This window comes from Tauraco erythrolophus, chromosome 4 (assembly GCF_009769465.1).
Source record: "Tauraco erythrolophus isolate bTauEry1 chromosome 4, bTauEry1.pri, whole genome shotgun sequence".
NCBI lineage: Eukaryota > Metazoa > Chordata > Aves > Musophagiformes > Musophagidae > Tauraco > Tauraco erythrolophus.
In genome coordinates this window covers 69,841,261-69,955,458 of record NC_141468.1, presented here as the reverse complement: position 1 = coordinate 69,955,458, position 114,198 = coordinate 69,841,261, and the positions used below count along the sequence as shown (strand labels likewise).

The 114,198-nt window shown below is 40.2% G+C and overlaps 2 protein-coding genes across 17 annotated transcripts; both read right to left on the bottom strand.

Moving 5' to 3' along the window:
* Positions 1–19,464: 19,464 nt before the first annotated feature.
* Positions 19,465–69,196, bottom strand: IPO8 (importin 8). Of its 4 annotated transcripts, none has more exons than XM_086611193.1 (26): positions 69,107–69,196; positions 68,871–68,987; positions 59,784–59,865; positions 57,510–57,666; positions 56,379–56,537; positions 55,285–55,441; positions 54,150–54,239; positions 53,258–53,352; positions 52,577–52,661; positions 49,644–49,778; positions 48,674–48,773; positions 46,947–47,023; positions 44,780–44,896; positions 42,118–42,207; positions 41,263–41,428; positions 40,498–40,658; positions 39,924–40,049; positions 37,758–37,824; positions 36,938–37,063; positions 36,341–36,438; positions 35,206–35,301; positions 33,529–33,749; positions 26,095–26,300; positions 24,481–24,717; positions 23,691–23,807; positions 19,465–22,993 (listed from the first exon to the last, which is right to left on the bottom strand). In XM_086611193.1, exons 1-26 carry the CDS (start codon positions 69,194–69,196, stop codon positions 22,896–22,898), a joined length of 3,270 nt encoding a protein of 1,089 aa, XP_086467319.1. In that variant the 3' UTR covers positions 19,465–22,895. The 4 variants fall into 4 exon arrangements, with proteins under 4 accessions (XP_086467319.1, XP_086467321.1, XP_086467320.1 ...); XM_086611195.1 differs by lacking the exon at positions 69,107–69,196 and adding an exon at positions 23,308–23,310 and having other exon boundaries at positions 68,871–69,001; XM_086611194.1 differs by lacking the exon at positions 69,107–69,196 and having other exon boundaries at positions 68,871–69,001.
* An 8,399-nt stretch (positions 69,197–77,595) lies between these two features.
* On the bottom strand, positions 77,596–113,264 carry CAPRIN2 (caprin family member 2). 13 transcript variants are annotated; one of them, XM_086610414.1, is made up of 21 exons: positions 112,197–112,466; positions 110,163–110,225; positions 106,383–106,469; positions 103,601–103,839; positions 102,141–102,223; positions 100,019–100,183; positions 99,467–99,510; positions 97,268–98,110; positions 96,335–96,376; positions 95,903–96,022; positions 91,676–91,807; positions 91,398–91,485; positions 90,632–90,687; positions 89,900–90,001; positions 88,096–88,206; positions 87,304–87,456; positions 84,179–84,362; positions 81,783–81,968; positions 80,429–80,529; positions 79,618–79,684; positions 77,596–78,164 (listed from the first exon to the last, which is right to left on the bottom strand). In XM_086610414.1, the coding sequence occupies exons 1-21, from the start codon at positions 112,443–112,445 to the stop codon at positions 77,596–77,598; spliced, it is 3,684 nt and encodes a 1,227-aa protein (XP_086466540.1). In that variant the 5' UTR covers positions 112,446–112,466. The 13 variants fall into 13 exon arrangements, with proteins under 13 accessions (XP_086466540.1, XP_086466542.1, XP_086466545.1 ...); XM_086610416.1 differs by lacking the exons at positions 95,903–96,022; positions 96,335–96,376 and adding an exon at positions 113,228–113,264 and having other exon boundaries at positions 112,197–112,459; XM_086610419.1 differs by lacking the exons at positions 88,096–88,206; positions 95,903–96,022; positions 96,335–96,376 and having other exon boundaries at positions 89,891–90,001; positions 97,268–97,382; positions 97,491–98,110; positions 112,197–112,457.
* Between the last annotated feature and the right edge of the window lie 934 nt (positions 113,265–114,198).

Sequence of the window (114,198 nt, the reverse complement as noted above, 5' to 3'; positions counted from 1 at the left end):
ATTTTAGTTTCCTTGAAACCCCCAGATATCTGCAAGCAGATCCCACCAAAGAAATATATAAACAAATTTCAGCTTCATTATAGAACCACGGAATGGTTTGGGTTGGAAGGGACCTCAAAGTCATCTAGGTCCAATCCCCCTGCCATGGACATGGACACCCTCCACTACATCAAAACAAACTCTTTCTCTTAGAGGATCTCCACTTGCAACAGCTCTTGCTAGCAGTAGAGAAAGGAGACACTGCCACAGACCACTTCAGTGGCCAAGTGCTGGGCAGAGTCAGCTGGAATACAGGAAACCCCCTTCCCTGAATTAGGGCTGGACCCACAGACTCCAGTGTCCTTGCTGTACCCTGTAAGGTAAAGGGGGAGTTTTTGGGTATCTCCCTATTTTATGAGACAGGAGAATGCTGCTGTCACAAAGCTTCAAGAGCTCCTGTCCTGAGATTTAATATGCAGGAGGTGGAAGTTTTGTGCTGTCTTTTGAGACATTCTTTAATATTCAGCTGCAGGAAGTCATTCCTACCGCAGAAAACTGCCCTTCTGGTGGAGTCAGGACCAAAGTTCAAGTCATTTTGCTCCTCTGTTTACCCTAAATCGTTTTCTCAGAATAATACTTCTGTGCGTGGCCATTTCCTTGGGCTTCTTGCTTCCCTGGCTCTGCTTGCAAATAATCTGAATATCCACCTGGCTTCCCAAAGAGCATCTCTCTCTTTCTCTCTCTCTCTCTCCCTCTCTCCAGAGGGCCAACTAACCGGCTCATTTCTTCATTTTCATTTGGTGAGTCATTAAAACCAGGAAATAGAGTCTGTGTAGTAGAAACCCATTGAAATGCTGACTGCTAGACTTGACTGAAGGATACTTTTCATCTCGATTCAGCTTCCGGACCCTCTTTATCCTTCGGATGCAATGTACACCACGCAAGCGCGGTTGGCTTCTTATCCCTGCGACAGAAAAACAATCAACCTAACCACAGGGAAATTACATACGCTGGCTTTTCAGGCATTTCCCCTCCTCCACAACTCTGTTACCAAAAAAAGTGCCAAAAGGGGAAAGTCCTTGTTTATCTTTCACATGCAGTGAACTTGAGCTCACTTACCCGTCAAACCTGCAAGGATACCTTCGTGTTGTTCCCTCCGCCAGTGCAAAGCCAGTAACTTTGCATGGTCTCTGCTGGGCAGCCACCCAGGAGGATCCAAAACAACAGGCGGAGGCTCAATAAAATAGATGCTGTGACCCACTCTGAAATAGATACGGCAAGATGAGCTGGCGAGGAAGAAAGAGTCAATTTGTCTCAGGCCCCTGTAAAATCCCAGACTGTGTTCTCAGTAATATGATCAGATCTGGGGCTAGATGATCAGCTTTGGCAGTTCTAATAGACTCTGTCTGCCAGCACTGTAATTGTAAACACAACCAACATCTGAACATAATAATAATAATGATAAAAAGTAATGTTACCATGGCCCACACCCATTGGGACGTCTCATTTTTGCTTTGGCTTTAGGATAAAGGATGATGAGGACGTTTGGATCAACAGCTTCATTTCAGCCAGTGTTTCTGATAAGTCTGTCACCACATTTGTCTCTGGAAAACATTAAGCACAACACAGAGCTCATTCCTAGATGATGTACAAGCAGCTTGTTTTTCTCATTTCACCACAAATCTTATTTATATATACATTGCAAATAGATTGATACCACACACAGAGCACATCTATAGGGCCTGATTTTTCCAGTGTTATATTAGATTTATGATCTTGTAATTCCATAGACTTTAATGAGTTTTACCAGACTGAAGCTGGTTTCTAAAGAGAAAGGATATATTACAAACTTGCACATATTACTTGTGTATCCACCCAGAAACGTTAGTATGGGCAGACACCTGGCACAGATGACCATAGTTAAAATTGCCTCGTACGCCCTTTTGTAAGACCCCGATTTCAGTAGCTCACAACTGCCAAACATTTGGTGCTCAGGCAGAAATTTTCCTTCTATTGTACTTGCCTCGGGCTAAATGTTTTCAGACAGTTTGTCGTGGTTTTAGGCTGATCCAGCAACTAAAACTCACACAGTCTCTCCTTCTCCAGTAAAGTGGAGAGGAGAAAAATATAATAAAGGGACTGAGGGTTGAGACAAGAACAGAGGGAGCACCCACCAACCATGGTCCCGGGCAAAACAGACTCAGCTTTCTTAAAAGCAAAAAAATTTATTGATGGTTACTTAAAAGGACAAAGGGAAACAAAACCGGTTACGTGAGAGGATAAAAAGAAACAAAGCCAGACCTTAAAACCGACACCTTCGTTCCCCCGCCCTCCCCGCTCTACCTCCTCCCCCCAGCAGCACAGGGGGCAAGGACTGGGGGAGTACAGGTCAGTTCATTCCGTGCTGTTACTGCTGCTTCTTTCTTAAAGGAGGCGGAGTCCTTACACCCTTTTCCTCTGCTCCAGTGGATCCCGTACCCACGAGGAAAAATCATCAAACTTCTCCAGCGTGAGTCCAGCCCACAGGAAACAATCCTTCCCCACGGATTGCCCCAGTGTGGGCTTTACCATAGTCTCGGATTCTTAGGGAGTCATAGCCACTCACTCCGGCGTGGGTTGTCACGCAGACTCCAGATGCCTCTCTGCCTCGTCGTGCATCCCAACACGACCGTCCTCAGGCTCAGGCATCTTCTCTCCACGGGCTGCAAGTGGATCTCTACTCCACCGAGGCCGTCCTGGTTGCAGGGGGGGCCGCCTGCCATCTCACCATCAGCCGCAGGGGAAACTCGGCTCCTGCACACCTCCTCCCGCTCCATCCTCACTGACCTGCTGTCGATGCGGCTGTTTCTCTCAGATCTCAGTCCTCTCTGGGTGAACTCAGCCCAGTGGGCACCCCGGGAGTGGGGTGCCCCCGAGTTCCCCAGCTGGCTCCGCTGCCGCCATCCTCAGTGCGCAGCGCCGGCCCGCCGCAGGCAGCCGCCCGGCCGGGAGCCAGGGAGCGGGGGCAGTGCCCTCCTCCCTTCTCTCCTCACTCCTGGGCAAAGCACCTTTTCTGGTTCCTTTGTCCCAACTTAAATAGGGCAATTCGCAGAGGCGCTGATTGGCTCAACCCCAAGGGGGATGGCAGTCCGATCTGGTGGCCAGAACCAGGTCTGACCTGGTTCCAAAACCAGGGATGTCACAGGGAGCAAAGCCCCTCTCCTGCCACCAGAACCTCCCCCCCCCCCCCCCCCCCCCCCCCATCAAACCATGACACAGTTGCAGCAGAATTAGTCCAGCCATTTTGAAGATGAATTTAGGGAAACCCAGTGATTCACCAATATTAAAAAAGGCTCCAACTGCCCTATTTAGAAGCTCCTGAAGTTTCAAAGCAAGGCTTCAAAACACTGGAAGGAAGTAGTATGCTGTATCCCAGAAGGGGATGTGATGCTGCCTTGGAAATCTGTCCACAATCCAAGAGAGACATGCCCAAAACCAGCAGTTCCCACTCAGCTGTTGACTGTGCACCAGGCTGCAAGTTACCCATGTGTGCTCGCACTGGCGTGCTCTGCCGCAACGGGAGATCTCTGCGCTCGCACCAGGCACGCCGCAAACCCACAGCACGTGGTTACAAAATCATTCACAAGGAGATGATCAATGCCCCAAGTGTTCTGCTACACAACCACGTCGTGTTTGCTCTGCAGGCTTCAGCAAACAGAGGCTGGCTGAGCTCAGAGGGCCACCAGAGGTAGCAGCTGGGCAATATGGGCAAGCAGCAAACTGTAGAGAAGGCCACAAGGGGGGAATGTGAAAGCTGCCCTAAGTTAGGGTTGTTTTGTGGGGATTTTCTATAAACAGCTACTGGCAATGCCCTGGTTAGCCTTGTCAAAAAATCCCTACTATTGTCTTTGCTTAGGCAGAGCTATACTCATTTCAGCTGCTTATCCCTGAGGAAATACAGAAAATACTGCAGAACAATGTGCTCTTCTTGGTGCATGAGCGGTCTTTAGACAACACAGAAACAGAAAAACTTAGGGTGGACCAGAGCTCGGGAATTAAACGGTCCAACACCTCATCATCAATTTAAAGTGAGGTCAAGGACCAAGCAAGGCTTTTCTGCAATTCTCCACTGTGGAGGATCACTGTGGCATAAGATAGAACAGCAGCATGCACAGACAAAATCTCTCCTTCTGTCACCTCGCTTTTGGTGATGACACCCAGATCATGCAGGAAAAAAGAAGCGACCACCTTCACAAGTGACAGAGTGAGAGACAGGAGCCAAGACAAGAGGGATGTCTGCGGATGCACTCTGCCACAGCAACTCAGACCAAACTCCAGGTTCTTCAACCATCTGAAGAACTCCCTAGCAAAGCAGGTGGCCCACCTTCTTCTAGAAGTTGGCCATGCGTACCAGTGGTGCCCAAACCCTGCAGCCCAGTGGTTCACAGTAAACCCACAGCATACCTTATGTTTTTCAAATAGGGCATTCTACCTTTAACTTACATTTACTCTAATGTTTAACACAACTCCTGCAGACTAGCTGCTGACCATTCACTGCGGCCACTGACGGTGGTGGACTGCAGACCACCCTGCCAGAGCGAATAGCTTTTCACTGCACACTCTTAACTCAAGTGGAGGTCTCTGCTAAATCTCAGTCTAAGTAGCTCAGCCATTTTGCTGACCCCTGTGAGGGTACATATGGTTCCATATGGTGGGAAAGCTGTTTTTTTTTTTTCATTTTGCTCCTAAGACTAAGCATAGGAAAGGATATACAAACAAATGTTAAGAGAATTAAGGCTGCAGAATTAAGCAGTTACAAGCCAGGAACTGGCTGACAAGCTCTTAGTCACATAAAAGAAAGATCTAAATAAATGTGTTATGATAGCCAAAAAATGCTCTCTGAAAGACAGGCTAGATAAATAGAAATAAAAGAACGAGGCTGCTTTGTTTGAGAACAGCTTCTTAAATCATGATCATCTTTCCAGACCATTTCCTTCTCTCCTCCCTAAACTCCTGCCAAATTGCAGCTAGGTTTAATATGAAGATTTCACAAAAGGTTAATCTTTGCACTTGAGAAGCAAGCAAAGTTTGGGCTTCAGAGATGATTTTCTTAGATAATTTTGAAGAGTTATAATGGTGTAAATTGAGTACCTTGAATTTACCACACTGGAAAAGCTGCAGCACTACATAATTCTTCCTGTAATTTTCCTTCCTCTATAAAGATGACATTCATCCCTGTGGTGGGTCTGCTATAGTTAAGGGTTAGATTTATCAAGATGAAATCTGCCTTCAGCAAAAGGAGGAAAAAGGTTTGAGAACAAGTCTGTTTAGGGTTGCGCAAATATCCTCAAATTTCCCCCCCACTTCTCTGCCATCCCAAATAAGTGCCGCGTTTGTTAAGTTTCAGTAAAGGAAAACCATTTCCCATAAACCCAAGGAAGGGGGCTTGCTGTGAGGCCAACGGAAACCTCCCCAGGCCACGTTGCATCTGGCTGGGAGGAGAGTAGCCAGGAACGGGTGAGCCTGCAGTGGCGGAGGAAGGCTGATCGGCCACTCGATCCCCACCATGCGTTGCCTAAGTGCCAGCCCAGTGTGCACCTGCTATCCACGGCAGAGCCCACATGGGCAGCAGATGTTCACAGGTTGGCACTCGCATACCAGTCTGAAGCGTTAAATCAGCTCACGCCGGGGGAGAGGTGGGATGTTGCTGTTCCACCTCCTCGGGTGAATTCTGAGCAGCGTTGTGCTTGGGGTCCTGTTGTGAGAACAGTCATGAGGGCCTGAACAGAGGAAAGCAAAAGTCACGCTGCAGGAGATACCTCTGGAGCCAGAGCTAAGGACCTGTCACACCTCAACACACAGAAGACACTAATCAAAAGGCTTTGACCACTGGGCAATACCAAGGAGGCTAAAACCAAACCAAGCCAAAATCAAAGAAAGAAACATGGAAAAACAAACAAGAAAGTTACATGAAATCAAAGCAAATTCAAACCCTTTTTCCTGAGAACCCCCGCACACTGCCAGCCCTGCAGCAGCCTGTCTCCAGCAGCTGCAGTCACAGGCTTCACAGAGCCTTATCTGCAGGTCAGAACGGGCAGCTGAAGCAGTCTTGAAGTCTGGAGACACTGTTCACACCAATCCTGTTCCTGTTGAGGAGGTGAGCAGGATTTTCAAATGCCAGTCAGGTGGGAAACTCGTAGAGGAAATGAGTGCGGGAGCAGCACAGGCTGCAAAAGGCTAAACCTGAGAGGATGGAACTGTACGACAGCCACAGCTTGAGGTGGGGATAGGAGCACGAAGGAGAGGGTGATTAGTAAAGGACAGCCCATTTAAAATGGGAAAAAAGTCTTATTCTTATCTGTCAAGTTCTGTCTTTCACTGATAGAAGCTATGCTTTTCTTCTTTTTTTTTTTTTTTCTCAGGAGCATTTGACTAGACCCCCAAAACTGCAGGCATCAGTGCAGGCAAGATCATAGCTCTGGAGAAGGGCCAGCAGAGTTCAAAGCCCCTGGTTGGAAAAAAAAAACCAATGCTGACAAGCATTGAGGGAAAAATTTATGAGGTCTTGATTGCTAAAAGCGTATGTTTGGGATATAAAAAAGTAACAATTATGCCACCCACACTGTTTATTCTTTTCTTATGTGTGGAGCTTTGGGCTAGTGTGTTGAAACATAAAACAATCTGAGCACTTTTTAGATAGGATTTATAGCATTCCTGGACTGACATTTAGTGCTATGGCTTGCAGTTGAGCATATTATTCAACAAGCCACCTGCCTCTATAAATGTCACTATTTGGGCTCAAACTTGGTTTATGTATAACTCCAAGGAACTCCTGTTCTTTCAGTTCGTGTCTGTTTACGGGGAGGTTTCATGGCACACAGCGCTGAAAAAGACAATTTGTAGAAAATATAGGTTAAAGTCTTGGGTGATTTATCCTGTTTGGAAGCAGTAGAAAGGGCCCTGTGAAATTTGCATTCCAGTAAAGGTGCAGGACTGTCCACAGAATAAATTGGTCTTGGCTTGGGCAACCAGCAACCCTGTGAGAAACACAGAGAATGACCCACTCGCAGTGAAGAGCAATGGATCACCACGCAGGGTGGCAGGCAGCCTCAGATTTTCGCATCTGGACATTGCTGAGCCTCTTACAAAGCACCAGAGCTGCCCAAAGGGGCTTTGTCTGGCTGCAGGGACTCCTCTTCAGTGCAAGTACTGCAGAAAGGTGGTTGGCAGTCTTCCAGCCACATCCATGGTGGCAGGCAGGGAACCGCACATGGGATGCAGAGGCATGTCAGGACTGCCAGGTACTGTAGTCTTCAGATTGCACAGTTGGCCACACCATAGCGCAGTCCCAGAAACCATATCTCTGAGTGCCTCCACTCTCATCAGAAGAAATGAAGGCAGCACTTGGAAGCAAACCTCCACCCAAGAGCAGCTGCAGCAGCAATGGCTCCAGCACTGGTTTTATAAACCACCCTTGATTCTGGCTATATGCTCAGGCAGCTGTATTAGAATCACAGAATAATTTAGACTGAAAGGGATCTCTACACATCATCTAGTCCAATGTCCTGCTCAAAGCAGGGCCAACGTAGGTCAGGGCCTTGCCCGTGCTCATTGGGATGAAATACACGCTGCCACAGCTAATCCATTGCCTTTTTAATCACAGAGACACATTACCTAGATGTGTGCTGCAAAACCAGAACACTTGCCACACGGTCTTAGGGTGGGAATCCTGTTGGGCAGCAGAAGCCACTGGCAGATTTACTGCATAACCTTGTATCACAGTGGAGCATAGAGAGGGCTCCATCAAACCCTCATTTCTTTGCTAATGTGAAACCAGCAATTCCCTGCTTTAAAGGGAAGAAAAAGCACATATAATTTTTCCCTGGGGTCTAGTCACACCAGAGACACCAGGAGGGGAACATTTCTGGAAAATGAGTGGTATGTTGAGATAGTTCACAGAGCAACTGGGGGTGCTTCATGTCTCTCTCTAAAATCTCCATATGAACAATCAGGTCAGAAAACTGGTATTTTATAACAGAGACATAACAGGCATTGCTCTGCTTTAATGAAGCTCTCTTCCACTTGGCAGAATATGCTGGCCTGACAGAATCACTTCTTATCTAGATGTAAATGTTTTGATGTCTGAAGGTATCTGGTATCTTTCTGCAACCACTACCAATTAAGCTTTGAATACTGCAAAAAGAGAAAAGCTAAGCGCACACCTGTCACCTCATGCAATCAAACCTAACCAAAAATTTAGCCTTCTGGGAATGACAAATTGACAACAGACAGAATGAAAATCATCTTGATGGCTAGCTGAGCCTAACGTGCTCACTATTGAAAAAAATTTACAAGTTATATGTATATCATTCTTGAAGATCATGGAATGAAAAATCATACATGGCAGAAATCCCAAGGCATGACTTCTGGCAGGTAATGAGAAACACTTTTTGCTTTTTCTTGCAGGAGGTTTATAAATGGTTGTACTCTGCTCTTGGAGCTTTTCTTCTACAGTTGAATTTTCCTGTACAGAATACAGTTCTACAGGCAAAGACTGGGTGATGGCACATCAATCGCAGAAATTAGTTCTTGTTTGGCACCAGCAAGATGAGTAGACTCTTTTGAACAGTCATTGTTTGAACATGTGGGGGGAATGAAGCAAAGATTTCTAGAACCATATGAATTCTAATATGTAACGTAAAAATGTCCCATGCTAACAATAATCCTGAGGACAAACCCTTATGCTAAAAGCAAGATTGTTGTAGATGAAACTTCACATCTTTCCTGCAAGTGAAGGGAACAACGCATACAGAAGTAAAGCTCTTGTACATCCAGAGCTGCAAAGCAACTTTGTGACTGTTACAACCAAGGTTTGCCACTTGGAATAAAGGCATTGTCATTCCCTGAAATAAATAGAAAGGGTCAAATGAAAGATGAAGGTAGGAGCAGGAAGAAAAAGGGTCCTAGACTGCTAAAAAGGCTTTTTCAGAAAACTGCCAAACGGGATGCTTGATAGAGGTTACATCATCAGAAATCATGTGTGCAGAGATCTACAATCTAGGATCTTCTCCTCTCAAATACTCCTTCCTTGGATGCTCAGTTGGCCTAGGGAATCAAGGTGATGGTGGATGTTGAGATTTTTTCTTCCTTGACCCTGACTGGCATACATACTCTATCAAAAGGAACCCATGAACATGTCAACAAAGTGAAAAATAAATCTATCTTTATTCTAACAAAGTCAAATCTTTAAAAATTAGTCACCCGCAGAATGGTACAGCTAAGCCCAATATGATCTTCTCATGGACCCAAAGGTTGCTGTAGATGAAACCAGTGTCAAATGTATGTAATAAAACCTATAGAAATGTATTTTGCTGTCAGCTTTCCTAGGAAATGCTGGACTTGAAGTAGCTCTCCAACAGAGAGACTGCACAAATTTAAATAATCACACGTCGCAAAGAGCTTTTAGTACAACAAAACTGAACCACAAACTGATCCAACAAGTTAGATAAGTAATAAGGGAGCCTCTTTCTTTCAATGTCACCCCTGACTCTCTCTCTCTCTCTCTGCCTTCTGGCTCCTGTAGCAAGTCAGGCACATGGTGGAAAAACGTTTCAAGCCAGTGGGTGGCATCCAGTATTATATGCTGGATGTGTCGTTGATAGTTTGAATATATCAGATATTTTTAGCTACTGTAAGCAGTTCTAGGCAATCAAGTATTGTAATCAAGAGCATACAGCTATAACAGTTCACTCAGAATTTTAAGGATTCAGGTTTTGCAGCTCTGACAGTTAATGCGTTGGGATGCTACGAGCAGAGTTGCTCCCTGCTTTGGCGTAGCACAGCCATTTTCAGAAGAATGATCTTCCTGAGAACTCCCCACTGTGCTCAGCTTAGCGGATAGTTATTTAAGTAATGCTAGCTTTCTGCAAGGAAATAGGAAAGGTAGCCCTTGTTGGAGATATTCAGAGTTATCCACTACGGTGAAAATGTCCGGGTTAGCAGTGGGCCACAAAGTCATGCTACTTGAGAAATGACAGAGATTATAGACAGGGAAAGATTACAGAGCACCCAAACTTTTTAAGACCAAGCAGGAAGCCCGTAGAAAACCTATGATTCCTGCCCAGCCGAAGAAACCTGCCCGAGCAGAAGCAGGGAAGCCCGACACCCACCCCCCCCCCCCGCGTTTTCACCCGGTTTCGCTGCTGGCGGGACCGCCCCGCGCCGGCGGGGCGGCCGAGCGGCGGTCAGCACCACGGACAGCGGCGCGGGCACGGCCGCTCCCGCCCCGCGTCTCGGGCGGCCGCGCCCGCGGGAGCGGGACCAGCCGCGCTGCTCCCCCGCCACGCAGCTGGTGCAGGGGGGGTGTGTGTGGGGGGGTTAAACACCGGCACAACAAAGCGGCCACGCGTCTCCGCGCAGCGGCCCCCACGCGTGTGCTTTGGAGAAGGAGCAGCAGGCAGAACACGCAGAGGAAGAGGAGCCGCTGCAGGAACCGTTGAGCTTGGGTGTTTCGTGGCGGAGTTGCGCCGGAACGCGGCAGGGTTTGGCTCTGTGGTAGCGACCTGGCTCTGCTACCAGAGGAAAACAAAACGTTTCCCCCACAAACCACAGTAGGAATCTAGGAGAGTTACAGATGTATTCTGAACTGCTGCAAAGGAGTGAACATGGGCTCTGTAACTCTATCAACAGCTCTGTATTGCCTCCCTAAACCTGTGTGCACCTGTGCTCCTCCTCTTCCTCACAGCTACATTTTTATCTAGACCTTCCCACAGCCTGGTCTCTCCTACCTGGCTTTCCAGTACATCCATACAGAGACAATACATTTGCATCCCTCGTTGATGGATCACCGCAAAGAAGCAAAAGCTTGATGGCAAAGATGAGACTGGAAGGCACAGCTGTGCTGGCTGCGTAACTCCATACTGGGGTTGAGCAAATACTTTCAGGGTCAGGAATGTGCCTCTGCTTTGCCCTGCAGTAACACAAAGGAAATGACTGCAGGTGCCTATCTCCCTCTCTAGCCCTTTCTCCTTCACAAATATGCTTTGTCATCTTGGAAAAGGTTAAGGACATGGAGGTCACAACCCATCTCTTTGAAACCTCCAGAAATCCCTCCATTCATCTGGTTCTCCCACGCTTAGATCCTTTGTCAGTGAGCTGCTCCTTCTCTTGTGAATAACAAGCCACCTGCTTCCCTCAGCAAGCAGAACCTACCAGACACCTGCTGACACTTTGCAATCCAAGCAGACTGATCTCTCATATAAGTTCTCCTTTTAAACCTCCTCCTCCCACACAACTCAATAGCTCATGCTATAGTTTTTATCTTCTATACCTCCCTCTCACACAGAACTCTATGACGACGCAGAACCCTATAGTTCACGCTTCAGCTTTTGGACTGCTCTGAGAAAGTGACACACCCTTGCAACCGAAGCTAACGCTACTTCAAGCAAGGTGTAGATTTCAGGGTTAGAAATTGCATGGTAGTGGGACTCATGCCTAACGCTTATTGCTTTCTCTGCTCATTTCCTTTCCAATGCAATGCTAATTATCCTCTGACTGTCTGAAGCAGAGCCACTTCATTCAAGAAAATTGCCATTATCACATTTTGAACAAGTCAAAAACCCGCCCTCCTAATCATCTCTGCCCACATAGCCCAGCCAAGCTACTCCCTGACCCTGAATTCCTCTTGCCCATCCTACAGAAAGAGCAGCAAGACTGACTGGATAAAATCCTGAGCAATCTTGTCTCATCTCTGAGCTGATCCTGCTTTGGGCAGCAGGTTGATTAAAAACTCCCTAAACTCCCTTCCAACCTGAACTACTCAGTGGTTCCAAGTTTGCAAACAGGGATAGTAATAGAAATTGACAGAAAATCCAGCTCTGTAACACACTCCGCTACATGAGTTAGGTGTTTCCCTTCTTCAGGGTTTTCCCTTAATTCTAAAGGATCAGCAAGTGGTCAACAGAAAGCCCAGGATCTGGCCACCGCACACCCAGGGGCTCGCCACATTCAGTGACTCATAATCAGAACCTTACCTACCTTGAAGTGCTCTGCTCAGCAGATTTCCAAGCTGTTCCTGCTGATTGCCCTTTTTCAAGGTCCTACAACTTTGACATTCATAGATCATCTTTCTTTCATAGCACCTACTGATGAACTGCTGACCTGAATGCAGCCTGACATGTTTCCCGAATGCTGTAGTATCATTTCCTTGGGTTGGAGCATCCACAGTAAAAGACAAAAATGAAAAAGCACCAAAAATGTCACGATAGATGGTGCAATTAAGGCAACATTATACACTGTAAAATAGAAGAGAAACTATAGCTCAGCTCCCGGGCAAGAAAAGGCTGTAATTTACTGTAGCAAGACAAAGCACACGCATCAAATTACTCCTGTGTTTCTGAATCTCTTATGCACAAGCATCAGCAAAACGGACTTGTGCACTTGCACACAATCAGCAAACAACAAGTAGAGACTTTTACTTCTGTAATTACTGTTGGCTATAATCCTCCAGAGTCTTTCCTCTTTCCCCTCCACATAAACCCAACAGGAGTGTACTCACATTAGAATTACCCACCCAGCCTGGATGGTTCATCTCCCTGAGCTCGCTTTATAAGAGAAGGAAGCAGGCTTTGCCAGAGGGTGATTTAGAGCATCCAATGGCTTAGAAGCACAGCTCTGTCTGTCCCCAACTCTCCTACAAAAGCCTAACAAGATAAGCCTGCTAACCTAAATCAGGTGCCTAGAAAATCAGGTGGTGTGCTTATTTTTTTCCTTCTCTCTCCATTAGCACTACACATATTAGTGCTCACCTGTGTGTGTTTAAGGTCATATCCACAGTTGGTGATTTTTCCTCCTACTTCTCTTCAACCAAAAAGGGGATATTATAGAAAAAAAAAAAAAAGTAAGAAAATGAGATGTACAAAATCATATTGTGAAACAGAAATAATTCAGGAAAGGATGAAATGCTTTCCAGTGCTTTAATATGGCTTCAGAAATTCATTAGATTATGAACTGTTAGTGTCCTGTTAGGCAATCTCCTGCAGCAGAATAAATCTTGGACTCTGGCATTCCGTAACACAAGTGACCTTGGATCAAAGCCACAAAGATGGCAACAAAATAAACTAGCACATGTCCTTTGACATTATGTTTATGTAGCTGGTGCTTTTTTTTTCCTGCAGCAGTACTATCATAAAGTAAAACCTGGAGTTAAAAGTCAACTATAACTCCATCCCCAAACGAAATGTAAAAGAAAATTACAGCTTTTTTCCCCCCTCTTAAAATCAGGAACAGAGCAAGAATATGAAGCTATAAACTGAGTATTTGCAGTTTATAAACAAAGCAATACTCTCTTTTTCTCGTCATAGTTAACCTCGGACTTGTTTGCCTCATGTTTTTTGTATCTTCCCCAGCCTGCTGTATAGTCATAGAATTTCGTTCAATCACCATTTGGGCCCTGATTCAGTAATTTGGCCCTGAAATGCTGAAAAAATTCCTCAAAATCTATTTGAAAACATTTTACACAATACTGTATCTAAAGAACGAAACAGAACAGTAAGAGAATCTCATGATTAATAATCCTTGCTTTGTGGGAATATCTCTCATCAGAGAAATCTGGCATCACTCCACAGTGTTCCCTAATTCAGCAGATCAGAGCCACACACTCCCAAGAGGTGCACACGTGAGAGGAGGAAGACAGAGGAATCCCGAATCACGACTCAGTGTGAATATTTCCTTGTTTACAAAAAGCTGAAGTTCTAAGGCAAGATCCAGATGCCCTGGGAGACCATGGCATCCTAAATCTACAGAATAGACAGCAAAGCGAGAGGGTAGCAAAGCCTAATCAGAGGAGACAGGAGACAAAGGCGAGCGCTCTCCCCCACCCGCCCATGCCAGGCAGCCAGGCACCATTTGCAAGCACAAACAGCTTCTGCTTCTGCCATGCAGCGGCAGCAGTTTTTCAGTATGTGTATTTTATTAGAAGAATATCAATCACTAAGTAATAGAAAATCCCACTAAACAATCAAAGCACCTTCACAACAGTGCGGAAGAGACAACCAAAAGAACTGAGGCAGCCTGAGACCTTGTAGAATTCTCTCTTCTTGACAGAATGACCTTCGGCAGCCAGGGAAGTCCTTTAGATCCTCCAGCCTGGTGGCTCAGATGGCCCTGGGTTCTGAAATCAGCCGTACTTACAGACCAGAGGAGCAAAATAGAGAAGTATTAGCAACCTCCGTACTTTAGTCCTACCTTCATGAGATCAGTAAACCTTTTAACAATGCAATGGGATAAATATTTTGCAACTGAAGGTCAGGAGTAGTAACTATTCCTTGGAGCAATTTCCTTGCTTGCTCTTCCAGTGAAATCAATGCCCGGGGGACTTCCCGTGCACAGGCTCTCTCTTGGCCAGGTTGGGGTTTGCCCCCACCACAATGATGCAGACAGACCCTGTCAGCCTTTCTTCAAAACAATAATACAAATCAAGCTTATCATGCGGTTCACCCTAACTGAATTGGTTCTTGTTTGGCAGAATTTAACAACCACGATCCTTGCTGGACTGAGGAACTCGACTCTACGTAATCTTGCTTCGTGCTGACAGATTTCTGAGTGCTCTATATATAGAAATGGATGGTGATAGCTGGTTCTGTTCAGCACACATCAGATGCACTGTGGTGTTCTCCGATTACTCTTGTTGCGGTTTTGTTTAACTCTCTGCATCCTCCAGAAGGACATTTATGACAAGAGGAAAACGCAGCACAGGGTTTGCTCTCTCCATGCAGACGTAGCTCTTCCAGAGCACAGCCCCACTGGCTGCTGAGATCCGAGCGTCAGCCCCACAGCCGTGGTCAAACCCCTACACAAAAGTGCAGCTGTTTTGCTCCATTATCGCACTCTGCACAACAACCTGTCGAGGAAGTCAGGTGCAAGGCAAGGTATGTTGTGCTAAAAAGGACAGTATGGATTATTTATGTTTCATAGAACAGGGAGACTTTGAAGTTGCTTAAGGCATCCTTATTTGTTGCAGTTGCGTACTCTGCCCTACAAGGTGCAGAGAGATAGAAGGCCAATACCTTTAATAACAAAGAAAACATCCATTATTCATATACTGTTATCACCTTTCCAGACTGTCTCTCTCTCTGTATGTTCCTCGATCTCATTTATACGACTATGGAGAGTTTCCTGATGTGCACACAAATCCATGTAGCTTGCACTCTGCCAGAAAAAATATAAATTCAGTAGGAAACTGCATGGGATTTGTTGAAGTTCCGGTGATTTAAACAAACAGGTAATTAAATTATTTAAATTATGCATTTAACATACTTGATACCAAGAGAAAGCAAACACTGATCATCTTTCACCCTTGCTGGTGACCAACCAAAAGAAAGTACCATTTTGAGAGATTTGGAGTTAGAACTCAGCTTAAGGATGTGATTGTGGCTAAAAGAAGCCCAATGCTCTGTCAGAGGGCAGACGGAGGCATAGGAGCCATGTATTTACTTTGGTAAAAAATACACTCTTTAGAGCCTGTTAAAAGTGGCAATCACAACCTACAGCTTCACAACCCATCCAGCATGTTTGTTAAAACCTGCAGAGAGGCTACAAGCTTCCCAACACCTTGAGACATGGTATAGATGATACCACAAGTCACCTGGAGTTCTGCTCCCATGTCATCAGGTTCCCTTCAAAGCTTCGAGAGGAATTAGCAATCAGGACGTCATTCATCACCTAGCCGAGAAGAGCTTTTCTACAGGAGAGTTCATCACGCTGAGCAACCCACGCAAGATACAATTAAACAATGTCACTGCTAGACAGATGAAAATTGCAGCTCAGCAGAGGAACTCACTGCTACTAAGCAATTTCATAAAGTAAGTATGTTCTGGCAGAGCTTCTCTGGAAGGTATTAGCAGTGATCCAAATGCTAGGACCTAGCAAATTTCTTGGGTGAAATCCTGGCTCCATTAGAGCCAATGGCAAAACTCCCAGGCATTGCTACAGAGCCAGAATTTTAATTTCTCATGCCAGCTGCAACAGACTGCTATGGCTCTGGGCAAACTACGCTAACTCACCCTCCCCAGTTACAAAAATGGGCCACTGACCGCTGCTCTTGGAGATACTGTGGAAGATTCACAGAAGTGGCCTGTACAGAAAAGGGCAAGCGTTATCAAACAGCGTGATTTAGCAAACAGGCTACGTCAGCAACTCACCGTCAGGGAAATACTCCACTGATAGAAGTGCCAGGCTTGCAGTTTCAGCAGGATTCATCTCTTGTCCTGTGGAGGCTTGGTAAAACTATCTTCTGTATGAACTCCATGCACAGAAGACTGGCCCAAGCTCTGGAGCAATCCCCCCCTCTCGGGACTGCAAGATGACTATCTTCACTATTGCGATGCTTTGAGAGTTGTATTTGGATGATCCTTAACAATCTGATCTACATCAGACATCAGTTATGTTCTTTTGCAGGCCAAGCATGCACGTGAACAGTTGCCTTCACAAGTCTGAGATTAACAAACACACACCGCTACACAAACTCTGGATAACTCACACATTTGTTTAAAATTAATTCTGGGGTGTTCTTGCAAATAAGTTTTATGGCTGTATGAAGAGAGGCTATAAAATGCGATTGGGCTCCTTGGTAGGTGGCATGTTACTTTTTTTTTTTAAGAGATATTATTCCTCCCATATAAATGCACAACAGATGTAACATTTGACCTAAGCAATAAGATTTATTACTATTTTTAAAGCAAATTCAGCACAGCTTAAGAGAACACTGTACAGAATTCTTTAAGCTAGAAAGAGGTTCTTCTTGTCATCAATGCATGTTTTGCAGTTGTCAACTCTTGCCCTCAAAGCCAACCCACAGCTTAGTATTTTAGGCTTCTTACAAAGGTGATGATCCTGCAATTCAATCTGCTCATGCAGCACACAGTGGTCTCCCTCCAGTCACTGCAGGCATGGGCTTGTATCTTTGCTTTTAATGCCAAAAGAAATCTGCATGGCCTCTTTGGTCTCTTTTTCAGCCCAAGAACATTTCAGGTGATTTACGTAAAGTCTACTACTGACAGCACATGCAATCAAAAGCAATTCTCACACATTGTTTGGCGACGAAAAAAAAAATGCATTACTGTTGCGGTCAAAGAATGGAGTCTCACTTATATTGTCTTGTATTCATTTCTTTACCTCATGCACTTTTGTATAAATATTTATTGTTTCATATTTTCTTCAGAGGCCACAGTTCTGCTGTTTTCTAAAAATAACCCATTTATGCATAGTCTTCTCTTTTCAAAGCGCTCATCTTTTTCCTTATTGTTAAGTTAATTTCCAAGATCTCCATGCATGGAAAGTAATGAAAAAGGGATATGTGCAACTTTACTAACAAGCATGTTGAAAATATCTAAAAAAGAGGAACAATTCTTGGATAAACACCTTCAATGGTAAACAGTTCTGTGAAAAATCAACAGGCCTCCATGTCATGAAGTAATTTCGTATTTTGCATAAGGGCAAGAACCCTGAAAATTAAAACATACCTGAACATAATATTAAAACCTTATTTCAAGAAAACACTCAGTTTTGTTGCTCAACAGCTTCAATTATCAAGTAATTTTTCCGTTTTGCATTTCACTTCATCTAATATAATCCTGGATGGTCCAGCAGGCAGCCCCTGACCAACACTCTCCATTCACCTCAGGTGAATCCTGGAGCTGACACTGTGGCATTCACATTGGAGAAATCAATGCATCTGAAAGTTCTTCTCCTACTCCACCACGCACATAGCCAAGCACTTAAAATAGTGAACCTCTATACAGCCTATGAAGAGAATCCTCGCATTAATATACCACTTTCACCTCAGTTTTCTGATACAGACAACAACCAGTTTCTAATGAAAATTTCTGAAAATTCCCAAGTTCAAAGCCTTGCACTAAACTTGGGGCTCCACAACAAGTCAAGCATGTTCTCTTCCTGAAGAAAGGCATGGGACAAAGTTTTTGGTCACTCCTCTAGAAGATCCAGGCAAAATCAGGAACGCTGCGGATCTGAGATCATATCAAACACATCACCTCAATGTAAATGGATACTTTCCCAATTTATCACAATTACATATGCCTGCGGATTCTCTTTGAATTCCTGACCCCAAAACTCTTAAGTTGAGGACTTGTTCATCAGTTACCTCCCTACACATAGTGCACTTTAGGTAGTCCTTTGCTAGGAGATATGCTGATAATCTTTAAGAAAGGCTGTAATCCCACTGAGTGTCTTCCATTGGTGATTGCACATCAGCCAGGACAAGAGGTTCCCAGACTTTTTAAAGGGACGCATCTGTTCTCTGCCAGAGAAGAATCACACTAAATCTTTACCTCTCATTAACTGCTGTCAGATTCAGGGTACTGATATCCATACAGATGTTGCATATTCTATTTTAAAAGTATCAGAGTGCATTTGCAGTGAGTATTGGGATGAGATTGGCAGGCCAGGGAAGTTTCTACCTGTCTAGTGCACAAGCACTGCTTTAGTTCTCTTTTGGTTTACACAGGTTTTGTGTGGTGGTATCTACAAAAGTAATAGCAGTGGAAGAGGTGCTATCTTGTTGGCCTGTTCTTACATCCTCTTTAAGATATGGCTTTATGCTAAGACTTTCTGGTATCTGGAATAGCATCTGGCTTCCTTTAAAACATTGGGAACATCCATCTGTACTGTATTGCATCTGTTTGGGGTAAGATTTGACATCCAAGAGAAGACAGTGCTATTTTCACTCCTAACGTCAAGAAGTTGTTAGCCATACCCACTGCATGCTTTGCTGTGATGAGGGAAACGTGATTCTCTGTCCACCTGCAAAGATACAGAGTCTCCTGGACTCGAAGAACATCCTCAATCAGGGGTGGAGATCCTTGAGGAACTGACCATCAGACTGTCAAATCTTCTCAAAAGATTGACTAGGGCATATCTCAGAACTGGGACTGGGTACTCCATTACACAAGGCGTTTTTGCCTATCCTTTGAGAAAATGTCAGTACAAAGTGTGGGGATTTCAAAGCACCCATATTACGAAGTAAATGACAGAAAGGCTCCTCTCAAACTGCAGGCACACGTAAGAAGTTTTTGTAGTTCTGTATCATCTGCATAAGTCAAACGAGACTTCGTTCTATTGATACAAATGCAATGGATAGGTTGCATTGCTTCAAGAACAATAGGATTTTAAAAAATTTGTTTACGCTTTACCTTTTCAGATATTTTTAATATCTCCTGAAATATCTGATAACATGGCGGTTGGCAAAAGGAAGGAAAAGAGGGAAGAAAAAAGGCTGAAAAGTATTCTGGAAACAAAAGAAAGTTAATCATTCATAATGTCCATAATTCCTTTGGCTCACAGAAGTCTCAAGACAGACTCTTGCTTTATAGTAAAAAAAAAAAAAAAATCCTCTACTGTCCTACCTTCTCTCCTCTACAATGTATGATGGAATCCAGAGTCACAAATGGCCTGGACTTCACAGGCAAAAGGCATGTCCTAAAGCATGTCTCCCTGACACTCCACAGGCAGCCCTTCCCCCTAAAGCAAAGAATCTCACAATATCGTTTTGTGTAACATTCTTTACATATTTTGACTTGCGCTCCCAAAGCACATTTATTTCAATCAGACTGTGCACACGTAGGGTTTTTGTCTTCTTTTTAGCTTTTTCTTTAGCTTGATATTTTGCACTCTTTCTGAAGTTGGCCATTTTGATTAAAGCTTTTGCTTTGTTACGAAAGCAAACCAAGTACTTGAACTTTGAGAGAGAGCAAAAAAGAAGCAGCCAAAACATGTGGTGATTATTATTTTCCTTTTAAGAGTGACAAAACAGCATATGCAATTCAATACCCAAGATCAGTTAATTTTACCTGAAAAAGCAGCTTACCATGTAAGTTAACATTTGCCATGATTGTAACCTACACAATGATAATTCCCTATGGAAAGCCCCTGTGGTGCTCATATGAGTCACCTTCACACGTCGGGAACGTGGGCATGGGGCAACATAGGTCACTGGTTATCAGCCTTTGTTTTATTCTACAATACATTCATGATTCTCTGCAGTTCCAACAGCAAATACATCACACTTGGTTGGCCGATGCTGGTATCTGATATTCCATCATTATCTTGGCATCAAAGTGAGACAGTAATGCACATTTGTGTTACTCTCCCTTTAATGTAGTACAAAGCTGGACACAGCTCAGAAAGAAATCCCTACAATCCATTACCTATTTATGATCATGTACAAACGGGTATTTATCATGTTAAAAGAGAACCATATGTTAAAGTGGAGGCTAGAGCCCAATAAATCTTTCTGGATGAAATCCCTTTTCAAAAAAAGGAATAATATAATTAACATTTGCTTTTGCCAGTAGAAACATTTGCTTGTGATTCTCCTGGGAAGGGAAGGGCATTTAACCTTTTTACATGCCATCCCCTCAGACATCTCTGACCCCCACTGCAAAATAGACAACAAAGATTCCCGACTCCACACTGCTGATTAAACTCCTTGTAAGAAACATCTGGATGAAATTTTCTTGGCAGTTGATTTGAAAAGTATACAAGAAGCAGAACTAGGGAGCAGCCATAGTTCAGCTGAGTGACACAAAGATAATGCTATGCAAAAGAAGATTTTTCCTTGAACACATTAACTCCTAAATATGAACTTGTGGCTGTGCGAGAAACCTCATTAGCAGAAGAAAAACAAATCTCCCTCTTCTACTCTGCATGCCAGTGTAGAGAAGGAAAATGAGCTCTGAAAGAAACCCAACTCGACAATCTCATTTTTTAAAAATAAAATAATAAAAGGCTTAAACAGGTTACCTGCTTAAAACTCAACTTCAATTGTCAGGTAAGAGAGAAGTTATCCATGTCCTTAACTTCCGAAAAACATTTCTTAAATACGTGAAGGATTTCAAAACCTCTATGGTTTTTGAGAAACTCACAAACAAACTGGATGTAATGCTTTCCTACTGTCTCACTCGATACACCCCCAGGCCTAAACTAGCAAAAGTGACCTATGATTTTCATAACCTGACATTCAAAATAAAGGATGCCCCAGCCCTTTGCTGCTTGAGCTTAAAGAGCCTGTCCAAGGCAGCCCAATGTATTGTTCACTTTTGGAAATTCACCCTGGAATTTTCATGGTTTTCCATATGCACAACAGACCTACAAGTGAGAAATTTTCACTGTTGCTATAAAGTGAGTAGCAGCCGTTGAAAAACCTACATAACTGGGCCAACTTTACTCTGCAGCTGCTGTGTGGGGGGAAAAAAAAAAGCAGCAGCAGCAGAGACCTGCACCAGAGAGAGTCTGACACAAAGGTGCAGGAAAAAGAAAAACAGTGGGGAATCTTTTGCCCCACAGCTGCCAGGCTGAGAAAATTCCAGGGGATGGGGCAAGGAACAGGCAGAGACGCTTTGCCCTCTTCCAGAAACCAAGGTGTAGAGTGCTTCAGATTTATCAGACTGAATTATAATTACCTGACATATAAGAAACGAAAGCTTCAGCACAATGCAGGGCCGGCAATCTGTAATTTGCTACAGTCATTGAAAATATGATGGGGTATGGGAAGGGCTCCGACTTTTCCGTTGGGGCACTGCTCTAAAGAAATACATTATCAGTATGTGCTTAAAATTGCTTGGTAAATATTTTTATGTCATAAAGAAATTAACACATACAGACAAAATCCAGTCTAAACATTCTATCCCCAATCCAAACTGCACATTCTAAAGCACCTCTACTTATTTTGGCTACACCACTGCGCTCCCAACAGATCTAAAGGAGAGGCAGCTATTCAAATTAGTACTGCTATCAGTTTTTCATTAAATGAGTATATTCACAAACACCTTATTAGATGTGTCTCAATTTATGAGAAACCAGGCTTTGAAATTTAGGAAGAAATTTGCAGATAATGAAATTTCAGCATAGGACAAGAACAGTCAAATGGAATGCAGATCAGAAATCCAATCACAGAAGTGTAAGAGTAAGAAGAAAAAAGTTTGGAGCTGTTTTTCTTCTATCAAGATAAACAAAATATTGTAAATATTTTGTACCACATTGTTCAGTACTACCACTGGAATGGTAATGAATGAATAAAAACAGAAAAAAGTTTTACAGAATCCCAAGTAAAATCCAATATTCATCAAAAATAGCGGATATAAAAAGTTGTCATGTAGAACATCTACATGCGAGGGCCACACCACTTGTCCAAGCAGGAGGTAATATCAATGTAGATTTAGGGTAGCCACCTGCCATGCGTGCCATCATAATTCACGCGAGTTATGTAATGGCTAAGAGAAATAATTTAAGACTACCGCATCAGGGGAAAATCTGCAATTTTGTTAAGACCGTTTGACGTAACCAGTGTATGCTTTGCAGCTCCAACAGACACCTCCCTCTACACATTTGGTCTGCACCAAATAAGGAAGATGAGATAATATTCTCAATCCAGCAATGTGTATGCAACCAACAAACAATTAAACCAAGAAGTAAAAAGCAGGTGACTGGAAAACATGGAACCAAGGCTTACAGTGTATCAAGAAATGTCCTTACACTTAAAAAATTATAATGCACTCCAAAATCCATTTGTTCAGGCAATCCATGTACAACAGAAGGCACTGTTATCCATACGAATCTATCAATTCTGCACAGCAAAAACCTGAGAAGTGCAACTCAATTAGACGCAGCCTGGCCCCTCCCAGTCATTCAGGTTCCTTGAGGACAAATGTTTCCTTTCAGTCCATCAAATTATAAAAACACCACAAGAATTTGTACATTACAGTAGCTGGTTAGAAAGAGCATTCTGGTGGGGGAAGCACACTGCTATTTTCCAGAAAACCTTCAGCAGCATTAAATTACCCTCCCCTGACACTCAGAAGTCACGATGATTTCAAGAAAATGTAATGATGAGACCTTTCCCATTGACCCTTGTAGCTCATCCTTCAGTTGCCACCAGGAGTACTTCCAGCAAAGTTAAATGCTGTGATCAGTCCTTTGTTGTCAAACGTGTAGCCACTTTGTTGTTCTATTGTCTTAGTCTCTAGAATTGAAAGAAGGGAAAGAATATGAAAAATAGTCTATAAAGAACACTTTTCCCAGAGACAATACAGCAAAAAATGCAAAGTTGTGGAAAGAACTCTCAGTTGAGTCAAAATTTCATTCCCTAAATGCAGTTACAGTAATAAATTACACTCAGATTTCCTTTAAATGCATAAATGCACGCACCTCTACGACAGAGCTGAGAAACTAACCCTCTACAGGATCAGTTTATGTTACACTATTCTACGTGCTTTTTGATTAAATCCAAATTTATTTTCCAAGATGCAAGCTTTCTAAACATTTAAAACCTTACACCGACTGTGAAGGCCATGTTAGCAGTTAAAAAGTTACAAAACTGTTAAAGAAATAATAATCTATAGTCACCTTCATCAAATGCCTGGCTGACTGCTAGATTTTGCCTTAATTTGCTCTTCATTTCCAATGTTGGATTGTGCAAAACTAGTTTGTGCCCTTTTCAAACAGCAGCACACGGCAATCAATTGGAAGCATTGCAATCTCTCAGTAATCTCTCTGAATAACACACACTTCCAGGCAAGGGATAAAATAAGCACAATATCCCATTCACACTTCTTAGGAAATGTTAATTAGCACAGAGATTTATTCTCTCTATTGTTACAGACTAGATGCAGTTTCAACATCCTTGCAACAGATAAAATGGCCCCAGAGAAGTGACTCACCTGCAGCATTTCGTCGATGTTCTGCTAATGTATAAATCTCCTGCAGCTGTTTCTTCTGATCCTCACTCAACGGCGCTGTCAGTGAATGGTACCAGGCTGCGTCTCGGCTCTGCACCGCTGTCAGAATAGGAATGGATGAAAACTGATCATCAGGTTACACTGAAAGTTAATTTCAGAAGAACAAAATGAAACACATGGAATCCCTGATTGGTTTTAAAACAGAATTTGCACTGCAAAACAGTATTCCTGTTGGCTTTCTTAGCACAGGATCCTTGCTGTAATAGAGACGATCCATTTTGGGGAACTTAATTATATCCTCTGCTTTCTGAAACAGAAAGTTAACCATGTGACCATTATTCATGGACAATGATGAAGTGAATCTTCTAATTTAAAATTCATATCAAAACTATAAGCACAGGATTAGTCAAATAGGAAAGGGAGAAAATAATTTCTCCATTATGATTTTAACATCTAGAAAGCAACGAATATTTCTATATACAGGAGTCCCTCTAGTGACTAAGTCCCACTTCTTTAGGCTGTGACTGAAAAGTTCTGAGAGAGAACATGAAGAGAATTAATCTCTGGCTGTATTTGCTACCATTCATTTTTTGCAGTACTTGCAAGCCAAAAAATCCTAGGACTAACATTAGAAAGCAAGATGACATTTTCCAGTTTCACTAATCTAAATCATTACTCATAACAAAGGAAAGGGGCTTTCCCAGTGATGATCATACACATCTCCAAACTATTTCATCATGTTATGCCATTCTGCCAACTAGCAAACACATACCTAAAAGTGCTTGTGTAAAAAACTGGTATTCATCAACACCATTTTCAAGGTCAAGAGGTGTGCTGAACCCTTCAAGAGCAGTCTCTTCCAGTGCATCTTCATCCCAGTCATCATCATCATCTTCATCTTCTTCCTCTCCACCTCCACCACCACCACCTCCATCTCCTCCTCCACCATGGTTCTCTTGCATCGCCTGGCTCACTTCATTTGTTTCCTCCTCATCACTCGGTATCTCTTCTGCAAAACCGTTAATGTGTTTTGTAAAACAAAGTTTAAAAAGTATAAGGAAACTGATTTATGAATGAAGAACAATCAATAAATCTAGGTTTTGGCTGGAAAGGCGATCCTCTGTTAAAACACTTCCCCAAAATCTTAGAAGAACTGAGAAAATTAAGCTGTTAAAATGTCTCCTACGTTCAAGACCAGCTAAACGTTAGTTTCTAAGCACTCCTGGGGAACGTGAAACTGCCATCTTTTTTCTTCTTTCATTTATGCAGTCATTGTGCAATTATAGGATCCAAAATTTTTGAGGAAATGTTGTCTTTGACAAAGTGTTCCATCACTGTGCTTTTAAATTACAAACAAATAGAGACTTGCACAGACTTCACAAATTGACACAAAACAGAGAAAACCAAATGTAGACCAAATACCTGCCTGCTGCTTTTCAGAGTGCTCCTTTATTTAAACAAACTTAAATAGCATCTTTCTCTTAGCTTTACTTTCCATTCCGCTTATGAAACAGCTATTGCATCCTGAATTAAATGCAACTCCAACATGCAATCCTAAAAACTGCTATATCTTACTTAAGAAAAAATATTTCTGACTTATAATCAAGATTTTAAAAAATCCCCCTCCAATTCCAAACCTTCAGCTCTTCCTGTGTTAACAGTTTAGAAAGAGTAAAGATCACTATATCTGCAACAAGTAGGGACTGAATCACAGGACAGAGATTTGAAAATTACTGTGCTGTTTCCATACTATAGCCCTATGCACTGAGAAGGATTCTGTAATTCCATTACAGAACAATCATGTATGAAATTTGAATGGATTACACAATCTGCTTACATCCAATCTAATTTTCAGACCTCAAGCCATCTATCACCTGTTCCAAGTCAAATACAGCCACACATATTTGCCTGCAAATATGTGTAAAATTCACTCTCTACAATTCCCTCCACCAGGTACTCTTTGATGTTTTTCTCTTCTGGCAGACACAGCAGTAAGAGGTCTGTCTACTCCAGGAACCTCAGCTGTCTCAAACCCCACTTTGCAAATTACTTTCCATTTGGACAAAGAAGACGTGCTAGATTTTCCTTCAAAGTTCAACCAAACAGGTCTTTCAAATAGTCAGCTACTAGGAACAGTTTCTTTTAAATCTATACTACCCTTTTAAAACTATACTCTTAAAACTATACTACCCTTTCACAAAGTGTTAGCTGTTATACACTGAAACATTTTGGGAGGAAAAAATCAATTCCTAAGATGATCTTTCAAGCACCCAGTAAGCCGAGCTATTTTCAGCAGACTAATGAGTCTTAAAAATGAACTGCAATTTCTTACCCCCTTTAAATTAAATCCAGACAAAATCCACAATGTGAAAAGGGGAGATTTTACCATTATCTTCTGCAACGTGTTTTTCATCTTTAGCATGATCCTCATGTTCTGTGAGTTCTCGTGAGGCGCAAACTTGTTTTAAGCCCAGGAAGAGGAGGAGGATTGAAGGGACAATCTGAGCAGCCACAGCATCCACTGCAGGTGGTCGGTTCTGCAATTCCATTAGGATACTCAGTCCTATTATACACATCTTTCTGTCATGGAGTCTGAAACAACACACACTTGTTAGACAAAAAATGGATTTTCACTGCAAGGATACGTAGGGAGCATTAAAGTCCTTGTGATTGATATGGCAAAAGACAGTGTCACAGCAACTATGTTGTAAGTGTATGTTAAAAGCTCCTAAACACACTATTTCCTGTGTTCTGAATGCAAGCTCCCCACTGGAAAGTGCTTGTCCAATAACAATTAAATACCTTTCAAGCACTGGTCAAATTCCTGGAACAACTGTTTCTGATTAGCAAATGCAAAGTTTGTAATACTAAATAAATACTGTCTAATAATTATGTAGAATATCTTGTCTTTAATAAAGCATTTGATACAGACTGTCATCATTAAATAGGATGGAAAATTAATTTGCCTTGGCTTCGATAGCAGTACTGTTGCAGGGATTAAAATTAGCAGAAAGACCACTAGTGAAGAGCAATGATAAGCAGGAATGCACTAAATAGCAGGGTGCGTTTATGGAGTGCCGCGGGCCTAGCTGTATTTAAACATCTTTATTAAGACTCCGCCAGAGCTGTTATATATCACAAGTATTATACATCCAACTTCCGACACTAACTTGAGACATATTGCTAACTCCAGTGAAAGCAGGAAGATAATTCCACTGTATCAAGAATAGCTGGCAGTACACTCAAACAGCCAACTTGCAAATGAGTAGACCGCCAATAAAACAAACAAGCTATAGATAACTGAAGGGAAAGAAAATCATGAACTTAGTAGCAGAAAGATTTTTATGTGACCATAGCCAGGAAACGAGGTAAGAACCTATGCGCTTAAAAATAAAATTTGACTTTCACTTCCAGAAGCAGAAGTTACTTGCAAACAAAACAGGGAAAAAAATATCTAACTGCCTCTGCAGACATTCTTTGGTTCTCCTTTACCAGAAACACCAGTAGTATTCAACTATTCCCTAACATTACGGCATTTTGATATTAAGGGTTTGAGAAGAGCTCGTTTTATTTGAACTACTCAATTTGCTGCTGAAAGCTTCTGTGCAAGACTTCTGCAGGACAAGTTGTTCCAGCAAGAAGTTCAAGCAAGACCTACAGAAACCAAGCAAACTTCCAGAGCTGGCAGAAAATGGCCATCCTCCAGACTTTCGGTAGATACTTCCGTTACTGAATCAGATTTACTTTGGAATGAAGAGGATACAAGCTGAGAGAGAAGAAACTAGTAAGATGTGCACCACAATCTGCAATAAAACTTACAGCAGAACAACCAGCTCAATACACCACTTCAAAAATTGCTGTAGAAATACGATTTGAAAAGCACTCACACTTTCACTACCAAAGATGCCACATAACATGCTACCGAACTATAATACTCTTCAAGTACGACAAGTGATGATGTATTACAGATTTCTGAACTTTGCAGGTGCTTAGGCAAGGCTGGGGATCTGGAGGTCTTTCATTACACCTTCCACGTTGTTAGTCCTGTTAGGCCTTAGTGAAGTGATTCCATTCTCAGAGTAGTTGACAACAACAATAAATTACATGTGACCACGCGTAACATTATGATCACAGAAGACCTTCCAAGAAAAACAAAGTCAACTAGCGCATCAAATGACACACTTTGTCATGTTGGGTTTGGCTGCGCCATTACACGTGTTGAAAAATGTACCAAAATGCAAGTAGGCGAAGCGCGTCCTTCCATCACTGCTAACTGCAATACTTTCTATTCAGAAGGAACGAGGCACAAAAGAGGGCATAAAAATCAATCAAGGAAACCAAGTCACTGGAACAGGGTCTGCTTTCACAAAAAAATTAAAGCCTTACTGCTGTCAGTTTATCTGCGCTAAAAACAAGCTCATTGCCATTCGCTCTCATGCCAACACTGTGAAGGCCAAAATCCAAGCTAAAGATGATGCTACCTATGAATGAAGCACAGCTTTTTCAGCAGAGTTGTCCTTACTGCAAGTACAAAAAGAACTTTCTCCACCTCCTCTCTCTGCCAGCACCTTCATCTAAGTTTGATCAGAGCTCTATAATATATGCACAAGACTTCTATCCTGCGTTTTGACACTGGGAAGCCAGGACATTTCTTCAAGCCCCAAATGTGTAATGAAGCAATTTCAATGTACATGTGCCAGAGTAGTTAATGACACTTGAAACTGCCTTTTATAATACATTTGAAAAAAACACCATTACCCAATGCTAATTGCCAAATGTAACACAGTAAAATGTAAAAAAAAATCTTAGTAATTAGTGGCTTAGCTTCATACTGAAGTATCTTTTCTGGACAGCAAACGAAAGCGCAAGAATGAAGCATCGCTGATTAAAAGGGAGTTGTCATTAGGAAGCAGCCCGAATGGCCAAAAAATACAGCACATTTCTCATGCTGCATTTTCAAGCTTCTAAATAGAGAAGCTGTAAGAATTAACATGTCTTCAGAATATATACGTTATTACAAGGCCCAGCAGGTCAGCAGAAATCCAGGCATTAAGCCATCTTTAGTGGACCTGAGCCAGAAGGAGACTTGTTTCTTCCACCTGCCAGACAAACAGCAGGATAAGCATCTGCCTTGCCTGAAGTTCAGCACGGTACTACGCCCCGGCTGTACCAAGTACCCACAGGACTGAACAAGCGAAACAGAGTCTTATGTTATTTACATATTTTCATAATGGCAAAGAATGGTTTCGGGACCGTTCCTTTGCTATCAAAAGGCTCATTACTTCAGCACCCTTCCATCTGCACGAGGGAGCCTGGATACAATTCTCCCCAGTGCTTTGTGCTTCGAGATCCGTACTTATTTGCTCAGGAGCACACAATAGTCCTCCCTAACAACCACGGACTCCGCTTGCTCCCTCAGTGGTGTATCAAGCCTGGAGTGCCACACATGCCACACACAGCAGAGCCATGCATGACTCCTGGGCAAGTCTATTTTTAACAAGCTGCGTGTGGTCTTCATAATCTGCAGGACCTTTTCTTGCTAACACACCAACTTCCAATACAGGACAAAAAGATCTAAGAATGTTTTGTATTTTAAACCAAGCCGAAAGTATCTCCAAGGGAAATCACTAAGCCTTTCCTTTACTGGTTTGCTGTGCTCCTTTATGTGAGGATCAAGTTGCTTTCTATTATATCGAGGCAGTTCCTGGACAAACTGCAAATAATTAGCCATTTCCTTCTAGTTGCAAAGTTGGAACCAATCCTGTTTTCCTGTATAAGACTTGGATTTTATATACAACTCTGAGAAAACTAGGATTTCTAACTATTTAAATTCCTATCAAATAAATCCTCCTATTCAGCTTCTAAAAAAATAAAATCACTTATTGAGGTTTTTTGGAAGCAAGTTTGGTTTTCCTTTCACCTTAGTTTCCACAGAAGAATTTTTAGTATGAGAGCAAGCACAAGTCACACAGAAGTCTAACCCAAATTTCAGCTGTGAGGGAAAGGGTGGAAATCAATAAAGAAAAAATGTTTCTACAAATGGCTTTTCAGTTTGAAGTTACTGCAGAAAATATTTAGAAATAAATAAATACAACATACTGTGGTACATGGGCATTATGGGCACACATGCACAGATATGTAACATCCATAATGACACACTGGATTTATGTACAGTCTTAGAATGATTTCTGAGATCTCATCTGGATCATTTTTAATATTCCAAATTTTTAATAAGTTTCAAATAGTTTCCATATTTTTAATAACATGGAAGAACAGTTAATCTTACTGTAACTGTTTTTTTCCTTCAAGATGTATTATTCCCATGGATTCCACTTCATGTGCTCACAAGTGCTGCTCAAGAAATACTGCATTCTTTTATCAAATACCGTTGGCTTCAGCCTGGGAGCATGCAGACACGCATAACTCTACTGCTGGCACAGCAGGATCTATGGGTACTAAGACTTCACAGGAGCAGAAGAAGGACAGAGGAGCGTGAGATTTATGTGGACAAAGCATCTTGAAGAGCCACTGTTACCAGTAAGTCACAGATTTCCTGCACAGCTGACAAAGAAACAGCAGTAAGATTCACCTGGTCCTTCACACCTGGAGGTGGATCTACTTCAATCTTCTCCAATTTCTCTAGGATCTGGGAGTTTTCCAACTGATTTGAATTTAAGCCTAAAACTGCCTCTTGCTGGAAAACAATCTAACTGTAAACCAAAGCAGCAGGGAATGATGGCTGGTGAGAAAAAGGACTGTATAAATCAGGGTGCCCACTTCATCTTCACTGATGAAGACACAGAATCATAGAATGGTTTGGGTTAGAAGGGACCTTAACGATCATCTAGTTCCAACTCCTCTGCCATGGGCAGGAACACCTTCCCCTAGATCAGGTTGCTCAAAGCCTCCACCAACCTGGCGTTGACACTTCCAGGGATGAGGTGTCCACAACTTCTCTGGGCAACCTGTTCCAGTGCCTCACCACACTCAGAGTGAAGAATTTCTGAAATCTGCAGTGGCGAACCCAAGGAAGGGTTCCAAGAAAGCCAGATTTTGTTTGCATTTCTGTCTGCTCCTCTTTCAGTTAGGCCTCTGACTACCTGGCTGCTGTTCAGACAATGACCCTTACTACTACTCTCAATAAAACAGTCTTCTAGAAGCAGTGCTGTCCTGAGGGAAAGGGAGGAAGTCCCATACATCACAGCACAGTGCCTGACAAGCAGTACTATAGCAAAAGCCCTACACCTGGAAGCCGCATACTGAGGAGTTAGCACTGAAGGAAGAGCGGTCTTCAGATTTAAGCAATATTACAGATATTTATTTCACTGCTGGTGGCACCAGATCAAAGAGATACATTTTAATCTTCTGCTGCCATTCAAATGCGGAGTCTGAGCAGAATCTAGCACCATGATCTCCGTATTTCATTTTCATAGGCTTTGTCAACTTTTGTCTCAGCTCTGAAGAAGAATTTAGTTGCACAGCAGCTGCAGTAGTTGGTGCTTTTTGAAAAGCAACACTAAAGAACTGAAAGTTAAGCTGTAGCTCACAGCTGAGGTTGGAGCCTAGTCAGATGTGCAGTATTTTTCCCCTCTGGATCTGACTAGTTTCTCACTGAATGCTCCAGGATGAACTATTTAAGGCTATAAATCGCTTTCATTTTTTATTTCTTTTAAGAAAGGAATGAGAAGTTTACCACCTGTAGGGAATATCTTCTGTCCTACTGTCTCTGTATGCATTCAGCACTGGATAGGCAGTAGAAAAAATGACAGCACAAAGAGCTGAATCTCAAGAACTTTGCTTCAGCCATAAAAAAATCAGTACATGGAAATCCCAAAATGCTTTGCTCTTTTCTAAAGTCAGTAGATATAAAAATAATTTTGTAATTAATAATAATATTACTACAAGGTGTGGGAGAGTTAGACTTAAAGGTGCCATTTTTCAGCCACTGGCACTCCAAAAGAAATGAGGGTCATTGGGTCCTTCATGCCTTCTTTGTCACCAACTCAAGTAACCCCTCTAATTGGTAAGAGTGTATTTGTGTTAAGATACAGGATGTACTGTAGACATTTTGTACACACAGCAGGTAGAAGAAGTCAGAATGCTTGTGACAGTATGAACTGTTGGTTTTGTTACAATGAGTAAGAGACTTTTTTCCCCACTTTTTATCTGTTTGATTTAGTATTTTTAATTGTTTTTTCTTCAAGGAGAGACCACTATGGTAATACTTTCAAATACAGATGCAAATAGGGGAGCTGCACAAAGCCTGTAAACACCAGAGCTGGCAACTTCTCTTGTATCTCCAAGTGGGTTTCATTCCAGTAAACCAGACAGAATTAATGTGCAGACCTGAAACAAGGTAGTCTATGCTGCAATTCTACAAACTACTGCGCTCTCATCCTCGTCCCACTGAACTGTACACTTAGGACAGAGGAGGGAGGAAAACAACATGTACATTTGGTATGTGTTTAAAAAATGTACAAAGGACATGCTGAGAGCAAAACTCGCATATACCAGCTGGTCATTGATTGATTGGGAGTCACTATGTTATTACAGTTATGAAAAAGGTAACGCAGCACTATAATGCACCACACAGTTCTAAATTCAAGATGGACACCGAAGCAATAATGCAGCTATACCAAGAGGGTATATAATTTTGTTCAGGGAAGATTTACTCAAATCAGAATTGGTATGGAGAAAAAGCTATTTGGATGACTGGGGAGTGGAAAAATCATCTTATAAGAAGCCCACTAGAGACCTGCTTAGAATTGAAAAGACAAGACTGCACCAATAACAAACAGGTAGGAAAAGAATGACAACCTAAAATAAGGTATGCATCTACGAGTCAGGAGCTGCCTGTCTCGGGCAATGCTCACTCGTGGCATGACTCCTAACATGCTGACGCTTCACTTTGTTGGCATAGACTATGCACAGAGAAGACACGTTCTAAGCCTATCTGTACACTTGCAGTCGGATGTCAGCCTCCAATGACAAAATGTAACTCATGAGAGGTAGCTATTAACTACATCTGACTGTCTGCCTTGCCCTTAAGTGGATTTGAATCTCACAGTCAGACACCACATCTCAGCTGAGAGGCAAGCACTAACTGTCAAGCACCAGACTTCATATGCACCCAGCATCAAGTGCACATTTAGCTATGTGATGACAGGCTTTGTCCACCTTCATTTACTTTACAAATGTTCAGCTCCTGCCCAAGTGCACACTAGTGCAGATGTTCAAAGGAGGTCAGAATGAAGTTTAAGTTCAGGAGTATGCTAAACAGTCAGTACATCAATGGCATAATGGTAAATATGCAAACTGATCATGAACAACTCACAGGGATTACAATCAGAATGTGGGATTCATTGGAAAGAATAATGTTTTTTTAACATTAAATGGAGCAGTTAAAAATCCTTTATAAAATATAAGACAGAAAATAGGTATACAGTACTCCAGAAAAAAGGTTAACCTTTCACTGAAATCCTGCTGCTCAGCTCTGAGTATTATCCTCAATGCATGCTGGACCATCTCTTCAAGAAATGAATAGTTTGTGATTAAAAGAATTCTGAAATATGGTATGTATTGTACCCTTGTATCGTCACAACACAGAAAGTTCAGCACATACCTCAACAGACCCGGAAAAGTTATATGGACATAGGTCACCTTTACTGGCATCACAGCAATTAGACCTGGTGTGGATAACTGTTATTTAGACTACCCAAGGAATGAGAACTCTTTCATCAGCATGACTAGGGATACAAATAGAAGTTAATAAAAAAATCAAAACCGTGGTCTTCTGAAAGAAAAAAAACACAATACTTGCCCAAGAAAACAGTCTGTGTCATTCATCCACTGGTTTATGAACTGTGCAGTGATGGGCTCAGGATTGTGTGGAAATCTGATGTTCTCTAAGGTGTGCAGAAGTAGGTCAGGATTGTAGTAGAGTGCAGCTATGGCAACCTGAAGACACATGGTACGAAGCTCACTTGTTTTAACTCCTCTAGTTAGCCGCTCCAGAACAGCCTCCACGAAGAGTGGAATACACTGGGCATATAAAGAAGAAGAAAAAAAACAACAAACAAAACAATAAAACAGGCATTATACATGTTGCCAGGTTATATAAAAGTTTAAAATACTTTTATCAGAATTGATCTCCCGATTGACTGAAGTTCAGGTAGAACCTAGGAACGCATTCTATTCACTCCCCAGCATAAAAGCATTTTAAGTCTCTAATTATATGCTTATAAATCTTCCCCAAAACAGCTATTCCCTGAGCTAAAAATTGCCGATGTTATTCTCAGCACAGAGTAGGATATTTGGGGCCATTTGGCGGAATTTGTTCTAGTGTGTATAAAAGGTTCAGAAAAGAACTCATCTTTGAATAAAGATATCCAACAATTTCAAAAGTAACAGGCATTAAAAATGAAATTACCTAAATCGGCAAGAAAAAGAAAGGAAGTTTTTCCTAATAAATGTAAGTGAGGTTAAATTTCTTATAAAGGTTTGAAATGAGTGAATTTATTCAATTAGAAGTGAGTATGCACAAATTTCTACACAATGAAACAAACATCTACACATATTTCAGTGTGCGGGTTTATGCTTTACAATACTTTGAGAAGCATTATGAATGTTTTAGTTTATGAGTTTCAGTTCAGTGTGCAACAATTTTAATTCACAGGGTTGTGGAGCTCATTTAAGCCTTCCACCACATACTTATTTCAATGCAAATGCATACAATTCACTTTAATCCCTTCCAGATTTCTTTTAAAAATAAAATCTTTCAGGGAACATTTTTATCTTCAATGACTTCAGATTTGCATTAGTAAAGTTATATTGGTTTCAGTGAAATTAACTGAAAATTTGTAACTGAAGTCACTGTTGCACTGTGGCAACATCAAATACAATATATTAAAAGTAATTTAGGCTGGAGCATTATGTAAAACATGAGACAAGAATTTAGCCCTTAATAGGAAAAAGACTACTATCAAGAAGTGTGTTCTAAGAAACTCTGGAAAACTGTGATTATGTTTTTTCCCAGCAATCACAATCCAGCCACACTAAACATTCGTCATTTCCAAATGCACTGAGTAATTCAAAATATTAAAAAGGACCAAGTTCATATTGCTTGGAGAACCAACTTCAGTAGTTAGATACGTATAGTTAACCTCTCAGCCACAACAGTTTTAACAATGCGTGTTTTGCATCAAAGGGAAATCCTATTAGGAGAAAACAAAAAAGAAAATCCCGCACATCATGCTATATCCTTATTGTTCCGTCTACATTCATTCTCCAGTCATGCCCACTAATCTCTAATCTGAAAAAAAAACAAACAAACCCAACTTTGCAAACTCTCTTGAGCTTATTGACTTCTTTCTGTATTTCTCCCCATTCCTACACTTTACATTTCCCTCAAATACCCTAATTCCAACTGCTTTTCTCAGGAATCATGCATGTATCATTGGAAACCAGAAAAAGAGAAACCTTGTTCAATATGTATCACCTGGTCAATACCCCGTCCTTTGCATTGAAGAACAATTACTTCTAGGAGTTTGGCTGCATGGCACTCTGCATCTTCTCCTGCATCTCCTGTTAATACCTAACAACCAGAATGACAATTTCGTTTATCCGTATTAATTACTGACAACTTCAAAAGCAAATGCTCCTGTACCTGCATACATCAAAAAACTTCTGCATGGCATACACAGATATATTCATGCTATATTTTGTGAGACATTCAGACATATAAAAAAAATCATCTCTATAGGACATAAACAAGGATAAATGGCAAAAAATTAGAAGAACTTAAAAATTTAGAAGAAATGGCTGTAATTCTTTATCGATGTTAGTATTTCTATGTCATCACTTTCCCTTTTCTAAAGGAAACGTTACAAGAATCACTGATGTTTTTCACATTCTGCTTCTGGTTTTTGACTTCAATTCTAATAGACACTGGCAGATTAACAGCCTGGCAAAGTGAAGTCCTATCTCTAGGCTAGTTTCTGATTAAAAACAAGATGCATGCAATCCCTCTATGAATATGCACATACAATGAAACTGACTGCTTCTTCTCAGTACCTTTCAACCCTATGGTCAGTGTCAATCTAACCTGGCAAAGCAGCAGAATTCTCAAACACATTCAATTTCTGGAAGTTTCTTTAAAATAAGCAGGTAGCTAGATGCTTAACACTCCATAATGCTCAAAATCAGAGAAAGGCTGCAGCATGATCTCATACTTTATTATACATGAGAGAATAAGCACAAAAGAGAAACAGTATAAACGTAGGAAGAACTTCAAATGAGTTTGCACCTTAGCTGACAACTAGAGAATCTAATCGCAAGATACACAACCCAAGGAAATCAGCCTTCATTAATTCCTCTACTTACCAAAATAGCTGTTCATAGAAGAGAGTCAAGATGAACAGCAACTTTCTCCCACACAGATTTGTGCATGTAATTTTTCAAAAAGCACACCACTTAAAAAGTGTGAAGGTGCTATGCATACTCAGAACTGAGCCAAGACCAAATTTCAGTTAGTTCTGAAATGACTGGCCACCACCTGGCATGTTCAGGTCACTCTACTAATCTGATTGTTAAGTACCAGCGATAAGCGGAACAGTAAGAATCAGTAGCCTTACCTTTTTACACATAGCATAAATTATTTCTAAATGCTTTGGGTTAGACAGTAAAGTATCAGTGTCAATGGTCACATAATTATGCAAGAGAGGCATCATATCTGCAGAAGAGAGAGAGCAAAAGAGAAAAAAAAATTACAAACTAATCCATGCAAGTGCTAACCAGTGAGGCTGTAGTCCTATAATGGGATTCATTAGCTCAGATTCTTGGACGTGGTTGGAAATTCAAACTCTGCAAAAGTCTATTCTAGCAGAATTCTTCATGGAGTGCACCATGCAGGGTGCATTCTCAGAAGAAGAAATAGAAGAGGACTACATTTTAATTAATTCATTTGTAGTTTCACATTAACTTTGTATATTTCAGCTTTCTTTGAGTTCAGGACCTCCTACAATAATTGATCACACTGACAGATTTGAACATGCTTTTCCTACTTAAGTATGCTCCTGTTATACTCCCACACTAAACAGACGGTCAGGGCATGACTCAAATACATGATCGTTTTAAACCAAGAGACTAAATGGAAGCGACCCTTATTAAGGTGGGGTTTAGAGATGAATTCCCAAACAGTGGAAACATCAACAGAATAGAAGTGATCATACCTGCAAAGTACTCAAAGCAATCCTGCTGGAAAACCTCATATAGAACACCCAAAAGCTGCCACATTTGAGGTGAAATCATCTGGCATGTCAAGCTGTAGGCCAAGGAGAGAATTTCTTCGTAGAACTCTGGAAAGGAGAAACGATTTGAAGTAGTGTCCTTTAAAAAACACATTTAGCTTGCAAATACCGTGAAATCTGAAACCAAGCGCCGAGGTACATAACAACTGGAAGACAGCAATTAGTAGAAAATACGTAGAAAAATAATAGAAATTGGAAAAGACTCTTTTAGATAGGTCTTATGTTGGCTACAGTTACAATATGCACAGTTTTTCATTATAAATACACATTAGAAAAATATATTACCAGCATATCAAAGACATTGCTTCTAAACAATTTACTGCAAAATACTTTTGGTTTTCCAACCTTTGTTTTTATTTAAAGGCCTTATCACAAAACTGTGTAGCTCTTCAGTGCAGGGTACTGATAAAGCAGTAATTTAATTGCTGACCATGTCCATAAAATACTAATGTAATTGTGGTGACTGTCCTTTAACACAGCTAGCAATAGCTATAATCAGAACTGCATCTTCTGCTTTCAATTCTGACCTCCAAAACACAATAACTGGACTGACTAATGTACAAGAGGAGATCAGGAGAAACAAATCATAACTGAAAATTAACATCTTTTTTTCTTTAAAGAAGTACACAAAAAAAAGATGAAGTTCTGTCTAGGAATACAGTACTGTTTGCAATAATTAATTTACGAAATTTTTAATGTAAAAACATGTAATGTTTTTCTAAAAATTTTCTCTCAAACATACCTATAACATGTTTCTGCAAAACGAGACCAATGATCTGTAAACAAATGCTCTCCAGCTGTTGGGTTATCTGAAATAAAAATATAAAGCAGTTTATTTAAAAACTTAGAAATACAGTAATCTAATCAATGTATTTGGCTAATTCAGTCTGAGAAGTTCTTAAAAGTAAAACGGCTTTTATCATTTTTTAAATGCTGTGTTAATAATCCCAATATTATAAAATAAGGTCTCACTGATGTAAGTACTCATTTTTTCAATAGAGAGTATTGTTTTAAAATTTGTCACTTATAGCATTATTCTTTATTTTTTAAAAATCTTATTTTATGGTTGTTCTATACGTCCTATCAAATACTGTATCTGTTGTCTTGTCTGGATATAAAGTAACACTGTACTCAAAGTGTTTGTCATAAAGTCTCTGTCCAAAATCCTTGAAGTAGAATAGGTTAAAAGGAAGAAAGGAAGAGATGTTTTTGCCTAAGGTGAGCTCTTTATGGAGAGCTTTCCAGAGCAGGCTCGGCAAGAGGAACACATGCAGAAATTGGGAGCATACGACTATGCTGAAGTCAGGATTCAGCCTTGCCATGTTGGACAGAGAGACTGCATTTATGAATTAAACTAAATTCCAAGGAGAGCTATATGGCCACATTGTAAATGTGCGGTTTTGTAGGTCCCCTTTAGCAGCCTTCCAGTACCTGAAGGGGACCTACAAGAAGCCTGGAGAGGGGCTTTTGACAAGGGCATATAGTGACAGGACAAGGGGCAATGGCTTTAAACTGAAAGAGGGGAGATTTAGATTAGATCTAAGGAAGAAATTTTTTACAATGAGGGTGGTGAAACAATGGACCATGTTGCCCAGAAAAGTCGTGGATGCCCCATCCCTGGAAGTGTTCAACGCCAGACTGGAGAAGGTTTTGACCAACCTGATCTAGTGGCAGGTGTCTCTGCCCATGGCAGGGGGGTTGGAAACAGATGAGCTTTAAGGTCCCTTCCAATGCAAACCATTCTATGATTCATGATAAGTCTAATTAAAACCAGCAAATACAGACATCTCATGTTATTATCACCATAGGCCATTCATTACACGCATAATCTTGCGGGACGAACAGCTTTCTGGGCTTATTCCAGCAAAGGGATTAACCTTTGTGACCACAGATTCATCCACTTGCCTTCAGGCACTTGACTCAGAAGTAATCATTCCTTAAACTCTCTTACTTAACGGTGAAAGGAAAGGAATTTATAAGGAGTTTTCAGCTTCATATACCATTTCTATATCATTTATATCACTTCTAAAATGCTGCTAAGTTTATACCAAAAATATCCCAACCCCACAGGTTTTCCTAGGCTAAAACCTGAAGGTCCACTTCAGACTATCATTCCTGATGCTCAGCTTAGCTACTTCGGTTTCATTTTAGCTTTCAAAAGATGCAAGGGGTTCTTGTAAAGGAATGAAAGCTGTTTTGAAATTGAAAGGAACACAGTGGTCTTACAAGAAAATAATTAGTATTTTAATTAATGCATTTTTTAAATTACAAGCTTCCTTGCTTCACTTGCAATGAAACTTTCTCATTGTAAATCAAACAGGCAAAAGAATCTAGGACAAAGCACTTTTATGCCAACTGAGCTTAAGTTATTGACTGACTTTGCCTCTCTGGTGAGTCACTGAACTCCTTCCTACCTCAGCCAGCCCAGGTGGTATGAGCAGAAAGAATCTCTTTCTTGTCTGAATATGTGAAATGTAGACTTACATTGCACCACAACTGGGAGAACAATCCCTAGGAATTCTATTCAAGAAACTGCCTGGTAAACAACAAAATATGAGTTAATGTAGAAAATTAGCCTTAAGCAAAATACTTCTCCCTAAAATCTATTTTAATAGTCTGTAATACAATTATCCAATGAAGTGTTTACCAGAGTAAGGGTTAAGGATTTAAACCTCAGGATATTAATTCCTCTCAAAGTTGAGAGCTAAACAATTAAGAAACCACAAAATTAAACTGGGCTTTAAATTCAAATTTGTCAGAGATCATTTAGTACTAATTCATCATCATGCTATAGTAAATGCACACTCATGTCTACTCAAGTGATACAACACACATAGAAGTGCCTGTTGTCATGAATGAAAGGCATGAGGGAACAGCAGGAGGAAAGACGTACAAAAGAAAATCTCACCTCCTTGTGATCTTCCACAACTGTAAGGATAGTATCAATTGTGTGCAAGATGCCCATGGCCATAACTGTTTTGTCTTCTACTTCCTCATATTCCTCACTCTGAAGTACTTTACCAAATATTTCAGCCTATGAAAAAAAAACAATCAATTTGACATTCAAGAGCAAACTCACATTTCTAATTTGTCATGCAAAACCAAGACAGCTAATGCAACAGCAGCAATGCCTTATCTCCAAGAGCTGTCAGTGTTGAAAAATATGCTCCTTGCTTTTGAAAGAGGAATATAGAAAATTAAAAACTCTTTTTTTGAGAAGTCTGACTATGTTAAGTCATTTGAAATGTTAAACAGTTAGAGCTTGGCTCATTAAAACCAGTGACAAAATTCAGTATCTTTGAAAAACCTATAGGTTTTTAACGATGTTTCATACAGGAAAAATAAAGAAAAAAGTAAATAGTGTAGGCAGACCTTTATGAAGATTACTTTAAACAGTGTGCACTTCAAACAAAATTCATTATATGTTTACCAACCTAGGCCTATGCTTCCAACTGGGCTGTTACTTTACTACTGTCTCTTACCAGGTGTTGAGTCATGTCGACGGCGATGGTAGCTACTTCCTGACTGTACTCACAGATCATCTTCTGGATTACATTAGTAAGATCATCATTTTCCGTCTCTCTGACAATATGCAAGAGCTCTTGCATAACTGGCCTTACATAAGGCTTCACATATTCCTTGGCTGAAAAAACAGTTGAAATTAGGTGAAATCAACTACCCATAAACACAATTATACAGTACCTCAAAACTACTAAGTAACTGACTATTCTTGAACAAAACAATTTTTCAAAGTTTAATTCACTTAAAAAAACAAAACAAAACAAAACCTACCCAAGGCACATTGACAGCCCATTACTAGTAGACTAACCAAGTAAATAAATTGTACATTTACCAAATGCAATACTGAAATGCCGTCCACAACAAAAATCCACTGTTTTGGGGGAATACATGCCCACATACATAGGCAGCATTCATTCTTAAATATACCTATTATTTCACTTCACTAAAAAAAAACAAAGACAGGTGCTATTTATTTTAGTAAAAGAAATATGTTGATTTTTATTTCTTTTGTGCAGAGACCTGCTGTAAAAACGTGAAGCCAGAATTCTGGGATGTACAGAGTAACTAATGAGCAAGTGAAACTGTCTAAACATGCTGAAATGTTCTGAAATCTACGTCTTTAAATGGTAGAAATGTTTAGAGAAATCTGCATCAACCTTCTCACCTCTACAAAAAAAATTTTTTTAAAAATCAGTGTACACGACTAATGAAACACTGTAGCATACCTTGCTCTTGGTTGCTTATTAACGTTTGAAGAGCTATGGCTGCTTCTACTTTGACAGGCATTTCCTTATCATCAATCAGGCTCTTCTTTGCCAACTCTACTGCATTCCTCAAGTTTAGCTCATTGTGAAATTTCAAAGCACTGAATGAATGAAGTACCCAACAGGACTGCATGACAAAAAGAAAAGCAAACTAGTGACTATTGCAATTTTCAGTATTTGTTTAACTGATTCAAAAACAATGCTAACTATCTCTCTGTTTGCATGTATTGCTTTTTTTTTTTTTTCTTAGTTACAGTGTATTTCATAGAGTAACATGTAACATGGTCTTTGCACTCAAGCAGTTCTTTATTTTCCCTTCCCAAATTCCAATAAATTCAGTATGCATATAACTGGCATTCATAGTTTTGGTTGTTCTGGGGGAAAAAAAATCAGAACAGAAATTAAAGAAAATTAACTGTTTATGACTGATATGGGCACTCAGGGATTTTCTTCAAGCTACACTCAAACTGACATGATCTAATCTGTGGAAATCCTACCTATTCTTCACAGCCATCCAATCGCTCTAGTTATGGAGATCTGTTAATGAAAAACGGTCGCAAAAGGGCCACAACCACTGCTCAAATTCTCCGGCCTGATCAAAGAGGTAAACAATAATACAACACAGACTTTCCATCAATTCATTTAGCTGACAAATGATTTTTTAAATCAAAATGCTGAAAAATTACTGCACAGGGTAGTTATCTGAAATTTTACTATGCATTTGCTTTATTCCTTTCATTGGCATTCAGAACAAAGTCAAACTGCAAAGGAAAGAATCATGGCAAATACTGAAATTGATGTAACTGGTGAACTTACCCTAGCTCTGAGGTACCCCAAGTTAGACATGAACAATGGAAATACATGATTCTGTAACATCAGCTCCATTTGATCCTTGAAGACACTCTTCTGTTGGTGTAAATAAAAATTAATTTTGGAGACCATTCATTTTACATACTTCATTCTAGCCAGTAATCCATTTCAACTATCAACCATAGGAAATACGATTATTTGTTCTAGGTAATAAAAGTATTCTCTCACGAAGAGACCTGGATCTCGTACCTTGAACTGAAAAAGCCTCATAAGCATAGCAAGTTCAAAGCCAGATAAGCGAATGAACTGTACATATAATATTCAACTCTACATTACTCATTACATCACTTCAACTGGAACTTTCATTTTCTTTAAGGTAACTGATTTCATTTGATTTTTCTAAAAATTAATTAGGATGAAAACCCTAGTACCTTTACTCTTCCTATAAAGGAGTACATACATAGAATCATAGAATCATAGAACGGTTAGGGTTGGAAGAGACCTTAAAGATCATCTAGTTCCAACCCCCCTGCCATGGGCAGGGAAACCCTCCACTACACCAGGTTGCTCAAAGCCTCATCCAACCTGGCCTTGAACACTTCCAGGGATGGGGCATCCACAACTTCTTTGGGCAACCTGTTCCAGTGCCTCACCACCCTCTGAGTAAAAAATTTCTTCCTTATATCTAATCTAAATCTCCCCTCTTTCAGTTTAAAGCCTTGCCCCATTGCCCATAGCTGAAGATAAATATAAGCTTAGTATGAAACAGATCTGAGTTTCAAATAGCCTACTGTTACTATAAGCACCAAAACTAATTATTTTACACACTACGACAACAACTCACATCTTTTTTCGTGTTTATAATGGACTAAGTTCCTTTGTGATAGAAATCTCCTTGGCTGAAGAAGGATATTTGACGAAAATTATCCCTGATTATTCCAACCTTGGCAAATCCCACGATATTCACAGGAAGTCAGGATCACCAGCATGGAAACTTGGGACTTTCCTAGTGCCTATAGCCCCAAGGTATCAGAAAAGATATATGCTGGGGACTGTGTTAAGCCACTGAATCTAAAGGAACGATTCAGTGGCTAATACAGGAAGCGAGTGAGCGGGGACACTGAACACCAAATGCATCTCAGGTGATCACACTTCTACTTCACCAATGCATACATCATTTTTTCCCACGGATTCCCAAACCTTCAGAGAAGCAGAGGAAGAACTGAGCAGAGAAAAAACACAGGGCAAGGAAAAGAGTTTTCCCTTCTGCACGCAGGTCAGAGGTTTGCGTGCATTAGTCTGGAGCTGCTGAGGAGCACCAGGCAGCTAAGGCAGGGGCATTGTGCCTATGAGCTCCTTACAATCTGTATCCCAGCCAGCTCACCAGCCACGAAGTACTTATAAATCGAGTATTTTATGCAGAAACAGTTCATGGAACTTTTCAATCTGCTAAATCCCAAACACAAGAAATTCAGAGTTGAGAGGAGTCTGCAGAGTTTGGGGATTATTACTCTTTATATTACAACCTCATGTTTCAAGATTGAAAATGTCAAACAGGAGCAGCATACTGGGATAAATTCCTTTTTCTTTTTTTCCTCAGGACAGAAATAAATGGGTTTAGAAACTCCCAGTCAATATGAAAGGCGCCTCACAACACGAACAACGTCTTCCTCTTTCACTGTTATACTCCAGCATGTGTGAGGGCATTTACAATGTAATGCAATCTACAAAAATTCTGCAAGTTACTGATGTTTCAAGATTTCAGATTGGATCATGGATTGGTACATTAGTAAAAAATAGATGGTAAACGTTGGTAAGATGCTGTTTGTAACATGAAGACACATCCTGCACAGAGAGACGAATCACATAAAATAAAATACATTACTTTTAAAAGGAAGCCTCCAGCACAAGGCTGCCATTCTCATGCTAAAAGTAATAACATTTTGGCAGTTACTTTTGACAGGGAGAGAGGGCATACTTTGGACTCCACCATCTACAAAACCATAAAGGAAACTGTAATCAGTATTACATTAGAGAGAAACAGTGTGGATTAAATATGTGTTCAAATTCCAGAAAAAATACTCAACATTCTGAAGATGCTGTCTATAAAAAATGGAGGAAGGATAGAAACTCTGTGTTCTTTCCAGTTATTTTCAAAACTCCCAGCTGACTGATGAAATAAGACTTAAAACCACACATTGCAGGGTAAGAAAGCTGGAAAGCTAGACAAAACATTCCTGCAACATATTAAGTAAACATTTTTCTGGAACCAGAAGAAGCCCACAATAGTGCAGGCTGTAGGGGGGTTTGCTAAAGAATCACAGGCAATGTTATTGATGGAATGCATGTTTGCTTTTTTAACACCCTTCCATTTTACTAGTAAAGTGGGAGAGGACCACGGGACAGTTTTGTAGCAAACAAACAGAGCTCTGGAGAAAATTGAGAAAAGTCTGTATATAAAATGGGAATATAAAAAACAGGAAAGAATGTCAATATTTTTAAAGAAACAAACCCTCAGATTCTTGCTGCACAGTGCAATCTCTCTACAGCCTTCATAAATATGGCTAAGGGCTAGCCATACTTCATAAGTTAAGATTTGTTTATTGAAAATGGCAGTTGATAATAAGAATTACAAACATAAACCTTATACACTTCTTTTCCCGCTTACCTTCAGTAAAATATCTGCTAGAGATCCTATGACATGCAAAGCCCCATCTTTTTTTCTTGGATCAATGTTTGGCTCTGTCAAAATCTGGTAGCAATATGCCATCATTTTTGGCAATACCTGCATAAAACAGAAAATTCACAACCTCCTAAAGTAATTGTCAAATTACTTTAATAGCATTGTTTACGTTAAAACATTCATATGATTTTTATAAGTGGAAATTTTACCTTGGCCAAAGTAACTGCAAGGTACTATATAGCATCTTTCCATGGTTAAAATTTAGAGCCTTTCTAGGCTCAAGGTTAAAATTAGAGCTTTTTCAGCCTTTCACTCAAACGTCTCAAAATTAAATTAATCTCCTTGAAATTACACCTTAGTAATAAGAAATAAGGAATTTTGTTGCTTTGAGGCAAATCCAAAAAGGTGACGAAAAGATAAGAGGCTCAAACAGTACTTCATTGATATTTTCCCTTAACCTCTCTTCTGGTTCGTCCCACACTTATATAAATCTGTATGCGTACGTACATACGTGTATGAATATATTCTTATTCAAGAACAGCTTGGACTAACACCTAATAAACTTATTTTATTCTGTTGGTTTTGGCAGCACCTTGTAAAGTTGACTAGATTTAGAAAGCTTTCCTGGCAAAATCAATTGTTTAATGTCCTTTCCACGTCTATTACGTGCTTTTCAGACTTTATGACATTTTGACGGGCACAGTACAAATTATGAAAATTACAAGGTCAGTGGGCAAAGACTGTTTTGACACAAAAGAAATTGAAAGGTCATAGACGTAAAGACTATTGTCCTGGTTTCGGCTGGGATAGAGTTAGTTCTTTTTAGCAGCTAGAAGAGCTCTGTGTTTTGGTTTTACTCTGAGATTCACTATGAGAAGAATGTTGATAGCGCACTGATGTTTACAGTTGGCACTGAGACACCAAGGACTTTTCAGCTTCCCGTGTTCTTGCCAGTGTGCGGGAGCACAACAGGCTGGGGGGGAACATGGCTGGGACAGAGGGTCCACAACTCCCCTTATGATTTGAACTTAGACTTCGGATTGAGGGCCAAATGGGACAATGGAGTATTCCATATCATGCAACGTCATGTCCAGTATAAAGATGAGGGTTAACCGGAAAGAAGGGCCTTTGCTCTTCCAGGGTCTCTCACACTCGGACTCTGGGAGTGCTCTATTTCTCGGTCTCTTTTCGGGCCTCTTGCTCGTCTGGGATTGCAGTGCCGGGACTTACCTGTTTCGGTATCGTTAGCCGGGACGGGACAGGCATTGGTGACCGGGTGGTGAGCAATTACACTGTGCATCACTTGTTTGTATATATTATTATCATTATAGATATTTATGATCATATAGTATTCTCGTTGTTGCTATTACTATTATTAAATTGTTCTTATCTCAACCCATGAACCTCCTTCCCTTTTGCTCTTTAATTCTCTTCCCCATCCCCTGGGGATGGGGGAGGGTGAGCGAGCAGCTGTGTGGCCTTTAGTAGCCAGCCAGGCTAAACCACGACAACTATGCTCTTCTCTGAAAATTCACCTAAAAGTGCAGATCCATATTTATTGGATGTTCAAATACTACCCAGAAAAAAGCTAGCAGTTCTAGCAAATTAAAATGTGCTTTCCAGGAGTAGGCCAAGTACTTTCTTTTGCACAGATCACTGTTAAGTATAGAAAGATCGACAGAAAAGTTATGTCCTCATTTAAAGGGCAGCTGTATGAAATTGGTTTCATTCTTGCTAATTTCATTGCTGTCAACAAGATTTTAAATAGCATCAGTGAAAATTAATAAGGATTAGTTTCACTTTTCTCACTGCTACAGTTTGGGAAGCTCAGAACAGCCATGTCAGAGCCTCTTTGTAAACTAGGGAAAATATCAGTACATCTATTCCAACTGGGTTCATATCCAGCAGGTTAATTCTACAGTTGCAAGAGGAATCCATTTACATACTTATTTATTTATTTATTTATACATACACACATATTTTAATTCTCCCAAAATTAACAGGGAGTGATAACACTCAGCCAGGAAGGAGTTTGACTACGTATTAGCAAGTAGATTTTTCAAGATTAGCTTCCTGTAGCACCTTCAAATTTAAGGGAAAATAATAATATTATTAAGGAAACTTTAAATCATTAAAACCACTAGTTCCATACCTCTTTTCTCTTCTTCGCAGCAGTATAAAGGAGATTCTGTGCTGCTGTTGTAGTGGATGCATAATCCTCAAATACATCTAACAAATTAAGAAAAAGAAAAAAGACATCTCTCTTTTTCTGAATATGATATAATAATAAAATGTTTATAAACCATCATGTTTGTGGGATATCACAAAATCAGGGTGAATACGTGTCTTCAAAACTATTGACATGGTTGTCTTCACGGTTATAGAGTCAGAGACAAGCTTATGTCACCTACGAAAGCATTTACTTCTTGCCTTCCAAATCTACTGACCATTCATCGTTCCCTGTATTAGGAATGCATTATTTATTCGTTTATTCTTTTGAGAGCATGTATTTAAGGGATGAAAAATCCTGGCTTTTTTTAATTAAAACCACTATAGGAAGAACAACAATACATTCCAGTACCATCTGCATACCATATGTACACAATTTTGGCTTGATTTTATTAAAACCTCATGGGAAATTTTTTGTTTGTTAAAACTACTTGGATCTGGGATAGTTATAAATCTGCTGAAAGCTGAAGCTTTTCAGCTTCATTCATTACAAGTAAACTTCCTTCAATCATATTGAAAATACAATTTATATCTCGAAAAAATATATCTGTGCTGCCAAACATGTTCTAATCCAAACATCCTTACATAAACTGAATTAAATAAGAAGATCTAAAAAGGTTAAAATTACACACTAACTTTCCATGAGAACTTGAAGATAAAACATGATGAAGAAATACCACCAGACTACTGGAATTCTTGTTCCAAACCCAAATGCATCTCACTAAACTTCAATTTAATGTGCTTTCATGCTTGGTTTTTTTTACTTTCCATAATACCATTTAAATATGCATTTAACTGTCTCGGCTACATATAAAAATAGGATTCACCACTTACACAGAAAGAACTGGATTCATATACCAAAAATCAGTAACGTATTTGTACCTCAGTGATAAACACTATATCGTGATTGGTTTTTTGCATAACAACTCTTGAAATTTTTTAAATTATACTGTGAACATTTAAATTCTGTTTTCACATATGCTAATCATCAAACAACTAATTAAATATTCCCAAATGTTACATATCTCTGTGGTGCCTGGCTTACTGGAGTTTTCCAGCTAAATTTCCTATATTTTTGAAGTACCCTTCTTTTTTTCTGTGACACGACTCTTTTAATAAAAGTAATTACTTCTAATATGGTCCTATGTGATATTCCCAAAATTTTGCACTGTGTCTTTTGAAAGAACACATATCTAATTATCTTACAATTTAGTAATAATAACTGGCAAAAAAATGCTGAAGATATTAACAATTTTCAACAGGGAAAGAACAAGTCAGGCCTCTTCTGGTCAAAGTGAGAGCTGCAAGAACTTGCAGACAGCTGTCACATCTGCAATTCAGGATTCTGAAACTGGCATTAAAAATCGAACAAGCCAGTCTGTCTGGACTGCACTAAGCCCATGTGAAGCAGAAAAAAAAACGTTAAGAGAATAATTTAGTTTTAAACTACCAGCCAAATGGCCAAAACTCACTTGATCTGCCTTTGGCTTTTAACTACAGATTGGTAAGATTTAACAAACAAATTTTCTTCTTCCTGTTGTTCAGGACACTGGTGAAGACAGAGACATTGCAGTGACCACGCTGTTAACTGGGACTACAGCGTACAGTTACGATGAAAGCAGAAAATAAATGCTAAAAGCAAACATTTACCAAATTTCATGCGGATATATTCATATGGATCCTCTTGCCAGAGCTCTTCATCCTCATCTTTGTAGCACATTAGAGAGAATATCACTTCTTCTGTTATACTCTAATATTAAAGAAGTCAAATACACATAAGTGTAAATCAAAATTTAAAATAAAAAAATAAAAATCAAATTCCAGTACTTCCCTCCACTGTGCACTAATTTACTAGACCTACTTTTCTGAAGAGTAAAATTCTTTTAACTAGTGCTCTTTTATTTTGGCTAACAGAAAGAAACTTGGAATATACATACTTCCCTTTTGCAACAGTGCCAGACAGCAGTAATTATATAATCTAACTTTATAATTTTACAGTACCATGCACAAAATACACTTCAGGACATAGCCTATAAACAGGAGAACATCATATTCTGTAGAAGGATCTCACCAAGGTAACATTTAACATGAGAATGGATTTCAGAGTCCTTCCTCTTAACACTCGTGGGATTAACTAAGTACAAGAGGGGAGCTTAGGATATGAAAAAACAAAATCATGAAAATCACTTTTCACTTGTTCTTAGTTCACTTATAAAACATGTCATTAAAACAGAGTTCAGTTCCTCATAATTGATGTTCTTTTTGCCCACTATCTTTGCACCACAATCAATTGCAAATTTCCAAATCTATAGACAATTCTGAACACTAGCAACTAATAAAAAACAGAACATCATGACTTTCTGGTAGACTTCAAAAATAAAAACAAAGAACTTACAGAGCCAAATCTTTAATTGAGTTAATAGTTGCAATAAAAAGTAGTCATAATACCGAAAAAAACCCAACCACATTTGTGTAGAAATGCTATTTTTTGCCCAGATCAATTGCTGGGCATGAAATATCCATGAAACCATCTTTAAAACTGCAAAACTGGTGGGTTTTTTGAGTTTTTTTTAATCACCCTGATGACATGCAGTGTTATGACTGGTTTTTATACACTGACCTGTATGTGTGGCTTCATTTGCTTCCATGTTACAGAGTGAATAACCCCTTGGTTCAGATAATTTAACGTCTGCTGAAGAACACGTGGCGCAATATAGTCTTTTTGTCTGTATTGGTCTAAGATTCTTAATAGAACCTACAGAAATGACAAATTAATATTTTTGAATGAAGACTGAAAATTCTCTCTCATGCACAGACATGCAGTGTACCTCTTCAGTGAATGTACGTGGACAGATTAACTACATTTAAAGCAGAGGTTCTAGTGTTAGTAATCACTGTAATGCCTTTGATCCAGAAATCAGAAATCATTTAAATATTAAGGACCTAATCCTGCAAGCATTTATGTACATGTTTACCTTTACTACTAGCCCCACCATGTGACCACTTGTGATTGTAAACCAAAGATATACTTCAATATTCACAGGCTCACAGTTTACACAGGCCTCAGGAAAATTTGGAATAGATAAGAAAAAGGCACAGTGAGATTTTCAAACTGGTTGGAGGTGTCCGTGTTCATTTTTCAAGGACAGGCCCCTAAAGAAGACAAATTACTTCGGAAGAACAGTGATAAGAATAGAAATACTAAAGATAAGAATAGAAATACTAAACTAGAAAAGAAAAATAGGTTAGCACCTAAATCTGTGAATCAGAAGAGATGCAAAACCCTTAACTTCACTTACCTGTTGTAACCATCAGACAGTATCACCTAGCTTGCTATCATAAACTTTATCACACAATGCTTGCTTAATAGAAAGGCTTGCTCTCCTGGGAAAAAACTACAGTACTAAGCCACTAATCTGCACTAATGGCAGATGAATTTAGATTAGATCTAGGGAAGAAATTCTTCACTCAGAGGGTGGTGAGGCACTGGAACAGGTTGCCTAGAGAAGTTGTAGATGCCCCATCCCTGGAAGTGTTCAAGGCCAGGTTAGATGAGGCTTTGGGCAACCTGGTGTAGTGGAGGGTTTCCCTGCCCATGGCAGGGGGGTTGGAACTAGATGATCTTTGAGGTCCCTTTCAACCCAAACCATTCTATGATTCTATGAACTATTAAGTGTTAATAAGCATAAAAAATTGGCATGTACATTAATAACAATAAAAATCAAGGGCAATGCATAACAAAATATTGAGTCATATATTTTCAGAAGGACAATTCTGCTTCATAATTCTTCACAACACTATAAAATAAATCTTATTTTGAACATAACTCCTTCCTTAGGAATATTACGTCTGATCTTCAGTGTTTTATACGATACGCTCCTTGGACAAGAATTGTCTATACTTCATATAGACTATAGCATGATGTCAGCACTTAACAACGGATGAATAAGAAATGAAGGCTTAGTAGTGTAATATTCACAACAGAATTCCTACTAACTCTGCAAGGAAATGCGACAAATCAGCACTTAAGAGTTAGAAATGGAAGAAATGTGCAGACTGTCCAGTTAATTTATCTTTAAAGCTAAACAGCTCCCTCTACTACATAGCCTAATCTCTCAACAGACAAACTTTAAGTATTTCAGATGACAACTGCCCATGGGAGTCTATTTTTCCCCTCAGGAGTTAAACATTGCAAGGAGTTTAGAACAGGTATTAGACTGCTTCCCTTTTCACTTAATGCTTACAGCCCTACCACAATCATTCCTCTCTTTAGTTCTTAACATTTACATATTCACATCAAATTAATATGCTGATGGATAAACTATTCTGTTGTCAAACTGGATGGCGAAAAGTAATCTTGTTTTGCAGACAATCCTGGTATTCTGAAATCTACTTTAAATTTGAATTGAAGTGACAACAGCCTGGCACCCTGCATCAAAGACATTGGAAATTTAAACTGTAAGAAGCCTGCAGATGCCATGTCAGGGGGATTTCATCTGGCAGCGTGCTGAGGAACCACATATTCTGGAAATATACATTATCCAATGTGTATTTTACTTGAAAAATCACATTCCCAAGTGTTTTTCAAGGTTTACAGGCCAAAGGGAATTAAGAGCCAAGAATCATGAACAGGAGAGTGTATTGCATTCTCCTGGCTTCTCAGGAGCCTGTTTGGGATATGTAACCCAAGAGCCTGGACACCCAAGAGGCTTAGCTGAGCCCAAAGCCTGGGAACTACCACTCCTAGTCATCTAGTATACGGCAGGCTGAATGAGAAACAGGAGGAGCTGTGCCAAAAACATACAAGCTTAGGAGCCAGCACTCTCAGGGATTTCAGGCACCCAATTGTGATAGCTATTCCACCAAACCAGGGAGATTCTGGAAGCCCATCTTTCCAGGGGCCCACAACTGAGCTGGCAGAGAAACACAGAAAACTCTGACAGGAATCATCTCTCTTCTGCAACTTTTTCAGAACTGAACTGTTTCCACAACACCATGTTAATCACAGATAATTAGCACTTCCCAATAAAAATAATTTCCTTACAAACTGTGAATTTATGCGATTTTTTCACAAAATATGCTTTCCAGGTATAAAATAACTTTTCTTGCTGTTCTCCAGACACCTTCTAATCTGCTTGTATCTTCCTGAAATAAAACAGTATCATTGGATCACTGTGCCTATATTGTTTGCAGCAAAAACTAAAGACTGGCCTGAAAACATACCCTTCTATGACATGAGGCCTCTGCATCAACAGTTTTTTCTCTCAAGTACATCTAGAATGTTTATACATGATGATAATACTGTTTTACCAGCACTCACCTTTTCTGAGAACTTTCCTGCAGGTTTTTTTTTGAATTGCTGAACATTGGTGTTATTATACCTCAGTTGTGTGGCACTGAGTTCTAAAGAATTTCTCAACCACTACAAGGAAAATCTGTCTTACTCTGTTCATTTTTGTATAATGAATGAACTTCCATACAAGCACACTGTTGAAAACAATGCATTTGTTCAGTCAGAATTATCTAATTCAGAAACAAATTAACTGTACTTACCTGTTGTATGCCCACAGCATAGGTTTTTAAAAAAAACTCTGAGAATTCAAAGTATTCCTTAGTTACATTTCCGGGACTTCCATACCTTGAAAAAGAAGAGGACATAGATACTTACATTGTGAGAAAATACAGCACTTTCTAAAACACAAAGGACTCTGAGTAGTCTTCCACTTCCAACTTTCTAAAACACAAAGGACTCTGAGTAGTCTTCCACTTCCAAAGGAATCCTTTCCCATAGGTTCCTTCTAAGCCATTATTTCCCATATAATGCCCTGCTTCTCTTTTCTTTCCTTAGATTCCCCTAAGGTACAATTCTATAGACAAGCACATAGAGCTACCTTTTTGTCACAAGCTCTGTAACTCACAAGTTTATGGATTTCTTTTCAAATCTTCCTCTGCTTTTATATTTGAAAATATAAGCACTTGCGGCTGGGTGTAGCAAAAAAAATAAATTACTTTTCCTGTGGGGTTCGTTTCTTGCCATCTTAGAGAGTCAAATCATTTCACTAAGAGCTCAGACCAGTGGCTGTGCCACTGCAATGCAGAGGACAGCGGCAGGAATACCTCTTTGGTGACCCTGAGCTGTTTAATCCACTAAACTGTCTTGTCTAATTGCAGCTCAAGTAACGTTACAGACTTGTAACCCAAATTTAGTTTTTAATCAGTTTGTTAGTTTGTTACCGTTCAAAAAGGCGAGCTACAATATGCAACGCCCACTTCTTGCACTTCCACCACACCAGCTCTGGTCTATCATCTTCATCAATTTGCAAAGTCTCCTATAAATAAACAAATTTATTTTAAATTAGCTGTGTGTATTTGTTGAGAGAAATGGTGCTTTAAACATTCCTTGCTGAGTAAACTAATACAAATGCACAACATCAACTAAAGTTTCAGTTCTGTTAACAGTTATATAACATTCAGGAACTTTCAAATATCTTAATTAGTTAATATAACTGTATATGTGCAATACCTGTACTTAAATTTTCAAAAGTATGCATATGTAAAAAACGAAAACTCTCACATATACTTGAATACTACACAGTGGTGCGTACCCTGGCTTAAAAAATAAGCACGACGCTAATTTCTTGAAATATATACACCCTAACTATATAGTAATGTAAATGCTATTAAAAATGTTAAGGTTGTGAAATTAATTTCTAAAAAACTTAAGAAACGCCAGTTAATGTTGTACATGCTCAGACAAGAATTTAATTACTATTTTTATTTGTTCTTCAAGAAATACGAAGGATGGATGAAAGAAAAAGATGAATGGAAACAAATGATGGGTTTGCAATGAGATTTTGATTCTTGTTTGAGCCAAACTGGCTAAAATATTTGGAAACTTCAAAAATATCCGAGATTGGAGTTTACATGGTGTCACTACCTCAGACAATGAAATTCTGACCGTTTACATGATCTTGCTGTGTTTCTGTGAGAAACACCACTTATTCCAAGGATAAGAATCTTAAATAGATGGCATCTTTAAAAAAGAACACTTAGAAAACCTTCACCCTGACTGTTCCTCAGATGCCTGCACATAAGGACCAGAGCTCTTTACAAAACTAAAATTTACCGGAGGTACATTTCTATCGATGATCGTACGGAAGATCTCCATCCACTGAGTCATAGTCTGGTTATTCACCAACTGGAGCGGCAATGCATACTGAAATAAGAAAAAAACCCACAGTCATGAAATACTAATTTTCCCTGAAGAAGGCAGATGTTTCTACAGTAGTTACATTCTGAGGAAGATGAGGTTTTAAGTAAAATTAAGACTAATTAGGTTAGATACTAGTACTATTCTAATTGCATCCTTCTTGGTACAATTTGCAGAGGAATTTCCAAGCAGACACTATTTGAGGAAAGTTCCTTGGTCTGAGAACTTGCTAACTCTCTTTGTTTCTCCCTCTTCTTCACAAGGGCCCAGCTAACTTTTTAGCAACCACAGCAGTGTCTATATTACAGGGTTTGGGTAAACCAACAGCATTTTAGCAAGCAAAATGTACTCCTAATTACTACCCAGCTACTATCTAGTAAATCTTACTTCTCCACAACATCCAAAGCAAAGTGACAATATTCAGGCAAACTACCGAAAATTAAAATAGGATTTTGGGATCTTTTTAATCCTCCCTCTAATAACAAACTACTTTAGCTTTTTAACTCCCAGTAAGAATTTTCAGGCTGCCCCTTACATAGGATCTTGTTTTGTTTCCCATTCTCTAACAATACTTCCTCACCAAACTCAACCCTGTAAAAGTCAAACTCATCTCTGTAAAATGCATGTGCCTCAATAAACAATTTCTGACAGATCTTCAGAACAGAATGAGAAACACCACCTACTGAAGTGCACTATTTGACAGTTATACTACAATATCCACTATCGACACTTTCAGAGGCCAGCTAGCACAGTCTAATTATCCGTACAGTTTATATCAGGTTAGTGTGACTTTATAAAACAGGAACGTTTCTCCAGTAAGCTCACAGACAGGATGTGCAGAAGTACCTAAGGTCATTAAGAACTTAATCTGGGTACCAGTTTTTAAGTAGAAAAATTTATAAAGATCATATTTTTATAAAAGCTGCTTATTTTATACAACTTTTCCCATCCAAACTGGTATTCTTATTCAATCACACCCATGAGTGTACTGAAGGGAGCCATTGTGCCCAATAAAGTAAAAGTTTTGGTTTTCCTCTACATGGATGCCAACCTGAACAAGAGCATAGAAGATTTTTAAGATTTGTTTCTGAAGCAGTACAGAGTAATGGGAGTTATCAGGCAGAAGCTGGATCATCTGCTGCTGAATCCGAGGCAAAAATATTTGCATTGCGGCTATGAGAGGATCTCGCTCCTCTGCTTTTTTGTATCTGCAAAGGAAACAAAAATGTTGGTCCAGGATCTACACACTGGAGATTCTAATGCCTATTCCCCACCAGCAATTTAATTTCTGTATCCTAAAAAAAAATAATAATGAATTAATATCCAGCACTCACTCATTCCCTCTCCCCTCCTCTAGCCCCCATCTCAACAATTCGTGCAAATTCACTAACCCGGAAACAGAGAAATGAAGAACAACAAATGTTACCTCATATAAATGCAACTATTGGGGAAGAACTTATGTTCTTTACGGATGAATTGTCAGCCCACAGGAGCAGGGACTTGAATTTCTCTGACCAACGCCAAACCCAAACTGGGTGCTGAACAAATAGGAGTAAACAGCCATTGAAAGGGAAAGACGATTTCTTTGTTTGGAAAAGATTCTCTCTTTCTCCATTTACATTTCTTTAGTGCGGTTTATACATATGTTTCTAACAACAGATTTTTTTTTTTTTAAATGAGCGAGAGAGCTCACTACACTTCTCCTAATTTATGCTTTGTGGATTTATACTATGAGGAGGATGGTACAGGTAACAATATGCAATAGGACTTCATGATATAAAAGTATAAAATAATTTGCATTCATATATCCAGCTTTTGGGGAATCTTCAAAGAAAAGAAGCTATAAATATTTAAGAAATTTTTCACAGACAGGTTAAATCAGATCAAAAGTACAAAGCCTCCAGAAAAAATGTCAGTAAATTCATACAGATTATTGTTGGCATCTCTGCTTTCGATTCACTGATGACATAAAAATGATGTTTAGTTTTCATTTATTTGCAGGAAAGGAAGCATATGACAATTACCAACTCCCATTTTCTATCGGAATTCCTTGTGGAACTACCAGTGCTCTTAGGAATGTCATTCTCAGTAATCAGTTGAGACCAAAAGTGCTGATTCCTCATGTACTGACGGACATCAACTTACTCATAAGTCTTCACCAGCTGATACAGGCACAGGAGGCTCCCAAGCCAACTCCCACTGTTCTGAGACTGCAAGTAGTAGCCTATTTTGTCCACCACAGCTGTCCAATGGCCAGGAAAGTCATGTTTAATGATAGCACGGAGGCACATTGTCAGCTGAGCTCTACGGCAGGAGGGAAAAAGAAGTACATTATAAGTAAATAAGATCATGGCATAGTGTTTAATATTAAAGGATAGATTCCCAAATCTCTGTTTATTGGACAGAATATACATATTACATCATAAGTATCATACATATTTTGACAGCACTGAAAAGAGTTCTGGGAAGTGGCAGAGGAAAAGCAAGAAAAAAAATCCCAGGGGATTTAACTCTAAGGAAGAAACTAATTTTGGAACATTTTAGCTACTTTTCTCCCTTCCTCTTCCCTTTCCACAACCATCAGGCAATATTTGAAAAAAGGTAACTGCTTATGAAACCAGCCAGCTTTGTACTTTGAAAATGAATGTTTATACTTCTACACACTTATGAAGCTGAAAGCTACCATGAAAACACAAATTTGTACATTTTTATTAAACCATATAGGCTCGTATTATGATCCAAGCCAGAAGTTCCTCATGAAATTACAGTTTTCCTGGGATCTTCTAGAACAGCACTTCTCAACCTCCAAAGCATATTTTCATTCTTTCAACATCCTAAAATCAAGAACACTAATATTCATTTAAACACTGGGATTACATATAAAAACTGCAAAAGTAACAGAGAAAAGCGTTACTAGGAAAAAAGGAAACAGATCTTGGGCAGTATTTCCCTGAATGGTTAATTCAGTATTGCAGATAGCCCTCTAGGCTACCTCCCTCGAATCAGCCAAACAGACAGGCTATCACTACAGCAAGTGTTTTATACGCACTTAAACAACACCATAAGAGGATAAATCACATCACAGGGCTCTTAGATGGGTTACTACATTTCTGAAAAACAAGCGCACATAAATATGTTAAAATTTATTATTACTACATTTACAAAACAAGTACTTGCTTTATCTCCCAAGAAACTGAGATTCTCACATTAACGACCTCCAGACAGGTATGTCTGAAAAGCTGAGCTACAGAAATACCTCTGCACAACGTAAGGTACCTCACTAAGTCAGGAGAACGAATTATTCCTTCTACGATGTTATCACGAATCTGCTGACGATCGTTTTCATGAATGTTGAATGGAAACACTGCTTCTCCAGGAGGTGGTTCACGGTCTGGCCAGTACTGTGTCACCATGTTCTTCAGATAAATGGCAGCTAAGTATAAACATTGCAGAAATAACAATTCAGTTCTAACACATCTCCACACTACTCTGTGCTCAACATGTAGTAGAGTTGAAAGTAGAACAAAGAGTTGAAAAGACGACTGAAAACCACTGCATGAGTTCTTAACAATTACAGGCCCTAAGCACAGCTGAATCACAAAACCATTTTTTTAATGATTCCACACAAGATCAGGCTTGAGTGCCTGTTCCTGAACAGAACAGGACAGTATTTCAGTCAGCATCTATTGGGGCACATTCTTCATGACAGCAGTCTTCCATACGGACATAAAACTCCATCGTTCTAAACGAGCAAACAAAAAACTACTTATCTGCATTTTTACTCGTCCCGAAAACAAGTACTCAAGCTCAATAAGTGAAGTTTTGGAAGGCTCGTGTAAACAAATCATTGCCCACGCAGACAGGACACTGCTTGGGGAAATGCCCAGTATGAAACTGGCACGTGGCCTACCTTCTATTCAGACAGAAATGTTTGTTGTGAATTCCCTAAGCTTTATCTCACTATTAGGATTTCCCGTAATCCCTTAGAATTGTTCCCTTCTGTCTCACATGAAAAACCATGAAAAGTAAAGTTAATCTTCAACTGAAAATAAAGCAGCATTTATGCCTCAGTACTAAAATGCCCATAGGCATTTTTTAGGAAACATAGGAAATATGGTGTAAGACATTAAAGGAATGTTCCTAATAAACTCTTATCCCTGTACTATTTCGGTTGATTACTAGCTAGGGTTTTAAAGTATAAATAAGATATCCTTGGGTGCAATCATTTTTCTTGGTGACGACAAATTATGAAGTATGAAAACACGTAGTTTGTAAAATATTTTATAGGAGCAAGAGCAAAAACAGTTCTTTGCCTATGACACACCAGAATACTCAGACAAGAAACAGGTCCAGAAAGACTAGCCCAAGACTTTAATTTACTTTGTCCACAGATCTTGCTGTTATACAAATTCTTGGCTTTCAAAAAATACCCAGGGAAATCTGTTGACTTACAAATGCAATTTAAATGTGGTTTTCTATTTTATAACCCTACTCTGTAAAAATTTTAAAAATTAACAAAAAATTAAAAAAATATGTTCTATATACTTCATTCTTTTCCTGAATTATACTGAAATGAGAGATTAATTTACAAAAATGACCTTATGGACTCTAGATTAAGCATCAAGCTTTACTACAGAATGGTTTAACAATGCCATTCAAAGTTGGATTATCTCTGAAAAAATAAACGCCAGCATGACAAACAGCATATGTCAGCATGCCCCAACGCACTCAGGGGATTAATGGGATCTGTACGAAAAAAAACAACAGTGCTTCTATGGGAAATGCTGTTCCATAGGATGAAAACAGAGCTGTGAACAAAACAGTATGCATCAATTTCTTGAAAAAGCGGAATATTTTCTGTATTGTCAAAAATATTGTATAGGAATAGTAAAACTAGATTATGAGAATTTAGAACCTGATCTTACACAAATGTACACCCTAAAGTTACACCATACCTGAACTCACACACACAGCTGAGCAATCTTTCTAGACACATTCAGATGATAAATTTGTAACTTACCAGTGATGTGACCTTCCTTCATATCTTCTTTTGTGAGTGGACACCACAGGTGCTGACTAATTATAGTGTCTACCCTTGACCTAGGGAACTATGGTGTTTTTTTCATTTTTCAGAAACTTTAACTTTTCCAGGAAAAGGGATTCAAATAGAGAAACACGTATTCAAGAGAGATCCACTTTTTTTTAAAATTCTCACTTGTCTTGGCATCATTACTTCTTCACCACCAGGAGAAAGAATACCTAAGGCTCCCTGGGTACTCAGTTTTGATCAGAAATCATTCTTTTTTCATACCAGCATCATAGCAATCCAGTATGGATAACTACAAACACAGGGAAGTCAAAGAAGGACTCTATCCTATATCCATGTTTTTATCTGACCCTCATGTAGGGAAGAAATGGCAAAGATAGATCCTTTTCATTTCCGCTTTCAGAACAAATGTGAACTTACATTGCAACAGCCCAATACTCTGCTGAAATAACTAACAGACTGACTTTCTACTGAAAGAAAACAAAATGAGGAATTTATCTCACCTGCTTGACGCACTGGAAATTCAACTTGATCCGATACTATGATTTGCAGTAGACTTGGCGCAAAATTGATGATCTTATAGGACTGAAATACATAAAAAACATAGTTAGCAAATCATTATTCTTAAAACTATATTGCCAAAAGCTGAATAACAAATACAAACTAAGGATTTTGCAGTGTTCTTGTTCTTGTTCCCTACAAGAAGGTCATGGAGCTGCTGGAGTGGGTCCAGAGAAGGGCCACGAAGATGATGCGAGGGCTGGAACACCTCTGCTATGAAGACAGGCTGAGAGAGTTGGGGCTGTTCAGCCTGGAGAAGAGAAGGCTCCGGGGTGATCTTATAGCAGCCTTCCAGTACCTAAAGGGGGCCTACAGGAAAGCTGGAGAGGGACTTTTTACAAGGGCGTGTAGTGATAGGACAAGGGGCAATGGCTTTAAACTGAAAGAGGGTAGATTTAGATTAGATATAAGGAAGAAATTTTTCACTCAGAGGGTGGTGAGGCACTGGAACAGGTTGCCCAGAGAAGTTGTAGACGCCTCATCCCTGGAGGTGTTCAAGGCCAGGCTGGATGAGGCTTTGGGCAACCTGGTGTAGTGGAGGGTTTCCCTGCCCATGGCAGGGGGGTTGGAACTAGATGATCTTTGAGGTCCCTTCCAACCCTAACCATTCTGTGATTCTATGATTCTATGAACTCTTCTCATGAAGTATGAAAGATTTTAGCACTCAGGTTTATCAAGATCTGCAGCAATCTAAATAATTACTTGAAGAAGTTGAGCATATAACAGCACATGAGCGGAATAAGTAATGTGACAAGGCTCTCTAATAGAGATCAGTGATAATGAGTATTTAAATAACTCTGAGAATGCATAATGAGAAGCACTACTGATCTGTCTTTGAATTATTTAACTGTCAAATGGAATTAGAATCATTTTGACATGCTTCATCAATACGTACCATTTATTTGCAAAATAGATTGTGGTATAACAGCAATACTGAATTTTTAAGAGATTAAGAAAACCATTTTAAATTATTTTCAAGTGTAAACAGCATCTGCATTAGCTGTACATTCGACAGCTATCTTTTAATGAACAAGATGTACAGTGCATCTTAAAAGAAAAATAAAAACTGGGAAAACACAGTGGAATAACAATTTCTAATCAAAATTAAGCGTAGACAGATAACCATGAGACATTTCAAAACCCACAGCCTTCCTGGGAACTTTTCAAACACTACATCATCCATGCAGCTGAAGAATTTCAAAGAGAAAACAATGCCCTGTGAACTTCTGAGCAAAGCACGCCAGATTTAAAAGATGTGAAAATCTGATAGCATTATACTGCTGTCATTCAACAGGGGTCTTCCAACGTGAAGAATCATTGACTCAGCATGGTGCAGTTACTGCTAAGCCTTGGCAACATCAGTAGTTACTAGTAGGTCAGATCTTTCACCACTTAGATCCACGTGTTTTATGTTCAAAGAGAGATGTTTGTTGGAGCTAGATGCAGAAACTTTCTTTATTTCACCTTTTATAGTATTTCTTTCCAACTAGATTATGCCTAGCAGTTCTGTGGTTGTTTCCAGAGCTGTGTTTTCAGTACAAGTATACTACATTCTCCTGTAAACTTTGCCTCATTCAAAAGCTGTGAAATAAAAGGTACATTCTGCTCTTCATGTACCCAGGTCCTTGATCTAACGTTTCCATAATGAGATAAAATTACACTGCTTTCATGATGTAACAGCTGCATCATAACACTATCATTGAATAATTGTACCAAATCACATAGCTTTCTGGCCCCCATTTTACTTATTATAATGACAGTGTAATTCTAACCTACTTTGTGCTCAGAGACTCATTTGATATTTATAGAGTAATCTGAGATCTCAGATAAAAGCAGTAATGGCAAATCAAAAGCACACTTTTCTGCAATTCCCTTCTCTATAAACTTTAATTATCCATAAGAAATGCTCCAAATAAAGTAAAAGCTGTAAGAGGCAGAGCAGGAGCTCCATTTATCTATGGACATGCTGAAATACCAGCTTTTAACGTCAGCTGGTTGAAGCATACTGGACTCCAAAGATCGCCTTTTAATTGTGTATACTGGAGTCCAAAGCTGTCCTTCAGTTGCTACCAGACAGAACCTGCACAGCGTTGGTGGGTTCTGACCCACGGGGCTGTGGGAGGCTGCGGCAGCCTCCAGCATTCAGCACCCAACTCCCAGGGAGATAAGGAAAGCACAACGAATCTCAGCAGCACCAAAAAAAAACCCACCAAAAACGTGTGTGAAGTCTAATCGTCCTTTTTCTTCCAAACAGTGCTGTCCTCAGATCCAACCTACACACAGCTTTTACTACTACAAACACATCGATTAAGAGTGTAACCTTTTCTGGAGTTGTTGTTTTGTTGTTGTTTTTTTCCTGCAGTATTCCTACCAGTATCACATTTAGGGCGGACATGGCGATAACAGTATAAACTATTTCCCTTTCTCTGTGCAAACAGCTTTTACTGAATCTACGTTAAAAAGCCACCACTACTCCAGGAAGCTTTATTGGTACCACTTGTGCTGGCACACAACTTAACCCTGAAGTTTTGCCAGGATATATACAAATACGGTTACTTGGCCTGTGCAGCAAATCCTCTCAGCAAGTGCCTGGGGTGACAAAAGACATGTTACGCAAAAGGTACATGCAGTGTCTCAGAGGAGGCACCATCCCCACCAGCATCCTGCTATGAGGGTTTCTTTACATACTGACATCCCTAAAGAGACCACGAGGACACAGTACCAAGTTCCCACTAAATCCTTCTACTCTGTACTATTGCCACTACCATAACTGACATTTTCACAGTTTCATTTTCTACTCATTATCAGCAACACGACTGCTGTAGAGATCAACACTGATTGTATTCCTATTTTAGAAACAAGACACTCGATTCTGTTGTATTTGTGAAGCTCAAATACCGCCCTGCTCACTTGTGCAGCAACAAACCCTGTCAGGAAAACTACGTGCTGCTTGCAATTTTTCAAACAGAGGACTTTCTAAAAAGCTGCATGCAGCAACATTTTTCCTATACCAGCACATTCTCATTGGTTTAGTTGTCATGCTAATAGTGATCTTGGGATGTATCCTTTCCCTGCCTTGGCTCGGGAAAGCAGACAACAGGCTCCAGGACACCAGCGAGTAAAGCTGTACGTATCACGCAAGCAGTTGCACAGCAATTGTCAGGTGTGCACTGTGTAAATGGAAAGAGACAAGGAAGAGACCTCAGAGCTGGATGAGTCCAGCAAGACAGTTATTTGTATCGTTACAGCTGCACCTGAACTTTGACAAAGGGAAAGCAGGAATAACGTCAGTTCCATGGAAGGAACGGAAAGCTAGCTGCTGGTTTTGAAGAGCCGTGCCCAGGAGCTGCAGGGAGGCACCAGATGGCTGAAAAAGACCTTCAGCACAACTCCCGTAACACAGCGCACTGCTTGGTGCAGTTTGTGAATAATTACACTGCTCTGAATTCACCTTGTCATGATTTGGTAAAACTTTCTGTGAAGTTGCGGATCGATGGGGGCATATGTTTATTTTGAAGGAGAAAGTACAAGTTTTCAATAAGTAAACTTTCACTGACTACTTATAAAGAACGATTATTTATTTAATTTCCATTGGGATTAAGAGGATGGGATACAATAAGGCGCAAGGCTAGCAACTAAACTCTGAGAGGCACACAGCACTGGTAAAACACAATCGATTAAATTCACAGCAGTGACCAAGGAGAAGCATATGTCCACATGCCTCTTGTTCCACCTCCATCCACTGCCTCAGGATCTATGCACTGCAGCTGTACAGCTTTGTGCACTTTGTCCTTTCACCTCTGGCCTAACACGCGTTCTTCCCCACCTCAGCATCACTGCTCCACTCTTCAAAACATCAGAGAACGCGTCATTTTTTTTGCCTATTTCCTCTTCCATTTGATTAGGCATAGAACAGACGACGCTCAAGAAAGCCTCAGATGGGCCACTGAAAAACAGCAAGATGAACACCGGTACATGCAGAGGACCAGAATACAAGGAGAGATAAGCAGGAAAAACACATAAAAGTTTCCTCAAATGGATCCTACTGAAGCAAATACTTTTCACATCTAAATTCAGATTTGGCTCCCAGGTCATCGCCCAATATATACCACTAAACTCATGTCAGTAAGCACAATTCTCGCCTTGCTTGCTGTCGCATTTAAAGCCCACAGCAAGCAACTGCTCCGTAATCGCATTTGTCAGTAACCTTCCCACTGCAGTGACAGCAACCACAGTGGCTGAGCACAGAACGGCTCGGGAAGGTGCTTCTTCCTCTGCAGAGCAACAACAGGACAATAGAGGACAACGCATATGGAAAACCAGAGCATTCTCTCTCTCAGGTTCTGCAAGCAAAGCCAAGATCATCCTTCTCCACCAGCAGTAAACAACATCTCTTTCTCTGTACCTCTGAATCGAAGTATGGCACATAAAAATCGCTGAAAAATCAAGGCACTACATCTCTGTTTGCAAAGATAAACACACAGAAAAAAAATTGAATCTTGAACATGTATGCAATTAACTGTTTACAAAGACTATTTTAAGGCTTTCATGATTTTGATTTGAATGCTTATCTGGTCTACTAAGTTTTATTTTCTGTTTGCTGTGCCTTGAAAATGTGTTACTTAGAAACTCCATCAGCATTTGTCACACTTGGGAACATTTTTGCAGTTGTTAATAGTATTTTCTCTCTTGGTTTTTACGCTGGCAGTCACAGGCAGGTTGTTAAAACAAACTAGGAGTTCAAAAGTCCCTTTCTTCTTTCCCTGTCTACATGCAAGACCATCATTGACAGAGAGGAAAATGCACAGGTTTGTTTGCACACAGTGAAAATAAACACATATAAGAATCTATCTGAGCTTCTTTTTTCTGTGGGTTCTGCTGCCAAACTTGTCCTGTCTCAAACTCCACTTTCACAACACTTCTAACCACGCAAGTCAACTTCCTCATCAAATTGTTCTTCAACACAAATACCTGAGATTCCTTCCTCTAGGTAAAATGAGAGGCTTATTGTCACCTTCAGAGCGGCCTTAAGATCCCTGCCTACTACGGCAGCCAGCTCAACAAAGATGTGGAAAGAAGTCCTCTTTACTCCAGACTCTTCTGCATTTGGGCAATCTTCTCACACTTCTTTCTCTTCCTCCATCACTGCTTCTCAGTTCCCATCAAAGCCAAATTCTGCAAATCCTTTTCAATATTTAAACAAACAGTTGCATTTCTACAACCGTGTTCTTATTTTACCCTTTGTTACAGGCCAAAGAAATGCATTACAATTACAGTAGGCTGAGCCAATGAAGATTAATGCATAAAAATTGTATGGTAATCCTATCCGAATTGGAATCAGAGATGACTTTGTATGTTCACATAATCAGACAGTACATTCTACAACACTCTGAGAACCGGCCCACGAAAGCTGTACTTAGCCATTACAAAAATGTTTTAAATCAGTAAAAGTCCCTGAAGTCCATGAGACAGACCTAGCAAGAATAACAGCCTAGAACAGATATCAAAGAAAGGTACACAGAAATTGGGTATCTTTCTTGGTATGATAATTGACTGTTCTAATAAGCACAGTGTGATTAATAAATATGATCGTAAAGTGTGCACCAATTATGATGTGACAGAGCTGAAAAAAAAAATTGGAGGGGGGAATGAAAGAAGAAGAGGGGGATGGACAGAAAGATGTGTACACTTAGAAAATGAACAGGCTGAAAGGCAAATGACGGCGGTTACATGATAAGAGATTACTGCCCTGGCAGGAAATTAGTGCTGTAGTTTATCAAGAATCACATTTCAGATAAATCCCACACTTACATTTGTGTTCAGGTCACTGAGAGAAGTGAAGTTTGTTGATGACTCAGAAGTAGCATGCATCAACCAAGGAGAATGATCAGAAAAATTCTACAAAGAACGGAATGATCTTTAGAACTGCACCAATAAAAATGGAATGGTGTAATAGGACAAAGTGCATGGTCATGCACTCAAGGATGATAAGAATTTCTCCTAAAAGCTTGAGGTTTCTTAGGAAGGAACAACCATAGGATAAAAGGACCTTGGTTTATTAAGTGATAAGAAATACATAGGTGCTGGACATGAAGAAGATAATTGCAGTTTTAGGATGCATCAAATGAGGAATTAGTGGCAATGAACACGAGATTTTCTGGAATGATGCAAACACAAATGATCAGATTGCGCAAGAAAGATTTATTCAAAGTGCAGAGAAGAGCTGTGCTCTCCTGTTATTAGATTTCATAAATTCAGTTTTATGACAAGGCAAAGGAAACACAGCCTGTTGAGGCTAGGAAAACAGGTCGGTAGAGATCAGTCTTTGGCAAATATGTCAGAGCAGGTACGAAGAAACCTATCCTAGTTAAGGAGTAAGACTGGCACAAATGGATATAAATGGACCATAAATTAATTTAGGCTGGGAACCAACACTTGTTTCTAGCTGCGTGAGGAAGAAAATTCACAACCAATCTTCCAATAGATATAATAAGGGGAAAAAAAAAAAAAGGAATCTTGATTCCATTTCCAAATGTAGTTAGATGATAATCCAGGAGGCAGACAGCAACTTCACTGATTTAGCTCTATCTTTACACAGGTGCAGGAACACAGGGAAGAGAAAGAGGCATTCTCAAACATGCTGGGACTTTTTACAGGTATGTAGGCTTTCGTTCATTTCAACTCCATTCCCCACGCTCTAAACTGTGAGCAAATTATGGAGTTGGGACTATTCTGATATTGTTTTACAGTATTCTCTGTATTGGTCCAAGCAATGAGGCATCAACAGAGAGGTGCTATATTGGTGGACTAATAAGATTTATAATCTCTGAGAAGCTCCTATCACTACCTAGATTCAAACTTGAAAGCAAATGCATACTGCAGATGGGCCAACACAAGAGAAGTTCTACCTCAATGCCCATCAGCGTGTATCAGCAGCAGAATCACTTCAACTAGTGCACAGAATAAAGGTGACTCCTCTTCTGGTTGGCCAAGTGTTGTAATACCACTTCAAATACTTTTTGTTGGAAGGTTTTCTGTTTAGTTGGTGGATTGGCTCCTTTGCTAGAACAAGATAAAAGCCAGAAGAGCATCTGGATTCCAGTACTTGCAGGAACACAGTTACATGTCAACACTACCATCAGATACAGGGGAGTCTGACACACCACTTTGAAGTCTTGCTTCAAAAGCACTGAAAGGCTTCAAGATGTCAAAGGCCCACGTTAAGTGACATTCCTCTGGAGCACTTTTGTTCCACTCATCCAAAGAGTCACATCAAACTCAGCACTGCATCAGTATATTATAGCAGTCAGATACCTCACACTTCATTTAGTAACAGGAAGCCTATGCGATAATACATATGTCTTAATTTCAAGATTCATTCTTTATAATAGTTAGAAAAGAGGAAATGGGCCTGCTATTATAAATAAAAATCTGTTTCTCAACTTGTTCTCAATAAACATACTCACACTCTTGAATCTAAAACCTGTCCTTCATGAGAACTGTATTATCCATCACTGGAACTTAAGAAACATTTTACAGATCTCAATCTTAAAACGTTTTCAAAACTTTTCCTGAGCTTCACCGTACTTATTGGTGATGTTAACACCACAGCATTAGGAGCAGGATCCAGGAATCCCGACAGCTGCCTCTTTGTTCTGAGCCTGCCAAACATGCAGCAGTTTATTATTGTAGTTTTGATTCCTGTGCAACAGGCTGCTGACAAATATTTATCATTTCCCTCTCACTCCTTCATAGTAGGGATAAAAATAGGTAATGATGAATTTTTAAAGTAACTATGCCAAATAAAGAAAACAAGTTTTTGCATTTGCTAACTACCCACAAGAGCCTTCTCAATGTCCAGCACTTAATCCGCTGATTTACTAAAGGAACTTGCCAACTGCTAAAGCAAGGATTAGCTATACCTAATTCAGAAAGAGTTTTAAGTTGTCTAAATAGAAAATTAAGCTGGAGGCAGAATCCTGAGGTGGCAGTTAATTCCTGACAGCCAATTCTCATTGACCGTTTTGTTAACACATCACCACAGTCAAAAACCCCAAGTCCTCCAACAGAATTGATCAAATATTCCATCAAAGTATAGAGGTTAAAGCTTCACTAACGTTGTGCAAGGGAACTTTCTCTCTTTTCAAATGCCCGAACCGAGATTGCAGTCACAGTTTCGGTGACTCGGTGCATACGGCCGCTACGTTAACTGTATGTTAATCAGGGATGCTGTGACAAACACTACCCACAAAAACCTCAGGTTTTTGAGGGTACATGCACATTTGAGTCTGTCTCGAAGCTGTACTTGGAACGCTGCTGAACGGGACAAAACGAGCCCCTGAGAGTCACTGCTGTTACCTGTAAGAGCAAGAGAGCCCTGAGCAGAGCGGACCCCAGTGCCCTCCAGCACCCAATGCCGCACGTTAGCGCTCAGGCCACGCCGAGATTAGATGCCCGCACCTCACTTCACTGCGCCCTGCTCCCAGGGTCACAAAATTAAGAACACGAAGTGAGGGCAGCGATCCCGCCCGGCCGCCGGGCAGCTCCGGCGCGGACCGGGGGCCGCCGGGGCCGCGCTCGGCGCCCGCCACCACGAGGCTCCGAGAGCCGGCAGGTCTCGCAGCGGCAGACCCCGCCCCGGGGGTCCCGGCAGCCGGCCCGGGGCGGCCCTGCCTCCCGCCGCCAGGCCGGCGCTGCGGGGCGGCCGCTGACAGCCGGCGCGAAGGGCCCGCTCCGGCGGGAGCTGCGGCTGCCGCCGCCCCCCGGCCCCGCTTTCCGCTGCAGCCCGCGCAGGCTGACGGCAGCGGCGCGGGGTCCGCCGCCTCACAGCCCCCCGCGCGGAGCGGGCGGCTCCGGCGCGGAGGAGGGGGCGCACCCCGACCCCCCCCCACTCCCCCCATCGCCCCTGCCGGCGGGGCCAGGCGACCCCGTGCCGCGCGGCGGCCGGGGTGAGGCGAGGCGAGGCGCGGCGGGGCGGGGGCGGGGCAGGCCGGCGGCGGGTCCCGGCCGGGGCCGTCCGCCCCCCTCACCTGATTGAGCTCGTTCTCGGCGGCGATGCGCAGCTTGGGGTCTATGGTGCCCTTCAGAGCTTGGATGATCCTGTTAGGATCCATCTTCCCCTTCCCTCGCCGGCAGGCAGCGCTTCCCTGGGGGCAGGAGGAGGAAGAGGAGCCGCCGCTCGCGCCGCCGCCCCCCCGTGCCACAATCACAGGCTCGTGTCCCCCACCCCCCCCCGGTCCCTCTCCAGAGCCATTCACCGGTTTGCGACAGCCGAGTGTCGAGAAACCGGCACTGCTTTACGGCCGCAGCGCCTCCTTCTGGCTTCGCGCGCGGGACGGCAAGCGGGGGCCGCCATCTTGTTGTACGGATCAAACTCCGCCGGGACGGCCCGCGGTGGGCGGGGTCGGGGGTGGCCATGTCGCGCTACGGCCGCGGAACCCCTCTGCCCGCGGGCGGCGGCGGCCGGGGCCGGGGCGGTCGCTATCCTCCTTCTGGTGTACGCGCGGCTGCCGGCTTCCCTGCTGCAGCCTCTGCATCCAGGGCCGCCTGTCCCGTGCTCCATCCCTGGAGACACCACAGCAGGAGACTCGGCTGGTCGCGAACCGCCGCTGTCATGGCGACGGAGAGGACGGCGGGCGCCGCGGCGCGGGAGCCGGCAGGGAGCAGGCCCGGGCAGCCGCGGCAGCGAGGGGCCGGCTGGGCCAGGGGTCGGCCGGGCTGGGCCCGGCACCTCAGCCCGGGTCCGGCTGTTCCTGCCGCAGTTGTGTGGCGGCGCCTCCGTCCATCGCGGCGTGGTGGCCTCTCCTGGTACCTCACAGCGGGCGGCTGCGCTGGCTGAGGCACGGCGGTCCCACAGACATCTCAGTGCCCGGCCCGCGGGATGCTTCCAGACCCTCTGTGCCAGCTCTTCGCCAGCACATACTTTCACTACTCTCTTAAAAAAAAAAAAAAAAAAAAAATCCTAGTTTTCCTTCTTAATAGTTCATTTCTTTTTCTAGTAGTTTTCCCGCGTGGGTACCAGACCTGATTGTTCTGTATTTGGTACAACGTGAGTTGTCTGCACAAGAGCTGAAAGGGAGAACACCAACCCTGAACAGCAGTGAGGTCAGTTCCATGGTGGTGATCCGACATTATTCACACGGTTAGCCACGTACCTCAGGTATGTGCTGCTGCACAAGACAGGCTCACAACACGCAGGGAGAGAGAAATGTGCTGCACGGAGCTTCCTAAAATGTGCAGTTGGGGGACGCATCACAATTCCTACCATGCTTCTGATACTCGTCTTCATCATTAGGTAGATTAGTAGACCCTGAAAATGGTTTGTTTATCTTAATGGTCTTTGTGAGTGAAAGTGGGTGAAAGGTGCTTACCACTCAGGTTTGTCAGGAACATAAAAACACTTAATAGTGCAAGCATTCACCCTCACTGTGATACTCTACCTCTGTCCAGGTGAACCAAAGGAAGATTTGAACATCTGTGCGGGTGTAAGATAAAATATCAAAGGTGCAGCTCACAGACCGACAGCATGCCAGAAAAAACTCATGACTTTTATGATCTTAGTGAGCCAAATCCTTCTGTTACTTCTGCAGGTGATGTTTTACATAACATCTACAAACCAGAGATGTGTTATTAACTGGTAGAAAGAACAGAAAAACTATTTGCTGTGTTTTGGAACAGTCAAATAGAACGGCAATTACAGGATCATACCGTTATACAGATGCCTTAAGAACACAATTGGACAGTATGTCATTTGTTCATTGTAATTACAGTATAAAATGTCATGACTCATCAATGCTCCTCAATTGAGATAACAACAGTACTTCCCTCAACTTGCATATTACCCGACCTATACTGAAGAATATTCTCCTTAACAATAGTGAATGCACAGGAGTGCCATTTATGGCAGGGAAGGGGTGCCCTTCTCTAACCAAGTAGACTATAGGGTAAGATTTGCCATATCATCTTTATTACCATTAAATAACTTAACTTCCTAAATGCTTGCAAGGAAAATGCTAAAGTATCTAATACTATAATGATTTCATACAAAAAAAATTTGTCCCTTAATAAGTTTTCCTAGAATGAAAGAAGAGTTTAGCTATAAAAATTAATTACACTTATCTAGCATTTGGAGATGGTGTGCTCTCTTGTGGTTTCCTTCACTTTTTGAAGTGGTGCAGAACACCTGATCATTATTGCTCAAAAACTGTTTCTGTTCTCCAGTAATGCAGCGATACAGCATCTAGAAAGAAATTGTAGGTACTTTCATTCACCTTTTCATTTCTTCTTGGAAGCAGGTGACAGTATGTCCAGTAATCGTAAAATATTATCGAACAAAAAATAAAGTGAGTGTAAAAAGTATATATTGTTAATGACGGTAATTCTTTGACATTTTGCAATTTTGGTTAAGATAGTAAATAAGACTAGTCCAGTAAAAACTGCTCATTTTAAAGATCTTGAATCATGTATCATACTAAAAAGAAATTACTTTAAAGGATTTTTAATGTTATATCTCTACTTCCTTTTGCCAAATTAGCATGTTACGGACAGTTTAAAAGCCGTTCTGGTTTATTCCATTTCTGTGTAGTCATCTGTGGTGCGAAAAGTTAGAAGTTATGAAATCTGTTTGTTGAAGGACTTTAGCCTTGTGGATCTAGTGATGTAAAACATATCCACAAAGAACAAAATATGCTTATGGACTATTTTAATATCATCCTTAAATGTTACTCAAAGTTTTATTTCACTTACCACTTGTATTTAGAATTGCATTTTTAACACACTACAAATTTTCATTTTTAATTCACTACAAAAAAAAGTGGGGAAAATTTTACACCTAACATTTTACTTTTAAGACCCACTTTTTGTGCACACAGCCATCAATGAGGCAATGCCAGCAAGTCTCTAAATCAAGTAACATCCAGTTCAGCAATGGTTGTTTCCTTTGTAATATGTCATCAGTCATTTAGTTGTGGATAGTACTGTTGCAAGCATTTTAGTCTACCTATGCACTGTGCTTGATGCTTGCCTGATATTTCTTTCTGTAAAACATGAATCTGCATAGATACCAGTGGCTATGTTATTCTAAAAATCGGTCATTAGTTTAAATATTTTTATGTAACTTCAAAAACTTCAGGATGACAGTAACTACTTATAGGCAAGAACTCGTATGCCTTTTTGTTAGAGCAAAGATTCCGTTACTGTTTTGGGCTTCATCTACTTAAAAATAAAGGATTTGGAACTGAATCAGAATGTGCTTGGGTTTTTTTAAATGTTTTGCTACTCTGCAAAATAAAGAACCTGAGGTAAAAATCTGAGATTTTCTTGTCAGCTTTAACACTGCTGGTGAGAGAAGATCCAATTCGAAAGGGACAAGTGATACACAAAGCAACTAAAACCAAGTAAACGAAATCCAAGTTGCACCAGCATGCAAGTATAGAAAAAAAGGATGAGAATAAAAATGAGGTGGGAGATAAGGGAGAGCAAAGGTAATTTTTTTAAAGCTCCCAAACTCTCCAGGTGCACTATAAGAATGCTTTTATGAAGTATTTAGAATGAGCAATCATATTTTGAAACACAGTTGCTGAAACCAATGATTTTTAAAGCAACGTAAGTTTGACCTCAATGAAACTCAGACCAAGTTCGTAGCAGAGACACTATCAAGATAACTTGATTTAAGTTCAAGATCTTTTGGAGGTGGAGGAGAACTGGAAAAGCCTTACCTGTTCCAGATTACTTAGAATTAGTCTCTTGACTTTTGGTTGTTTGGAAATGCAGGTAGTGTTTTCACTGAGCGCTATGTGTAACATACTTTCTGCTGGTGTAGAACAACTGCTACGTTATCAGGCCAACCAAGCTCTCTTAGGATAGCATCTGGTTGTAAATTGTAGATAAGAAGAGATACTCATGAAAAAGTATGAGAAAGGTGATGCTGATCCTTTGTGTGATGTGCTACAAGCTAAAATAACCCACTGTTTTTAATATAGGATTTACTTCATTGTAGTAAACTAATGACAAAGCGATTAGATCTGTACTTAGCATAAATCCCTCACTCTGTATCAACCACAGCCCTTACTCACCTTAGACTTAAACAGTCTAAAAGCTGTATGAACTAGTCCTCTCCAGCCAAATTAGTACTTTACAGTATTTTTTTTTCAAGTACAACACCACCTGAAAATGTTCAGTCAGCAGATACACATTTATAAGCTTTTTCACTCTTAGTAGAATACTTTATAGCTGAGAAGCAAGACATCAAATTAAGTTGACCAGAAACTTGTGCACAAGTGCATAAGTAGAGTTAATTCATTTTTATCTGGTTGTGGTACAGTCCCTCTCCAATTATTCTAATACAGACAGCAGACTTTTCATATCCTCCCCAAGACTCTCAGTTTTCTCAAAAGACACGTATAGATTCGATAAAGAGCTAGCAAGGGTGGCCTGCGGCAGATAAACATATGCCAGGCCTGCAGGCACAAGGCTTTGATCAGAGTTAGAATTCTGAAGCCGTCTGCCCCACTGACTGTTTTGTTGGAGCAGCTGTAGATAATTTATAGCTGTCAGGAAGGAAAAGGTACGTGAACAGAACCAGCACCAACAAAACAGCGACGTCCTCTGCAGCACCACTGTAGCCTGCAGGATGGAGGTTTCCTCAGCTGCAGAAAGTTAGCCACGACAGTTCTGGTTAGATCGTTCATAGTCTCCTCTCACTTCCATACCCTGGAAAAACACAAGAAAGCCACAAGTCGTAGCACTTTGGAAGCTAAAAAAGCGTGTGTCGTGGTTGAAGCCCAGTAGGCAGCTCAGGTCCACACAGCCACCCGTGCTCTCCACCCAGCGGGGCAGGGGATAGGATTGGAAAGGTGAAAGTAGGAAGACTTGTGGGTTGAGGTAAAGACACTTCAATAGGTAAAGCAAAAGCCACACATGCAAGCAAAGCAAAATAAGGAATTCTTGCATTACTTCCCATCAGTAGGCGGATGTTAAGCTGTTTCCAGGAAAGCAGGGCTCCATCACACAGAACAGTTACTTGGGAAGACGGACGCTGCAACTCCGAACGTCCCCCCCTTCTTCTTCCTGCCCTGAGCTTTTATTGCTGAGGATGACATCATATGGTATGGGGTAACCCTTTGATCTGATGAGGTCAGGTGTCCCAGCTGTGTCCCCTCCCCACTTCTTGTGCACCCTCAGCCTACACGCTGGTGGGGCAGCATGAGAAATAGGTGGCCTTGGCACTGTGTAAGCACCGCTCAGTAATAACTGCAGCATCCCTACCTTATCAGCAGTGTTTTGGTCACAAATCCAAAACATAGCACCATAGCAGCTACCCTCATGAAAATTAACTCTATCATAGCCAAAACCAGTACGTCCTCACATTTCAGGGTGGTTCTAGTATTTCACTGAACTCAAGAGAAGGAAACATTGAAATTCACTCACTCCAAATCAAAACCTAGTATTAGTTCCTCACCTTTATCTTCAGCAGGCTGCACAAGATGACTAAACTGAAGAGAATTTAAGTGGCATCAAATTGGAATAGCAAAGACAGTAATAGGAAGTTGGCAGAACTGTGATGCCCCTTTGTATGCTTTAATTAGACCTGATTCTGATTCTCATGTAGTTAAGGCATATTACCTAGGGCAACAATTGAAACAACTTCATTTAACAACTACTAAGGAAAAAAAAGCACTGGCAGACAGTATTTCCATGAAGTCTATACCAGCGTTACTTTAAATATTTTTCAAGTTGTGAAACTCACCTGTTAAATGCTTTGTCCAGAAGTAGAATATGGATCAAGGTCTTTAGTCTGGACATACTGAGGTAGACTAAAACTGTGTCAGGTGGTAAGTAATGCACTGAAATACCCTGAAACACTTTGAGAAGCTTTCAAAACCAAGTATAAATCTAGAAGCACAAAGAATGAAGATTGAGGTATCAATAGTCCAGTGTTTATCATTATGGGGAATCATAGGAAGTCATGGGTTTAGGTATTTTGAAGATTAGAACAGCAATTTTCTACCAGTAGATTTTGGCCAGCTATTGGTGTGGAAAAAAGGTGCTTTGCTTGGCCTCTTGCAGTGTTTTTTTAAACACAGCTTTAGCATTTAAGATTCAGTACCAGCCTTTTGAGTTGCATCTAGTCTGAAAACTTTTCTGTGACAGTACCTGTTCAATTGTATTTACATTCCTTTTTGTAACGGAGGTTAGGTAGAGCTGTGCTCATGGCTCTGACTAGAAACACAGTGAAAAACAGTCTGGCTAAGAAGGTACTGTGTGAGAAACCCGTAGGATAAAATTGATCATATTTTCAGTTACCTTATGGGAAGAGAATTGCCCAAGTTGTATTCTTTTTTAATAATAAATATTGAGGAAAAAAGTATGCTTCCTTTAGTTAGGAATCTAAAAATCTATCTTATACAAATGGACATGCAGCTCTGAAATTGAGATGTTTGCCTCAAATACACACAAGCTAGCAATACATAAAAGCTTTGCTAGATCTGCCAGTAAGAAATAAAATTAGTTTCAAATAAATGATAACACAAGTCCACCAAGCAGTTGTCCAAAGTCGATTAAACTGGAGCATTAGAAAGCAACATGCTTCATGCATTCACAGTAATCACATCTGAGGTTGCTAAAGGCCAAGCTTATTAGCAAAGCTTACAAGTACTGGTAACTTTTTCTTAAAATAGACAAAATCCATCATACAATTACATATCATAAAACCAAGTAGGATAAGCTGCATGCTGAATGAAGAAGCCTGTGCTAAGACAATCTGAAGTGCAAGGGATACCCTGCTATATACACAACAAGGCTCATTTATTTACTAGTCTAGACAGCCTGGAAGAGGGGTGACTGGGTCAATGCTCTACAGGTCTTAAAAAAAAAAATCCAGACTTGCAGGTCTGTTAGAAAAACAAGGAAGTCTGTCCACAGCTGCAAAGCTACTGCAAGCTGAAAGTTATCCTAGCACTCAGGCCTATCTACCTTAGTCCTGTATGAACAGAAATGGAGAGTTAAACAGTCTAAGTAGTGTAGTTAAACTCCCACCACTTATCCTCTATTAAGAGTGTTCTAGAAATAACCCTCTTTATTGGCTAAAGTCAGAATTAGCATGTTTGGAAACACAAAATACAGGCTTAGTATTCAATGGCTAAGGCTTGACATTTTTGCCTGTAGTGGTAAAAACTAGGTTCCCTGAAGCTTTATCCTACCTAAACTTCTCGTCTCACAACTTGCCAAAGGAATTAAACCAAGAGTTGAAGTACAATCACCCTCTAAAAATCTACATAAAGAAATCTAAGCCTGGGATAAACTCAAGATTTCTTATGGCAGTTAGTCTTGTCAGACAACTTGTTCTGGCACCTGCATGGTAGCAGGGGAGGACTGTTTAAACTTGGAAGTTGTGAAACCAGTTACCAAGAAACAGCAGCTTTATATCAGGTCTGAAGGACATTCCATTTAGGTTATTACTGTCACTTAAACAAGCAGACAGCTGAACTTGCTTTTACTTCACATAGTTCTAGTTCATCCTTTGCCATACCAGTCAGGCTGTTCCACTAGCTTCCTCAGTGCACTCAGATAAAATACTTCCTACTGCTCAAACTACTGAAGCTTTTAAAAGTAGAAAGAGCCGGTGACCTGCAGTCATCTCAGTTCATACTTCGTTTTGAACACTGAAATGCTTTATAGTGTTTGACTCACTGCAGCCTAGTCAAGGACATATGTCACAGCTCTTCAGTTCTCAGGCCACAAGAGACTGCTGGTCACACAGCCCTTTAGCTGCAAGAAAGGAATTTCATAAATGCTTCCTAGCATTTGTATGCAGGTTTGATTTAAAAATGCAAGCAGCAGGCTTCAACAACAAATACCAAGTTCCTCAGCAGATCTCAAAGAGAGAAATAACTTATGTTACAAGCCGATTCAAGTCTCAAGGGAGAGTGAAGCCATACATATTTAGTGCTTCACAAGGGTCAATTTTAACTTCAAAATACATTGCAGTTGAACAACAAAGTGAGCCAGCCCTTCAGTGACTGTTTTGAGGTTTAAGAATTTCAACTACATCACTGCTGAAGGACAGGTGATGTGACAAAGCTAGATTTTTTGCAAGGATATGCATTTAAAATAAGTAGTCCTAATGAAGTATGTAGCATTTCACTTCTAATTTCTTGACCTTTCAGTGAAAAAGGAAGCAAGTACGTAACTAAATCTTGAATTCATTTTGATCAAGGGAACACTCTTGACAATGGCATCAAGCAAGAACTAAACAAATAAGTCATCCCATTTAAGTTGTACAGTTTACCCTGAATTACTGAAACTTGAAGACCCGTTCTATGTAATAGCATGCACATACACCCCACATCAGGGATAAGCAGTTTAATATATAATTTTTAAATAAAGACCACTGGCAAGATTAATACTAAAATGCATATTAACTTGTTTTATTGAGGCACAACAAGGCATTGTGAATAGCCCATACTTGAGGCAATCAATAGTGTAGTAAGCTGGACATTAATACAGTTTAGGGTAAGTGCAAACAATATACATTCACAGCTTTACTAGCAAGGCTACATCACAACTGATAAAGTGCCAAATTAGTGCTGATTCAGTACCCCAACTCCATGATTTCACCTTGCACAACAGGACCATCATTTCCCCCAATAATGGAACCATGTATCTTCCATAAAGTCAGTAATAAGTGCAAAGCTAGTCCCACCCCCCTCCACCAAGGTGTTTGGAGCAGCTCTTTTGTAAACATCGCACTGGATTTTAGTCCTGATAAAGGAGGTATCCCGAAAAGGTGGAGTATTTCCAGCTACTTCCATAGATGGCTCCTCGATGCAGACGCAACCAGATCTGGTCTCCCTGGAACAGCTGCAGGACTGCGTGATTACTAGCTGTTTCATGATCAGGAGCCCCATCATTTGCATATGCTGACACTAGGACCTCTTCATTCTTCATGAGATTCACATACAGGGGAACATTTACAGCCAGTTTCAGCATGTGGAAGATGAAGACATATGTACCATTCACCGGACAGTTGAACCTACCAAGCTGGATATCGAAAGTTTCTCCAAGGTTGTTCAGCAACAGGTCAAACACAATTGGCTGGTCTAGAGTTCCAGGGGCCAAGTTAGATGTTCTAGCAGCAGAGAAGGCAACTCTCATCTGCTGTGGGAGAGGGTAGACATGCACTGGTAGTATGGTGGCAGCTTGGCTCGTCACTGGCATATCAACAGGAGTGATGCTACGGGAGTCTCCCTGTCCAGAGTCCCCACTGTTAAAGGTTTCATTGTCTCGTTCTGGACTGCTCACCTGAGAGGAATCACTCCACCCTGCTGTTAAATATCATTAGCAATGATAAATTAGTAGTATAACAGAAAGACACCCTTAAACCTGTGGACAAAATCTTAAGCAGTAGGTGTATGGGCTTTGCAACAGATTTGTCTTTCAGCTACAGCAGGTTGTCACAGGACCCCAGAACAGAACTTGGAAGCTGGTTTACATTCACCACACTTGCATTCAGCAAGATGAACCATAATTTAACTATGAACAATGACTTCTCATACTTTTAATTGAGAGAGCAGTAGCTCGCAATAGTTTTAGCTTTAGTATTTGCCACATACATATATTACCATAAAAAAGCATATGCTAGCTTCTGAGTGGGAAAATGTAATTTCTGAGAAAAAAAGGCAAAATTACCAAGACCCAAGCAGTCATTTAGTCCCCTTCAAGACTGGAAATTCCACTTCAAGTTACTTCAATACTCTTGTTCTGGAGTTGCATCCTTAGTAAGTCATATCAATTTATGATGCTAGAATATTTTATGTCTGAAGAACTAGAATTGCTTTTAAGCTTTCCACACCCCACTCCCCAAAACAAAGCTGTTTATATTTTTAAATATTCAGGTTAAAAGGGTCTAGAATTAAAACATTAATAGATCTGAGAAATTTAAAGCAGTCACCCTCAAGTTGCAAACCACTTATTTTCACTGGAAAAGAACATCTTAAGATAGCCAATAAAACTAAGAAAAGTTGCTATATCTTAATGCTAATGAGTACTTCTGTCAACTGTTAACTCACCACAATATCATATTTCTTTTAATTCTCTTCCTCTGATATATATTTTATTAGTCCTCCCTCAGATTGATAAGTGACTTGCTTTATCCTAAAACAGTTTCTATATGCCATAACTTCCCTTTACTCTTCAAGGTAGTGACCTATAGTTACTATTCATCTCACTTTTCACCTATAGCACTGTAAAGTCCAGCTTTTCCAGCACATACAGTAGAATTAAATCTTTTTTTTTTAAGAACTTTTCAAAATACATGCTATTCATGCTTGGATTGAAACAGCTAGTCTTATGTATTTTTTTTAGGTTTTGTACTCTAGCATTAAAGTACAGAATAAAGCTGTATTCCCAAACTATTTTTCTTAGAAAAAGTTATCTTACAAAGTTTCTGGGATCTGATAGCTTACCCAGAATCCTGCAATTATGGGAAGAAGCCAAATGCAACATCAGAACTACCCTCTGTGTGTTTTCCTAGTCAGTTTATTTGTGAAGAAAGTTCAATAAGGTGCCACTGTGTCAGAATGAAGTCACCAAATTGAGAATAATGAAGTTAAATCTGCTGCTATGCAATGCTGTCTAGGAACAGCACTTAAGCTTCCACTTGATCTGTTTCATCAGTGATAGTACACTTTTTCTCACTATTCACAATAACACTCCAGTTCAGCATCTGCTGTACCCATGCACACACATACACCTCTGGGAACCTGATGCTAGCCTTACCTCTTGAATTTGCTCGAGGACCACTAGTTATCCCACCTCGTTTATAGCACTGCTGGTAATTAACATCCTAAAAGAGAACAGAAGTATTAGTAAGATAGCTATAAGCAAATCTGACAAGTGGGGCTAACAAATACAGTTTTTTTTTCATTTGCACAGTTAAAGCTCTAGCATAGACAGTGATGTAGTTCAGAATTAAGATGTAGGTAAACAGCCTTATTTACAGAAAATTTACAATAGCTTGTATGAAATTAAGGTGCTATTTCAATGCCAGTTCTAGCAAGTCAGCTTCTTAACTATACACTCAGTTCAGTTTGTTGTGCAATACCTTGAATCTCAGGCCTGTTAGAAGCCCATGAGTCTGCACAGAAAAATTTATTTAATTTAAAAGCTGAAGACTCTCCTCCCACCATGAACCTTTCCTTTCTTAAACATTGTCTTTTGGTTGGGTTTTTTTGCCTAACCACATTCTCAGTCTAAGAGTTCTTTGTTTTATATTACAGAGGCACTGAATACCAACCTTAAAATCCATAGTAAAATAAGACATTATACTACATCCTATTTGCCATCTGTTTGCATTTCAGAGATTTCCTTCAGACTAAAATCAAGCTGTCATGCAGAGATGTTATCTGTCTAAACTGACTTATTTCAGCAGCTGTCTACTGTTCCAAAAAAGGTTTTGTCTAGGAAACAAAACTAACCTCTAGTTTGTAAGGAATAGTTCACCTGTTAAGATAATGAAAAGCTACAGTAGTAGAAGACATAGGTCCTGTGCAATGCTCAAAAGGCTACTAGAAACAAATTCAATGCTCACCCTCTGAGAATATGGCATTCCAGCATAATCTCTACCAGGGAACTGCAGCTGGCCATAGTTACCATTACTTATTGAAGGTGAGCCTCTGTAAGCATCAAAACCTGTTCAAATAAAGTTGATTATTCCATATCATTCATTGTTTAGTTTACTGTACCATTTTGAATACAACTAGAGCTCCCTTTTGGTAATTATCATGTGTATTAAGTTACACAATTACACATCTATTCCTTTGTTCAGGAGGAATTCAGAGCAAAATCTCACTACTTCTATAAAGAATGCATTTCATTAGCTACTCAGAACTACCTACTGTGGTTGTATCAAAGTTACACGTTTAAAAGTATTAACATCAGACCTTAACGATTGCCTTTTTGATACTAATGGGACTTCACAGGACAGCTGAAAAACTTGCCAGATCCAGAGACAGGATTTAACACAGAATTAAGAAACACTTTTGCTATTATGGATGCTTAGCTATTACTGTTATATATTTAGGTGCTACTACAATGTTTAGCATCTTTAGCTGTTAGACTAACTACCAAAGAGGAGCTGCAAGCAATTTAGTACCAGACACTACTAAACCCTTAACTGCTGTTAAGTTGGAACTATACACAACTTTGTCTGGTGTGTGTTTCTACAAGGTATTGAGTGGTCTTAATCCAGTAACTGAAACAACTATCACAAAGTGCCCTTCCACTTCAAAGTGGAATAGGCCACAGCTACCAACCACCTTACATTTGTGTCTGCTTAAAGTCAGCTGAAACTTTCTATAGTACTTCATTTCACAGAATAGCAACTGATTTGCAGACACTCTTAAAACTCTTCAGTTTGTTATTAATCCAGAAGGGCTTTACACTACTGGGAATCTCTCCCCCATCCTAGTTTCTGCTGGTAATACTAAAGCCAGCAGTGCTAAGCAAAAAATATCTTGTTTTGGGCAAATACTGCAAGTGACATCTGAAGAAAAAATACCTGCCTAGAATGTTACCAAGACAGATGCCAAGAGAAAGAACAAAGGGGGTAAAAATTTCAGAATGGTAAATGAAATTGCAAACAGAAACGTCTATACAATTAAGTAATTTAATAACCTTTGAATGAAAGTTTCTACTTTCATAATTCAAAAGGCTATGAAATTGCTCTGCCAGTTCACCTGACACCCAAAGTATAAGGACTACAAATAAAAGGCAGAATAAACTTGCTTAAAATATACAGCTGAACACCCCATTCTCTGCATATTGCTCAAAGTCTTATTTTAAGAAGTTTCACATATAGAACCTAAATTTAATACCGTGTATGTTAAATCATGTTCTAGCATTACTACATTAGATTTTTAAGGTGGTAGTAAATACAGACATACCTTTGTACCCACCAGGGGAACGATATGAATTAGCCAGTGACCTTCCACCTCTAGCAGATCCTCTGACAGACCCACGACTGTTAAGGTAAGGCTGAGGGGGTCTGGGAATAACATTAGTCTGTGCTGGATAAAAGGCAAGGCTACCATTGCTAACAGGAACAGCTCCATCAGGTTGATAATTCACTGCTTAAAACAGAAGGTACAGATGAATTCAAAACTTTTATAACTGTAATAAGTTATCCCACCTAGAAGTAACGGAAGCAGTTCAGAGACTGATAAAGTTGCTCTGAATATTCTGTTCTTGTGCTTCCAGTCATTACTCCAAATAAGTGAGGAACCTCCCCATTTTTCTGTAGAGTGTAATGCTCTTTAAAGTACACCATAGGCAGCCCAGGCTGATTGTAAGCCTCCAATGCATTCAACAAGATTCAGTTGCATAGGTCAGAGCAACTTTGCTAGCAACATCAAGAATATAACTAATCTAGAATAAAATCAAGTAACACTCAATTAAGAATTTTCACTTAGAAACAACACTGTCCTCAGTGGTCTATGTGATAATCTAAATCATCTCATTTTGAAAGATGGCAACACTGATGAGACAAACTGAATCTTATCTACATAACAATAAGACAACTGTGGAAAGCTGAATATTTAGGTTCAGTCTCTTCAGACATTCCTACCACTTGTTATTAGGCAGCTCAACCCCAAGCAACAGGTATTCAAGAATGCTTTTTGCTCACAGGGTGGCTGAGTGGTTAACTTTAAACATAGACCTTGCAATCATGGATGTGTTTTCACAGGACTATGCTTCGTATCAATCTAAAAAGCCTAAAACTGATCCAGAGAGAGAGTCTAAACCCCTTTCTGAAGACTCTGCAGAGCCGCTGCCCAAGATAACTCAAAATTATGATGTTCCATCAAAAAAAAAATGTATAGAAGGCTGATCACCTGTAGTCTCAGTGATGAGGAGCATCCAGGCTAAACATGCTTTCCTGACTGCTGTACTTATATTGTTCTTTGGAGCTCTTAATCTTCATGTCTCACTGACTATAATTTCTATGAAGAGTCCTCTGGCAGAAAACCACTAAGTTTTAAGTGACCTTGAGTCACTTGATTAGATATAGCCTTATAAATCCAGACTCCTAGCTGTCAGCTTCTTTTCATCTTGGAATCTGCTTCAAGCAGATTTAGAGGCTGGTCTCATTTCAAATTCTTAGTGTCAGCTATATAAAGTCACCTGATACAGTATCTGAATGCTAAGCAGGTTAGTTTTGTGTTGGATAAAGCAGCTCAAGACCCCACTTATCAGAAGTTTAGTATTCTTCAGGTCAGGCACACCGACTCAACCAGCTAAGTTGGCCTTGGTAAGAAGTCAGAGCTATGTAAACAGAAGTAAAAGGAGGATTATCTTTTGCTGCAGAGTAGGCTGTCATCAGCTTGTACCTGCTTCAGGCTACAAGCCTATGCATGAACAGTTCCTGCAGCTCAGCTATTCTCAACACCTCACTGAAGTAAAGTAACTTGTAACTAAGGCCTCCTGGTTAGGAAACAAGGCTTCCGAGGTAACAAACAAGTGAAATTTAAGGCCTAATTAAGAGCAACATCGATCTCTGCTACAGAACACTAGAACTTCAACATCACAAGATACAGCTAAAGTGATAAGGAGGAGTGGCAAACATGACTTGTCAGCACCATCTAGAATGCTTATCTCTAATAAAGTAAGCTGTAATATCCATATGAAGATTTTGGCAAGTGTTAATACAGTGAAGATCAGCTATGTGTTTTATAGTAATTATATTGTGAGCTGTAAGTTCAAAGGAAAGATACCAGCTCATTCTTAAAACAAGAAAATTCTAAATCCTAAACAGCTCTTAGATGACACATTTTAGTTTTGTTTCAAAAGCACAAAATACTTAATTCTACAGGTAATTCACCTCAGCACTGAAAGCTTATCCCAACTTTCTTATTTAGCATTTTGCAACTGCAAGCACTACAGACAACACTACTGTCTATTACCAGAGATTAAATTAATGGTTCCAAGTGAAGTATTTCATCACTGCTTCAATTCCAAGCAAATGCTTCTGTGACTCTGACAAGTATCTTGAGTTTCCCAGTAGGTAAGAAATTATCTTTATCGGGTCTGTATGTGACACTGTCCATACAAGGAGTATGGAAACTAGTCTGAAGCAGCCTTTCATCCTGCTAGCAGTTTAAGTTTACATACCATACCATCAACTACGTTGGAGTTCACATAACTGATACTAACAGGTGCTACACAACAGTGGTTCAGAATTTCACTGAGTTAGAAGAACCTGAATATGTTAATGAGTTAAAGTACTACTATAACCTGCAGAACTTTAAAGTCTACTTGAAATAGAAACAAGTACAGAACTCACCTGAAGACAGAGATTCTTGTGAAAGAGAAGTTTGTTCTGCAACATGAGAAGATTGCAACTGGCATTGAGGAGGAGTCTGTGTACTTGCTGTAGAGAAACTCTGGTTATATCCTGCTGAATATGAAGAATCCTCTTTAATTTCCTGGTCTTTACGTGGAGGCAGTGGTGCATTCACTTTAAATACCTACAACATATTTCAAGACAAGTGTTTAATGCTACCAGCTAAAGTCTCTGCCGAATGCCACTACCCTGCTATGCTGTGGTTTAAATCCGTATGTCTAATTCAGTTTCCAGAATACTAACTGTTTCTTAGAAAGAATCAAGAACATTGTATAAGCTTCTAGAACTTAATTTAGGTAGCTACTACCCAAGAAACATAGCTTGATCAATCATAGCTACCATGTTTGATCAAAAGAACAGCTACCATACAGTAAGCTATTTTACTTCTATGGGAAGTCAACTGTTGGACTGACTCACTGACTACCTGTCCTACAGCTTTTGACCTGAAGCTAGGACAGCCTATACTGAGACAAGATATTCATGTCTGGAAAGAATTTGGGTCTCTATACCCATCTTGGAACCTGGTGCAACTCTGCTATATGCTCAGATAAATGCCATACTAGACAGCCTTCACCCCTTTGATAAACTGAGCCTCAACTTCCCTATTCTTCATTTAGGTTCCCTCAAAGTAAACATGCAAATTAAGTAAGAGTCTTGTAATTTAATATTACAGCCTGGACAGTAGGATGGTGCACAAATATTACTGTTTAGTTAAATCTATCAACCAGAGTTCAGTAACTCCAGTCAGTGTCATGTTTTATAGCAAATAAGCCAAAATTACCAGAACTGATGTTGTCAAGTGACAAGTAGTATCAAGATCAAATAGGCAAGAAGGCTATTTTGACTAAAAGGATCTAAATTTCATCTAAAGCGCTGTCAGCAATACTGAGCCTAAAGGTGTATCTAACTATTTTCCAAGACTATAAGCTACCTGAAGACAAATGATGCCAGGACTAACTACAGCTAGATGCAAGGAACAGCTTCACAGCTTGACAGTTCTTGTCATTTGCAAAAGCCTCTAATTACAATGGGAAATGAACACTTTTTCCAGAGTCAAGTAATCAAGTGTTTCCTGTAACAGGGAGCCAGCACAGAAACCCCTCATGATACTGAAAATATTGAGTATAAAGCTTGAACTGTTATAAAATAACACAGATTCTGGTTATGATTTACCAGAGGAAGCAATCAAAGTGATCCAAAGCAATCCTCTTTCTGAAAGAACCTTGAAGATGCTGGCTGTCAACACCCACATCCTGGACTATTTATAGCAAGTGGTCTACTTTTTCCTACCAGTGAGAGTTACAGGTAGAATTCTACAAAGAATACTTGGGCTACAGGTAGGATCTGCCTTTAAGCTCTCATTAGTACAATGACAGCAATAGGGTGTTAATACATCTCTAAGTACATGTAATCAGAGGCTTCTATGACTGTCACCACGCTCACTATTTGGCAAGAAACCATCTGACTCCTGGCTATCTACTGAAATCCAATGGCTGTGCTTTCCTGGCATCAATGAGAATCTAAGCAACATAGGAAAGAAAACTCTGCACCACAAAGTTAAAGACTGCCACTGCTACAAGGGGAATTAACATCCAAGCAATTCAGTGACAGGTGTTTGCCAGTTTGACCCCAAAAAATCCCAAGACAGATTTTGAATGTTTAACATCTCTGAAAACACTGTGGTATTAATTCGAGTGAACTTTCAGTGATACCATTTTGATCAAAAGCACTTTGAACACAGACACTAGGTTCAGGTATAATCAGAATGACTGAGATCAAGATTCCATATTTATATCATGACAGATTACTTCTTTTATAGACTGGGACCCCAGAAAGACTCTGGATTCCTTGATTATAGCATGCTGCTATTTCTGCACTTTGATGAAAAAATCACCACCTAGCCACTTAGCATAATTTAAATAGATCTGCCTTCAAAAGAACCACCTCCCTACCACCACTTGCCTTACATCAATACTCTATACCTCTGAGGAAGGTTCTACTTGAACCTCTTCTACAAATACAGAAAACCAAGGAGAAAAATCATGGTAGTAATTTACTACAGACCACAGCAGGATGTCATAGATGTTTTAGTTTTTAATTCCTGTACTATGAGAGGCTATTAAGTATCTTCTTCCACCAAATCCTACTACATATGCCTCAATACTGCAAGATGCAGATTGTCCAATTTGTGGAACTGCACTGGTACATTTGTTAAAATGGAGAATGCCTTTGGAGTATCACAATGACCTCTTTCTAGAACTTGCTTTGAGCAAGAACATCAAATGAAGGTTTCTACCATGTTCTGAAGAAGTTAGAGGAGTAGATAAGCCCAAGTACAGGGAAGGGAATATTAACAACTAAATGGACACCCTTCCTCTGAGTATCTGTAAGCTTGCACAGCAGATAACTAGACAGTAGCAATATTAGTAATGTTAGAGATGTATGACTTAAAACCAGTATCTATTCACAAGAGACAGTGCTCATAATCTGTGTGGACTATTCTAGACATCTACATTGACTACTTTTGTTAACAAGTTAAGACCGGTGTAGTTCACTATCCTATTAAAGATGTTTTCTATTATTCCAGGGGACTAAGTTTTACCCCACTAAAGCAAGCAGTTTAAAAAGCAGCAAGACAGGTTCAGGCTTCAGGAAGCTTTTAGTCCTAACAGCTATATGCTTTATTATTCCCTCTCTCCTCTACAGTCTTTATTGTTTGATATTTATGCGTAAGAACAGTTGAAGTACAGTCAACTTCACCTTGGGGCACAGTTATAAACCTGTTGATTTCAGGTCTGGCTTCTCCCTCTTAGTTCACTGAGGCTACTAAGATAGCCCAGTATTAGATTTTGGGACTATACAGAGCAAAGCCAGGATCGCTACTCTTAGGTGACCTGGTTTAAGTTCTGAAGGCATTGGAGATGCAGAGTTCTAATCTAAGTTTTTAACATTAAAACATGGAAGTGATCTGTACTATATCAATGGGACCCAGTTCCTCACTGTTAGGACTAAGTTATTAGCATTATTGTCAATTATTCTTCTGCAGCCTCGAGTTGCATACTCACAGTCTGCATAGCCTGAAAAGGAGCTGCTGTTATTGTGACAGAACTGCTACTTGCTGGAGGAGACTGAAAGCTTTGCGCAGGTGCTACTGGTGTCATGGAGGCGCTTGAAGTAGGCAATGGTGACTGTGGCTCACTTGGGAGAGGAATAGTTGCCTGAGGGAAGAACAAATGTAATGAAAGGTCACTTGATAGTTATCAGGCAGTAACACAAGCAGTTAATTTGTTCTAAAGCCTAGACTGACAGAAGTCAGCAGTTTCTACAGGATGACATTTGGACGTAGTAGAGCTACCAAATAGCTTTTGCTTACAATTTCAAATCTTGCTGTGCATTCTCAGCAAACAGTACTTCTATTGCAGTCTCTGCTGATTAAGTGAAATGTGCCTATGAGCTACTATACATACTGTTCATTGTAATAATTTCACAATAAAGAAACATGAGGTATTTTTCCCCCACTACTAAGAAAATGTAGAACACCTTCTGTTCCATTCATTGGAAGATGATTCTCTGGGCTGATATTAAAAGTGACTTCTCTTTTCCAAAGGAACTCAGGAAGTTTAGGGGGGTTCATTTTTTCCCCCCTCCCAACTTAATCATGTTTCAGATTAGAAACAATGCTGAATTGTCCAGACAAAGCATTAACCAGTATTAAGTCTCATCTGTGCAGATGGCAAAATGAAGTGTTGATGTAGAAAACCAACACTTATAGGAATTGGAAGTCAAAAGGAATGTATGGCTCTAGACCCATTTCAGCAGCCAATGTATTTACCTTACCTGTATTTGTGATAGCTCACCTGGGCAATTTCAATCTTTTTAGGGATCAGTGGCTCAGAAATACGTGAACTTGTCTGATACAGTGGCTGGGAAGTATATTTTTCAGTCTCTTGAGAAAGTGATGCTGATGCCTAGAAAGAGCAATACATGCACCTGCTATTACAAGTAGTATTGCAGAAAACACAAAGTTGTGGTAGAGATATGAAATACCAGTGCATAAGTTGAAACAAGTGGATTTTGAAAGACCACAAACATTAAGTCCAAAGTAAGTGTACTAAATAGCCATCTTAACCAAAAGCTTCAAGTAATTAGCTTTAGAGGTTCAGACTTAGATTACCCTTCTTACACAACAGGTTGCACAACTAGCCCTGCAAAGTCAGGTAATTTTAAGAACCATAGATTGCTTCAAGCAGTTATTTACAACAAAGTCTGACAAACACCTGTCTCACTGAATTAAATGGAAAGACATGTCTGATGTTAAACTTCTGGTAAGCTCTGTCAAACAAGGGTTTGGAGACAAACTTTGGCTTGCTTTTGCAAAACCTGCACATTCTGTAGTTGGCTTACACTTGTTATGCTAAGTTTAAGAGTTGCTTATACTTCACAGCCTAGGGCTAAAGACTCACAGTCCCATTCTCACCATGTATACCACCACAGGTACACCACACAGAACTGCTCTTGCATAACAGGAGAGTGCACTGTCACTGTGGTTGTGCTGCGACCAAAACAAAGCTTATCTACTGCTTTCCATAAGAAGCAGGACTGGAAAAGAACTACACCACACTTCATGCCTAAGGGACTAGAGATACACTGGGCACAAGCAACTCTAATCCCAAACAGTAAGTTTGCAGAAAACCTCAGAACACTGTACTAAATGATGTCCTACGTTATAGCACAGCACAAGTCTTCTGGATGTATATTAAACAGCAAAATTATTTAATCCTTGTCAGCACAAGAAGTCTCATGACACTGTAGAAGTGAGAAGGTGTTAAGAACCAGGCCAAAACTGCTGATTCAAGAGGCAGAAAGACTATAATACATTTTTCAGGACTGTTATATTCAACTATATATTAAGGAATAGAGTAAATGCTACACACACAGTATACTGATAGCACGTACATCAGCAAAAAACATTTAAAAATCATGAACATTTCACCATCATAATCTACATACACTGTATTAGAGAGTCCAAAAGGAAAGAGCCAGCTGTGTTTCTGAACACAGCAACACTTAGCAAGAAATCTTAGTGATCTGCATAAACTGAAACACTATTTTCAGCTCTAAACAATATTTGAATGCTTGTTGAGGATTTAATTACACATAAACATAGGTAAAGCAAAGTTTGAGGTCTTGGCTGACCATCAGGAAGTCAGATTCCCAGTATTTCTTCAGTTAGTGCTTGAAAGAACTCATCTCATTCTTCAGTTTACACAGAAGTCTGCTATTTCATGGCAATATCCATCCCAATTTATGTATCCTCTATGTTGTCATTAGAGGGAGTATTTTACAACCAAAGCAAACATTTATGCTGCTCATATGTTCCCACAAGAATATGCATCACACATGCCTGCATGTTCCATCCCACACCCTCCCCATTTCAAGGGGCAGACTGTTCACTTTGCATTCATACAGTATTAGGAAGACTTCCAATCATCTGTAAGCATTCCAGAACATAGGCTATACTGCTGTTACTCGTGTTCTGTCTCTGTATGTTGTTCAAGTAGTTCAAGTTGTTCAAGAGGGGCCCCACAGTTTTCTGTTAGGGCTGGCTATTGCACAGATCTCTGCATGCCAGTGGACTCCAGGGTGTATTACCTGTGGTGCCTGTGGCGTCACCAAGTCTTCGGTTTCAGAGCCAGAAAGAGTCTGATCAGCAGATGCTAGGGAAGTATTTGAACCATGCAGTGTCATGGATGAAGCAGCAGCCTTGCAAGAGGAGAAAACTGAGATAAGGTTTTGAAAGATTATCTTAAATGTTTGGTTTCACTGAAACTCACACTCTGGACATTTCCAAGTAAACCTCAGAACGAGGCAGGAGCTGAAGCGCTTTGACCGGTTAGTCTAAGTTTCTTAAGAATACTTGTTAGTGGCAAGGAAACCTATTTAAAAGCCAAAGTAGCACAACATGCAAGCACAGGAAGTGAATTTAAGGTTCACTTAACCATGGCTGCCAAAGCTTGAGACACTCTTATCTTTGGCATAAGTCAGAATCTCAAAGATTAAGACATGCACTATCTAGTAAAGCAGCATGTTCTCCTGCACACAACTAATGGCTGTGACTTGAATCAAGGGGTTGAGTATTCAAACTATTTCAGCAGGTCTTCTATATACTGTTACTTTAAGAAAGTTCAAACATTTGTTCCTGCTTTACAAGCAGACCAGCAGCCAACTTGGTCAGCATTTGAGTGATTTTAGACTTGCAAGCTACTAAGTTACATTAAATGTTAAAAAACTGACAACTAGAATAAAACAATTAAAGTACTAAGTCTGTTCTAGAGAATAATGTCTGTATCATTCCTTCACTATAGCTCAGCCTCTTCAGGGCAGTGGACTTACTTGGAGAGGCTGTTGAAGAAAATCACTCTGACTTGGCAGTTTCTGTTCTTTTGAAGCTGGAAAAAAGAATGCATTAAACATTGACTTTTAAATTCAAACATTACATATAGTTTAAGTGTGAAGTTCTACTTGTTGAAGACATTTGGTGTATGAAGACAACATTATTTTTAGTGTGTGTACTGCAAATATTTATACTTAGCATCAGTAAATTACACCAAATTGAAAGCTTCAGGTTTTTTTTATAGGGGACAGGTATTCAATGAAAAAATATTTCTACCACAATACAGATACTCACTTTCCAGATTAAAAAACAATTAAATATTTAATAAACTGGGCAATTGTGTTTTACAGCCCAAGAGCCACCCCAACAGTTTCTTAACATGGCTCACTGTAAAAAGTTCCGGTTATTTAACTTTAGCTAGATAACTGCTCTTTATCCTGAGCTCATTGACAGTTTCTATCTCTATACACCACATCTAGACGAGTTTGTTACACAGATACATGTCAATTCTGCAGTTGGGTTCAGATGCACATGCCAGTCAGATTATACAAGCATTTCATTTCCAGCCAGATGTTCCAACTTAAATCACCTCCAGCAACATATAAGCAGGTAAGTGGCTTGAGTTGCCCTTTTTTTTTAATCCAACATTGGTATTCTTTAAAATTAGACAAGCTGTCTTCACTAGGCCTACTGATCTACAGCCAAGCAAACCCTGTTAGTGTTTGCAAAATTTTACATATAGTTTACACTTACAGTATTACCTACCTACAGGACTACTTGCTGGAGTAACTGAAGGTGGCTGGGATGAACCAATGGCACTTGGTGAAGCTTTATCAAAATCCAGAATGGACTCCTTTTGAAAAGAGATCATCAGTTGGGAGAAAAAAATTAAACTCTAGACACAAATGAAACATTCTCATTTGACAAGTTGCTGTTAGCTAATTAGAGCTAGATATTCATTCAGTGCAAACATGCATTCTCAGCACTGTTTTCCCTAACTGAGTAGGAACTTGAGCTTTGTGCTGTAACAGAGAAAAACATACTTGCATGAAGTTGTAAGTCCCTTGTATCTGAGTCATCAGATCCTGAAGTTTTTCCCTTCTCAATACTGGATCTTTTGGAAGAGTTGAAGTAGAGCAAAATTCTGCAGCTGGCTGATGTACAGGTTTAGGCACCTAATTAGGAGAAAAGATGTTAAATCTAATACTGGAAGCGAGACAAAAACTGCCTTATCCAATTTACTTCCAGAGCAACCTATAGTGTCAGACACCATGGGCCAAGGAATTCTGTGCTGTTATTGATATTTCCTGAATCAAGCTTTCACTTTGTTAAAATCGGTTTACTGTTGCCACAGCTAGTTAAGCCCCAGAATGAATTCACTTCTTTCAGTTTCTTACACTTACAACAGAAAGTTCCCTGCATTTAGTGCAAAATCAGGCACTTCCACCTAAGGAAACCCACATGTTTAAGTTGAAGGCCAGAACAAGCTTAAAAATCAAAGCTGCATCACTTAAGGTTTAAAACATACTTTCCCCCAAGTAGAGCCCATGACAATAAGTACAGATCTTTTATTAGAATGGCATTTCCAGACATTCTGAAGAAACTGCACCTAAGAGATACATTGCAAACAGGTTACCCAGGATTAGACCAAAGTGTTTCCACTAACGAGCCAGATAGTCTCAATGCATCAGCTCCTGCAGAAAGTACCAAATTAAACTTTTTGAAGTTTGGCATGAAAAATACACCTGTACTCTCACATGAGAGCCTGACTTTGTAGTTAAATAAGGACTTCTGCATGGTCTTACTCTTCCTTGATTTTTTTTTCCTTTAACAGTTCATTCCAACTGGTTCTCACTTCCCTTTTAAAAAGAGGGAAATGTTTTACTAGAGAATAGGCAAGTCTAAGGTATCAGAAAAATCATGATGGTAAACTCCTTAAATAGCAGAAGCCCTGTTGTTTACCGAGTGACAATAGTCTTGTCACTCTTGTAGTGACAATAGCCTTGATAGTCTAACATCTTTTGAAAGCAGCTTGGGGAAGAGGTAGGCTTGTTTTAAGTATTTTGAAACCATAATTTTTAATGATTCTCTAAAGCTTTGCTGCTCTTATGTTTGTCTATGCAAGTAGAGGGATGCAAATCTGAAGATATTAATTAGCTGCATTACTTCAACTGCCCAAATGTGGAGACACACAGGAACATGTGAAAACCTTCGCCTTCGTACAGTACAAACATTTGTCTTTCTAATAATGACATCACTACTTCAATATACTGAATAGCAGCATAGTTGAGTATTTGTATGAAGTCATTAGACAACCATATGGCAGAAGGATATAAGCATTATGACATTTCATTGTCACACTAAATTAAAAACAAATTGATGAGATGCTCTTTGTCTGGTTTTAGGACAAGCCCAAAAACACTCTTATTTCCTCTTCAACAGTTATCTGAAACTAATCACTAGCATTTGCAGAAATTCCAGTAGCATGTACAGGGAAGAAGCTTGTAGGGTTCCGTGAGCTCCACAAAGCATAATTCATGTAACATGCAGCACATAATTAACTCTAGAGGACTCCATTTCTATGTGATCCACCTGATAGCTACTTGTTGAGCTGTGAGAAGTTTTACTTTATTCTAGAGCTGGAAGAGTGCCTCTTTGTACTACTCTATCTTAATTAGAATTTCTGATGCACAAGCACTGCCACTTCAAGGCCAAATTGGAGGGGACTTTGAGCAGCCTGGTCTAGTGGCAGGTGTCCCTGCCTATGGCAGGGGAGTTGGAACTAGATGATCTTTAAGGTGTCTTCCAATCCAAACTACTCCATGATCCTATCTTCAACTACTGACTACACAAATTTAGATTGCTATATTGTTTCCAACAATGACAAGGAACTAAAGCTATTAAGGATCTAAGTACAGGACAAAAGATACAGTTGAATAAAGTTAAATCTCAGCAAGTTATAGATTATGTTACTAGGAATCTGAATCTTCCTGTCCATCACTATTAGCCCTCACTTACGAGCAGACTTAATCTTAAATACACTTGCTGTCATGGTAAATCCATTATGGGTCAAACTGATTAATGCTTCTACTACACTCTTCCTCCTCACTATAGTTTACTAAGACACAAGTACCCTACCAAACCGGTTCTGTATGTTTGCAAACAGAAGCTTTCCACCTTTAAGGCACCTAACAAGGTGAAGCCTGCCAGTGCCTGACACAATCTATTAAGACTGTCCACTAGCTACATAATGTTAGACTTGTACATTAAACAAACAAGTACAAACAGCCTCAAGAGCATGGAAGCAGAAGAGACTGCAGCATTTCACTTGTTGTTGTCAAAGATGGTATAATCTTGAGTATGCTTTTTACAGTTTGTTAGAGTCTTTATCTCCTTCCTCAGCACATACTGTGCATTATGTTGGTAGCATTCTTTACTTCAAGTGGAAGAGCATACAGAAATTTTTTTATATATTGTGTATAGATACATCATAGGGCTTTAAGCCAGGACTGAAACATTGAGACTCTCCATTCTGTAGAAGAGAAAATTTTTCTAGCTTTTCTAGTTCCTGCATGTATTAGAACACATCAGCCAGAAGCAGCTATAGCAAAGTTACCACATACTGCTTTGCTGTTTTGATGGTACTTAGATGTCTGAAACTAGACTATTTAAGTGCAATACCAAGCATACACAAAAGAGCATCAGAAAGTTAAAGTATCTCAGGTTTTGTGCCTTTATAAAAGAGATCCTTTGAAAAAAGAAGGCAGGTACTTGACATCCAAGATTGGTTTAAACCAGGTTTTCTTTCAAGCCTGCAGTTAGATGCTGTTTCTGGAAGTCATTACAAGCTGGTAGCAGACTTTTAGTTTAGTAAGTGGTTAGTCCAGCTCAAACTTATCCATGCTGAGATCACTTAACACTAGTGGTTCAAAGCAACGTCTAGGTTAGAGTTTTCCACAGTACTGATAAGTTTAGGATCTAATTTCTCATAATATGTTTCTGAAACCCAGCTTCAACACTATGGATACATTTAACAAAAACTGTTGACATATATTCAGAGAACTGACTAAAAATGGAGTTCAAATACCTAGAATTTGTTTTAGGACCTGTTAAATCATTGCAAATAAACCAATGTAAAGGCACACTGACCACTTTGGAATTTTACTAGTCAAAGTGCCAATATACTAGGTACTCTTATTAAAACTTTAGGGATGTTTTTTGTTTGTTTTTTTTTCCAAGAGACTGAAGGTCTATTTATACATAACACTACTCTAACATACATTTCAGCTAACTTACATACTAGTAAGACTCCATTCTATGATCCAGGACCTCCGCTCCTCTTTACATTTGTTAGCTGTGGAGTACTAAATAAGCTACAACAGTGATACTTAAGCTGTAATCACAACAGTGATTGCCATGGTGACCAGCTGTGCCATGTACTTATACAATTAAAATTTGCTTTCTATTCAGAGCAGCATTCACAGCAGGTATGAATTAAACAGCACTGGATGACAGCACAAGCCAAACTGTTTTGCTTTCACGTAGGAGGCCACAAATTCAGCTACAACCAAGTGTGCTCTTCCACAGGTTGCACAAATGTTTAAACAGTTTAACAGACCTGCACTTCAGCTCACTCTGCTCTCTTAGGCCAAACTTCTTACATACTGCAGTTTATGGCACATTAAATTAAACAAGCATCTTTTAAGATCTCAAAACGTAGGAATTTATTAAAAGATCTCAGAGCTCTAACAGTTATTTCAGGGAGTAAAGAAGGGTTAATTTCAGCTCCATAAAGCAGCAGTGGTGACATAGGACATTTCTCTACCATGCCCCTAGATCCCTGCACAAGGTCATTTATAGGTTCTCCCTGGGATTGAAATGGATCCAGCTATAGCACTGCATTACCTCTTCTCTCCTCATATAAGCAAGGCAAGCGAAATTTCATGATCCAAAAAGTTTAATATGATTTTAACTGTTCATTATATGCACCTCAGAAATCAAAGGCATCTTCACTTTTAAAAATTTGGTCATGGAAACTAGATAGGTTGACAGTATACTATATTTTACTCATTCAATATACTTTTGATATTAGAGTTTGTCAATAGCTACTACACAAAAATAAAGCCAGCTGGTGTTTCACTATGGTCTACTATGTAAATCAAAATTTCAATACTTTAAAAAGTATTCTTTGCTTACTTAATCCACCAATCTAGCTTAAGCAACCTCACATTCCAACACTTAATTTAGTTTAATTTTGCTGATATGCACACCTGCACATTACTGTGAAGATTCCCAGGCAGTCTGGAAGTTTCTCCAACAGACTGCAGACCCTCCTTTTTCCTTACTGCATCAGAATTTTGTCTACCAATTAAGCCATCCATCTTTCCATCCTATATAAAAATAAGAACCCCATCACATCTTGCATTTAAGCTTTAAGGTAATCTGACACCAGAAATTTCAAGGCATCTTAAAATGCTTGAGACTATTCCAGTACTTGAGACAGTTTGTTACAGCAATACTATGCATAGTTCAGTGCACGACACCTACTTGTGTGCTCAGAGTTACTTAGTGAGGCAACTAGGTTTTGTACCTGTACCACCACCACCAGTGGACACAAGATTCTACTCAGCTTGAGTGTAAAGATGAATCAAGCTGAAACACCTTAATCCCATTTTGTTTACCCAGTGCTGCATGTTACATACTCTTTTAATTTCCTGTTCAACCTTCTGTTTGCGCTCCCGCCTCTAGGCACAAGAACATCCATTTTTCAGTTATGTTAAGTTTATTGACGAGATTTAAGCTTAATAATTTGCTACAAGTAATATGGAATGAATTGTTTTCTTCTTTCTTACAGAAACAAGGTAGTAGTGCTGACATTGTGTACAAGAGAATTGCTCAGTTCCCTATATTTTCTTCCTGAAGTCTAACTCTAAATTAAACACTGCTCTTAATGACATAACTGAACTCTGCTTTGTCTACCATCTTGTTTTCACAGTATCAGAATTGTTTGTACCCAAGCACAGGTGAGAAAGGTAACATAACCAGAGGCTGGCAGCCCACTCAGCTGTAAGCCCCGCAATAAGTTTCATTTTACTTTTCTAAAAGAAACTATGCTATTGTTAGACTCTCCAGGACTGCAGTATGGCTTATGCATTCATCTGGAAATACATATTTAAGCCCCTGTACAGTTGGTATTGCTTGATCTAGATGTTAGATCTCTCTTGAATCAGCAGCTATTTTAATCAAAAGCCTAGAAAAATTACTGAAGTGCTATTTGCATGCAGCCACAGACAAAGTATTTGATCCCTGGATGAGTCATACCTGCTTTGTACTGATAACAGCGGACAGAGCCAATAGCTGGGGATGAGCTAAGTTAATTCTTCTGTCTTATGCATAAAGCAGTTAAAGGCTCAACCACAGCAATACTGTGTTGATGTCAAAAGCAAAGCAGGCCATCTTGCTCTTCAAATACGAAGTTTAACAGCCAGAATTATTTCCCCCAAGAAAGAATGAACTAGGAGTCTAAATACAGGCCTACAAAACACACCTTATACAGCCACTGCTAACAGGTAGCTTTAGTCCAATACACTAGTGTCAAAAGCTTATGACAGGTAATACTACATATGCCAACTCACTTCTTTGGGTTCCATATCAAACTTCTTTGGCCCCATCTGCTCCTTTGGCCCCACACTTGCAGCTCCCCAGGACTTCGGAGGGTTCTGTAACTGCTGTGATGACACTTGCTGCTGCCTGTCAGCTTTTTCCCAAGCCTCTCGAGTCTCCTGCTTCTTTTGTTCTGGCTCCTCCCTAACATGTGCAGCCCAAGCCTTCACAGGCTCCTGCTTCTTTTGCTCTGGCTCTTCCCTAACAGGCATTTCCCATGATTTCACAGGCTCTGGCTTCTTTTGTTCTGGTTGCTCCCTAGTTTGGGTTACCCAAGGTTTTGGAGATTCCTGTTTTTGTTCTGGTTCTTCCTTAACTTTGGTTACCCAAGGTTTTGGGGACTCCTGCTTTTTCTGTTCCTGCTCTTCCCTAACTCTTGCTCCCCATGGCTTAGGCGATTCCTGTTTCTTCAGGTCCTGCTCTTCCCTAACCTTTGCTACCCAAGGTTTGGGGGACTCCTGCTCCTCTCGGACACGTGCTACCCAGGCCTTTGGAGTTTCTTGCTTCTTCTGTTCTTCTTCAACACGAGTCTCCCAGGGCTTTGTAGACTCACGCTTCTGTTCCTCCTCTTTGGCACGAGCTTCCCAGGGCTTTGGAGAATCTGGTCTCTTTGGTTCCTGCTGCCTAACACGAGCTTCCCAAGGCTTTAAAGTCTCTTGTTTCTGCTTCTGTTCCTGCTCTTCAATATCAACAAGCATTTCCCAGGTCTTTGGAGGTTCTTGCTTTCTAGCACTCTCAGCTTCCCAAGATTTGGGCTCTTCTGGCTTCTTCTTGACAGAGTATTCTGCTTCAGGCAAATAACGCCTGTTGAGAAACTATATAGACCAAAGAAACTTAATGGCTCCCAAGAAAACATTTTGCTACGACAGTTCAGGTCAGTTAAGTTAGGTCACCCAGCTACTGAAAGTTTCTGACTAAAAGCAGAGACTAGGCAGTTTAAGCACTAGCCATAGAAACTATGTAGACAGCCATGGCTTTATCCTACAACACTGCACACTAGCTTTGCTTGGCATACCACAGAGAGGCATGAAACAGTCCTGAAGAGCACAAGTGAAACATACTTGAGCTGAGTGAATCTATTACCCTTATTCTCAGTGCTAACTGATGTTCCTAGGTAGTGACAACATCAAGTTTAGTTGCTATTTTTATAAAGGTAGCTCTTCTCCTAAGCATCTAAAATGCTGTGGTACTACATTAGTAGACATTCTGCCAAGTGTAGCAGCACTATCCCTCCAAAAAGTCTTTGACCCTTTGGAACTCCAGTAAACAAGCATAACTGCCATTCTTAATAGAGTTTAAATACTAAAAAGTCACCAGATTCTCAGATTTAGTATCACTGGACTTCTACTACTCCAGACCATGTTTACTGTCAGTAAATGTGAATTCAATGAGCAGGTCCTGAAGCTTTCCTGAGTTACTAGTCATAAACAGGAAGTAAATATATGAAGTGAAGGATGCGTGAAGCTCACTAGCTGAGATTTTTTTCTGACAAGTCACTAGAAAAATCTTCAGGATCAGGTGCTACCAGTAGGTTAAAAAAACTTGTTCTAGAGTACACCCTCTAGTGGGATACCCGGGAAGTTCAGCATTTTAAGAACCAGTATTTCTTCTTACAAAAGGACATCCCTCCCCACTTTTTGAACCAAGCTTTTATGCTATTGCCAGTTGAAGCTTGAGTACCTAACTCAGGAGTCTGAAGGGCTGTTGAAACAGGTCTACACATCCTTGTGCACACAAGTCTGTCTCAGGATCCCTACTTTTCTGACAAAACAGAAAACCTACATCACTCAATTCCACCAATATCAAGTCTACTGCAATACGCTTAGCCTGTAGAGACAGCTTTAGTAGATGTGTATTTTCTCTACCCTGTAGTACACAAAGAAATCATTATGTTTCCACTCTGATGGCTGATGCTTTGTTTTGTTCAGGAAAGTGCTAGAGCATTAAAGTACCATACTGCTTCATGTAATCCCGCCCTATTTATCCCCAAATATCCCCAAGAAGCCATAAATTTGGGAATAGAAATAGAAACACAAGCAATCTTTAATGCTTCCTCCATAAAGCAACATCTTAGTTACCATTCAGACTCCATTTCTACATTTAAAAAAGGGCTGCAGAAGTTTGACAAATCACATTACTAAAGGAAAACAATTAGTAGTATAGTATCTTACCTCCTGTGGCTGTATTTCAGACTTCATAAGCTCCATAATGGATTCTAGAGAAAGGATGTTAATTTGTTTGAACTGATCAAATACAGAAAGGCAGACCAAACAGTAGAAAATCTTTAATCCTATTTAAATAGTAGTACCAATTGCTAAACCAGATATTTTGAAAGCTCAGCTTGTCATTCAACATGCAATTTAGACAAGCTTTTATTTTTTAATTTGGTTTTACACTTGCAGAAGTTTAGAGTTAAGCAAGAAACACTTTGTACCATGCATATTTGGTTACTGTAATATGTAGCATTCCTTATACCAGACATTCCTCACCTTCAACATGGAGGCTTGCTCAGAAGGCAAAAGCATCTTATTACTAGGAAATTTTTTTTTTTCCCCTACAATATTACCCAAAAAAGCTACAAGCCTTTTAGGTTCCATTTTAGTTACTACATTGCAAGTAAGCTACAGCACAGGATCAGATTTAGCATCAAGCTATGCAAAGTCAATGCTTAATTCAAGCTTATCACAATATTATGATGCAGAAATTGAACTCTAATATTCCACCTGGTTCTTTGACAGAGTCTCCTTTTGACATCTGTCTGGTTCTCTCAGATTTTCTATTTACTTCTTCTTCCAATTCTTTTATTGGTAGAGTCGTGCGAGGAGTTGGAATACTTTCAAAGTAGCCAGAGTCTAGAAGTTTGGATAACAGATCCTTCATGTGTTTATCTGAAGAGTAAAAATCCATGAAATTAAGACATGAAAACTTGAAATTAAGGAGAATTCAGATGACAGATCAAGACTCCTTACTTCTTCCCTTTATATACCAAGTTAACATATCTTACTGAGTTATAACAATAAAACATTTTAGTAAAGGAAAGGATTTGTTAAACTGCTTTATATATTACAGCTGAAAACATCTTTGCAATCCAGAGGAAAGACTGCAGCTTGTGTTTAAATAAACACAAGGTGAACACTGAGCCACTGGTCTCTCACATGCTTAGAGATTTGTTTACCACCTATAAACTAGTCAGCATTGATACTACAAGCATGTTGTGCAGACTGTAGCACAGGTAAAGCTAAACAAAGTCACTATGGAACTGCCCTACAAGACCCTCTTCCCAGTGGCAGGATGGTAAATCTCAGAAGGAAAAGTTAACTGCAAAAACAAGCAGGGGGGCAAGAAAGCAAGAGACTGTTCCAGATTGAACTTAACCCTCTGAAGCTTTGGAAAAAAGTCAAAGTTGACACAGTTGAAAAACTTAACTGTTGACTCTAAGCACTGTCCAGTTTCATTTTTTATGCAAAAAAGACAGCAGCTTAGAGTAGAGAGTAAGACCTCAGAAGTTGCAGCAATACTAAAAATAGTTTCAGACGAGCTAGACAGGGCAGCCTTGACAACAGGAAGAACATTCAGTGGAATATCACTCCTACCAGTGACAACTGCATGAACAACAGTAACTAGAATTTAATAAGGATATTAAAAAAATTGTCTTGTAAGACAATGAATGCTAGCGAGATGTCATAACGGCTTTATCTGAAGTTTAGGTTGCACGCAAAAGGATGCAAGACTGACACTAAAGGATAGAGATAGTGACAAAACAGTCACAAAAGTTTAGATGGTAACCAAAAAGCTACAAAAGTTTGGAGTCTAAGACCACTAGGCAACTATCAATTCATGCCAACAGATACAAGACTAAAGTTACCAGTCTGTAGCAACACAAGGCCAGCTTGCGCTTTGTCCAGAGCAGTATGAAAAGAGTTAACACTTAGTTGTCAGTTCAACTATCTGTATGTGGATGTTGGAGTACATTAGTGCTCTCCTTTAACAGTTTCAACAACATTGTCAATGACAAATGAGAGATTACTGCCACACAGACATTACAAGACTGCAGTAAACAGAACAAGCAAGGTCTGTTTGCAATAGGAAAGACACAACTCAAGTAAGGGCAGTTTCCTCACAAGGAAATTCCAAATAGGAACACAGAAAGTACATGTTTGGTTACAACCAGGGTTTTTGAAACTAAGCCACAGATGGAAGAAAACATGTAGAGTTATACAGACTTTTGTGTGCTTGAAAAATGAGGACACTTGCAACAGGTCCAAGTAAGACCATACTGTGCATGACTAAGAGACCACAGCAAGTTCCATTACTGACTATCCTTCCTCAGTGTGGTATCCTGCACAGTAGTTCAACACTGGGTATGAGCCTGGAATTCCTACTAGAAGAGTGAGCCTCCAATGCTGTGGGACCTTCAGCCTGGGGCCACTAAAGCTTTGTAATACACACCAGTATACTCAACTAAGCATTTCATGGCTAGGAACAGCATTCCCATCTTAACAGATTTGCACATAGCTATCCAAAAAGCTTCCCACTGCTAGTTCTGTAAGGTATTAATCCATAAGCTTTTGAATTACTGCCATCATTATTTCTCAAAAAGGTGCTAGTACATTGGTAGCACAACATGCTTTTTTTCCAGGGAAAGACTGACTCTATTGTAACTTATCTGTACTCAAAACCAGGACTTTGAACAAACAGCAGTTCATCCTTGGATAACTGAGTTACACAGAGCACTTGGAACACTACTAAATGTAAGCACTTTCATGTATATTCATTTGCCTTAAAATGTTTAAATAGCAAACAAGTTTCAGATCTTTAAGTTACTTCTTCAGATTAGACACTCACATGTTGTTCCAACCACAGGTTTCTCACTTCCTTCTAGCAGGTCCCAGAAGTAGAGAGATGATTGTTCCATCTGGTCTTCAACACTAAAACAAATGTTTTACCAGGTAGAATCATCATCAAGATCAAGTCTCATAGTATCCCAATACCTCTCATTTAAGACACTGATTAATGTTTAGCCTTCCAAATCAAGGCTGAATACATAGAGTCAATCCTAAACCCGTTATCCACTACTGAAAGGGATTCATCTGTGCATGACTTAATCCAGCAAACACAAATTCTATTGTCAGTAATTAAGACAGATTAGATAGTCTAGCACCATCCCACGAGACCATATGACCAGACTCCATTCCAAGTCAGGATTCTCAGATAGGGAAATGATTGCTGTTCAATCAGCTGATCACCTTGTTTATTGCATGTACATGGGTAACCATGAACAGCTACTGTCACTCTGCTAGTTATGGAAAAACTTCGATACAGGCCAATGATCTACCCCACCCCCTCCAGATAATGGATTTTTAAGTCCACCACTATGAAATTTAGTATCCCAAAGGATTATGCTTCTTGTATGTAAGTGTAATACAATTAGAATTAAGATAGAAATAAAGTTATTTCACTGGATGAGAGACTCCTATTGCATGGCTTTCTATAAGCAGCTGTTCTTTAAAAGTTAACATAAGAGCAAAGATTAGGCAAGTTTAGCATATGACAAGTGATTAGGAGTTTTAGGAACTTCAGTCATGTTTGAATGTGGAAATGATTACTATCATCCACACAGTGTTTCAACTTACCACCTAATCACTACTTTTTCCATATTTAAATAAAATTCTTACTACACTACCTTGAAACAGACAGGCTGTCATGCTAAACATAAGTCATCATAGCGCAAGCATGATGCCAAGTTAGTACTGACATACATGACATCTCTTGACAACCTGTTATCTTAACATGTGTGACATTTAGTGCAGAGGTATCAAAACCTCTAGTCAAATTTTTAAAAGCTACTTTGAAGCTAATAGCAAGAGAGTCTCAGGACTACCACCTTACGTTCCTTCGGAATAAAGAAGCACATGTGGATCATCATGTGACTGGAATATAGAACAGTTCTCCTGTGCTTACCACACTATTTTCATTTCATGAACAGGAACACCTCAGGGAAGCAACATGCCACCAGCCTCCCTGATTGTGATGGTATTGGACTATCTCCCCTCAACTCCACAGGGAGACACAAGATCACAGGGCTTGTAACTTGCACAACTGAGGCTGTAATTACTGTAGCTTTCCTTTGATGCTCAGAGTGAGGTAAATCTGCCAGATTCCTAGTCTCAGACTATAGCAAGAGTACTGCATAGAATTCTAATTAGTGTCCCAAAACTTAATATTTCAAGACATGGCAGTGTCAAACAGAGGACATTTACTGTAGGGAATGACGCATAACAGCTAGGGAAAAATCTTGAACTTACCTCAAGTTCTCATTTCTTTCTGGACATGTCAGTTTTGCAAATCTTATGAGGTAGTCTAGTTCTTTAGAAGGCAAGTATATTGCACCATTCACACCACCTTTGAAATCTTTCTGAACATGCTCTTGAGTGAAGTTCTGCAGCACATACTGGACTTGGAGTATTGTACGCAACTTTTTCTTTTCTGCTTCAAGCTTCAATAGACTCTCTCTTCGCTGCGCCTTCCTCTGTGCTTTCAGCAGCTATTTCAATACATGAATTCAACAATTAAACACAATGGTCTAGTAACAGGATTCTAGGACAAAACACATTGAGTTCTAGTATTGATCATCCACACTGATCAAAATAACTTAATTTTTGTTAGATAACAGAAGCTTCTAATTCTCTCTTCAGATACCCAAGATCTTTCAAGCTCCTCCTCTGGAAGAGCTCCCTGTTTATGTACTAATTCTCTACACATCTAGCTTTTAGTCAAACTGGATACTGGTAGGTTCACTTGTGTTATGCCCTTCTGATATTTAGATCCCAGTTATGCCTACTAGTTACTTTATCATAACAACATTCACAACTGAATATAAGGAATTGATACCAATTCACAAATCCAAGCCTAGTTGACCTTTAACACTAATCACATGAAGTTAGTGATACAGAAGGTATCTCAAATGTCTCCTAGTGAGACAATTGCCTATTCATTGTTGAATATTGAAATTTAAATGATACAGCAAAATTCTATAGTTACTCTTATTCCTGTTGGCCAAAGACTGAAGCACTCATTAAATAAGCACCAACACAAGTCACAGAATATACACAGCCCTCATGCATTTGAGGGGAAATTTCTCATCATGTACTAAGAGAATTACACAGCAGAAACTATCCAAGTAACTGCAGAATTTAAAATGCCTAAATATGGGGTATCTTAAGTTTCTTTGCAAGATGTACGAAAATTTAGTTTTCTAGAATGCACTGTAAAGGATATAAGCATGTTGTTGCCAGAATGGCCCCTAGTGTTCCAGTAATGGGTATTGGCTGTAGAACCCACACTGATAGAAGTAGAGCCAAGAAAAAAAAACAAAGTAGGTTAGCCTTTAAATATAGCGTAAGTTCAAGAACAAACATGAACTGGTAGAATTGAATGCTGGTTTACTAAAAACACCTACAGAAAGATACACTGGGTCACAATCCATTTCTTATGTTTTATGGACAGCTCCACAGAGGAAAGCAATACGAAGCAACCCAAGTTTTGACATTCAGCACAGTAGTTTCTGTGTTCAGCGTACAATGACTGAGGGAACTCAAAGCAGCCACGCTGCTGAAAAGGCTCTTAAATCTCTGCTCACGTAGTGCTTTGAGAGATTTACTGCACTACCTGGGAATTACTACATACACAAGAAAATCCTCTCTACCAAAACTGTTTGGGTCTCAGCCAACACTGAGACAAGCCATTTTACCAGTCCCTCAGCATTCTGTAAGCAGCAGAGGAATAATGCCAGAGCAGTGACTAATCATGTTCAGCATCCTCAGCATTACCTTGGATCAGATCTTTTCATAAGGATAGCGTTTGCTTGAGCCAAGAGACCAGTTTCTTCAAAGATAAAACACTTGTTTACATAAAAATAATGTATGTAGTGTTTAAACCTTGAAGACAGACCTAAATAAAGCACCAAATCTTTGACTTGCCATAACTGGAGACAACTACAGCAGAAGTAGTGGCAAACTCCACAAGCTTCAGTAAAATTTTACTGAGAGATTTACTTCTCACCTAAACCAAAAGTGATTTAACCCTAGAACTCTCCCTCACTGGAAGCATGAAAACATGCAGTTTGGAATGGATCTTGGGATGTCATCTAGCCCAGTCTCCAGAAGAAAGGCTACACTGAATCAAGACCAAATTACTTAGAGCTTTGTGCAGTCAGGTCTTGAAAAGATCCAAGGACAGATTTTATTACTTCTCTAGGCAGCCTCCTCTAGTACTTAATTATCCTCAGAGTGAGTCTTTTCCTCCTATCTAGTTGGAATCTATTATTTCAATTTATCATCATTCCTTCTCCTACCACACCTCTCAGCAAAAAGCCTGGCTCCATCCTTTCAGTAATCTCTTCAGTATTTGAAGGCTAAGATTACATCTCCCGCCAAGCCTTCACTTCACCAGGCCCAACAAGCCCAGTTCTTCCAGACCCTCCTCATAAGGCTCATGCTCCAGCCTGCAGCCATTTGGAGGCCCACGCTGGCCTCACTGAAGTTTATCTATAGCCTTCGTGTACCGAGTGACCAGAACTAGACTCAACTGGTTAACAAGTATCAAATAATCAGTTCTCCTTAATCTACTAGTCTTCAGTCTAAGTCTAACCTTCACTGCTCCAGAGGTGCACTTATTTTGCCTGCTACTCACAAGGACCTGCATGTCCTTTCCAGCAGAGTCTGGCTCTACCTATGCAGGAGATGAGCCCCCTTCAGGCACAAGCTACCAGCAAGATGGTTAACAGTTTCAAACCTACATAAACTGGAGTCATCTCAAACACAGCTGATTTCAAATGACTTACTTTACTTAAGCACAAGTTCTTGCAGGGGTACACTGTGAATAACTATATCGTGGAGGTCAGCGGTACACAAAATTGTCAACACTTACTCTGCTCTACTCACTACTTCAGACACACTGTTTCCCTAAGTTCCAAGACAGAAAACTCCTAGTACTCTGCATATTGGCATATAAGTGCAGCCATTAGAAAAGTAGTGCAATCTTTGCAGTTACCTCCTGACAATATAGGGAAGAACGCTTTATACTTACATCTTGGCTAAGTCCTGAAAAAGTCTTCTGAAGCTCCTTGGCAAATTCCAAGTTGTGTACTACTTCATCATATTTCTCTACTGCTTCCTACAAAGGAATAGATAAAAACGTATTTTTCATGCTTAAAACTATGAGGTGCATCTCAAAGCCCTTGTACTTAAATTCTCATTGAGAACTAGTAATTTAACATGTAATTTCTGAAATTGTAACTTTTTAAAAGACACTATGTCTGTAACTGGTACTTCAAATTTAGTTGTGAATATCATTCACCCATGACTGTCTGAGATGCAGTACAAACCCAGCTCACACTACCACCTACAAGTTTGTCTGTATTAGACTTTCCAGGAGCATCTTGTGCAATACTTGATATACTAATGTTGAAATAGGAAAGCCTGGATACCAGTTATTTCGTTTTTCCCTTTTGTTCCCACAGATCTCAGCAATCAGAGATAAACAACTACTTAAAATCAGATATTGATATGAAAGCCTAGAAGGAATGCAGGAGACTCAGAAGTTCAGCACAGATCTTTTACCCTGATACTTCACTGAATGCCTTTACAGATAATTTGTACAAATTTTAAAAAGAAAACAATATAGAAGGTGAGGTATACTTTCAGAAAAAAGTCTTTCAAATTTAGTTTCCACAAATAAAGCAGTGCTTCTGTCTTTGTTAATGGCTTTAACTGATATTTTACTAGCCAGTCTTCAAAAAGACTACTTAAAGCAGATTATTAATTGCATTTTGATAGACCCTATTTTTGAGTTTTCCCCCACTGAGGAGTCAGTTCATTTTTCTAAGTTCCCTTGACAGCTCTGAAGATAGCTAACACTGTAGTTAAGACACACTGCCCATATCCTCATACCATAAGGCACACCTGGGAAGCAACAAGTTCAACTTCAGTTGTTCACATGTACTTTATGCTCAGTTCAGTTAATACTCATGACAACATACCAGAACTTTTTCCAGAATGGACTCAGTCTAATATAAAGCTCTTTCAAAGTAGTGTTAGTGGTGATAAGTGTTTCATCAATGCAACGACAAAAAGCTTAATCTACTGTGCCAGTAAGATCTGGGACATGTGCAAATTCCATATATGTTCCTAAGCCACTGGAAAACAAGTTACGCATTCATTTGTTCAATCACTTCAAGTCTTCAGTTACTTGTATTCACTTATTTGTGGTATACTAGACATTACTGGGCCTAAATGCTACTCCACGCAACAAAGCCCATGAGCTACTGTAAAGCGCTCATCTGGTAGTTTGGCTTGTCCTTTACAAGGACACAATTTATCAAGTAACTTTTTGGAACTAGTTAGGAAGCTCACATAGCACTTGGGAGAATGACTTTTAAGACCCTAATGCCCACACTTTCCACACTTGAGGAAGACTCACAATTTAACACCAACAACTAGACAGGTTGTGGTAATTGTGCTTTTAACCATGCAAATCCCAGAGAAAAACTCCCTGCCTGAGAACATCAAGAACAGTTACCACGGCTCTGATGACAAGCTATAACTCAGCCTGCAGGAAAGCAATAGCTTTCTCTCACCACACCTGTTATTAACATTCATTAACAGCATGTGGGAGGAACAGCACTGAGGAGAGGCTGCTCGGCTTGCAGAACAGCACAATATTGCCAGTGAAAGCACTTCACTTGCTGGAAGCTCCTCATTTTTGAAACAAATGGTTCCTGAAGTAAGGCTAGCACACACGGTAGCTCTGGCAGCCATGCAGTGTAAGTAATTAATACAAACTGCTTGCAAAACAAGTTCATCACCAGATGCGCACCACTTCTGTGTGAGAAACAACGCAAAATAGAGATGGCATCAAGTTACATTAGAGCTCCACTGTATCACAGGCAGTTAGGTTTCTTTAGGCAAGCATCCAAACTTTTAAGCTCTGCTCTAGCTTCAATCACCAGGTCCCAGTATTTGTGTATATATACATTGAGGATTTGCATCTGAAAGGCACAAGAGCATTATTTCTTTATCTTAACCACTGAAATGAGGGTCTTGACTAGATTATTAGTTAAATACTGAGTTGATACATGTTTCTACAATAGCCATCTGAACAGTTTGACTACCACTGGTCAGTGCACTAGCAAGATTGAATCTAATTCTCCATTTTAGAAGCCTGAGATATTCTAGAAACTGGGATTAAAATTCTAATACTTAGAAAGTTAGGCTCAGGTGGGAATACTGAAAGCCAGTAACCAAGTTAATTGCCATCTTCCAAAGTTAGTGCTGCTGGATGCATTTTCAAGACAGACATCTACAGAATCCTTCGCCTTTTTAGTTCCCCACATCTTAATTTAACTCTCACCTAATAGATTTTCACAGTCCAGTGTGTAAACTAAAGATGAATAGCAAAGTTTAGAAGTAGCTTTAAGTCATGTTCAAGACTAAACTTACACAGAATGCTGTTCAATAGTCTCAATGCTCATGACAAAAGAAAACAGTTGTATTTAACACCTATTATCTAAATGCAAAAGGCTCTTCCTCACCTGATTCCAGATTAAGTTTACTTCAAACCATCAGATTTAATTAATTTACTTCTGCACTTGAGATGGCAAGAGAGTACAGATTTTGTAGTTAAGTGCTAAATGATCATTTGCTCCAACAGGCCTACTCTACTTTTAAGTAGCAAGTTATCACTTCTTCTCTTATCCCATTTATGTCTAATTCTCATTTACAAATGATTCAGAGTAAGGAAATACTATTTGTGTTCTTACACTGCTGCACAGTGATAAAGCTAACAGTCAATGAAGTATTTTTCCAACTGGTTCACTAGCAGGATCAGCACTACCACTGAATTGTCAGTGCTCTTTACCACACAATTGTTCTTTAGCATGTGTGTGAAGTATATTTTTAAAATGTAACTCTTTTAGATGACTAGAGCAGTAAAACCTTTGGATTATGTGATGTTGCTACTTGGATATGCTTAAGCAGCAACAGCTTTCATGTTATAAAAATCTGATTTCAGTTCCAGAATCCATTCTAGTCCAAGACAGAAAAAAGCTAGAACTACTGTTTGAACATCCAGCAAATTTAAGCTAGCTCTGCAAAGTGGATGACATTTGTCAAGCAGTGATCTTGCACCCTGGCATTCCAAAGTCTAGCAACATTAAGTACAGCATAGACATATTGTTCTACCAGCATCCAAGCGCTGCTGACTCCCAGGCAACTAACGGCAGCCCTACAAGGACAGGAGAGTACTCCTAAGTCCATAACACATAGGTAGATTCTTGTATTAGGACAGCCTTTTGATCCCACTCAAGTTAGACCAGCATCTTCCTTTCCACCAAAAGGGACTGTTTGTCAGTTATACTTTAACAGCTACTTGTAACCAACAGCACTGTGCAGGCAACAGGCAATTTCAAGTAACACCTGTTAATGAGGAAGTCATGAGGACTAATTAGCTACCTCAGAAGTTTTGAGGTTTGGGTTCTAACACTGCAATGCCATATAGATAAGCTGCATAGACACCTCATCAAGAAATAAAGGTGCAGGAGCACTGAAGCTGAAAGTCTACAGAGCAAACATAAACAAGAACCTTTATTACTTTAGTATACAACATGAAGGTTAAAGTAGGAGTCAAAGCTTGTGGGCTCACCATTCAGATTAATTACCAATAATTTGCCCATTCGGTTTTGTGAAAAATACCATTGCAAGCCTGCAGGCATTACTTCCGTAAAAAAACACCACCACCTCCTTCAGCAACCTCTCTTCTGACATGTTTGAAGGCTTTGAGGCCACCCACTCCTGCATAAAGCAAACTTACCAACTGGTCTTGATTGAGGGCTTCTCCCTTCTTCAGGCGATCTTTGTAGTCTTCTAGTTTGAGCTGTAGGGAAAAAAAACAAAGTAAAATTTTTATATTTTTTTCTGTCTAATGTGGAGTAGGGCGTATGAGCAAAGTTGCATATTCTTTCTGTATTTTAAGTCATCCACATACTGCAATAAAATAGGCATTTTACTACTTATTATTATTTTCAGGAAAAAGGAACATAGAAAGCTTTGCCATGCTGTTGATTTGGCAACTTCGGACTCCAGGACTACCTACTTCCCTTTCCTAACTTTCATCTTTCATTGCTACCTCTGTTTCATTCAAGAAATACTAATGTATTGACCCCAGATATCTTGGGGGCTCCAAACATATCCAATGTCCTTACTTTAAATTAGGCATTTCTAGTTTTTCAAAGTCAATGCTGGAATTGAGTTATCTTACCCTTGAATAATCCTACTTAATTTTCCAGAGCATGTCTTTCAAAAATCTGGCTTCAGTTATGTCATCAAGCTTTTATAGCACTATTTCCTAAGAAAATGGACTAATGTCTTTAGGGAAGAAGTAAGATTTATTTCTAATATATTGAAGCAGTCTTTAAAAGCTGATGTAAATGATACAAAACTAAACTATTAGGTATTACAAGCTTCTTCACACACACAGGGAAAAGAAAGGGAAGTTCATTGTCATGAAGTTTACTATTTAATTTGTATTTCTACCCACACAGGGCTTTACTGACACAGTACCTACAGAAGCCTAGGACTACTTTCAACTCATTCTAGTAAGTCACACTTTCATTTGCTGGTGAGGCTGTATTGTCTTTCACGTGAAAATCAAAGACACACGAGAAATTCACAACAATAAGCTTCCCTGGACAGAATTAGAATACAACACAAAATTGGTTAATCACACAAAGAAAACATGCTTATCTGACATTACTCAAAATTACAGCATGAGGCATGACATGAGACAGCAGTAATACCGCATCTCCTGCGGGAGGATCAAGTCCCCTGGCCACATGGCCAGAAGGCTGATCTACTCCCTCTCCTCACCCTAAGACATAACACAAAGCTTTTCAAATATTTAGAAGAGCATGACACGTTCATACAATCGCTTTACTTGTAATCCTGATCCAGTGTCGAAAGAAATAGCACCACTAGTTCTTTTATCTTACAGAAAAAAACATTTTCCCAATTAAAAATCATGCACATAGCCTTCAGTCATCTGCCAATCCACTAAAAAGTCTTAGAATGCAAAAGCCTGAGCTATAGCTACAATATTTTAGGTGTATCATCATCATCTCAGTTCCTATTAACACTATTCCATGTCCCCTACCCCAGAAAAGCACAGTCCAAAGCAAGAGAGCACGCTTTGGAGGCTTTCCTTATAAAAGCTTTCTAGCGAATAACATTCTGCTGTATTTAAAATACAGAAGTCAAAGATTTATGCAAAGTGAAGAGCAACACCTAGTTAACATAATTTGATGTCTCCATGAGTCAAAGAAAACACTGTTCTGATTTCCAATTTTACACACATGCTAATATTAGATGCATGTAATCGATACAAGAAATGTGAAGATTTCGGCAAGACTAAACCACCTCCAAATCAGTTCCAAGGTAGTTCTGAACTGCTTCAGTCTATTAGAGAAGCATCCCTAGTTTTGATGAACATTCAGTTAGCTTTGCTAACTGCTGGACATGCACTGTGAAGCCAGCAACTGAGAGTAGGTTTATAGTTAGCTGCATCCCTGATAGTCTGAAACAATAATGTTATGCTCATACAATGTCAAACGCAAATAGCCCGTTTCAGAACGGTAAGAGTCAAGAACACCATTCTTTACTACATGGGTTATAAATGAACAAAAAACCAGTAGCAAATCGCCGTTTAGGTCCTTTCACAGGTTACTTGAAAAAATAATCCATGATTACTCTCTATATACAGAAAAAAGCTTATTCCAGCTATTACAAAACAGGCTGGAAGTTTTACAATTATCAGTTTAAATACGTGCCATACCAAAGCAAAACGAGTTACCTTCTTTTTCTCAATGTTCCTGATCTTGTGTTTGAGGCAGATAAGCCCATTATCAATGTAAGTCTCATATGCCTGGGAAGGAGAGGCTGCCGAGTTCAGCGCAGACTGCAGGGGGCTGGAGGGAGGCTGGCTCTCCCCAGACGGGTTCACCTGCTGCTTGGCCGCCTTCATGCTCTTATCCTCCCCCTCCTCTGACCGGCCTGAAGGTGACGATGGGCGACGGAAAGGGGCTTGGGAAAGCTGCACCATTGAAATGGATGGAGCTGCAAAGAAACTCCTTTTATTTAGCTTTCTCTCGACTCCCCCCCACCCCCTCGCTTTTTTTTAATGTTACATCTTTCCTTGTCATACGTTCAGAACATGAAGCCACAAAATTGAGCCTCAGTGAAAATTCATCACAGTCTCCCACTCTCCTCCCTCCCCCTTTCAAAATATCTGTAGCAGGAATTTCAAAGCAAGGCAAACTTTGTATTGTTCAAGTCTCCCCACCCATCCAGACACCAGAAATCCTTTACATAGGCAGAATCAGACAGCACAGGGGATGGTTCCAGAAACCCAATATAGTGCCCATATAAAACTAGGCGGGTTTCCTGCACACATCACCCACAAGGGAAAAAACTGCAAGCAAGCAACTGCAAATCATGCCACCAGCCTCACATCCAGGCTGCAGCCTGAATGAAGATTTAGAAGTGGCATGTCTGAAGGTATAAGCCCTCTTCTTCTCACCCCCATTAAACCAGTTTTATCTCTCCATGACCTCTGCAGCAATCCAACCGAGAATTTACACTAAAAAGATTTCCATTGAAAAAGTGAAGACAAAGAAAAAAAGCTTAAAATTGCTTAATAAAGCAAGCAGCACACTCAGTTACAACAGCATCATTCTCCATGAGAAATCAGTCTCTGGCTACACCCATCCAAAAAAGATGTGCCTGTGCCATGGCAAGACACCAGCTGTGATGGGAGGGGCTGGGCTTTAACCTTGAACAGAGAATTTCCGTAAGAGATGCTCCACCACCCTCATCTTCAACTACTTACACCTGCTCCTGGAAAGCAATGACACCACATTTCTGCCTCCCTGCCCGCCAGGAAGGCCTGCGGCACATGACCCCGGCGGGCACCGGCCGCCCACGGTGAGGGACCGGGCAGGAGAAAACCTGCATTTCCCCGGGACGCCCGCTCGGCCCCCGCCAGCGGGCAGGGAGGTGCCTCCGCACCCCCCCGCCGGCTCCGAGCCCCGCCGAGGGGGAAGCCCGGCTTCAGCCCTTCATCACGCCCTTGCCAGGGACGGCGAGGAAGCACATCCCGGGGAGGGCACGACCGCCAGCGGCCCCTCGCCCCGCACGCCTCGCCGCCGCTCCCTGAGGCGGAGGAGAAGGGAGAAGACAGCGTCGCCGTCCCGAGGATTCACCTCCTCCTCCTGCGCCTGCTCGCGCTGCCGCTGCGGCCGGGCTACGGGGGGCCGCGGCCAGCCCCGCACCGCCCCGCTCCCGCCTCCCCGCTCACCTCGGTGCCCGCACACGCTCAGGCCCGCCCCGCCACCCGCCCCCCGCCTGATATAGCGGCCGCGGCCGGGCGGGGCGGGGCCTGCCGCGGCGGTCACCGCCCGCCCGCCAATCGCCGGCGCTGCCTCACCTGCCTGTCTGCTCCGCGCCGCCCGTGACGCGAGCAGGGGCGGGGAGCGGGACCGCGGCGGGGAGCCGCACCGGGGCGGGGAGGGGCGGGGCGCGGGACCGGGGCGGAGAGCCGTCAGCCGGCACGGTGTGCGGAGCGGGACCGGGGCGGGGAGCCGTTACTCGGCACCGTGTGCGGAGGGGGACCGGGACGAAGAGCCGTCACCCGGCAGCGTGTGCGGAGGGGCGGCGCTCTCTGAGGGAAGGTCAGGGCGCCCCGGCGGGGGGCTGCTCTTGGACTCGGGCTGTCTCTGGCTGTCGGGGCTGAGGCGTCGAGCTCCTGGGCAAGACCTGGTGCTCGTCCGGAGTCTTGCGTGGGCGAGAGAGCTGAG

Excerpts from the sequence above, each read along its gene's own strand:
- CAPRIN2 (XM_086610414.1), bottom strand. The coding sequence starts at position 112,445 with ATGGTGCAGCTTTCCCAAGCCCCTTTCCGTCGCCCATCGTCACCTTCA. Across the intron at positions 103,840-106,382 it reads TTTCAGGACTTAGCCAAGAT|CTGCTGAAAGCACAGAGGAA; the intron begins GTAAGTATAAAG and ends GTATTGAAATAG. Across the intron at positions 102,224-103,600 it reads GAAAGAAATGAGAACTTGAG|TGTTGAAGACCAGATGGAAC; the intron begins GTAAGTTCAAGA and ends CATTTGTTTTAG.
- IPO8 (XM_086611193.1), bottom strand. The coding sequence starts at position 69,196 with ATGGCGGCCCCCGCTTGCCGTCCCGCGCGCGAAGCCAGAAGGAGGCGC. Across the intron at positions 68,988-69,106 it reads TTTCTCGACACTCGGCTGTC|GGAAGCGCTGCCTGCCGGCG; the intron begins GCAAACCGGTGA and ends TCCTGCCCCCAG. Across the intron at positions 48,774-49,643 it reads AAATGAAGCCACACATACAG|AGTATAACAGAAGAAGTGAT; the intron begins GTCAGTGTATAA and ends CTTTAATATTAG.